This window comes from Pelobates fuscus, chromosome 1 (assembly GCF_036172605.1).
Source record: "Pelobates fuscus isolate aPelFus1 chromosome 1, aPelFus1.pri, whole genome shotgun sequence".
NCBI classification, from domain to species: domain Eukaryota; kingdom Metazoa; phylum Chordata; class Amphibia; order Anura; family Pelobatidae; genus Pelobates; species Pelobates fuscus.
Window position 1 is genome coordinate 142,857,212 of NC_086317.1, and position 144,179 is coordinate 143,001,390.

A 144,179-nucleotide genomic window follows, 5' to 3' on the forward strand; every position below is an offset into this window, starting at 1 on the left:
GGTCAGGCGGTATTTCAAAACAGTTAGTCTTTATGGGTTTCCTGCCTTCTATGCACAGAGAAGAAGGAAACAATAAAATACATTGCCAACCTCCAAATCAGGGGTGTTAATAGGAGTTGATACCGGAGAAACTGACGGAAGCCAAGCACAGAGAGATGGACACAGGTTTCTTCAGGAAGGAAGAGATTCTTTATTGGATCACCGATCGGGACTCAGAGGGACTAGCGTCACCAAAATACCACAAGTTCTGAGCCCCGGACAATAGTGCAGGCTCCTTATATAGGCATATAACTCCTCCCATATTAAGCTCCACCCGCACATTCTCTTAACCAATTAACACAAATAAGAATTAACTTCCTGTTTGACCGCATGGCTTGTCCAGCACAATGGAGGAGGGGAATACTATATCCTGTATTCTTGCACATGCTCCGTACACTACTGATCGTATCTTGCCTCGTGCAACCAACTGATCGATACGTCAGCATATGCACGTACACATGCCACGTGGTAATCTCGGCCTACTAAATTTATTTTGACCGAGATTCCACCACATTCCCCCCTTTGATGCCTCTTGATATTTTACAATTACTTGAGGCATCACATAACCTTAGTTTTGCTTACACCGCAAGTTACCTTGAACCAGACCAGACTTATCTTATGATGTGAATCTTTTAACACTCATCTTCCTGCATTGGTTCTCCTTGATCTAGAGCCTTATACTTATATATCGCCATTATCTGTGCAGCAGCCTTCCTCTCTGCTATACTTCCTATCAGGCTTTGCACAGACCTAACTACTAAGGGTATAAGACACGGCAGGACTAGACACAACATTAAAATCAGTAGGACTCCACCTACCACTGCCTTAAGCCCTCCAAACCACTCATACCAGCTACCAAACCAACTACTTGGATTGTACCCTTTCCATACCTGAGTAGGCACATGCGCTAGTTTAACCATATGGCTAGTAAGCTCAGCTATTGCTTGCCCTTCGTCATCTATTTGAAGACAGCAATTGCTTAGGTTAAACTTCCCACATACACCTCCCTCTACTGCCAAAAGGTAATCCAAGGCTAATCTATTCTGGTATACTGCTGTCCTCATCCTGGTATTATGTTTCACTAGGAGATTGAGCGCTTGTGATGTTTCATTAGTAATAATCTCAACCACCGCCTGTAATCTTATAATGCGGTTGAGCATATAAATAGGGGTTCTATAACCAAAGGTACCATCTTCTGCCCACGTGGCTGGCCCATAATAATCTATGATACGCTGGGGAGGCCATTCATTATCTTCCCAGGTGCCTATCTCTAAGGGTCCCCTTTTCTTCCTATGATTCACATCATACACTTTAACACCTAAAGTCTCACCTGTTTCAATCGGTAACAAGAAGAAGGATGGTTTGAGCATACCCAACACACATGCCCCTTCCCAGTCCTGTGGCAACTCCGAATAGGCTTTCTTACCACAGATCCAGTACAAATTTGCTGGGGCTCTCCAGGTAGATGTGATGGATAAATCAAACCACACATCCTTTAAACTGGCATATCTAGCAAACGGGTTAGATGGTTCTGAGACATTTGAAGCCGACCACCAAGTTGTATTTTTAGTATCATCATCATAAGCTTTTTGCCCTAGACAAGTTAATTCTCCTACAGAAGTATTATACATTATTCCTTTCCTTGCTATGCAAACATAACCTATGATGGAGGTCTTTAATCTCCACTCAGATTTACCTCTAACACTCAAATGATAATCGGCTTGTGTAGATATTAGTTGGTCAACTGCCTCAGAACCGGACATTACCTCCTTTGCTTCCCAAGGCCATTGGTCTCCCATGTTAGTACCTCCACACACATAGCAGTTGGTAACATTAAGACTACCGGCAATACTTTCAGCTAGGTCAATGAACAGGTTTTTAGCGTTATGGGGGATCTTATTATCTATACTCATCTCTTCATAAAAGAAATGGTATACTTGATGAGTCTGGGAGGATACCGTATCAGTCTCTATTCCTATAAACAATAATGTCCCAGGATCTAAACCCGTCCCGTATATCTGAAACCCAAATAAATTTCCATACTTATCTAGGAACTTGTCGGGGTTATTAATAAGTATATGGACTGGGTTGCATTCCATAGACTTACAATAAGGGCTAGTCGGCAACTTAGTCACTATCATGTCTTTATCTACTGTCTGTCCCCAAGTCGCCCACCCCACACAAGACCAATATGGGCAAAAGTTATAGTCTTTATTTGGGCATCTAGGACTTACATATTTATTTTTACTACTGGGACAAATATATTTATCATTAGACCCATACGTCCTCTCCCATCTAAGATCCCCACATACATTCCACGGTTTTCTACCACTTGATATCGCCTTACATGCATCAAATAGCAGAACACCCGAAGAATATACGGATTCTAACACCGTCTTATTAATTAGGGTCCCCTGAGGATCTCCATTCCTGAGAGTCAACCAAATTGTACGAGGTTGATACTCTGGACTGAAGCACTTAGGTTCTCCTACTCCTAAATGGCACACACTATAGTCTATATTTAGGTATCTACATCTCGATACCTCTCCTTTACATTCGTATTGTGAATGCCAAATTAGGGTTTGGTAAATATGGTTACCTGTTCTCGTAGTCTTAATGCATACCTCACAGCTAGGAGTGTCGGTACCTCTACCTTCCTGAATATAAAAACACATGTAAATAAACACAATCAAAAGCACATCTTTCGCCGTCATCCTCAGTCTTCGTCCGTGCGATGGAACCTCAGCTTCCAGGATGTGAGGGCTGCAGGGAATGGAGTTCTGCTCGTCTTCACAGGTGTCCCTTCGAGACTTTCCTGGCTTATACACTATGTGTTGGTAAGCGGACAGGCTTTATTATGGCCTTCTCACTCACACCTGTAACAATAAAATTTGTAATCCACAATAATTCCTCGTTACTCCGACTGAGTAGTGCGTTTCAACCGGATCTTGCAGGGATTCTCTGGATCTGCTGTAACTTGCCAAGAATCGACTGCTGCTGGTTTAACCCTGGAGTGATGTATCCACGGAGTTACTTCGGCTACTTTTATCGCTGTAGGGGTAGACAAAAGAACAACATAAGGACCTCTCCACTTGGGCCCTAACGGTACATTATTCCACTCTTTAATCCACACTTGATCTCCTGGATGATAACTATGAACAGGGGGATAAATATTCACAGGTAATCTATCTTGTACCCATTTCTGTACCTCCTCCATAGTCTTACCCAACTCTACAACCTGCTGCCGGGTAATTCCTTCTCCCAACTGACTCAAATCCCCCCTTAAGTTACCAAGTACGGGAGGTGGTCGCCCATACATAATTTCAAAAGGAGAGAGGCCCATCCTTCTGGTAGGGGTACTGCGGATTCGCAATAGAGCTATGGGTAAGAGAACGTTCCACTTAAGTTGGGTTTCCTGACACATTTTAGCCAACTGGTTCTTAATAGTTCTATTCATTCTCTCTACCTTACCAGAACTCTGGGGTCTATATGCAGTATGAAGCCTCCACTTTATACCAAGCATATGAGTCAGTTGTTGTAGGCACTGGTGAACAAAAGCTGGACCATTGTCCGATCCTATAGAACAGGGTAGTCCATATCGGGGTATTATTTCTCGTAGCAGGAATCTTACAACTTCTCCTGCTTTCTCTGTACGAGTAGGACATGCTTCTACCCAGCCTGAATAGGTGCACACAATTACCAACAGGTAACGATGTCCACCCGATTTAGGCATCACTGTAAAGTCTATTTGTAGATCGGACATGGGGAGTCCCCCCATAAACTGGACTCCTGGTGGCTTTACTGGTCCTTGTCTTGCATTATTCTTAGCACACGTTACACATCTGCGTACAATGGCCTGAGTCAAGTTGGACAATCTTGGTATGTAGAAATGTTTCCTGAGAGATTCTTCAGTACTGTCTCTCCCAGAATGTGTCCCGTTGTGATAATTTTGGACAATTTCTACCGCTAGTGATGCTGGTATGACTATTCTTCCATCTTCTAGCTGATACCACTTGTTCTCCAAATACTTTCCCGGTTCAGTCTTTAACCACTCCTCTTCTTGAGCTGTATAAACTGGAGTCCATTGGGACAGTGGAGTTGGTATAAGAGCAGCTATATGCCCCACATACTCCTGTCTTCCTGATTCAGCAGCACGCTTAGCTGCACTATCTGCCATCCGATTTCCCTTGGTTACATCACCATCTCCTCTCAGATGCGCTCGACAATGAATAATACCGACTTCTTTCGGCTCCCACACTGCTTCCAATAGTTGTAGGATTTCAGCTGCATACTTGATTTCTTTGCCTTCTGAATTCAGTAGTCCTCTTTCTTTATACAAAGCTCCGTGGGCATGAGTGGTTAAGAACGCATACTTAGAGTCCGTATAGATATTCACTCTTAAACCTTCAGCCAATTGTAACGCTCGTGTTAGTGCTATTAATTCTGCCTTTTGTGCTGATGTTCCTTTCGCCAGTGGCCGAGCTTCTATCACCTTGTCTATTGTTGTTACTGCATATCCTGCATAGCGGATCCCTTCTTTCACATAACTACTGCCGTCGGTATAATATTGAACATCGGGGTTCTGGATGGGAAAATCACGAAGATCTGGTCTACTTGAAAATACTTCATCCATTACTTCCAAACAATCATGTTGACTTTCAGTAGGTTGCGGCAAAAGGGTAGCTGGATTTAAGGTGTTTACAGTCTCTAAATGCACTCTTGGGTTTTCACACAACATTGCTTGATACTTGGTCATACGGCTGTTACTAAACCAATGATTTCCTTTGTAATCCAACAACGTCTGTACTGCATGTGGGACTCGTACATAAAGTTCTTGACCCAGAGTGAGTTTATCGGCTTCAGCTACTAGCAGGGCGGCTGCAGCTACGGCTCTTAGACAAGGTGGAAGTCCGCTGGCCACTGCATCCAGTTGCTTAGACATGTAGGCAACAGGTCTTTGCCATGATCCCAAGTACTGTGTCAATACTCCCACAGCCATTCTTCTTTGCTCGTGTACATATAAGTAGAATGGTCGTGTGTGATCAGGTAGACCTAATGCTGGGGCACTCATCAAAGCCTTCTTCACATCTTCAAATGCCGTTTGCTGTTCTTGGGTCCATAAGAAGGGGTCGTGCTCTGTACCTTTGATGGCTGCGTACAGAGGTTTTGCCAGTATCGCATAGCTGGGAATCCATATCCTACAGAAGCCTGCTGCCCCCAAGAATTCTCGCACTTGTCTTCTATTCTTGGGTATTGGTATTTGGCAGACAGCTTCTTTTCTCTCTGGCCCCATAATCCTTTGACCTTCAGAGATATGGAATCCCAGATACTTGACAGTTGGCAAACACAACTGAGCCTTCTTCCTGGACACCTTGTATCCTGCCTTCCAGAGAATATGTAGTAGATCGTGCGTTGCTTGCTGACATTTTTCTTTTGTAACTGCTGCTATCAACAAGTCATCTACATATTGTAACAATACACATTCTCCTGGGATAGACTCGAAATCCAGTAGATCTTGACTTAGAGCTGAACCAAATAGGGTAGGTGAATTTTTAAACCCTTGGGGCAGTCTTGTCCAAGTCATTTGGCGTTTTGAGCCCGTTACAGCGTTCTCCCATTGGAAAGCGAAAATACATTGACTTTCTGCGGCAATTCGGAGGCAAAAGAAGGCATCTTTGAGATCTAAGACTGTGAAGTAAGTAGCCCCGCCCGGAATTAAAGCAAGCAGGTTATATGGATTGGGTACAACTGGATGTATACTAACAACCGCATCATTGACTGCTCTCAAGTCCTGCACAGGTCGATACTCATCTGTACCGGGCTTTTGAACAGGCAGCAATGGGGTGTTCCAGGGGGAAGTACAGAATTTTAGGATACCATACCGTATGAACTTATCCAGATAGGATTGGATGTTCTTCTTAGCCTTCTGTGGGATGTGGTATTGTCTTAGGCTCACTGGATAAACCCCAAGTTTCAGTTCAATTTTTATAGGTGGAATATTGCGGGCCAGTCCTGGTGGGTTGTTCTCTGCCCAAACTCCTGGTATGTTAAACAATGTCTCATCACTCCTAGGGTTTTGGCTAGTCAACACTGTATAAAGTCGCCACTCTTCTTCCTTTGGTACGGATAAAGTCATAATACCTGAAGGTCCATTAAACTTTAAGGATGTTGTTCCATTTGGTAGGAACGTAATCTGCGCTTGTAATTTTGATAGCATATCACGTCCCAGCAATTGGACTGGACATTCAGGCATATAAAGGAATTGGTGTTTTACTACGTGGCCTCCCAATGTACAGAGTCGACTTTTAAGAACCGGTTTTTCAGCACTTCTTCCAGTTGCTCCTATCACAGTAATAGTCCTTCCAGATGGAGGAGCAACTAGATTAGTCACCACTGAATGTTCAGCACCAGTGTCGATCATGAACGCACTCCTTTTTCCCCCTATTGATACATCGACCATAGGCTCCGCTCGACCAAGGGGGATGGAGCCCGGTCGGTATCAATAGTCCTCCATGACCGTGTCAGCCAATCCTACAAAGTCCCTACCTTCTCTATCGCGGGACCTTTGCGCTGCTGGAATATACCTGTCTTCCCTAACACTTCCTCTGTTCCCATTACTCCCTCTATAACCATTACTCCCTCCGGGGCCTCCTCTACCTCTCGCTCTGCCTCTAAAGTTTCCGTAGCCTGCCCTGGGTAGGTCTCTCTCGTACTGCTCTCTTTGCGGACATTCGTTCCTCCAATGCCCTTCTTCCTTGCAATACGCGCACTGATTCCTACTCAAAGGCTCCCTACTCCATCTACTATCGCCTCTATCTGGGCCCCGTTTATCTACGCCTGCGATCGCTACCGCTAGCATATCAGCCTTTTTACGCATCTTGCGCTCTTCCTCTTTCTTACTTTCTGTATCCCTGTTCATATAGACCTTATTTGCTACCTCCATTAGTTGGGTGATGGACATACCTGCAAACCCTTCTAACTTTTGTAGCTTGCGCTTAATATCTCCGTATGCTTGGCTGACAAAGGCGGAGTTAACCATTCGGGAATTGTCTGCGTCTTCCGGATTAAAGGGGGTATACAAGCGGTATGCCTCCAATAATCGGTCATAAAAGACACTGGGCGCTTCATCGCTTTTCTGGATCACCTCAACTGTCTTCGACATGTTAATGGCTTTCTTTCCTCCTGCTTTCATGCCAGCAATTATAGCGTCTCTATAGGCTCTGAGTTGAACCATATCAGCACCATTTACGTTCCAATCGGGATCAGTGTTGGGATAATGTGTTGCGGCCCATGCTGCTGGATTAGCTTGGTTCAAAACACGGGCTCTATCCTCTAGTGCTTTTATGGCTGCTTGATTTATTCTTGTCCTTTCCTCATTGTTAAATAAAGTCATTAGTAACTGCTGGCAATCAGCCCATGTCGGATTATGCGTCTGTACTATTGAGGTGAACAGATCAGTCATAGCTTGTGGTTTCTCAGTATACGAGGAATTATGGGTCTTCCAGTTTAAAAGATCGGTTGTGGTAAATGGGACATATACGAAGACTGGGTCAGCGTGTGCCATTTGACCTGCGGCATCGATATAAGCTGACCCGGGATTCAGACGAAGAGGCATCTGATAGTGCTTTAATTGTTGGGCACCAGTCAACTGTCGGGTTTGGATGGGGCTACGTAGAGAGGCGTCAGTCATGGGTTCCGGTCGGGGAGAGATAGGGTATGGGGATGTGGGAGGTTGGTTTTGGGAAAAGGTCGTAAATAAAACACTTCGAGCCGAGCTAGATGAAGCTTGACCGGAAGTCTGAAGTGGCGCCAAATCAGGATATTCGTTTCTAATGGGGGTGGGTTCTGGTTCCGGAAGGGGAGATTTAGTACGAGGGGGGGTGGATCCTGTACTGGAGGAGGAAGCGGAAGTGGATGGGGGTAATGAGGGGAGGGCTGCAGGACTTCCTGCGTTTGCGTCACTTCCTCTTAACGGAAAGTAAGGGGGCGGCAAAGGGATCTCGGACTCAGGGGGCGTGTCCAAAATGGGCCTAACACCAGTCCTAGTGGACGAACAAGTCCTAGCTACCATGAGGCGACACTGCTCCTCGTGGCATGTCTGGAGCCATTTTGGCGAGTCATTTACGGCCTGTCTCCAACAGTCAATATAAGGAAACTGGCCGTAAAGTTCAGGCCTACCTGATACAGCCACGTGTAAGCGCCGTACCAGAGTTAGATCCAAACTGCCACGTGGCGGCCATGCCGCAACCAAAGTAGGCCACTCCCTAGTGCACAAAGTAACTAAACGCACAGGAGACATCTTAACCCCAAAATCACAAGTTTTGAATCCCTTTTTAAAATTCTTCACCATACAACCTAAGGGATCCGGAATCGTTGACTGCGACGCACCCATACTTAACAATGGAACGTCGTCGACAACGAATACTATACACGCGTACTATTCAACAGTCACACCCGTTTCCTCTGGCAACAGCACCGCGTGGTACGGTTACCAAGTGAAACGTACACAATAACAATAAACACTCAGGGAATTCCCGTACACACACAGCTGTTACACCAGTCACTATATAATCAATATTATGCCCTTTGGCGTAACTATACAGTCACCCACGCTATAATTCTCTATATACGAATTACCCGTCTATAACACACCCCAGTAACATCGTCTTTTACAAATAGCGGTTACAGTACGGTTAGCATAGGTCAAAGCACAAGTTAAGGTCACAATACAATTATTAGTGGTTATGGTGTTAAACATGCAATGGACAACAATGATTAGTACTTATATACAGTGTCAGTAAATATACAGGGTTATGGTACCGTGCACTATAATACAGCAACACACTATTAACACTCTCGCTAGACGGCTGAGCTCGCGCTATCTAACAAGATATACACTTTACTAAAACAATCGTTAACACATTTACAATTCCCAACTAAACTATTGGCCAGTACCTTGAATGGACTACCTAAAACTATATACACCCGTTTTGGTTAGCCACACTGCCCAATCACCACATATATAGCGAGCTAGAGAACCGAATTTACACAGGCGCCTCTTAGTCGCACTATCAAAAGTCTAGTGGGTTCCAAATTTACACGCCTTCCCACTTAGCCCAGATAGGATGAGAACTAGCGAACCGAATTTACACAGGCGCCGCTTAGTCTCCCGGTCCCTCCGACCTAGCAAACGTAATATACACCCTAGAACGCTAGTCTAGACAAGACACCGGTGTCCGGCTAGGGCTATTTACACCAGGACCCCGCCTGACTAACCAAATCAAACGGTCTGACTAAAGAGCGTTCGATCGAGCGGTGCGCCTTCGCTCCTTCCCTCCGACAGAGGGGGCAGATACACAGATTCAAAACCCCTTTGGGCCTACCGCACAATCGGTATACCCCTAGTGGGTCCTGCCGTCTAAAACAGCAGTTGTCTTACCTCCTCGTTCCTGAACCTGAGTTCACACTCATCGACGGGGACACCCCAGCACTTCTCACGTAGAGGCCGATGATCTCCTGGACAACAGACCAGTGGCGCCGAGACGAAGGGAGGTCCACGCAGAAGTTCAGGGGTGCAGCCGTAGAGAACGTGGGCAAAGATAGACCGTCTCACGCCTCTGCCTCTCAGCTACCGTTGAACGATGAGCTTCCCGGCCAATGCACCAAATGATACCGGAGAAACTGACGGAAGCCAAGCACAGAGAGATGGACACAGGTTTCTTCAGGAAGGAAGAGATTCTTTATTGGATCACCGATCGGGACTCAGAGGGACTAGCGTCACCAAAATACCACAAGTTCTGAGCCCCGGACAATAGTGCAGGCTCCTTATATAGGCATATAACTCCTCCCATATTAAGCTCCACCCGCACATTCTCTTAACCAATCAACACAAATAAGAATTAACTTCCTGTTTGACCGCATGGCTTGTCCAGCACAATGGAGGAGGGGAATACTATATCCTGTATTCTTGCACATGCTCCGTACACTACTGATCGTATCTTGCCTCGTGCAACCAACTGATCGATACGTCAGCATATGCACGTACACATGCCACGTGGTAATCTCGGCCTACTAAATTTATTTTGACCGAGATTCCACCACAGAGTCACAGGGGGTCCTGGTGTAAGAATCAAAGAAGAGTTCCCCTTACTGTGGTGGAATCTCAGTAAAAATAAATTTACTAGGACAAGATTGCCACGTGGTATGTGCACTTGCATATGTTGATGTACCAGTTAAGTCAGTTACATGTAGCTAAGATACAATCAGTAGTGTAAGGAGCATAAGTAGGAATACAGGATATACGAGTATTTCCCCTCCTCCATTGTGCTGGGCAAGCCATGTGGTCAAACAGGATTTTAGTCTCTATTCGGTTGATTAGATAAGAGTATGTGTAGGTTGAACTGATTATGGGAGGAGCTACATGCCTATATAAGGGACCTACACTGTATGATCAGGACTCAGACTTTGCTGTTTTTTGGTGACATTAGTCCCTCTGAGTCCCGATCGGTGAACCGAATAAAGAATCTCTTCCTTCCTGAAGAAACCTGTGTCCATCTCTCTGTGCTTGGCTTCCGTCAGTTTCTCCGGTATCATTACCTCCCTCCTTTCTAACCCTATGCAACAGTGGACCCGCCCCAGGTGCCACCAGGTAGGAGGGTGCCACGACCCTGGTCTGAGGGCTGGAGGGGGGATGTGTGAGCTGTGCCCCATTGTAGTTGGAGTGCCGGGAGGCCGGCACAGCTCACACACGCAGAGACCAACTGAACTGGCCGCACGGAGGAATGTGGGGGCAGAGCTACTAAAATTTGGGGGTGAGGAAAAACATCAGATGGGGCGGGGCTTATCACTGCCCTTACCAGCTGCTGTTACTGCTGCACATTGAGGTGAACCAAGAAGGAATCCCTGCTTCTCCAACTAACAGGCTCCAGGAAGCACTTTAGTGAATCCACTCCTCCTCCAGCTCCTATCTGTAAGTAAGAGAGAGAGAGAGAGAGAGAGTGTGTGTGTGTGTACCTGTATGCCTGTAACTGTGTGTGTGTGTGTGTGTGTGTGTGTACCTGTATGCCTGTAACTGTGTGTGTGTAACTGTCTGCCTGTAACTCTGTGTGTGTGTGTGTGTGTGTGTGTAACTGTGCACTTAAAAGTGGATTAATCGGGGGGCGGAGCCTGTCAACCAACCTGACCGGACGCCATTTGCTTCAGCTCCTGGATGGCCGACTAGAATCCAGCTAATATCACCCCACACAGGGACCATCGGCGCAAACAAACTAGTTACCCGGCATCACGACGACGGGGCGAACGGATTAATGCCGTTTTTTTAAGCCGCCAAGCAAACCCGGCAACGGCGCAAGTCCGCGGCCTACTGCACCACACCAGCCCTCAACCTCAAGGCGCTTTTCGGCGGACCGCGAGACTACCTAGCATACTCCCCGCCGGACACACCAACCATGGGCCGCCGCACTCCTACGACTACCGCAGGCGACAGCACCCAAGGTAGGGACATTGGGGAAATGCTGCTGAGACCAGCACATATCGCACTAACACAAGCGGACCACCCGCCAAAAATGGCCCCTGTCCCAGAAATAGAGGGAAGAACGACCCCAGACACTCAGCAACTCCAGATGGGGCTTTTGAATCCCCAGTCCTCGCCAGAGGACTCAGCTCCCACCACTAAAGGGGATCTAAAAAAGCTCCTGGCAGACATACAGAAGCTACTGGCTGCTGACATGGCCCTGATCAAAAAAGACATGCAAACAGTCACAGACCGAGTCACAACTGCTAAAACAGACATAGCAGGAGTGCACAACAATATAACCACCATGAAAGACTCACTCCAACAACTGCAACAGGAACAACAAGTATTAGCAGCCCAAATAATGTCCCTCGAAGATAGACAAAGACGGACACACATAAAAATCTGCGGCCTACCCAACACCATCACCACTGAAGAACTACCGCACTACACGAGACGCCTCCTGGCAACGATCCTGTCACACTCAATAGCAAAAAAAATCACTCTGGATGGCATATATCGTGTCACAAGCTCTGTCCGCATCACACACGATACCCCCAGAGACGTCATCTTACGCTGTGTCACCATACATGACAAAATTCAAACAATGACTGCCCTGAAGGGCAAAACGCCACTAGAATTCGAGAACGCAAAACTTCTATTTTTTCAAGACCTCACCAGAGCCACACTGCTCAGACACAAAACCTTTGGCGCTGTGACGACCACTCTACGTAAAGCAAACGAACCTTACAGATGGGGCAACACTGGCTCTCTACTCGTCCATCAGGAGGGGACCACTCACAACCTCACCCCCCCGATGGGAGCTCTGGCCTTCCTAACTGCACTGGGACTCCAACCGGGGCCACACTGCACTACAGAAGACAACTGCAATGCAACCTGGGACCAATCTGCTAGCACCTCCACCGGACCAGTGATGAAGAACCTGCTACCCCCAAATACCTAAACCAAGACGGGAACTGAGATAATCGTACCTAGGTTCAGCCCCATGGCTACCTAGACACCATACCCGAACTGTCCATAAGGACTTTTATTCCGACCAACGAAGAGTCCACAGATTCATATTCTGTTACAAAATGTTCTTTTCCCCTTTGTCTCCCCCCCCCCTCTTATCTACTTATTTTATTCTGTTTCTACACACATGACATGCACCCCCCTTCCCCCCTGCCGAGCAAACAACTAGCCGCAAACCACCAGGCTTTCCAGAGACGAATGGCGTCTGTAATACCCCCCCCCCCCACCACACCCTAGGCCAGGGGTAAACTTGGGCATGTCAGACCACCAACAAAACACCACACAAACCACTACTCGCACAAACTTGTCTCTTGCACTGCACATAATGCCCACAAGGCGTATACACCCTGGCACCACTACCACACAACAACCAACCTGATAATACGCACGAACAAGCTCCAATGCAGCACTGCATCCTCCTGAACCTACAGGAGCACACCTTTAACCTTTAGCTTGTAGTATCCCAGGAGCGCAACAAGCACTAACACAAAACTTGCCAACATGCTATGAGCCCTGGGCATGTCACCTAACCTGACCCCCCCCCCCAAAAAAAATGTACCCGCCAAACACATTTCTAAGCACACCCTGTTAATCACCTCCAATGATGTTAGAACATATGTTTCGAGTTACATGCTTGACAGTTGAAAGTGTGAAATTACGCTGAAATGTCAGATGTCATCTTTTTGTACCACCGAGTACGGAAAAATAAAGAATTAAAAAAAAAAAGTGGATTAATCACACATATTGTATATATGTGAATAGAGTGTGTTTACATGAAATATTGCACTCTATGTTATTTCACGGTATATTTGCACTGAATGCTGCTAAATTATTTTGCACTTTAAATTTTAGCGCACCTATTTTCTATAACTGTGTGTAACTATGTGTGTGGGACTGTCTGCCTGTAAATGTGTGATGTTGCCTGTTACTGTGTTTGGACTGTCTGTGTAACTGCCTGTAACTGTGTGTGTGTGTGTGTGTGTGTGTGTGTGTGCCGGTCTGCTTGTAACTGTGTGTTTCTGTGTGTGACTGTCTGCCTGTAACTGTGTATTTATGTGTGTGTGTGTGTGTGTGTGTAACTGTGTGTGTGACTGTGTGTACCTGTCTGCCTGTGACTGTGTGTGACTGTCTGCCTGTGACTGTGTAATGCTGCCTGTAACTGTGTGTGTGACTGTCTGCTTGTGACTGTGTGTGTGTCGGTATATGTGACTGTCTGCCTGTAACTGTGTGCATGACTGCCTGTAACTGGCTGTGTGTGTGTGTGTAACTGTCTGCCTATAATTGTGTGTGACTGTCTGCCTATAACTGTGTGTGACTGTGTGTGGGACTGTCTGCCTGTGACTGTGTGATGTTGCCTGTAACCGTGTGTGTGACTGTCTGCCTGTGACTGTCTGCGTGTGACTGTCTGCCTGTGACTGTGTGATGCTGCCTGTAACTTTGTGTGTGTGACTGTAACTATGTGTGTGACTGTCTGCCTGTGACCGTGTATGTGTGACTGTATATGTGACTGTCTGCCTGTAACTGTGTGCGTAACTGTCTGGCTACGACTGTGTGTGATTGCTTGTAACTGACTGTGTATGTGTGTAACTTAGGCATGTGCATGGGAAAAATTTTCATTTCGGTTCGGCATTCCGAAATTCGGGACTTCGGCACTTCGACAACTTCGGTACTTTGACACTTCGGAAATTCGATAATTTCGGAACTTCGGCTACTTCGGGACTTCGGAATGTCTCTTGCAGCTGCTTGGTAGATAACTCCCTAATTCCCACGGTATTAGGGAGTTATCTAACAAAAGGCTGAAAGACCTAAATTGGTCTTTCAGCCAAATTTACTATTACTAAGTAAAAATTACTTAGTGTTAGTAAATTGTGCCCCTACTCGCTATACTGCGAGTAGGGACATGTTTATTAAGCAGTGAGCAGCCAATAGGTGCTGACTGTTACAATTTTTAAAAAAAAAAAATGGGTTCCCCCTGCCGAGCCCCCACCCGCGATGCGCGAGTGGGCGCTTTTAAACTAAAGGGGGGGCTTTTGGCTATTGGCTAAAATCTTCTTTTTTCAGCCCCAAAAAAGGGCAAATAAAAAACCATAATAACCGACGCACTTAAAAAAATAAATTGAAAAAAAACGAGCGCAAAAAAAATAATCCTTCTTCACCTGGCAAGGGCTCCGCGCAGACTGAGCTCTGCAGGCCGGGGGAAGTCTTATAAAGCCGTGCCCGCTCTGCAATTAGGCTCAGAGCACTCTGATTGGTGGGTTCAAGCCCTCCAATCAGAGTGCTCTGACAGGTAAATGAAGAGACTGACAGGTAAGTCTCTACATTTACCTGTCACAGCACTCTGATTGGTTGGTTTGAAATCCACCAATCAGAGTGCTCTGTGTCATTTTACACAGCATGGGAAAGTTCTTTGGAATTTTCCCACGCTGTGTAATTTGACTCATAACTCTCTGATTGGTTACTTAATCCTTCCCTCGCCCTGCAGAGCTCAGTCTGCTCGGAGCCCTCACGTGGTGAAGATGGATTTTTTTTTTTACATTTTTTTTTTTTTTTTAAATTGCGTCGGTTATTATGGCTTTTTATTTGTCCTTTTTTGGGGCTGAAAAAAGAAGATTTTAGAAGAAAGAAAACATCATATGGTAAGTTTTATTTTTATTTTTTTCAGGTACTTAGTTAAATGGTCCCCCCTCATTATTTTTAGGTTGAGGGAGGTAGGTAGGGGTTAATGTTTTGGGGGAGGGGGGTGACTAGGTGTTTGGGGACCCCTAGTCACCCAGGGGAGGGGGGGTTATTTTTTTTATTTAAGGCCCCCACCCACCACTCAGGGGCGGGGGTTAGGGGGGAGGACATTATGTCCCCCCCCTAATTAGTATTTAGGCCCCCTACCCACCGCTCAGAGGTGGGGGCCAGGGTGGAGGACATTAGGTCCCCCCCATTACTTTACGTTAGGGCCCCCACCCACCGTTCAGGGGTGGGGGTTGGGGGAGGGCAATAGGTCCCCCCTTCAGGCTAGGAGGGCGAGGGGGGGACGTTTTTGGTTTTTTTTTTGGTTTTTTATTTTTTACAGTGAGCAGCCACTTAGTATTAGTAAATTAGTAAATTTGGCTGAAAGACCACGGTATTAGGGAGCTATCTACTTTTTCATTCCTGTCATTACACTGACTGGCCAAGTAACTTACATTTTATATGAATGTATGTTACTTGATTGTTGTAAGTGTTGCATACTTTTTTTGTATACTTTTTATTTAAAATTGTATACAGTGTAACATTCTTCTGCTTCCATTGGGTAAGTATATTAGTACTTAGGCAATACTGTGCTTCGGATCTTCGGCACTTCGGAATTTCGACACTTCGGAAATTCAGTAATATCGGCACTTCGGAAATTCGGCACTTCGGAAATTCGCCACTTCGGCTATTCGGACATTCGGAAGTACCCGAATGTCCGAACTGACCGAAATTCGGCCAAATTCATATTCGGCCCGAAACGAATTGCACATGTCTACTGTCTCTCTGCCTGTAACTGTGTGTATGACTGCTTGTGACTGTATGTGTGACGGTGTGCATGTGACTGTATGTTTGTAACGGTGTGTGAATGTCTGCCTGTAACTGTGTGTGAGGAGGTGCAGGGATTTTGTATTGCGACAGGCGTCTTGTATAAGGGGGGCTTTGCAGGAGGTTTGTGGAAGGGGAGTGCAGGGGTTTATAGAAGGGGCAGTGCAGGGGTTTTGTAGGAGTTTGTGCAGTGCAGGGGCAGTGCAGGGGTTTGTGGAAGGGGGCTGACAGGGGTTTTACAATGTTTACAAATTTGTGCAATACATTTAAAAAATAAATAAAAAAGAACACATTTTAAAAATTTTGCAGGAGGGGCGGGGGTGCGAAACACAGGATCCGCCCCGGGTGCCACATGCTCTAGGTACGCCCCTGCTAAGCAATACCCCTGAGTGGGATTTTGTAGGGGTTGGTTGAGTGTGATTCTGAGTGGAAATGAGTGGGATATGTATTGTGGAGTTGGCAGAGTTTGATTGTGTTCATGCATCTGGCTGGCTAAGGGTGATTATTTATGGGGTTTAGCTGCGTGTGATTGTGGTGGAAATCTGCCCTGCTTAGGATCATTTCCCTAAACAATTCCCTGTGCTGATGCTAACATGCGTCTAACATGTGTACTGGCGTCAGTGCATCCCATACTCCTCCCCAGTAAGCCCCTGCTGGAGGAGTAACACAGTGACAGGGAGCAAATTACCTTGTGTCACTAATTCTAAGGCATTAGACCCTGTGTGCCACTGAAGCACATGCCTAATGTTGAGGATTTCATTTACAGGTGACATGGTAGAGCATTCAATTAAAATCTGTGCATTTGTTAGCATTTCTCCTAGCACAATGTATTGCTGGAATTTAATGCTCTTTTTTTAACTTTTTTCCCCCATATGCTTTTTTTTTTTTTTTTTAAATTCTTTATTTTTGTAGTGCACGAAAATAAGACAGGTAAGCTTGAGGTGCCCCAAAAGCAATCCTCAGGGATTTCCCACGCTTAACATGCGGGGTATACGATTAACTGGCACAATTTTTTTTGTTTTATCAGGCTAAATTAATGTAACGTTAAAGCAACAGTCGAAATGTAAATATATTATACAAACAGGCTTGGTTCATGTGTGAATTATGTGAAAATCAACATAGATAGTACAGGTAGTGTAATACAACGCTAGCTAGTTAGCTAGTACATATGTATCTGTGGAAGTTAGACAGTTCGCTTATATGTTATAACCTGCTAGGGTAGCGTCGCTTATAATTATATTAGTTGCGCTTACGTTCCCCCATATGCTTTTTAAATATTTTTTTCTATAATTTTATTAATATTAGACTTTTTAATGAATTTAATGAATCTAATATGAAAAACTACAAGCCAGTAAAATAAATAACCACACTGTTACTGAAAGTAACACACCAAAATTGGACAGAAAATAACATTAAAAAACCCAATATAAATAAAAATCTGTTAAATCTGTTTATTATGTAGGACTGAGGAATAATATATTGTTGATAGTAATGTAATATCAATATACATTCTTCATTCAGTTCTATATAACAGAATCAGATTCAACAGATTTTTAAAAAATGTTATCTTATATTATCTTATCTTATATTAAAATGTCATATTAATAACAACTCATGTACGTTGATCAATGTTTATGGACCGAATGAGAATCAACTGTTATTTATGAATACTGTCTTTGCATTGTCTCAAATGTACAAGTTCGGGGAGGTGATTATTGGAGGTGACACAAATTTCCTACTTAATAGCACCTTAGACTACTCTACATCTAACCCATTACGATCGCGAACATTACACAAAATTAAACGCACCTCTTTACACATACGACAAACCCTAATGGCACACAACTTTGTGGACCCCTGGCGACCCCCAACAGAACAGGATTTCATGCACCACTCTACAGCACACAACAGCTACTCGCGAATTGATTGGTTCCTTATACACTTGGCATCTCTACCCAAAATAGCTAAAACTACTATTGGCATACTTTCCTAGTCAGACCATGCCCCCACTACCTTATCACTTCATAAATAGTTCTCCAATAAGGGCAGAGGCTCATGGAGACTCAATGAACACCTACTAACAAACCTTTGGACAATAGGTTTTCCCGCCCCATATTGGTATTTAAGGCCCCCACCCGCCGCTCAGGGGTAGGGGCCGGGGGGGAGGACAATAAGTCCCCCCCCCATATTGGTATTTAGGGCCCCCACCCGCCGCTCAGGGGTGGGGGCCAGAGGGGAGGACAATAGGTCCCTGTGCAGCTGTAACTGTGGACACTTATCACATCTATTTTATGCTTAAGCGCTTTTACACTTTTTCTAGTTTTATCTCCGGAAATATCTCTGGAGATGCAGTGTTTCAAAACCTAAGTCACATACCTCCTCTATTGGAGGGCCCAGCCACCGGACATTCTAGTCTTTCTGGGCATTTTATTCTACTACTAAAATATTGTAATGTAAGACCAGTGCAGCAGATATTCCAGCTGAGATGTTCCTCTTTGCATCAATTCAGGTGTAGATAGTTATGGGAAGTTATTTATATGCACTTATGTACTTTGATCCTAATGTGAGAAGTGAAACTAAAGAACATTATTATACTGAAAGATAAATGAAACCTAATGTTTCACACTGCTGTCTTATGTTTACAAACAAATTCATCTTTCTGCTGTAACTAGTCCAATGGAATCTATACTTAAGGTGGTAATGTTGCTGATAAGAGATCCTCATGTAAGCTTCTTGTTTTGTTTTAATGCAGATCTGACAAATTCATTTTAAAGAGACACTCTAAGTATCCAAACCACTTACTCCTAATGAAGTGGTTTTGGTGGATATACAGGGAGTGCAGAATTATTAGGCAAATTAGTATTTTGACCACATCATCCTCTTTATGCATGTTGTCTTACTCCAAGCTGTATAGGCTTGAAAGCCTACTACCAATTAAGCATATTAGGTGATGTGCATCTCTGTAATGAGAAGGGGTGTGGTCTAATGACATCAACACCCTATATCAGGTGTGCATAATTATTAGGCAACTTCCTTTCCTTTGGCAAAATGGGTCAAAAGAAGGACTTGACAGGCTCAGAAAAGTCAAAAATAGTGAGATATCTTGCAGAGGGATGCAGCACTCTTAAAATTGCAAAGCTTCTGAAGCGTGATCATCGAACAATCAAGCATTTCATTCAAAATAGTCAACAGGGTCGCAAGAAGCGTGTGGAAAAACCAAGGCGCAAAATAACTGGCCATGAACTGAGAAAAGTCAAGCGTGCAGCTGCCAAGATGCCACTAGCCACCAGTTTGGCCATATTTCAGAGCTGCAACATCACTGGAGTGCCCAAAGGCACAAGGTGTGCAATACTCAGAGACATGGCCAAGGTAAGAAAGGCTAAAAGACGACCACCACTGAACAAGACACACAAGCTGAAACGTCAAGACTGGGCCAAGAAATATCTCAAGACTGATTTTTCTAAGGTTTTATGGACTGATGAAATGAGAGTGAGTCTTGATGGGCCAGATGGATGGGCCCGTGGCTGGATTGGTAAAGGGCAGAGAGCTCCAGTCCGACTCAGACGCCAGCAAGGTGGAGGTGGAGTACTGGTTTGGGCTGGTATCATCAAAGATGAGCTTGTGGGGCCTTTTCGGGTTGAGGATGGAGTCAAGCTCAACTCCCAGTCCTACTGCCAGTTTCTGAAAGACACCTTCTTCAAGCAGTGGTACAGGAAGAAGTCTGCATCCTTCAAGAAAAACATGATTTTCATGCAGGACAATGCTCCATCACACGCGTCCAAGTACTCCACAGCGTGGCTGGCAAGAAAGGGTATAAAAGAAGAAAATCTAATGACATGGCCTCCTTGTTCACCTGATCTGAACCCCATTGAGAACCTGTGGTCCATCATCAAATGTGAGATTTACAAGGAGGGAAAACAGTACACCTCTCTGAACAGTGTCTGGGAGGCTGTGGTTGCTGCTGCACGCAATGTTGATGGTGAACAGATCAAAACACTGACAGAATCCATGGATGGCAGGCTTTTGAGTGTCCTTGCAAAGAAAGGTGGCTATATTGGTCACTGATTTGTTTTTGTTTTGTTTTTGAATGTCAGAAATGTATATTTGTGAATGTTGAGATGTTATATTGGTTTCACTGGTAAAAATAAATAATTGAAATGGGTAAATATTTGTTTTTTGTTAAGTTGCCTAATAATTATGCACAGTAATAGTCATCTGCACACACAGATATCCCCCTAAAATAGCTAAAACTAAAAACAAACTAAAAACTACTTCCAAAAATATTCAGCTTTGATATTAATGAGTTTTTTGGGTTCATTGAGAACATGGTTGTTGTTCAATAATAAAATTAATCCTCAAAAATACAACTTGCCTAATAATTCTGCACTCCCTGTATATATAAAATACTGACAGTAAGTAGGAGTGCAAGACTATTATCTTTTCACCCAGTGCTTGTTAGCACTATCTTGTATACAGCCGAAGGAAGGGGTATCAGCACTTCAGGATTTTCCAAAGTTTCTCTTATTGAAAGTGTGTCTACATAGGTCATGCGACATCTGTGGCATTGTTCTGTGTGATAAAACTGCACATTTTAGAGTGGCCTTTTATTTTGGCCAGCCTAAGACACACCTGTGCAACAATCATGCTGTCTAGTCATCATCTTCATATGCCATACCTGTGAGGTGGATGGACTATCTCTACAAAGGAGAAGTTCTCACTAACATAGATTTAGACAAATTTGGGAACAATATTTGAGAGAAATAGGCCTTTTGTGGACATAGAAAAAGTCTTAGATCTTTGAGTTCAGCTCATGACAAATGAGGTCAAATACAAAAGTGTTCAGTTTATAATTTTGTTCATTGTATATATATATATATATATATAGTTAATACATTGCTAAACACAAATACACACACCAGTCAAGCCATAAGACTTGCTTTTCCCATAGAAATCTCACTTTAACAGTGCTCTCGATACTGCAAGGGATTCTGGGTAGGCGTATGCAAATTGGCCTCATAATTCCACTTTATAAATGGATTTTTGGGATTATGTGTCTGCTGGATACAACAACTTTGAAACACGACTCAGGAAGAGGAGCAAAGCCAGTGAACAACGCAAAAATGTGTTTCTTTCTTTGTTGAGCTCATTTGCATTTGTGTTTAGCAATGTATTAACTATCCACTTACTTCAGGTGGAAGGGGTTTTCATCCACACTTTTTTCCCCACCACAACTCTGTTAGTATGTATATATACACACACAAAAGAATATCAGGATAGCACTCACAGGACTTTAAACATAAAATGTAGCTTTTATTACCTTTCTTTTAAAATAATATCAACGTTTCAGCTTGATCCCCTCAAGCTTTCATCATTTGTCCTGATGAAAACTCGAGAGGATCAAGCTGAAAAGTTGATATTATTTTAAAAGAAAGGTAATACAAGCTAAATGTTATGTTTAAAGTCCCGTGAGTGCTTTCCTGATATATTCTTTTGTATTTTGGCTGGACAAGCACTGGGCAGGAAAGTAGTTTTGGTGGAGTGCAAGATTTTTCGTTTTTGAGATATATATATATATATATAAAACACAAAACCAAAAGTAATCTTGCACTCCTCCTATGTAAATGTTATGTGCCCGGTGCTTGTCAGCCAAAAAATAGAAAGTATATCCAAGATAGCACTCCAAGGGCTTGTATAAAAATTAACTTTTATAACCTTATACTAAAAACAGCGAAAATCAACGTTTCAGCTTGATCCCCTCAAGCTTTCGTCAGGATACCTGACGTATCCTGACGAAAGCTTGAGGGGATCAAGCTGAAACGTTGATTTTCGCTGTTTTTAGTATAAGGTAATAAAAGTTAATTTTTATACAAGCGCTTGGAGTGCTATCTTGGATATACTTTCTACTTTATATATATATATATATATACACACACACAACAATATTGCCACCACCATTAAACAGTGCAATTTATTATATAAAGTGCAAATGAAAAAGGTACATATAATATAATATTAACCAGTATTATATAATTTACCACTTATAAAGAGTTGTGCTACATGTTGTACTAAAGTATGTATGTATATATATATATATTTGTGGTCAGGGAAATATGCAGAGTAAGTGTTAACCATAATATATACTAAATTTGGTTGTGGTGTGCCGAAACCGATGTTCAGGCAGGCCTGTAAATAAAGAGGGCCCACCAAGGTAGAATTGTGAATATGGGGAGTGGTGGGTGGGGTGACCAATCGACGTTGGCCCGGTATAGAGGTAAGGCTAGGTTTATATATGCCGGATCATCCTCTCCCACAACTCCAGGCTCCACCTTCCCATTTGTGGTCAGGGAAATAGGCTGAGTAAGCGTTGACCATAACATATACTAAATTCGGTTGTGGTGTGCCGAAACCGATGTTCGGGCAGGCCTGTAAATAAAGAGGGCAAAAAGGTGTAGGCAAAGCAACTTTAATACGTATTAAATTGTTTAATAAGACCCGTGCAGATATCTGGCTTCATATTATTTGGTTAAGTCTTTGAATGCTTGTCTGAGTTATTTTTCCAGTTGGGGTATATACCGGTTGTATGCTGAAGGCTACCCTCATCCTAGTCTTAATGATGTGTGCTGGAATATTTTAACTAGACGCGGCTGTTGCTGCGCCTATGCAGAATGAATGACCGATGAAAGCTGATGGGTCGCACCCTATTTTTGTAAAGAGAGTTGGTATGTAGACCGTGAATTTGGATATTGTTAGAGGGTTACCGTGTTGGCTTAATAGGGCGGCCCTGTTTGATTTGTTTTGGATTGCCGAAGTGTCAGGACATAGTGGTCCCCTATTTTGTTTAGGTCAGCCATTTTTAGCATTTTGTTGGTATTATTTGTCTTTTCTACAGTGAATTTGTTTGGTTGTAAGAAACCATAGAAGACCAGATAAGTAGCGATTTTTAAGGTGTTGTTTGTCTTGACTTCGAATGGTAATGTATCCAATGTCTCAGATAATGCTCGGAATTTGTTAGCGTCTATGGGTTGTCGTTTTGCAGGTTTTTGCAAGTCTAATCGTAGGATACTTTTTAGGATGTGTTTTATGGGGTTTGAAGACATGAACGTACTGTGACTAGGGTATGTATTTATCACATGTTATTGTATACCTGTAAGGTATAGTTTTATCGTATTGTGCGCTAGTTTTAGGTGTAAGTGGCAAAAATAACGCCACCATGGTATCTAATGACAGCGGGTTTGTGATCTTGTATTCTGTATAACTGCGTAACCTGAGTGGGCTGCTGCATCTGTCCATATTACTGGGGAAGTCACTGTAAAAGGTGGTATTTTCCAGTGAGTCAAAAATTTACTCCACATTGCCAAATCTGCCCTGTCTTGTCCGTCAAGTGTGACTATGCTTTGGTCGCTTGGTAGTTATGAATGGATATGAATGCGCATCCTTGTGGGATTATTCTCATGGCAAAGTTCAGAGAACCTAGGAGGGATTGTAGGTCTTTCCGAGTCGTGTTACCTCTGCTGAGAAACAACTCTACCTCTGTCCTAATTCTCTGAACTTTGTCTGTGGGTAGACTTGCCTGCATGGCGAATGAGTATAGGCATATGCCGAGAAATAACAGTCTAGTGATGGGGCATACCGTTTTGTCCGTGGCCACCGGTACTCCTAATGTAGAGAAGAGTGCTACTATTTTTATTTTGCTTAAGGGTGTAGATTCAGGGTTTTCTATGGTTAGGAAGTTGTCTAGGTAGTGAATTACGACTGGACAGCCACTTACGTTCAATAACAGCCAGCAAAGTGTTTCTGTGAATAAGTCGAATAACTTAGGGCTACTCTTTGCCCCGAAAGTTAGTCGATTGGCAAAATAGTATAGGCCTTTCCATTTTATTCCATGCAGATGCCACAGTGACAGGTGTATTGGGAGTAGTTTGAAGGCATTGGATATGTCGGTTTTCCCCAACCAAGCTGCCTCTCGCGCCTCCAATATTGCCTGTATGGCATTGTCTACTGTGGCATACTGCAGGGAAAATTTCTCTGAAGGTATAAGTGAGTTTGGAATGGCCAGATCATGAAGGCTTTCCCAACTTCTGTGCTTAGGAGTGAGTCTACTGTTGTAGGGTCTATTGTTGCTGACTGTGCCTATCGGTAGTGCAATTAACCCTGTGTGGAACCCTTCCGTGAAAACTGTGATTAGGAACTGAACAAGATCTTGTGATGGGTGAGCGTTGAGGTAGAAAGTCAGTGTGTCGACCTGTACCTCTGTTTGTCATTTTTTGGGAAAGAGACGGTTAGGGCACATAGTCATGGGCTCTAATACCGATGAAGCAGACATGCAACAACCTGCAGAAGCTGCAACCCCCTGCGTTGAAGTTGTTGCATATCGGTCTCCCTAATTAGTCTTTAAATCCTCTTTGCTCAAACGTTCTTGTGCTAGGGATGGTGTAGCTAGTGGTGGGTAAACTTGTTTTGTCAGAGCACAAATTGGTAGTGTGAGAGTTGGAAGAGCAAGTAGCGCAAGCTGGTGGCACCCGCCCAGCGAAGTGGCGACAGAACAATTCAGTATCCATGTGGCTCCAGTCTATCCTGATATTGAATTGTGCAAATGTTGCTGCTACCTTTGCTGAAAATTACTTGTGATAATTGTAAAATGTGGCGCCACTGTACTTGTTCCCCAGGTCCACCAATTTGTGCATGTGCAGATCTAGTTCTTCTCTGCACTGAGGGAAATTAAAGCAAATGACGTCTCTGTATAATCTGAATGCTATCACAAAGTCTGGTATGGACAGTTTTTTGTTTAGTCTTGTGTCTTTGGCTTTGAGCACCACTGATAGGTCACCGTAATTGTAGGTCTTGTTTTCGACTATGTCTTGGGATGCTATCAGTAGAGACATTAGGTTTACATCCTTCCCCTCCAGAATGTCCTTCTTGATGTTGGGAGGGACCACGAGTGCGGGTGTGATGATATGTGTAGCTGACCCGTGTGTGGTTGGTGTGGTGGTGACATTACCCTGTGTGACAGTTTGTTCGGTGATTAGTGTGGGTAAGAGATCTGCGGGGGTTACAGTAGCTGGTGTTGCTGATTCCAACTTCTCCATTCTTTGATTTAAATTGTTTATGGACGCCAAAATAGACAACATTGTGGCCTGTATCCCAGTTAAGGTGTCGTTTATGTTGGCTTGCGTGCTGGTCCCTGGTTGTGGTTATTTGTATTGGCCATCATGAGTCTATCTAATTCCGCCTTCCTTGTGGTGGCTGGGTATGGAATGCCTCTTCGCCTTAACTCTGAGGCGATCTTAGGGATGGTCCATGACCTCATGGAACAGGGACTTGACGTGTCTTGGTTTTCGCCTATAGTTGGGGCTGGTGTGGGTGGTCTAGTTGGAGTACTGGGTAGTGAGAAGATCTCTTCTTGGTCTGACAGGTGAGACATACTATAATGACATTGAAATTACACTTGTGATTATACTGTTGTTGGTAGATTACGTTTAACTGGCTTCTGTTTTAATGCCGGGTGGCAAAGAACTTATCTATGCTTGGGATTGTGAGGCCCTGCGAATGCCAAGTGGCTGGTAGAGGCGCTGTCTATAATTTGGCTCTGTGCTATGCCATGAAACAATGGCGGGGTGTAGGCCTCTGGAAAGTTTAAGAAGACTGCTGGAAGGGAAAGTGACGCCCTAGCTACTCCACTTAGTAGAGTGTTGCGAGACTCTAACTATGATTTGGGCAGATGGGCGAAAATACCTCCATATGAGGATGGGTGTTGGTCTTGCGGTGTTTTTAAATAATTCTGGCACCCTAACTGCCAGTTAACCGTGCATAGACAGAAGTTATGAAAGGAAATAACACAATTTTGTTAACGTACTGTGTATACTGAAAATAGCATCAAAAATGACTGATAAGCAACAGAGTATAGCTCAGAAATCTGAAAGGACATGAAGTGACATATGCAAACGTACACGGGTATACATGAAAAATTCGGGCTGACCCGTGTGACCCGAGAAACATGTATACTAACTTGAAGCAACAGGATTATACATCAAATAAACATATCATGTTACAGACATCGCTTCTAGTTTCAGTTTCCCTGTTAATCTATTGAACATGATACTTATATAGTGAAAAAGGTTAGTTTTTGTTGTAGTTAGCAATTTTAATGGTATATTCAAACTGATCCATATAAAATTGATTACATGAGACATAATGTGTATATATATATTACACAATAATGCAGCTAATTTAATACCATTTAGAACTGTCATTCTGTAGTGATATGTTGGTACTACCATGTAGTTTATGCTGTCCACCGTAGGGGGTAGTGTTGACGTGTGTTACTTGTCTGGAGCTTCGTAAGCCTGTTCAAGCTGAACGAAATATACTTTGTGCAGGAGAGATTATTCATATGGTTTCCTACTGTATGAATGCCTGTGCGACTGTTGGAATTACCAGTTCGTATGAGTGGGTACGTGCATAGGTGGTTAGTGTAAATTTGTATGAAGTGCTTTTGTATTAATTTCTCCGCGTTCGTCCGTGTGCGGCAAAGTGTCCCAGGAGCTTAGCGGAGTTTGTGTGCGACCATGCCCGAGCGGTTGAAAACTGGCGACGGGGTATTGTGGAACGAGGTCCCGCTGGATGCCTTGAAAGTATCCTGGCTGTAACAGGGCCTGGAAACCATGAGGGAGACTCTCCTGGCGAAACCCGGAACCGGAAGTGACCAATCAACGTCGGCCCGTTATAGAGGTATGGTTAGGTTTATATAGGCCGGATCATCCCCTCCAACAACTCCAGGCTCCGCCTTCCAATATATATATATATATATATATATATATATATAAACATATATGTGGCCTATTGGGACCATATCTGAGGGTGACTTATATGTGAATATTCTACCTAACATGTGTTATGTGTTTCATGAATTTATCACATCCAGGAATAGTTATATATAAATATATGAATAGGGCATACATATAACTATCTATGGCTTATTTGTGTGTGTATATATATATATATATATATATATGAATATATAAATATTATATAAGTATTACTTTATTTAATATTGATTCAAAAGTGTAAAAGATCAGATACCTCCAACTAAGGGATTTTGCCCTGACCCCGGAGGTAAAAACGGCCGCATTGACCCCGCTCACGTTCTTTGAACGGATGTGCGTGAAAGAACAATTCCCGAAAGGTCTGATTACTAATTTATACGCACATCTAAGCACGACCACGACTGAGTGGGGGGATTTGACCTACACGGCCCACTGGGAGGCAGACTTGAATGAGGAGCTAGAAGGGGTCGAGTGGCAGGAGATTTGGGAGGCCGCGGCGGCCTCGTCAATGTGTGTCTCCCTGCAGGAACAGGCTTACAAGACCATGTTTAGATGGTATACCACTCCGGTAAAGCTTTACAGGATGCATAGGGCGCCCAATGATCTGTGTTGGAGAGGTTGTGGCCAAAAGGGGACTTATCTTCACATGTGGTGGGATTGCCCTGAGATACGGAAGTATTGGAAATTGATTGCAGACCTGCTACGGGATATTTTTGATAGAGAAGTCCGCCTAGACCCCTGGGTCTTCCTCCTGGCCAGGTCCATGGATGATTGGACCAGGAATGAACAGAAACTGGTACTTAAGGTGAACTTAGCTGCTCGGAGGGCTTTGGCACAGGTCTGGCTGCAAAGGGGGATCCCCTCGCGAGACCTGGTTATTCAAAAGATTAGAGATAATTACCTAATGGACAAGCTGACAGCGCAGGTCAGGGGTACATTGTCTAGATTTGAAAAGGTCTGGGGCCCGTGGATAGAGAGTGGAGTCGGCGAATAGGTGATGGGGTGGGGGGAGGTCTCTCCCCCGGCCCCCTGCGTCTCTTGCCGGCCGTCATCCCCTGGCCTTGTTTCATCCACCCGGCGCTCCTTCGTAGGGACGAATGTTGCTAATTGCTCGAGTTCCATTGTGGGCCTGGGCCGCGTGACTCTGTTGGGGTCGTGGCGATTGGTTCCCTGGTCTACCCCTTCCTGACCCCCTCCTTTCCCCCTCTTATACCTTCCTCCTACCCCTATCTCCTTTATCTTTCCTTCTTGGAAGTTTATGTGCTTCCACTTTTCTATAAGTCACCTTCTTCTCGGTCCTGACCGATAATAGTGCTCCTTTATCGCCAAGTAGGTGAGCTCAGGTGAGCAGGTGTGGAGTCTTAGGCGGTACTGGCGTAATGCTGGCAGATACGTGCTGACGACTCTGGGGAAGTTTTAGGCTCCCTCAAACATTCTGATCCCACCTGTACTTTATATGGGTAAATACATATGAGCATGGTGTGAGAGGATACGGAACTTGATAGCTGGTCGGATCACGATAATTTTCATCTTTTATATTATCTCTCTTATAAAAAACCCTGGCGGGGCACTTTCAGAACTTGGGATATGACAGTCTGCACACGATTTACGCATGCACTCGGAGAATACCTTATTACACTGTTTGTTTTTCTCACTTGTGCAATATCGGATGTATGCTATATTACCTTGTGTCTTACTGTATTGTGTTGTTTGTATCATTATTGGTGCTCTGCCTGGATATAAATAAAGAATTTAAAAAAAAAAAAAAGTGTAAAAGAACAGTTTGGCCACTGTAACAGCTTAATTGAAATGATATTGGTCTGGTGCCTTATCTGTTGAAGGAGGCTTGCACATTGCCACACTAAAAAAACATACCTCCACATTCACACACACTGCCATACTACTAATTTCACACACAATGAAACTGTACGCAAATACATCCTCACATTCACACATTGTGACACTACATGAGTACACCCTCGCACACTGCAATGCTACACAAATACATGTCCACATTCACCTACACTGCCACACTTTACAAACACACCCTATATTCACATATGCTACTGTGCTACACAATTACATATTCATATTCACACTTGCTGTAATGCTGCAAACGGTATAGAGCAGTGGTGGCTGGCCCATACGACTAATGATAAGTATATTGGAAAAAAAACATGCTTTCTCTGTCATGATTACTTCTACAGTTCTACAGTCTACACTCAGTCTTCTCCCCTTGGTCAGACTCTAGACAGAGCTAGGAGCCGGGCATACATAGTTGGTGTGTTTGGATTGGCTAGTTATCTGAGATGGGCAGGTTGATAGATATAGGGAAGCCATCTTAAAATGTTTCCTTTCTAATGTTTTCTCACAGACCTTGTTGTTGTCCCTCCCACCCTCCCTGATTTTGTGCTAGGTTTGGAGTTATCCTCTGTCTCGTCACAGCGGTGGAGGGCTGGATAGGAAAAATGGGGGGGTGGAATGGGTTGTTATTAGGGATTTAATTAATTATGTGTTTTAAAAGTTGGTATGTGGTTTAAAAGTTGGTGTGATAGGTTTCAAGCTGGCGTGTGGCTCACAATCTGGGGGTATAGTGGTATCTCGGTATACCCCTACATTGGCTCATTCGGGCAAGTTGTTTGCACCTTATTATGTTTCATGGTGTTATTTATGCTGTTCTATTGTTATGGTGTTATGTTGTTAATGTTGGGGTCATTGTAATGTTGTGGGGGGTTAGTTATATTCTGTGTCAATGGGTTTGTTTGGCAATGGCTTTTCGTATTAAAACTGGTATTATATTACAGTTGCAAGAAAAAGTACGTGAACCCTTTGGAATGATATGGATTTCTGCACAAATTGGTCATAAAATGTGATCTGATCATCATCTAAGTCACAACAATAGACAATCACAGTCTGCTTAAACTAATAACACACAAAGAATGAAATATAGCCATGTTTTTATTGAACACACCATGTAAACATTCACAGTGCAGGTGGAAAAAGTATGTGAACCCTTGGATTTAATAACTGGTTGAACCTCCTTTGGCAGCAATAACTTCAACCAAACGTTTCCTGTAGTTACAGATCAGACGTGCACAACGGTCAGGAGTAATTCTTGACCATTTCTCTTTACAGAACTGTTTCAGTTCAGCAATATTCTTGGGATGTCTGGTGTGAATCGCTTTCTTGAGGTCATGCCACAGCATCTCAACCGGGTTGAGGTCAGGACTCTGACTGGGCCACTTCAGAAGGCATATTTTCTTCTGTTTAAGCCATTCTGTTGTTGATTTACTTCTATGCTTTAGGTCATTGTCCTGTTGCAACACCCATCTTCTGTTGAGCTTCAGCTGGTAGACAGATGGCCTTAAGTTCTCCTGCAAAATGTCTTGATAAACTTGGGAATTCATTTTTCCTTCCATGATAGCAATCCGTCCAGGCCCTGACGCAGCAAAGCAGCCCCAAACCATGATGCCCCCACCACCATACTTCACAGTTGGGACAGCAGTGGCTTCCTCTGTGGTATCCTCCCATGAAATCCATTCTTGTTTAGTGTTTTACGTATTGTAGATTCGCTAACAGGGATGTTAGCATTTGCCAGTAACTTTTGTAAGTCTTTAGCTGACACTCTAGGATTCTTCTTCACCTCATTGAGCAGTCTGCGCTGTGCTCTTTCAGTCATCTTTTACAGGACGGCCACTCCTAGGGCGAGTAGCAGCAGTGCTGAACTTTCTCCATTTATAGACAATTTGTCTTACCGTGGACTGATGAACAGCAAGGCTTTTGGAGATACTTTTATAACCCTTTCCAGCTTTATGCAAGTCAACAATTCTTAATCGTAGGTCTTCGGAGAGCTCTTATGTGCGAGGCATCATTCACATCAGGCAATGCTTCTTGTGACAAGCAAACCCAGAACTGGTGTGTGTTTTTTTTTTATAGGGCAGGGCAGGGCAGCTGTAACCAACACTTCCAATCTCATCTCATTGATTGGACTCCAGTTGGCTGACATCTCACTCCAATTAGCTCTTGGAGATGTCATTAGTCTAGGGGTTCACATACTTTTTCCACCTGCACTGTGAATGTTTACATGGTTTGTTCAATAAAAACATGGCAACATTTCATTCTTTGTGTGTTATTAGTTTAAGCAGACTGTGATTGTCTATTGTTGTGATTAAGATGATGATCAGATCACATTTTATGACCAACTTGTGCAGAAATCCATATCATTCCTGTCAGGGACCAGGAACCAGACAGAGACAGAAGTAGATGCAAACACACCTTTATTAATAAATAACAAATAATAAACAAAAGCAAAGTCCAGGAATCAAGCAGGGGTCAGTCACCAGAGCGGGTAGTCAGACAAGCCAGGATCAGGAGCACGGAGAGCAGCGGAGTCAGGAACAAGGCCGGAGTCAGGAACCAGGATCAAACAGGAAACACAGGAACAAGGAGACTTCTGGGAAACAGGAAACCACGCAAGGGCAAGGAGGTTCTGGGCTTAGCTGCTTAAATAGGCAGAACTGATTAGCAGCAGGGTTGATTACTACTCACAGGTGAGTAACCGTGGCAACAAGCAGAAGGAGCTGATAGTAATTGCAACAAACTCAATCACTGAAACAGAAAGGTTTGCTGTTTAAAACAGCAAAGAAACCCTGACAGTACCTCCCCCTCAACGATTCCCCCCATCTCTGTTGGTGGGTCCGGGCTTCATGGGGAAGCGGGCGTGATAGGAACGAAGGAGGGATGGTGCATGGACATCAGAGGCTGGAACCCAGGAGCGTTCCTCTGGACCGTATCCTTTCCAGTGCACCAAGTATTGGATCTGTCCTCTGAAGACCCGTGAGTCAATGATGCTGCGTATTTCATATTCCTCATGATTGTCAATCAGAACAGGACGTGGACGTGGCACTGAGTTGGTGTAGCGATTACAAACCAACGGTTTCAAGAGGGAAACATGGAAAACATTTGAGATGCGCATGTTAGCAGGAAGGTGAAGTGCGTAAGCTACAGGGTTAACCCTTCGAAGTATACGAAATGGCCCAACGTATCGGGGTGCCAGTTTTTGTGAGGGAACACGGCGGCGTAGGTTGCGGGAAGACAGCCAGACCCTCTCTCCGACCTGATAGGTAGGTGCAGGAAGGCGTCTGCGGTCGGCCTGGAGTTTGTAGTTCTGCATTGCGCGTTGCAAAGAACTCTGAACCTGCACCCAAGTGGAACGGAGTTCCCTGAGATGTCCCTCCAATGCCGGTATCTCCTGTGGCAAGAACGTATCAGGCAACATGGACGGTTGAAACCCATAGTTTGCCAGGAACGGGGATAGCCGGGAGGAGGCATTAATCGCACTATTGTGGGCAAACTCCGCCCAGGGTAGCAGATCAGACCAGTTGTTCTGGTGGTCAGAAATGTAGCAACGCAGAAACTGTTCCAGTGTTTGGTTAGCTCGTTCCGCTGCACCATTGGATTGCGGGTGGTAGGCCGAGGAGAAGGAAAGCTGAATTCCCATTTGCGTACAAAAAGCTCTCCAAAATCTGGACACGAACTGGCTACCCCTATCTGAGACTATCACTTTGGGTAACCCATGCAAACGAAAGATCTCCCGACCAAAAATTGTTGCAAGTTCCTGGGAAGTTGGTAGTTTTTTCAAGGGAATGCAATGCGACATCTTCGAGAATCGGTCAACAACCATGAGAACGACTGTATTGCCACGAGAGACCGGAAGATCTACGATAAAATCCATGGACAAGTGGGTCCAGGGTCGTTCACCATTAGGTATGGTTTGCAGGAGACCCACTGGAGGGCGTCGTGGGGTTTTGTTTTGAGCGCACACAGGACAGGCAGCTACAAAAGCGGTGACATCCGAACGGAGACTAGGCCACCAAAATTGCCGGGATACGGACCAGATTAACTGGTTTTTACCTGGATGTCCAGCTGCTTTGGAGTCGTGGTATGTACTCAATAGTTTCGTACGGAGGTTAATAGGTACAAAACAACGGCCATTAGGTTTCTCTGGAGGAGCATTACTTTGTGCAGCCAGAATCTCCTCGCCTAGGGGTGAGGTGAGGTTAGTACGGATGGTTGCCAGTATATGGTCCGGAGGAATCACAGGAGTAGGGGTTATCTCCTCTCTAGATGGAGGGGAGAACTGTCGAGACAAGGCATCAGCCTGGATGTTTTTTGTACCGGGCAAGTAAGAAACCACATAATTGAATCTTGATAGGAAGAGAGCCCATCTAGCTTGCCGGGGGGAAAGTCGCTTAGCTTCAGAAAGATATGTTAGATTCTTGTGGTCTGTGAGTATGAGGATTGGCACTGAAGTACCCTCAAGAAGGTGCCTCCATTCTTTGAGAGCTAAAATTATGGCTAGAAGTTCTCTATCACCAATCTGGTAGTTGCATTCCGCCGGGTTCAATTTCCTCGAGAAATACCCGCACGGATGCCTGGAACTCTCTGGGTTAGGACGTTGAGACAGGAGGGCGCCCACTCCTGTCTCAGACGCATCGACCTCAAGAATGAATGGTAAGGCAGGGTTAGGGTGTGCCAGTATAGGGGCAGCAGCAAAGGCGACTTTGAGAGACTCAAAGGCAGTAATGGCTTCTTGTGACCAATGCTGTGGATCAGCATCTCTCCTGGTCATGTCCGTGAGAGGTTTAACCAAGGAAGAAAAGTTGCATATGAACTTCCGATAATAATTGGCGAAGCCCAGAAACCGTTGTATAGAGCGAAGACCCGTAGGTCGAGGCCATTTAAGTACAGCCGAAAGTTTCTCCGGATCCATAGAGAATCCAGTATCTGAGATAACATATCCTAAGAATGTAACCTGTTTGCAGTGAAACTCACATTTCTCCAATTTGCAGAACAGACTATTTTCTCTAAGTCTCTGTAGAACACGAGAAACGTCTGCGTGATGGTTCTCGAGAGATGTGGAATGGATCAGAATATCATCAAGATAAACCACCACACATTGCTGCAGCATATCTCGCAGGACGTCATTTATAAATTCTTGGAAAACCGCCGGAGCATTGCAAAGACCAAAGGGCATTACTAGGTATTCGTAATGGCCGCTCCTGGTGTTAAATGCGGTTTTCCATTCGTGGTCCTCTTTTATCCGGACGAGATTATATGCCCCTCTCAGATCAAGTTTGGTGAAGACCGTTGCTCCCTTGAGGCGGTCAAATAATTCCGTGATTAATGGAATGGGGTAGGCATTCTTAATAGTAATGCGATTGAGACCCCTATAGTCGATACAGGGTCTCAACTCGCCATCTTTTTTCTTTACAAAGAAAAAGCCGGCCCCGGCAGGAGAAGATGACTTCCGAATAAAACCCTTAGACAGTGCATCGGTAACATACTCCTCCATGGCTCGATTTTCTGCTACAGACAGTGGGTAAATCCGGCCCCGGGGAGGATTGGTACCCGGTTGGAGTTCGATACCACAGTCATACGGACGGTGTGGTGGCAGAACGCTGGCTTGACCCTTGTCAAATATATCTTGGAATTCTTGGTACTCCGCGGGTAAGGAAGAGGCAGAACATGCGCCCAAAACTTTGACCGGTTTCTGGAGACAGGACAATGTGCATTGCTGGGACCATGATAATATCTCAGCTTTGCGCCAATCAATTGTGGGGTTATGCTTCTGTAACCAAGGGTATCCCAAAACAACCTGGTAATATGGAGAGGAAATGACCTGGAATTGGGTCGTCTCATGATGTAGAGCCCCTACAGCCAGAGATATGGGCACGGTTTCTTGGGTCACGTGGGTTGGCTGTATTGGTCTGCCATCGATGGCTTCGAAGGCTAGTGGGGAGTTGCGAGACTGTAAGGGTATAGAGTGCTTTGCTGCAAATGCACAATCTATAAACAAGCCTGCGGCCCCAGAATCAAGTAACGCCCGGGTTTCAATGGATGAATCAGACCAGGAGAGGATAACAGGCACCAAGGGTTTGTGCACACATATCTCTGGGTCTGCAGAAAGACCACCCAAGATCTGCCCCTGACAGTATCTTGGGTACGGACCCTTTGCCAGACGGATCGGGCAAAACTTTAACACGTGACCGTGGTGTCCGCAGTATAGGCACAGGCCCTCCCTCCTCCTAAAGGCTCTCTCCTCGGCCGAGAGGCGTGAGAAGCCTAACCGCCTTGGCTCCATACAGACAGAGGACTCAGGACCAGGAGGCAAGGGAGGTGAGGGAGGTTCGGGTGGGCAAGAAAAGCTCGGTGTCAAATTTACAAGAGGCCTCCGCAGGCGCTCCTTGGATGAGGATCTCTCTCGGAGTCTGATGTCAATGAGGGTGACAAATGATATCAGTTCCTCGAGATCTTTAGGTAATTCTCTGGCTGCAATCTCATTTTTAAACACATCGGAGAGACCTTGTGCAAAGGCAGCCACAAGAGTCTCGTTGTTCCAGCCACCCTCTGCTGCCATGGTACGGAATTCACTGGCATACTCAACAATAGTTTTTGTGCCCTGAGAATTAGACATGAGTAGTTCGGCAGTAGGGGTGGAGCGAGCTGGAATATCAAAAACCCTATTGAAGGATGCAACAAATTCAGGGTAATTGTAAATAATAGGCTTCTCCGCCTCCCAGAGAGGTTTTGCCCAAGCTAGGGCCTTTTCAGACAGCAAAGAAATCATGAAGTGAACTTTGTCACTGTCTGTAGGAAATGCCTGGGGCAGGGTTTCAAGGTATCCTTTAACCTGATTTATAAATTCTCTGCACTGTGCTGGGTCGCCCCCAAAATGCTGAGGGAGCGGGACAGACCCAGTCATTTCTCTAGCCGCTACAGGTTTGGAGGTTACAACTGGTGCTAGAACAGGAAGTGAGGCAGAGGCGGCCGCAATCGCAGGCTGGCCGGGTACTGGATCCAGATGGGCATACTGGTCCAAATGGTGGTTCTGCTGGTCCCACTGGGTAAGCAGGTTAGGTATAGGTGTCTTGCCTGTACCATCTGTATTCATGGCCCTTGCGTAATGTCAGGGACCAGGAACCAGACAGAGACAGAAGTAGATGCAAACACACCTTTATTAATAAATAACAAATAATAAACAAAAGCAAAGTCCAGGAATCAAGCAGGGGTCAGTCACCAGAGCGGGTAGTCAGACAAGCCAGGATCAGGAGCACAGAGAGCAGCGGAGTCAGGAACAAGGCCGGAGTCAGGAACCAGGATCAAACAGGAAACACAGGAACAAGGAGACTTCTGGGAAACAGGAAACCACGCAAGGGCAAGGAGGTTCTGGGCTTAGCTGCTTAAATAGGCAGAACTGATTAGCAGCAGGGTTGATTACTACTCACAGGTGAGTAACCGTGGCAACAAGCAGAAGCAGCTCATAGTAATTGCAGCTGCAAACTCAATCACTGAAACAGAAAGGTTTGCTGTTTAAAACAGCAAAGAAACCCTGACAATTCCAAAGGGTTCACATACTTTTTCTTGCAACTGTATGCCATTTTTAAAGAAAACACAAAACACACGGTATGTACGCCAGTGATTCACAGCGAAGATACACACAGAATCATACATTCACTTTACATGCACATACAGTCAAATACATGGTACATCTACACCAGCATATATATCGGTCTGCAGGGTGCCCAGATACTAATTTTGCCCGAGGACCAGGATACTGTCAATTCATCACTGTCCTAAAGTGTATAACTTTGCTTTTAGCTATATTAAATTTCATCAGCCATCTGAGTGCCCAGTTCCCCAATCGAGCTAAATCCCTCTGCAGCGAAGTAATAGACGGCTCACATTGTATTACTTCACAGTTTTGTGTCATTTGCAAAAATTGATAAATGACTGCTGCTGATAGGGTCGCATAGCACACCATGGCATTTTAGCCTTCCCTCCCACATGCCTCCCTCTATACCCATGCTGCAGATGTCGCTAGGGCCCTTTTGGCAACCCAGGCAGTCTCCCTGTAGCCAATCACATCAATCTGCAGAACATGATTTGTAACATTGGCTAAAGCATGTCTCTGCTCCTCTTTTCTCCTCATTTTGATCTGGGACAAGAGACAATATTGTGTCAAAGGTTTTAAAAGTGATGTTTTTGTTGTTTTTTTTAGCCTTTTCAGTGCTGATCACAGCATTAACCATGAGATCAGCCTGATTATAGTGACTAGTACCTTGATACCTTGATTATGGTTAAAAACAAACAAACAAAAACATACATATTCTTACTGTAAATTTCTTCTTTTTCCCTTTGGATTAGAGGCAGTGCACTATAAAAGGGATATTCTCTAATCTGGTGGAAAAGGCAGACAGGCTCTAAAAAAAAAAAAAAAAAACCGTTAGATCCTGCCCAACCACCTCCCTTTGATATAAATCACTGTGACCCCCCCCCCCCCCCCCCCCAAAAATACAAAAGCCAGAAAGTTGCAAAAATATATTTTTTAAATGGGGGGGGGGGGGGGGAGAGAGATATGTGCCTCCTAAGTAAAAATAAATTTACAGTAAGAAAACTTATGCTTTTTCCATCAGTTTAGAAGCAGTGCTCTACAACAGGGATAAACAAAAGACATGTGCAATTTTGGCTGAAACGTTGATTTTTATTTTGAGCTAATAAAAGCTAAGTTTTATTCATTCGACTTGGAAGTCCCTGGAGTGCTATCTTGTACTTTTGGCTGTGTATATATATATATATATATATATATATATATAAACACACACATACATACAGGTGATACTCGAAAAATTATAATTTCGTGCAAAAGTTCATTTATTTCAGTAATGCATGTAAAAGGGGAAACTAATATATGAGATAGACACATTATGTGCAAAGCAAGATAGTTCAAGCCGTGATTTGTCACAAGTGCGATGATTATGGCTTACAGCTCATGAAAACCCCAAACCCACAATCTCAGTAAATTAGAATATTACATGCAATCAATAAAACAAGGAGTGTACACAGAACAATATTGGACCTCTGAAAAGTATAAGCATGCATATGGACTCAGTACTTTGTTTGGGCCCCTTTTGCAGCAATTTCTGCCTCAATGCGGCTTGGCATGGAAGCTATCAGACTGTGGCACTGCTGAGGTGTTATGGAAGACCAGGATGCTTGAATAGTGGCCTTCAGCTCTTCTGCATTGTTCAGTCTCATGTCTCATCTTTCTCTTGGCAATGCCCCATAGATTCTCTATGGTGTTCAGGTTAGGCGAGTTTGCTGGCCAATCAAGCACAGTAATCCCACGGTCATTGAACCAGGCTTTGGTGCTTTTCGCAGTGTGGGCAGGAGCCCAGTCCTGCTGGAAAATGAAGTCAGCATCCCCATAAAGCTCGTCTGCGGAAGGAAGCATGAAGTTCTCAGAAATCTCCTGGTAGACGGCTGCGTTGACCCTGGACATAATGAAGCACAGTGGACCAACACCAGCAGATAACATGGCTCCCCAAATCAACACAGACTGTGGAAACTTCACACTGGACTTCAAGCATCTTGCAGTGTGTGCCTCACCATTCTTCCTCCAGACTCTGGGTCTTTGGTTTCCAAATGAGATGCAAAAGTTGCTCTCATCAGAAAAAGAGGACTTTGGACCACTGAGCAACAGACCAGGTCTGTTTTTCTTTAGCCCAGGTAAGACGCTTCTGACATTGTTTGTTGTTCAGGAGCGGCTTGACAAGAGGAATACGACATCTGAAGCCCATGTCCAAGATCCGTCTGTGTGTGGTAGCTCTTGATGCACTTACTCCAGTCTCAGTCCACTCCTTGTGAAAGTCCCCAACACTTTTGAATGACCTTTTCCTGACAATCCTCTCCAGGCTGCGGCCATCCCTGCTGTTTGTGCACCTTTTTCTTCCACACTTTTCCCTTCCACATAACTTTCTATTAATGTGCTTTGATACAGCCCTTTGGGAACATCCAACTTCCTTGGGTTTACTTCTTTTGCAAATGGTATGCCATCATGGGGGTAATTATCATTCCTTGGCTACCATACGCTCTCAAAGGCAACATAACGAACCTGGCAATTTTCAATGTAAAAATATTTGACCCTGTAACTTTCAAAAACGCAATAAAACCTGTACATTGGGGGTACTGTTATACTCAGGAGAATTTGCTGAACACAAATATTAGTGTTTCAAAACAGTAAAACGTATCACAACAATTATATCATCAGTGAAAGTGCCGTTTGTGTGTGAAAACTGCAAAAAAAAAAAAAGTCACTTTCACTGACAATATCATCGCTGTGACGTTTTACTGTTTTGAATCACTATTTGTGTTTAGCGAAGTCTCCCGTGTAAAACACTACCCCCCCATGTACAGGTTTTAGGGTGTCATAGAACGTTACAGGGTTAAATGCAGTGCTAGCAAATTAAATTTTCTGGACTTTCGGCCTGTATTGTTAAGCAGGTCCCTCAGATTGCAATCAATAAAATTACTTAATTATGTAAAAATATTACATAAATACGCACGTGGAATGTAAATATATATGCATAGTTATATATTTGAAATCTACATGTATATTTATGAAATTATTTACGTAATTTTGTATATGGATATATTTCGTATTATTTTGATTTATTTATACATAGATGTATATATAATGTCATTCTAAGTGTATTTTGATATATCAATATCAAAATACAGTTAGAATAACATTTCATATAGATATAATTAGAATATATTTTATGTTTCATCTTTCTTTAATTTACTTATTTGTATTGTATAATATATACTATATATATATATGCACACGTGTAGTTTAATAAGTATTTTTATATTAATATATGTATTTATTAATTTAAAAATACACTTAGCATGACATTATATATATGATATATATAAACATAGATATATATATATATATATATATATATACACACACACACACACACAATATAATAATATTTTTATTAACATTTTATATTTCTTTATTTTACACATTGAGAGTGGCTGTCAGCACAGGCACCCCCCCTGCAGGCAGACACTTGGACACCTATTGTGACCGGTCTGTTGAGCGATCACGTGGCCGCAGGGTCCTAATTTGCCACGTGGAGACTGCCTGGGCTGTCAGTCAGTCTCCCCACTCGGGGAGCAACGCCGATCGCCGCTGGGGGAACAACAGTAAGTACCGGTCCTCAAGGGGATTTTTCCGATGACTGTCCTGAACCGTCAGCGGTCGGGAAGTGGTTAAAGGGAAACGTTTGCTTAACCCCTTATTAGCTTGACTCAGAAATTGGAGCTTACCTTAAGCTCCATCCTTTTGTCACAAATGTCACACACAGGAAATAGAAATAATACAATGCATTCCCTACTTTGTTTTTTCAAAAAATTGTATTTAGTATTTTATGCATATATAGCAAAGGGGTGAACATGTTCGTGAAATGAGAAGGAAAAATTGCATTAAATCAATGGTGGTCCTGAAAGCAGCTGTTCGCTAGGGCCCTTAGAGGGTCGCTGTTGTACCAAGGGACAGTGCATCTTGATCCAGTTCTCTGAAAGATTGTCTTGTGTTTTAAAAAGAAATAGATCAGAAATTCAGGAAATAAGAACATATTCTGGAAGTGGAAACAATAGGAGAAAGGCAAGATTGATGTGACGGACACTTTAAATTAGTCTGTGAATACAAACAAGCAGATCCAAATGTTACCCTTTTTGTAATCTGTCCTGGTGATGTTCATCCACGACCACATGAAATAATTTAACTGTTGAAAATCCTACTTGATGTTAGTATAAAATGTCTTCATATTTTTATGTAATTTGAATAAACCATAAAATAAATAAAAATGTGTGGAAAAAGTACACACTTTTTTTAATGAAAATAAAATTACTTAAAACAGTGTATTTCCCCTTTGGAGCAAATCTTTATTTAGGGTTTATACGTTTTTTTTATTCCAATGTTCATATAATTGTGGTACAAAGGCAATGTGCCACATCCTTTAAAGCGCTATACAATGAAGACATTTGCATTTTTCATATTGGTTTCCAAGCTTTTCTCTCTGTAGCCTTCACACTAGTTTGAGCACAAGAAAAGAAAGATAATGAAATGATTCTTAAGAACAATGATGCCCGTTACAAAAAAAATATTAATATCTTACAATATGGAAACAAGATTTTACTTTACATTTGACAAAATGCAGGCTGCTTTTTCCATGTGAAAGTGACTCATCTGATTGCAACTGAACCATATACCAAAAAAAATAATTGCTTTTTTGTGTGGGAAATTAACCCATTAAACTTTAGGTGCGTAGGAATGCTGACATTTGTATATGATGTTATAGCTATCATGATAAGCACAATAAACACCACTTTCAAACTACTTACAGAAACCAATTCTCTTACAACTCCATGTAGATTCCTTTAATAGTTTATCACGAGTGGGGTTAACTTTTTAAATGTCGCTTGAGCATGCATTTTCTACAAATCAGTCTCAAACAAAGACAAAAATAAGGAAAAATAAGTCCTGTACGTGAAAAATGTTAACAGATGGTCATGAGAGCAACAACCCCACCAAATATATGTATATTTACTTTAATTCAGCCCTCGAGCTCATTTGGACATACACAGAGTACCCAACATGGTAGCACATGAATTGTAGATTTAGTAACTCACAGACATTTAAAATGCTGTGCAATTTACTACTTTATTTTCTTTGCCACCAAGTTCTTTTTGGACCACAACTTTCGCATGCAACTTAAATATTTTGCATACCGTAACCATGTGTAAAACTCGAGCAAGTAAAAGAGGAGGTGACTGGTTGGAGGGGTAGATGTTGATGCTATTCAATGATATAAAAAGCAGAACAAAGACTTGATCACAGATGGCTTTCTACAACCTGATGGATGAGACAAATGGCAAAGAAATAGTAAAAATACTCGGTACAGTAAGAATTGAATGAGGATACCCCAGACATCAATGGTAACATTTAAAGAGAAAGTATGGTGGGACATACTAGTTCCTTCAAAACAGCTGCTTGTAACAAGAGGATGAAAGATTGCCCAAAGCTGGTAAGTTTTCTAACTGCGAGAATTGACTTTCCCCTGCTTTATTTGTACATACTGAAACAAACAACTGCAGTGATAACATTTACAAGTTCCGCGAAGGTGAATATAAAAACAAAACCGTTTCACTGCATTGCTTGTTGGTTAGAAAATACAATAACTTTGTAGGCCCTAGCAAAATATCACATTTTATAAATCCCTATTTTTATGTTTCCTTTGAAACCCATTTGTGCTGGAGAAGGTCAACAAAAAAAATTGCTGCTGGCTACTCTGGCACGGAAGGGGTTACACAGCATAGGTGTAGGATCAGACAGTTCCAACTTTGCTTTGCACACTAAACATTGCTTAAGCTCTATAAACATTCTCAAGCATTCTGCATCTCTTTGCCAATCTTGTAACTGAGAATTTTGTTCCAGTCAATCTTGGTGCGAGTTACTGGCAGCTGCCGGCGTAAGGCTTTGAACGTGGTGTCTGACATAGTCTGATAGTTTTCACTTATGGCAGTCTGCAGGAAAAGAGAAGATATGGTCAAGCTACACAGCAGACATGATAGATAGAGATATAGATATATTTTAGTGATTGAGGCATGTAATGTAAATGTAATGTTAACTCGTAGGCCTGACACACCAAAAAAGAGTGTCCCTTTTATTACTGGTGAAAAAGTAGAGTGGAGATATACGAATGGACTTAGAAGCACTGTTTGACAATGCTATAGCCCCTCAGAGGTTTATGATGACCGATTTGAGAAGCACTGCTTTAAGGCGCACTCATTATTAAGGGATCTCCAAGTTTTCAGAATACAGTAATCTATACACACAATTAGAGCGTGAAATGACTGGAACTTGTAATTCAACATCTAGAAAATATGTGCATGGTTCAAAATCAAGCTAAGATTTATAGGAATGTAGAAATGGGGTGGTGGTGAAAGCTGTGCATGAATAATTTTAATCTCTCAATGGCAAAAATTGTAAATGGCGAGGAAAAAAAAGTGAATCATACCTGGTATTCATTTTCTGCCTGCTCTATGATTCTTACAAATTCCTTGGCAGTTTGGGCTTCACCCTAAAAAGTAAAGAAAATAAATAAATCTAAAGGATAGCAGCTATCATAATGTCAGCAGACCTGTTGGGCTGCATTATTAATGTATGTTGGAATTTCAGTGTCAGTGAAGGATATCTTAGACAAAGTGTCAAACTCATTTCCAATGGAATGCAAGGGTGTGTTTGACGCAAGGTTAATATTGAATGCATTGCAGTTTTGGTGTTTCAATGCAGGGGTGTGTTTGCATGAATTGTTGTTTAAAATCTGGGATGTATGCACTGACACACAGATATGCCAAACACATATGCGCACACATGCAGGTACATACATAAAACAGGTACATACAAACTGGGGCGCACACACACATAATCACCATAGTTTTAAGCTTCCCTATCCACTCCTGTGCGCATGCTCCTACCTCCCCACACGGCTCTCTGCAAGATGGGAGGAAGATACCAGGAGGAAACCAACGCTATGACAGGGGCCTGGTTCGATGCACTATTAAAAGGCAACCAGATCCCTGATGTAAGAGCTCTCCCAAGTCCCACAATGATCTGATGGGCTCCCACCACCCATAACAAATTGCATACATGCGCATAATTGCTAATATACACACAGTGTTACACATACACACATTCAAATTATATGGTTGGCTGCTCCCGACAGCCTTTCATAGAGCTAAATACAGGGGATTGTAAGGGAGCAGATGTGAGTCTCTGCTCTCATGTTCTCACTGAGTCTCCAGATTGCATAGCCAGGCTTTACACTGCCCCTAGACACAGCAGCCCATTACCACCCTGCAGGTCCCGGGTGCTGGCTGATGGTGCTCCAGGTTTCCATTGCTTCCTACTCTATTGGTCCCCTGTGCTGCTGTCTGGGATCCAGCCCAGCTCAGAGGCTGATTGGGGAAAAAGCTCACAAGCTATTACTGCAGGACTATCTGGAGGCTCTGTAGGCCGTATGTTTGACAGCCACGTTTGAGGCAATTTATCAGTCACATATTATTATTGTTATAATACTTTAGACAAATATTTACACCATAATATAAAAAAAAAACAAGAAAAAAAAAAAAAACACATTAGCACACCAACACAACCAAAATCTCAAAAGAACCATTGCAGAGTAATCTTTTTCCCACCCCACATCGTACCAATCAATTATAAAATATATTCAAATATAAATAATGAAGAAAAATGGTTACTTGGGTTAAGCTGATTCTTAGATCTCATGCAGTGATTTGGTCATGGTACCTGATGTCTGTATATGCAGTGTTTCACTATGAAAAATGTGTTTAACCTAGGCATTATTCCACCTCCAGCAACATCATTGGGGTGTCATCAGTCTTGTATTAGAGTTCCGGGCTTGCTGATGCCAATTCTGAATGGTCAGCTGATTCTCTCAGCCAATGAATGGCAACAGTTGCGGCTTACAGTTTCAGCAGCTTTGCAAAAATCGAAAGTGTTTAATGTACTAAAACTAAACATAGGTCTACTCTGCCTAATACCAAGAGGCTGGAATCCGCGTAGGCATTTCAGTTATGCTTTCAAAAAACGTTTTGAACAGAATTTTAAATCAATCTATTTAATTAAAGAATATGTATGTAAATATTAAAGTGGCACCGTCCCCCCATTTAACTTAAATTCCAATTCAAACACGGTCAAACAATGTTCTAAGACAAATAACTAAGTATTTCTCCTCCGCTTGGGAAACTTAATAAAAAGGTGGAGTCAAGCCCACAACCTTCACCAGACAGATGAGAGGAAAATTATCTTTCTATGGAGGATCCCACGATCTCGCTGGATCCTCCATAGATCTCAGTGTACCTTGGGCAGCAAGAGTACAGTGCGGATATTGGCTCATGTCAGCTGAAAGATCATGGCGGTAGCTGCGAGGTACAGGTTCATGTAAGTATAACTCACTTTGCCATTTAGTCGTGAGCCACAGAACCCCCAGGGGCGATGTTACCATCTGTGGTCTTTGCAAATTATGCAAAGAGACGCTCTAAATCATGGGTCGTCAACCTGGTCCCTACCGCCCACTAGTGGGCGTTTTAGGATTCCAGGTGGACGGGTGCGAGCCGGCGGTACCCCTGCGACTGGGTACCGCCGTGACCATTTGCGGCCCCGGCCCGCGCGGCAAACCGCCGGGGCCGCATATGGAGGGGTCCATCGGGTGGCCCATGCTGTCAGGGCCACCCGATGGATGTCGATTGTGAGGGGGCCCGGTCAGCGCTGGGCGCTTTAACAGCGCAACCGGGCCCCCTGTGATGACATCACAGAGCTGGGAGGAAGTGACTGCACGTCACTCCTCCCAGCTAACACTGAGAGCCGCGCGGGAGGAAGACCAGGGAGTCAGAGTGGGAACTCTGACTCCCATCCACCTGAGCCACCACTGGACCCCAGGGAAAGTCACCCTCCTGCACCTAAAAGGAAGGAAACAGGAGGGTGACTTAAACATTTTGTGTGTGTGTGTTTGTATGTATGTCTTATGTGTGTGTCTTGTGTGTGTGTCTATGTATGTCTTATGTGTGTGTCTATGTATGTCTTATGTGTGTGTCTGTATGTGTGTCTTGTGTGTGTGTGTCTGTATGTGTGTCTTGTGTGTATGTGTCTGTATGTGTGTCTTGTGTGTATGTGTCTGTATGTGTGTCTTGTGTGTATGTGTCTGTATGTGTTGTGTGTGTGTGCGCCTGTATGTGTCTTGTGTATGTGTCTTGTGTCTGTATGTGTCTTTGTATGTATGTATTGTATGTGTCGTGTGTATGTATGTGTCGTGTGTATGTATGTGTCGTGTGTATGTATGTGTCTGTATGTATGTGTCTGTATGTATGTGTCGTGTGTATGTATGTGTCGTGTGTATGTATGTGTCGTGTGTATGTATGTGTCGTGTGTATGTATGTGTCGTGTGTATGTATGTGTCGTGTGTATGTATGTGTCGTGTGTATGTATGTGTCGTGTGTATGTATGTGTCGTGTGTATGTATGTGTCGTGTGTATGTATGTGTCGTGTGTATGTATGTGGTGTCTGTATGTATGTGTCTGTATGTATGTGTCTGTATGTATGTGTCTGTATGTATGTGTCTGTGTGTATGTGTCGTGTGTATGTGTCGTGTGTATGTGTCGTGTGTATGTATGTGTCTGTATGTATGTATCGTGTGTATGTATGTGTCTGTATGTATGTGTCGTGTGTATGTATGTGTCTGTATGTGTATCTTGTGTGTGTGTGTGTGTGTATGTATGTGTGTCTGTATGTCTGTATGTGTGTCTTGTGTGTGTGTATGTATGTGTGTGTCTGTATATGTATGTATGTATGTATGTGTGTCTTGTGTGTGTGTGTGTGTATGTGTGTCGTGTGTTTGTCTGTATGTTATAGTGGACTATAGTAAGTGGGAAACCTAGCTCAGCCTTCCTACTGGGCATTGCTACAAGGAAGGTTAAAAAAGGGAAAAAAAGGTGGGAAGGGGAATTGAGGAGGGAGAGGAGATGAGCTGACGCACAAATGAGAAATCATATTATGCGCAAACAGAGAAGTCGTCTGAATATCACCGAAAGAGACCTTCGTTTGTTCCTTACGAAAATCGAACCAGATATCAAATATTTAGTCTCGCAGCATCAACCTCAAGGATCTCATTAATCACTAGTAAAGGTAATTTCAATTTACTTTATTGTTTTCTCATTAAACTTTATAAAGTTAAACACCTTATAAACCTGCATTAAGTAGAAATAAAAAGATAAATGTACGTACATTTTTTTTTTTTTAAAACACCCTCCTTTCTAAAAAAATATTCTGCATTTGCGCGAAAACTGGTGGGCGGTAAGGACATTTTTTTCAACCAAAAAGATGCATTAGTGGGCGGTAGGTAGAAAAAGGTTGACTACCACTGCTCTAAATAAACAACCAGCAACATATTTTTTTTATTTTATTTTTTACTTGCCTCAAAATCTGACTGTGAGGTACATTTCAGTTCATAAGACTGCCATCTACTGATCACAATAAAGAATTACAGGACTCATATAGGCAAATACTCAACGTTGAATCAAATGTAAAAATCTGAGTCAACCTGTGAAAGCAAAGTTCATTGGATCACTTACGAAATGTGTGTTTAGTTTAGGAACAATGCCCCAAACATGTCTCCTGCTCTTCTGTTTATAAATACAGCTATATTCTGTGTGTTTTTTCAAGTTTAGTGCACCTACCTTTTTTCAATTTCCCTAAAATACTCAAACACATATATTCAATACTGTATTTATCTGTACAGTGTCTCAAATCCTTCAGTTTGAGGATATAAGGACTATTGTAAGAATTTTTTTAATTTTAAATAATTGTAAACGGTTTAGAAATGTAGTATATGACGATGTTACAGGTGTGATGCTGATGTGGGATTATTTAAAAAACCTTATTGTATTTGTATTCAATTATTGCACTAACTCCATTTTAACTTTATACTGTGACAATCCTCCATTTTGTCCCCCTAACCTGACTTCTTCAATCCTCCATTTTGTCCTCATAACCTAACTTGTTCATTTTAAAATCACCTTACATGACAGAATTTCCCAGCACATCTAATACAATAGAACAAAGACTGTATTTTCTATAAAGATATGATTAACACAGGAATTGCTGACTTTTCCTTAGATTTGCAACAAAGTATAATTTGAAGGCCATGCGAACACAGTAGTAATGAAATGTTCTATTCATAAGAGACCTTGCACCTGGCCACGAGGCCTGAGATCACCGACCGTGTAAAATGACGCTCAAGACCCCTTGTCCCCCACCCGTGTCCAGAACAATCCCACCTCTTGGTGGGTGGACACGGGATTAACCACTTAGTCTTTTGAGCCAATTAATAATATTGATAGGTGGACACTAATCCCGACACTTGACAATTAATCCAATCAATGATGTTTATTTACTGATATTCTAATAAGCAATGATGACGTAAAATGTCTCTTAAAAGGACCTGCGTGTCCGCTTTTTAATCACTTGCCAATAAATTTTCTCGAAGTTATTTTAACCTGAACCTTGTGTGTCAGACTTAATTACTTCAGCGTATATACGCAATTTATTTTATTGATTTGGACAGGAACAGATAGACATTTAAACATTTTGGTTTACTGCAAAAAGTACCATAACAACTTGGCGCCCAACGTGGGGCATCGGGCTATGTCCGGCCGGTGAGCCGTCCTAAGGAAGACAAGGGTGGACGGAGGAATCCAGGGGGAAGGAAGGGAGATTGATCACCTCCAGATACACGGTAGAGACTTCTGCAGAGCCACCGGTACGTTCCGGCCCCTTTGATTGACCCGTCCACGTGTCTGTGACTGCTTCCCGGGAGGACATCAAAGACAGGTAATATCTTGCCCGGTGTCTCGTTACTCATTTGTTTACCTGCATTTTAGTCTATCTGTTGCCTGGGTGTGTTTGAATTGTGTTTGAATTGTTTGCCTGTTTCCCCATTTTGAGATAAAGGGGGGGTGGACCTGCAGGGGATTTGCCTGGGGTTCTGTCTTGCTTGTTTTCCCCTTTTTGGGATAAAGGGGGGTGGACCTGAGGGGATTTGCCTGGGTCTTCTGTTTTGTCTGTTTATCTGTTTGTATTTTACCTCTTTTTGGGATAAAGGGGGGTGGACCTGAGGGGATTTGCCTGGGTCTTCTGTTTTGTCTGTTTATCTGTTTGTATTTTACCTCTTTTGGGATAAAGGGGGGTGGACCTGAGGGGATTTGCCTGGGTCTTCTGTTGCCTGTTTTACCCCTTTTAGGAACCACGGTGCTGTGGTTGTAGGGAAAAAGGGGGGTTGACCTGTGGATGTGTTCCTGGGGGTCATCTTTTCCTGTTTAACTCTTTTAGGAGCCTCGTGGCTGGGGCTGTAGGGAAAAAGAGGTGTGTTGGATCTGTGGAGATTGTGTAGACTCATAGTTTCCTGGGGATCCTTCTTGTGTCACTTTGATAGCCTTGCTAGCTTCTCTGTGCACGTTACTCTGCTTGCAGAGTGGTGGTACCCTCCAGCTTTGAGCGCTGAGCTGGAGCTATTCCAATTTTTATTTTGTGGTGTGTGAATTCGGGCAGGCATTGCTGTCTTCATCACCACGGAGTAGTGGGACTTATAAAGTGGGTTTTTATAGGGGCACTACAAGGGTGAGGGTAGCGCAGACACCATTAGTGGGCTGCTGTGACGAGGGAGGCATATGGATTTCGGACCGGTGTTAGCTGTTATCCTTGGCCGTTGGTAGTAAGATACTACGGGATTGAGGGAGGTGACTTTGGAGTAAGCACACGAGTAAAGGAAAGGAATTACTGTTGATTTTATTTGAACTGTGATGCATGCACTGTATTTCAACTGTATTGTTGTCTTGGTTGTTTAATGAGGAGTCTCATGTACTCCTGTGTCTGTCTCTAAGGATTTTTCCTTGCCTTTCATCTTTTCTACACTTTCTATATTATTATACTATCCACTCCCATTCCTCTTAAAAGAGAAGTGATTGGTCACACACTTCTCACCTCGCTCCAATCCGTGTCTACCACCCCGGGTAGGCGGATTCAGTGACTAGTCTACGTTTTGGGAAGACGCACCTGAGAAAGTCCCACGATTCTCGGGTGGCAGTCGAGCATTGTAGACGTTCTTGTTCAAATTTCCCTCTCTCTCTCTATATCTAGGACGCTGGTATAGGGGTAAAGGGACTATGGGACAGGATTTAGATAAGCCCAGCAAGGGCTGGTTAGCATGTGATTTGGTAGAGAACAGAGAGGGTGAAGAGATGGTTAAAGGTGTTGAAAAGATTGCAAAAGTATGTAAAATTGCTGTACCGACATGTGGGAGATTGCAACCAGAAAGTTGGCGCAAGTTACTAGCAGAAATGAAAGGCAAGCTTACAGATAATGGTTTATTAAAGACTGCTGAAGCATGGTACAGAGTAGCGAAGGCTATTCAGTTAGAAGGTTGGGTTGAGGAAGAAGTAAATCACAAAGGTGTAAAATTGTTTGTGTATCATAAAAATTGTGTTGCTGGGGTTTACCCTCAGCCAGCGCCCCAAAATGGCGCCCAGGGGATGTCCGTCCCCAAGGTTCAGTCAGCCATAGGTGATAGCCAGCTGACTATGTTCCCCACTCCCGATCCTCCCGAATCCCATCCCATCACCTCCCCTGTCTGCCCGGTCCTGAATTCTGATGGATCTTTCTTTACCCCTTCCCTTTCTCTAACGGTCCCATCATCCTCAGCCATCCCCACGCTTCCTTCCATGCCTAATCCTAACATCTCATCTGCCGCCTCCTCCCTGCAATCCCTCTCTATGGTTAATCCCCTTCCATCAGCACCCGTCCAGCTAACTACCCCTCCCTCCCATGCTACGACTCCTCTTTCTGCATCCATCCCTACTAATCCTGTCCTGTCTCCTCCGATAACCAGCTCCGCCCCAGTCCAATATCCTACCTCCTTAACCGTACCTGCCCACCCTACTCTTTTGCCCTCCCCTGCCTGGCCCTACCCCTTCCCATATCCCATGGCCCTGCCCTACCCCGGTTACCCTCCCTTTCCCCAAGCCACTCCCCAGGTTCCGGTCATGCCCAGTCCGGCCCAATCTACCCCGGAAGTGCCCATATCAAATATGGCCGCCGCTCCTTCCCTTAATCCTGAAGCAACTCCTTTCCCCGCCTCCAATATGGCGGCTCCCAGTTCAGCCCTGATGCCAGTAATTCCCGGCGACTACCTGTCCCCAGGTTACGACTCGCTAGCCACCCCTGCATCTGGGGCTCATTCCCAGCCACCGACCCTTTCACCTCACGCGGGACCTGCACCGCGTAGAAGAGTCAATATCATAGAATTCGATGATGACGAGATGGACAGGGTGTCCCATGTCTCATCGGAACTTGCTGCGGGAGCCCCATCTCATCGTTCTATCGATGATCCCTTCGGCCACAAGGGTCGGGGAGAACAGGCCCCTCCTAAATATGTAGCTTTTAACCCCACTCAAGCTAGTGCTCTGATGAAATCACTCCCGGACCCAGAAAAGCAGCCCATGCCCTTCTACCGAGGGATAGTTCAAATTCAAAAGACTTATTCAGCCGCATGGCGTGATCTATTGAGCATTTGTGCTATTAAAGCAGGGGATGCATATTGGCCAAGTATGGCCCGACACCTCAGTACAGATCAGCTCAACAGTGATGTTGATTACCCCTCTGGAGTAACTTTTTGCACCCAATTAAAAGAATGGGCTAAGGACAAACTTGCAGATCAGGCTGCTGGCCTTACTGATGTTATTCAAGATAAAGGAGAATCAGTGGAAAGGTTTCATGCAAGACTGTATCAAATGTTTACAGATTTGGGGTTTGATCTTACTGACAAAATTCATTCACAAATGCTGTCAGGTGCGTTTGTCCAAGGTGTTAAGGACTCTATACGCAAGGGAATCATTGCTGCACGCCCTGAATATAAGGTTGTTCCCCTGGATACCCTACTTTTAGTTGCTAGGGGCTTAGAATCTGCCCAGACCCCCAGAAGGCCAAGCTCTGCCCCTCTTATGGTATCACGCAGTACCCCTGTCCCCAGGGGCACCAGACCAGAGGATGGTTTCTGCTTTAATTGTAAAGCCAAGGGACATTTTAAAAGTGACTGTCCAGAACCCAAGAGAGAGCCAAGAAAGCCATCCAGGCCTGCCCCGGCCCCTAAGGCCGAAAAAGAGGTTCCGATAATTGAGGAACCCGATGATTAGGAAATTGGCAAGCCTGTGTCTGTAACCCCTGTAATGGCAGTGTCTACAGGGGATAAAGGGGGGCCACTTGCCACAGTGACTTTGCCCATTGAAGGCCACCCTACCACCTTTCTAGTTGACACAGGTGCAGCCCGTAGTGTTCTCCGTGAACAAGACCTGCCAGATCCATCCTTTCTGTCAAATATTGATGTCTCTTGTGTCGGAGTGGATGGCCAGCCAAGACATAGCCCTTTAACAACTCCACTCCGAGTTGGCTCCAGCCTGCTAGCTCGCTTTGTGGTATCCTCCACATGCCCAATTAACCTGTTAGGTGCTGATGTTCTCTCACGCCTGCAAGCATCCATTACCTTCACCCCGGATGGGCAGGTAGAAATGTCCACACCTCTATCTGAATCAGACACCTCAGCCTTGTGCTCCTTGCCTCTAATGCTGCATTTAGAAAAGCCCCGTGAGAAAGCAGCAGAATTAAGGTCCAATTTCCCAGAGGCATTAAAAACACAGGTGCCCGCCAAGTTATGGTCCTCAGGCCCAGAGGACATAGGTCACCTAAATGTTCCCCCTGTGGTGGTAAAGCTTATTCCAGGGGCTAAATTACCAAGAAAACCACAATATCCATTAAAACCAGCACAGGCTGCTGCCATTTCTACCCACATCAAGGCACTCTTGGAGAAGGGTGCCCTAGTGAAATGCAAATCTGAATGCAACACCCCATTATTCCCTGTGAAAAAGAAAACTCCAAAAGGTGAGCCAGAGAAGTACAGGATGGTTCAGGATCTCCGTGCTGTTAATGAAGCTACCGTCCTGGACACCCCTCTTGTACCAAATCCCCATACTCTGCTCTCTGGAGTCCCACCATCTGCAAAATTTTTCACAGTCATTGACCTAGCAAATGCCTTTTTCAGTGTTCCACTGGACCCATCCTGCCAATACCTGTTTGCTTTCACCCATGAGATGCAACAGTATACCTGGACTGTCATGCCCCAAGGGGCACAAAATTCACCAAGTCAATTTGCAAAGGCCATGGCCACCATCCTTGACCCATGGCAAGCCGAGCACCCAGAAGTTGTTCTGCTTCAGTATGTGGATGATTTGCTGCTCTGTGGAGATGATATACCCACTACTGAAAAGTGCTCAATTAGCCTGCTTTGTTATTTGGCAGAACAAGGATGCAAAGCTTCACTCATCAAGCTACAGTTCTGCCAACCCTCAGTAATTTTCCTTGGACATTGCCTATCTCAAGGTACCAGACATCTTACCCGGGACCGGGTAAGAGCCGTACTGGATATTCCAACTCCAAGAACTTCAAAATCTCTCCATGCCTTCCTAGGCCTCATTTCCTACTGCAGAGCATGGATCCCAGAAGCCTCCCTGCTCATGCAACCCCTCTATGACGCACTTAAGTCTGACCCTTTCTGTTTAACTAATGAAGCTCTGGACAATTTCAATGCTCTCAAGCGTGCCATTGCTTCTGCTCCTGCCTTGGGCCTACCTGATTACTCCAAACCTTTCAAATTATTTGTCTCTGAAAGACAAGGCCACGCAACAGGAGTTCTCACCCAAACTAATGACTTAAGAGGCCGCCAGAGGCCTATTGGATATTTCTCATGTCAACTGGACATTGTGGCCAGAGGGACTCCTTCCTGTCTCAGGGCTGTTTTTGCTGCAAGAGAGCTCATAGAAAGAACCTCAGACCTGGTCCTTGGCCACCCCCTGGTTGTTTTGGCCCCTCATGACATTTCTGCCATCATCAACCAAGTCCAGCTCAAGCACGTGTCTCCAGCCAGACACCTACGCCTCCAGTGCCATCTTCTTCTACCTGACAACATTTCCATCCAAAGATGTCAAGTTCTTAACCCATCCACTCTTCTTCCACTCCCTGAGGGGGGTATCTATTATGGATTTATCACAGATGAAACCTACATTTACCTGCTTTGTGGATGTATCAAGAAAGTCATGCATCCACATTTGACATTTTATGAAGGTGAAAAGCCTCTCTGTGAAGGCCCAGATCACGCCTTCTGTACCATGTGGTACAAACCAGACATTACTCCCGAGCCTTGCTATGAAGATGAGCTCTACCATTGGACTGATGTTAAGCTCACTGCTCAAGATTTCTATTGTGACTCTGAAGGCAATAGCATGGTCTTGGTCCAACTACCTCAACAACTTAACTACCTCTACCGCCATTGGGATACTGCTATCCCACATATTCCTGTTACCAAATTGAAGACAAAGTCATGGAATGATCTTGGGCCCATGGCAAAGTTATGGGCCACCATGGATGAAGAACAGCTACAGGAAAATGGTATTGTCAAATACCCAACAACTGACCTTCTGGAAGCATGGCCACGCCACTTCCTAGAAAAAGAATTTCAAGATCTGGTCATAGTGAATGATTATGACCCCGAAACACCTCATGACTGTTTTGAACAGATGAAAATGGAGACAGTGCACCTACCAACCGTGCACGAGAATCCATTACCAGATCCGGATTTTACCCTGTTTGTGGACGGTTCAAGATATGCTGATTAAGAAGGAAGATACCATACAGGATATGCCGTAACCACAACAGATGAAGTTATCAAATCATCATCCTTACCACCAGCAATGTCTGCGCAAGAAGCTGAATTACAGGCTCTGACTTCAGCATGCAAAATTTCCGAAGGAAAACGTGCCAATATCTACACAGATTCAAGATATGCTCTAGGCGTGGCACATGACTTCGGCCTAATCTGGAAGACAAGAGGATTTCTTACCACCGCCGGTACGCCAGTCAAGCATAGTACTGCAATCAAGGAGCTAATGGATGCCCTCCTACTCCCTAAAGAAGTGGCCGTCTTGAAGGTAAAGGCCCATGGGAAGTTGGATACAGATGAAGCAATGGGCAACCATTTGGCTGATCAGGCTGCTAAGCTAGCAGCCAGGGATTTGCAGGAAGTGGATGAAGACGTGTCCGGACAAGAAGAAGAAGAAGAAGTCCCTATTTTTGCTCTGCAAACTCTTCCTACTGATTTGCGAATTTTGCGAGAACAGCAAGCTGCAGTCACTCCTGAAGAAATCCAGAAATGGAAAAAGAAAGGAGCTGTCCAAAAGGACGGAGTATATTACAACAACTTCAAATTCTGTCTCCCCAAAAATTTATATCCAGCAGTTGTCCAATGGGCACATGGGCCTGCGCACCTGTCAAAGGAATTGATGGCCGCCCTCATACAGAAGTATTATGAAGCACCCGGAATCACAACATTGATCAGCAGCTTCTGTAAGGCCTGTGTCATTTGTGCAAAATGCAATCCAGGAAGACCAATCAAGGTGCCTGCAAAACACCTGGCAAAGCCCATGTACCCCTTCCAGCGAATTCAAATTGACCACATCCAGATGCCCAAGAGTGGGCCCCATGAATATGCACTAGTCATAGTGGACATGTTCTCAGGATGGCCAGAGGCCTACCCAGTGGCCAATATCACTGCGAAAACAACCGCAAGACGCCTACTTACAGAGATAGTATGTAGGTTCGGACTCCCAGAAGTCATTGAAAGTGATCAAGGCCCAGCCTTTACAGCAACAGTGACTAAAGAAATTTGGACTGCTCTAGGGGTGACCTTAGCCTTCCACACCCCTTACCACCCACAAAGTAGTGGTAAAGTAGAGCGCATGAATGGCACTCTAAAGGCCAGAATGTTAAAAATGTCACAAGAAACAAAGATGCCCTGGCCAGAAAGCCTGTCAATAGCTTTATTTAGTGTTAGGCACACACCTAGAGGGAAGCATTCACTGTCCCCATATGAGATTCTATTTGGGACAGCACCCAGACTTGGTTGTTATTATCCGCAGCAGTTACAGCTCCAATCAGATGTTTTAGTAGATTATGTAACTGAACTTGCAAGTGCCTTAAACAAAATACATGCCCAAGTTTTCTCTTCAATTCCAGATCCCGAATTGGATACAGGTGCCCATAACCTGCTCCCCGGAGATTGGGTTCTGGTCAAGAAGTTTGTGCGGAAAAATACCCTGGAACCAAGATTTGACGGTCCATTCCAAGTTCTCCTGATTACCGCAACTTCCGTCAAACTGGCCGGTAGGCCAAATTGGATCCACGCTTCCCACTGCAAGAAATCTCCTGCCCCAGAGGAAGCAGATACCGCACAAGCATGTACCTCTGGCACATCTTCTCCTTAATCAGCCTCATAAAGGCCCAACAAGTAGCCATCACCAAAGATATTAGTGGGTATACCTTCTGGTACAATTCATCATGCACCCATGTGGCTACTTACACCTTTGACTATTGTGATATTGTAGAATGCCCGTTCCCCACATCACAAATCCAGAGTATTTACAGAGATATCCCTCATTCAAAAGATCCATATGTTTGTGTAGTTGACAAGCAATGGGGGCACAATTGTAATCATTGGGGGGCGGCGGGATGGAATGCCGGGCCTGCCTGGGGTTACAAGCCAAAAAGTGCCTTATCTAAAGTAGATGATCAAGGTAGATCCCTTCTCCAGAGAATGACTTTGAGAAAGCCTGGGGGGGGTACACCAATGAAATTAATCCTTAACATTGAGCATCCAAGCCCAACGGATGCAGACCAGTATGTGATGGGAATGTATTGGAAAAAGGGTTCCTACCGTAAATTAGGGCATTTCTTCTTAAAAGATATGTGCAACTCTTCTGAGTGGCAAGGGGCCACCCATATGGTCCCTAACCCATTAAAACCTCACATCCAGACCTTTCAAGACATGATGGCCATTGCTAACCCCACCTTTGAAGATACCATGGCCGCTGAAACAGGTTTTAATGATGTAAATTTATGGTTAGAATGGATGAAATATAATGCTAATAAGCATAATAAGACTGCATGCTATGTGTGTGGTGGTGCCCGGCCTCACCTGGGTACTGTACCTCTAATCCTGCCAGTAGATATAGAGGAATGTGTTTTAAGCCTTTTTGCCTATCACTATGATTTTAACAGGTCCATATGTATTGCATGGACAAAGGAGTATCCTCTCCTAACCAAGGATGTCAAACCCCCAGATGGTATTACCGTGTATAAAGGTAATTACACTTGTTATGCTAATTATGATGGAATTGGTAAATTCTTGGGTAACTTCTCTAAGGGGTATTGTGCTACCTACAGGAGTGTCTCTATGAACTTGTTGCAGTTTCACACCAAGTCATTAGGGGATATCTACTGGTTGTGTGGGGATTTACAGCTAAGATCCAGAATGGACAAGGAATGGTGGGGGGAGTGTACTTTGGCTAAAGCTATTATGCCTATACATATCATCTCTGACACACACCTCGTCACCCATGAGTCCAGGCACACTAAGGTTAAGCGTGACGCCCCAGTAAAAGGAAGTTTTGATCCTCATGTTTATATTGATGCCATTGGGGTGCCTAGGGGGGTGCCCAATGAATTTAAAGCGAGAGATGAAGTTGCTGCAGGATTTGAATCACTTTTTGCCATAGTTACCACAAACAAGAATTTAAATTGGATAAACTACATTTATTATAATCAACAGCGTTTTGTTAATTATACCAGAGACGCCCTCCAGGGATTGGCCGAACAATTGCAGGCCACATCCCAAATGGCTTTCCAGAATAGAATGGCCCTAGATATGATCTTAGCCGAAAAAGGAGGGGTTTGTAAAATTTTGCCCGACACCTTGACATGTTGTACCTATATCCCAGAAAACACAGGCCCTAATGGTAAAGTTACATTAGCCATAGAGAAATTAAATGACCTGTCTATAGAGTTGAAAAGGAATTCTGGGATACAAGATCCCTGGGAAAGATGGTTTGGTTGGATGACAGGATGGCAAAAGGCTTTAATGCATATTGGTATGGCTATACTAATTTTTCTTTTTCTCTTTGCTCTTCTCTTTTGTTGTATCCTCCCATGTCTGAGAAAATCCCTCCTGAAGACTGTTGACCAAGCGGCACCCACTTTCACCCATCTCGAAGTTGATGACCAAGAGCTCCAAGACATCAACTCACCCTGTCTGCCGCTGCAAACAATCCCTTTTGTTGATAAAGTGCAGGAATTCTAGGAAGGGACTAACTTAGGGACAGCATCTGTCAGTGAATGGTAAAGACCCCGTGTTGGAGAAGTGGTGGGTTAGCTGCCATGGGATACCCATGGGTGTGAAGTGTTCGAGAGCCATACTGACGGATGAGTTAGCCTATCAGGGTCAGAACTAGGGACAGCCTTGCACTTTGCATTAACACCTAGCTAGCGGCCACAGGGTTTCTGTGCCTTTGGGTTAACACGTCTTCCTGGTACTAACTTAATAAAGTTTTTTATCTCTTAGAATCTAACATTTCATAGGGGGGACTGATGTGGGATTATTTAAAAAACCTTATTGTATTTGTATTCAATTATTGCACTAACTCCATTTTAACTTTATACTGTGACAATCCTCCATTTTGTCCCCCTAACCTGACTTCTTCAATCCTCCATTTTGTCCTCATAACCTAACTTGTTCATTTTAAAATCACCTTACATGACAGAATTTCCCAGCACATCTAATACAATAGAACAAAGACTGTATTTTCTATAAAGATATGATTAACACAGGAATTGCTGACTTTTCCTTAGATTTGCAACAAAGTATAATTTGAAGGCCATGCGAACACAGTAGTAATGAAATGTTCTATTCATAAGAGACCTTGCACCTGGCCACGAGGCCTGAGATCACCGACCGTGTAAAATGACGCTCAAGACCCCTTGTCCCCCACCCGTGTCCAGAACAATCCCACCTCTTGGTGGGTGGACACGGGATTAACCACTTAGTCTTTTGAGCCAATTAATAATATTGATAGGTGGACACTAATCCCGACACTTGACAATTAATCCAATCAATGATGTTTATTTACTGATATTCTAATAAGCAATGATGACGTAAAATGTCTCTTAAAAGGACCTGCGTGTCCGCTTTTTAATCACTTGCCAATAAATTTTCTCGAAGTTATTTTAACCTGAACCTTGTGTGTCAGACTTAATTACTTCAGCGTATATACGCAATTTATTTTATTGATTTGGACAGGAACAGATAGACATTTAAACATTTTGGTTTACTGCAAAAAGTACCATAACAATGCCAAAGTATGACTTATGGGCTCTAAACTGCTGGTTGAAAGAACATTTGGTGGCAGATTATGAACACTCAAATGATTCAACAGGTGAAATCAAAAAGCACCAGTGATAAATAAGCATTTTATACAGGGTCTCTCTGTACTGGATATAAGACTTGCAAAAAGAGATAGTGGTACCAGTAGTAGCTAGTTTAATATCTACATAGGTATTGAACAGCAAACGTATATTACCAGTAGGGGATTAAGTGTGCCAGAAATACTCACAGCAATTGTTATGGATTCCTGCACATCTTTGTGGCTGACAAGTTGAACATTGCCATCTTCATAGTAATGAACCTGCAGTAAAGAACAAAAATACATTACAGATCATCATGTTTACTTTAACATACACATTTCAAATATGTTTAACCCCTTAAGGACATATGACATGTGTGACATGTCATGATTCCCTTTTATTCCAGAAGTTTGGTCCTTAAGGGGTTAGGTTGGGTACTCTTATGCCAAAATATATATCATTCTAGAGCATAAAAAAGACCTTCAGAAAGTTTTTTGTTTTGGGAAAGGGGACAGGGGTGTCAGGAGTAGGTTTTTAAATATGCATTTAATCAATGATTAAAAACACAATGATATCAAAATGTAGTGAAACAAACCAATAATCAAACACGTCTTTCCTTTTACAGAAATTCCAGAACATTATGTGATTTGTAGATATGCTGCTTATAAATTACCCCACATCTTTAGACTCTGATTATTATATATATTTTTTTAACCATCTTTATTTTGTGTAGTTTGTTTTCTTCCCATTTTCTAACGTTTTCAGTGTTTTAGTACATACGCCTACGACCATGGCACATGGACATAAGAGTTCTTTATAACAGTCAAACAACTTGTACATACATCACTGACAATCGTAAGTTTGCATTCAATTCTTGGAAGGTGACAAGCCTAGAATTAGTGCATATATTGTTTAATTGATTGCTTTAGTGTTCATAAGCATGTCTTAACTAGCTATCATGCTATGTTATTGGTTGTGAAACCTTGTCTTCTCAGCACAGGGCTGTGATACAGAGATACATAGCTGTGGCAATGTTGGGTAATGATGTGGTTATCAGTAGGGGGAAAGTCCGTCTTTGTCTAGGGAGCAGGAAAAGGCCAAGAGCTGTTGATTCAGTTGATTACATATGCAAGGTAATACAGGAGGGCAGGGTGGGGGAGGCGAGGACAACGAGAAGAAGAGATGAGGGGGAAGAAAAAAAAAATGTAATAAATGAGTAAAAGGTGGGGTGTGAGAAATATTAGGAGCCTGGGTCACCACTGGCCGTGTACATCAGCCACAGGGTCCAAGTCCGGGTACACTTTTGGGCTGTATCCGCGATTTTAGGAGGCTTTTTGGTGGCAAGTGTTGGTCTCGTTAAAGTCGTCGCTTTCCTATCACTTTGCAAGGGTATCTTGTGGGGGTAGACCGGGATAACCCCCACCGGTCCAGAGGGGGGAAACAGGGGTTCAATTCTTGAAGCTTGGTCGGTCGTGGCGTTAGGAGAGTTTCCCCCTCCCCTCTTTAGGTATAACCGTTACTACGGCCCAAAGCGTGTCATCCAGGAACTGTTGTCCGGTTTAGACTCCTCAGAAGGTGTGGTAATAAGGCGTCTCGGAAGGCACGTGTGTAGTTGACCAGGAGCCCAGTTGGTCCCGGAACCCTGTTGGCTTTGGATAGTTTGAGGACTGTGGCCAGCTCTTCAGGGGTCAAGGGCTGCTCTAGGTCTTTGGCCATCTCTGGGGTGAGCCTACGTGCAACATGCAGGGAGAGGAAGTTGGTGATCTTTTGCCGACGCTGTGTCTGTGTAATATGCCCGAAATGCCTGCAGGATTGCGACTAGAATCTAGTTTCTTTCTGGCGGGGGAAGCCTACCGCATTTGTTAGAGAATTCGAAGAAGTTATCTATTGGACTTTCGGATCATGTGGAGAAGTTTCTGGGATAGTAAGTCCGAGTTGTCTACGGGTGTACGTCAGCTTTAGGTAGTCTTCTTTTGTCAGATCTAGTTTGTGCCTAGTCTCCAAGTCCACTATTCGTTGGGTCAGCTCAGTCACTTGTCTAGCATTCTCTTTTTTAAGTTGAGTACAGACCATGATATAATGTCCTTAGATTACGCATTTGTGTGCTTCCCAAATTATGAGCGGGGACATATCAGGGGAGGCGTTGGTTGCAAAGTATTGGGTAAGTACCTGTGTGGTGAGCGCAGCGCTTTTTATGTCAGTCAGCACATTCTCGTTTAGTCTTAATGGGAGTTCCTTCGCTTTAAATGGGGGCGTTTTAAGTTGTATGGAGACTGGGGCATGGTCTGTGTAACAATGGGTCCCAATGTCAGCGGAGATTAGTACAGGGAGGAAGTCTTGTGCAACAAATCTAAAGTCGATTCGGCTGTATTGGTTATGTGCCGCAGAAAAGAATGAGTAATCCCTGGTGTCAGGGTGCGCCACCCTCCAGCAATCCACCAAATCTAATCTACTCAATTTGGCTTGGCGTATGCAGTGTGAGGGGATCGCGCTAGTTCCCCTAGAGGAGTCCATGCGCGGGTCAAGAGGCAGGTTTAAGTCACCCACCAGCACCAGTAGGCCCTCCCTGAATCCCTTAAAGAGGGACAGAGTCCATGCAAGGAAGAGGTGTTGATCCCGAGTGGGGCAGTATATGTTGGCATGGGTGTAGAGGCGGTCCGCTATGGTTCCCTTGACAAAAAGGTGATCTACCTGCGTAGCTGTGCATTGGAATGGTACTGTCTGCAACAAAAAAGAATGGCTACACCGGGACACTTGGTGTCCTGGTGATTTGCAAAAAAGCTCAGTGGGAAACGCCCATCCTTTAAGTGTGTCTCTTGCAAGAATCCACCGATGCTTTATGTGACCACATCGTCTGCATAAATTGTTTACGTTTTTCTTTTTTTTTTAAATTCTTTATTTTTGGTATGCAGGGATGTACAACAGTGCCTGTGTAGCCACAACAGCTTTGTCAGGCTCAAGTTACATAAACATATGGTAGCAGTATTGTGGCACAATAAGTATGCATGCATTTTTTAGTAAAACAGGTTAAACAATAATGATATACTAAGTCGTGGTAAAGTAAACAGCACGTTTGAGTTTTTAGGTATATCAAGTTAAGTACATGTTAATAAACTCTATAACTGAGCTATACATGCTATTTGGATAAGTATGATACAGTTTTTAAGTTTCAGGCTTATTTGACAGTGTCAGGTGCAGATTTCTCCACACGGCTTAATAGTGACCACCAGGGGGGTACATGTTCTTAGATAATAGAACAAAATGGCACGCAATTAGACAGCACATTTTGATTATTATGTCATGCTTCATTATCATGCTATACATGAAAAGTGTATTAATGCAAGAACTACGTTGCTAGACAGTAGATTTCAGACTGATCCATTAGAAGTTTTGCTTATGAACTTTGAGCTGAAACGAAATGGTTCACATCTGACTGTGGTTTTTCAAAAAATAAATCATAAAGCAACTATCACCATTGTGAGGTAGTATAAGCATGTGGGTGAAATATGCAAACTATAGCATAAAACTGCTTTGTCCTTTAAATGAAATTATAGCAATAGTAACACAAAAGAAAAACACATTTATGTGAGAAACATTAAGGGTGGTCGACAGATATACTTGTGCTGGTGTCCGTTTGGGGTCGGCAGTTAGGCAGGGTCAGGGTCTCAACCAATGCCTCTGGTAGGCCACCCCGAGCAGTCCTTTTCTAATCCAGCTTTAAGGCTTACATGATGGGAGGGATCTCCGTGAGCTCCATATCCCTCCATCGCTCTCCCTCTCCAACCCAGGTCGGTGTTTCGTGCAGCATGAAGGCTGGTACCTGGTGGTGTCAGGGAGCTCTGTTTGGTGTTGTAGCCTGGGCTATACGTCTCCCTGTGGGGCTGTTGGATTCCTCTTTTGAAAGGGGGTCTCTGCGGGGGAGCTCTGTGAGCCGATTTACCCACTGGAGTCGACCTGTGTTGCAGCCTCTGTATTGGGCGTTTATGGAGTGAAGTCTTGCCTGCTCTCTGCCTGTGTGGGCTAGGTACCTGTGGCTGGGGTGTTTGGCGGTTGCTAATGCTGGATGGAGCCCTGCGCACCTCCACATTGTTACGCTTCTGTTTCCCAGAGTGTGGGCTGTGGGTTTGTGCTTGAATCTTTGCATGAGGGGGGCCTCGATGTAGTGGAGCTCTGTCTAGGGGTAGCTCCATAGGTGCGGGCGTCTCATGTGGCTTTCGCCGATCCTCCCAGCCTCTCCAATACTGCTGGCACATTTTGTCGAAGTTTAGCTTGAAGCTTGCCGCCCAGTTGCTGTGGTGCAGGTTAGATTGTGCAGGTTTGTCGGCGGCCATTTTAGGGAAGGCCACATGTGTGGCTTTTCCCCTGCTGTCGTCTGATTGCTTTGCCGAGGTGATTAGTCGTCTGGTGGAGGCCGGGATAACCCCCACCGGCCCAGAGGGGGGGAGTACGGAGCGAGGACTGCCCGCTGGGCTGAGTGTCCAGGTCGCCCCCGACGTAGAGACCGGCCGCATCTCCCGCCGGGTCGGCACCAGACCGCAAAAAGGTGGATGTCGCAGCTGTTCTCTTGCACGGGTGGAGGGGATGTAACCCTCCCCGAGGTTGTTCCCGCAGTGCAGGTTGAGGTTATTCATGTTTGTTTAGCGAGGTTTTGGGGTGTTTTACCCCCTTTGGAAGTCTTTTTTCATAGATTTAGGCAGGAGCCCACTCTGCCTGCGACCGTCCAGGATGGCGTCCAAGCCCCGCCCCCCATTGTTTACGTTTTTCAAAGATGTTGAGGCCCCTGGTATTGTTGGTCCAGAACCTTAGTGGCGCCGGTTGGAAGCCTGTTGTCATGGTAATGGTTAATCGAGGGTCGTGCAAGCGGGAAAAGAAAGAGAGAAATAAGGGGGGAGGGGGGTAGGAGAGAAATTACACAAAGGTGGAAGTAAAGGAGGGTAAGGGGGTGAGGAGGGTCTGTCCGGGAGGGTTGGGGGTCCAATCAGTGAAATGTAGGTCAGGCAACGGTGACCCTAGATCGGTTACATAAGTCCGGCCCACCTGGGATCTGCTGCTCCTGCCGGGTCCGATCAAATGTACAGATTGGGTCTGTTGCGCGTAGGTGTTAACCTGGTGAGTTTAAGGGTGTGTCGGGGTTGGGAAGGCTACCGCTCTTTCCCAGCCCAAAGCATATATGTCGTTACTCCATAACCACATATACTCCATAACCATTACAAACCTTACATTGTGAACATCGTAACATCATATCATTATATAAGACAAATTTGACTTATGCAAACAACCTTGAAACTTGACCCTATGTCCCGGGGGGGCAAGTAAAGCAGCGGTGCTTGTGTGCGACCCCTGGACTTCACCGCACATGCAGGAGCCTGTATCCAAGTACGCACCAGTCTAGGAAGTGTGTGGCGATCGTGTGAAAAGCGTCAGTCCTGCGCCAGAGAGTCAGTCTCCTTGCACGTCCTACCTCTCTGTCCAGTGTAGAGTCCGGCCAGCGGTTGGCGAGTTCATAGTTTAGCTTGTTGCCCCGTTCAGTCCCGGGACAGTCCCTGACTCAGCCCCTCAATCTCTGGCTCATTGCGGCAGGAGGCACAGGGAATCCAACACCACCCCCTGTGGACTGTACCCGGCACCCAGTGCCATCTTCGTTAAGCAGGTATCCTGGGGGGCCCAATACCCAAATGCCCCCTCCCAAGCCAAATACCTCATCTCAGGGGGCGCCTCAGCATTGTCTTCCCTCTCAGTGCCATCCGATGGGGACAGGAAACCCAGGGGAGGGCTAGCTGCGTACCATGGGGACAACAGGGCCAAGAGAGTACATATGTGGTAATCCATATCTTTTGGGTGGCCGGAGTGCTCTATATGAGCCCTTTCAATCTGATATTCATCAGGGGCTTCCTCATCCAGGATCTGTGTACATAGCTGGGTCAGGGTGTCAACTATATCCTCTCCTCTTTCAAGTAGGCCTCTGATGCGGATATTATTACGTCTGCCGCGATTGTTAAGGTCCTCCACCTGTCTCCGTAGCTCCAGGAGTACCGAACCCTGCCTGGAGGTTGCAGTGTCAGCTGCCTGAGAGTGCTGATTGGCCTGCTGCCTATCGGCTTTGAGTTCCGTGACCCTTTGCTCGAGGGCAGTCTCTGCGCACCTCCTGTACTTCCTCCTTGATGACTGAGCACCCTGGTTAACATGTTAGCCGAGATCATGGCCAGCTCGGTGGATATCTGGGTGAGACACTCCCCGCGCATGGACCTGGGTAGGGAGTCTGCAGTGTTCTCTGTGCCGGGAGAGGTCGGCGCCATCTTGTTGGCTGGGCGTGTGTGTCTGAGGTAGCCAGGAAATCGCCCATGGATCCGCAGCTCGCCTCGGTGAGCAGGAGCTCGAGGGTCCAGGGGTTGCCAAACGTCCAGATTTCCCCATTTTAGCAAGTAGGAGAGTTTATTATAAGGGGCTATGTGGGCTGGGATCGCGGATCCTAGGTAGTTTGCGTTCTACTCCATTAACTGGTTAGCCACGCCCAATGATCACTCTAAATGTAAAACCTTAGTTGGACTTTTTTTTTTTTTTACTGCAAACATAAATTGCACCCTACTTTCAACAGTACTATAATTCTGACAAAATGTAAACTATAAGATACATTTTAAACTTGCAAAAGAGCTTTTTGGTTTCCTTTTACAGGTCTACTCATTAATGAATATAACTATAGTTAAAAACACATTTAAACCAACACTCAATATAGGACGACCCATTTTCAATGCATTATGTAATTACAAAACAGTTACATATCAGTTTGTCTATTTTGCTTCAAATCTCTTCTCCAGAGACTAAATGTAAAGTTATTCTCCGCTAATCCTGACACTCCATGTGTTCTCCATAAGAGAGCTGAGCATTTGCCATAAACAAACAAAAAAAAATCGAAATTAATGAAAGCCGGAGAATTTCCCGAGCACAAAGCATGGCTGGATACCAGGCCCGGACTGGCCATCGGGCACACCGGGCAAATGCCCGGTGGGCCGCGATGGCCGTGGGGCCGAGGCCGGCAGGGGAAGGTCCCAGGACTTCCCCTGCCGGTCTATGCAGGGCCGGCACTATCCGAGCGCCGGCCCCGCTGTATTCCATGGAGGGCCGGTGGGGAGATCAAAGATCTCCCTCACCGGCCCACTTGAATAGATATGCGGCCGCCGGCGGGGAGAGAGGGAGGGAGCAAGCCCTCCCGGAGAGAGGACCCGGCGGAGCTCTAACTTGCAGCTCCGCCGGGTTCCTCTCGCGAGATCCGGAGCGTTGCCATGGCAACGACCGGATCTCGCGAGAGTGAGCTCTAGCCCGCAGGCTAGAGTTCACTCACCACGAGGACCACCAGGGAACACTGTAATTCTGCCTCCCAGCCCCAGGTACCAGTCTCCCCCTCCCAGGCTAAAGGTAAGAAGGGAGGGGGGGACATCATGCCTACGTTATATTATTTGTTTACCCCCCCCACCCCCTACACACAAAATCCATTCTAACATTTATACAGCACTCATACACCCATCACACTCAGCACTCACACACCCATCACACTCAGCACTCTCACACACCCATCACACCCATCACACTCAGCACTCTCACACCCATCACACTCACACTCAGCACTCTCACACCCATCACACTCACACCCATCACACCCATCACACTCACACCCATCACTCACAGCACTCTCACACCCATCACACTCAGCACTCTCACACCCATCACACTCAGCACTCTCACACCCATCACACTCAGCACTCTCACACCCATCACACTCAGCACTCTCACACCCATCACACTCACACCCATCACACTCACACCCATCACCCACAGCACTCTCACCCACAGCACTCTCACCCACAGCACTCTCACCCACAGCACTCTCACCCACAGCACTCTCACCCACAGCACTCTCACCCACAGCACTCTCACCCACAGCACTCTCACCCACAGCACTCTCACCCACAGCACTCTCACCCACAGCACTCTCACCCACAGCACTCTCACCCCCATCACACACAGCACTCTCACACCCATCACACACAGCACTCTCACACCCATCACACACAGCACTCACACCCATCACACTCAGCACTCTCACACACAGCATTCTCACACACACACACAGCACTCTCACACACAGCACTCTCTAACCCATCACACACAGCACTCTCTAACCCATCACACACAGCACTCTCTAACCCATCACACACAGGACTCTCTAACCCATCACACACAGGACTCTCTAACCCATCACACACAGCATTCTCACACACATCACTCTCACACACATCACTCTCTAACCCATCACACACAGCACTCTCACACACAGCACTCTCACACACAGCACTCTCACACACAGCACTCTCACACACACACAGCACTCACACACATCGTACACAGTACTCTTACACACATCACACTCAGCACTCACACACAGCACATTCAGCACTCACACACAGCACATTCAGCACTCACACACAGCACATTCACACTCAGCACTCACACCCATCATACACAGCACCATCACACACAGCACTCTCACACACATTACAAACAGCACTCTCACACACCACATTCTCACACACACCACACACAGCATTCTCACACACACCACACACAGCACTTTCACACACATCACACACCGCACCCTCACATACTGCACCCTCACACACAGCATCCATCACGCACACATACTGCACCCCTCACATACACACAGAACCCCCCCAACACACTGCACCACACACATACACAATAGTTCCAAACACACATATATATATATACACACACACAGCACCCCTCACACACATACTGCACCCCTAAACACATTACATTCCAGACACACACTAGATCCCTTACCCAACTCTGGATCATCTACACACATATACACACTAGATCCCTATATACACTCTGAATCCGTTATAAACACACACTCACTAGATCTCTTACACATTTTGGGTCCTTCAAACACACACTAGACTCCTATACACATACACACACACACACACACACACACACACACTACACTCTTAACATACACACTCGATTCCTTGTAAGCAAACACATACTACACCCCTAAACACACACTTTCTACAAACACTACATCACCTATACACACACTCTATAGCCTGTTTGCACACATGCTACATCCCCTTTACATACATTCTCTACAGCCCCTAGCCACATATGCATCACATTACACCACAGACACAACATGTCTAAAACTAACCTTATTACACAATACCACACCACAATCAGCTCACTCTACACACACGCAATACCACAAGCAGACTCCAAACACATGCACAATACTTTTTGTCTCCTGGTATCCAGTTATAGAGACACGAGAGACAAGTTGCAGGGAAACACAGTGCAAGCATGTTATTAAATTTGCTTGCACTGTGCAGAACAAATAGGTTTTTTTTTTCTCATGCTAGAGCTCTTCAGCAGAGCTCTGCGCATGGTCTGCCCTGGAAGAGCATTGAACCAACATGCTCACTTTGAGAGGGGGCGTGCTTGTCATTAGTGATGACAAAACACACCTCCTCTGACCCGCCCCCTTCTGGGATAAAAAAATGCCCGGGCCGAATTTTTCTCCCAGTCCGGCCCTGCTGGATACTGACCCACTTCAGACACATATCGAGAATGTAACACTGACTTGCCCCAGAATAGAGAACCACGGAAGGAAGCTACAAAAACAACTACCTGAGTATCTCAGGAGCACCACCATTATTGCAATACTGGAATATTGTACATAGAGACTTACTCCAGTGGTTAGATACACCCTGTTTTCAGTTGTTTTCCCTATAATTTTCCCCATTTTTTTTATTCGTTATTACAAGTAACTCAGTATCCTATACCACATCATTTCATTTTTGTATTTTTTTTTTTTTTGAAGAATTTACATTTTGTTACATTTACATAAACATTATATGTGCATTTAACACAGAATTTCAAGAGGAGATATTTTTAGCTTTTTTAGTATTAAAGGAGCACTATTGGGTCATGAACACAAACGTATTCCTGACCCTAGTGTTAAAAACCCCATCTAGCCTTACTACACCCCTCTTGCCTCCCTAAATACAGTAAGATCTACACTTGTATTCAAGTCTGCAGCTCCTGGCTTTGCTTTTGTTTGCCTGTTAACTGCCTCTGTCTGCTGACATCATTAGGAGTGGTGGTCTGAGCCAATCACAATGCTTCTTCATAGGACTGTCTGAGACTGTCAAGGAGGCAGATCAGTGCAAAACCAGCACAAGTCAAACACAGCCCTGGCCAAACAGCATCTCATCATAGACATGAATCTATGAGGAAAGTTCAGTGTCTGCATGCAGAGAGTGGATACACTGAAAATGCCACTTACTCTGCAGTACTGCCCCAGGAAGCACCTCTAGCAGCCATCTGAGAAATGGCCAGTGGAGTTATCACTAGACTAATGTAAACACTGTCTTTTCTCTGAAAATACAATGTTTACAACAAAGAGCATGAAGGAGTGATTCTACCAACCAGAACAAATGCAATAAGCTGTAGTTGGTCTGGTGACTATAGTGTCCCTTTAAATATTTTGGGCAAAGTTTTCCCTTTTCCCCAGACTCTTTATCATAAGCAAATGGTGTGGTATTCATGAGACAATCAGTCTTCCTTTGTGTGGTGTACTAATTGTATGTATGTGAATATTTTTAGGTTTATATTTGTTTACACTTAAAAAAAAAAAATGTCAACACTTTTTTTGTACCTGACGGGTGCAAAATATTTCAAATATATGTATGTACTCTTATTATTACAATGTAGGACCTATTTTTGTTTGTTTGTAAAAGTGGAGTCCTTTTTTTTGCTATACTAAAAAAAATAAACATACAAATTATCTATATTAAAGAAAGAGTGCAGAATTTTTTTTTTGGTATATATTTTTTGAGGTATTCCTGGAGTGTGTGAACCAATACCAGCACCTTAGTAAATAGAGTGCCATTACCGTATATATTTTTTTTTGCATTTATCATAAACCCTGTCTAGAACGAAAATACACCACCTCGTGTCAATCAGACCAACATACAATGTGTGCTGCATACGGAACAGTTAATCTGCAAAACAAAGTCTAATACATCTTAGTCACCCTGTGGAACAAAACAAATCTTTCCATTTCCTATATCTGATGATGCAAGACTAAAATCTACCTCTACACCAGTACTCTACTTTCTGTTTCACATCACCCAACCGCTGAAATCCAACAAAATGCAGATTCTTGATAGAGAATAAAATGTTGATAATTGAAAGAAAACAAGTCAATACTTTGTTTTGTTTAGAAAAGTTTTGTATTTCAGGAGAGTACCCAAAATGATCCATATGCAAGGTGAAACAAGTAGACATTTCAAACAGACTTCTTTTTGTTTCAATTTTTTTTTTACCTGAATCTTAAGCACTCCTACCAACTGGGCAGAGGATTGTGAAACCGTGAACTTCCATTCAGACCTCCAACGTCCATTCCTAGACAGAAAGTTTAAACAATTACATTCTTTTTGTTATTAATGCATATGTGAAAGGAAGTAACACCACTAAACTACTACTAATACGAAAAAGTTATTTTCTATGATGATTCAGTGATAACTATGTAGAAAATAGATATTGGTAACATAAGAACAAACTCACCATGGAATCTGTTCTTGCCCAGCTTACAGGGACATTATAGTCACCAGAACAACTACATAATAATGTAGTGGTTATGGTGTCTATATCCTATCCCTGCAGGCATTTTTATTTAAACACAGTGAAAGAGCAGTGTTTGCATTTCTGCCTAGTAACACTTCCAGTGGCAGTCACTCAGATGGCCACTAGAGATGCTTCATGGGTCAGTGCTGACTCTGCATGGAGATGCTGAACATTCCCAATAGAGATGCAACGAGTCCATGCTTTCTATAGGAAAGCACTGGAATGGCTGAGCTCGTCAATTCCGATGTCAGCAAAGGAGGCAGGCGAGGGCGGGGCCACCACATCCACGCAGCAGTGGAATAAAGGCAAGATTTAACTCTTTGAAGAGAACATGGGTTTCATTGAATTCTTTATTTTCATAGTGCAAGGAAATGCCACAACATCAATGACAAGGGTATTGCAAACTCAGAAACATATACAGTGTCACAGCATAAAAGGAAGTTGCAAATTTTTGTATTTTTAGGAAACAGGCCGAGACACAAAGAGGATAACAAGATGAGCACTAGCCCTGCAGGTAGATTCTAGCCTGTGTTGTGTACTGGCTCCATTTGTATTTTAAAGCAGGTATGCGATGCTATAACAAGCTAAGTAGCATAGACAGGAATAATCATATTCAACAAAAATTGTACCACAGTACACACTGCAAGAACATAAAATAAGAATGGTAAAATAACCTGATGTCTCGATTTAAACAGGGGGCTAAAAAGCTCATATAGAGTAAATACAACAGTAAATGGTCAACGCTAAAAGGCGTTCAGTTGTAGCTGATAGTATTAAATTAAATACCACTGGAAATCAAGGTCCAAAAAAATAAAAAGAATATATCACTTTGACCATAGCAGATAGTTAAAAAAATAAAATAAATATATTTGCTTTGTGTTGGTTATCAACAGAAGTTGAGCAGCTAGGAATCTCCAAACACCACTTGCCGGCCACAGTGTGGAGACAGTCTCTTTGCCAAGCACAATATCTCCTCTGTTCCCTTTAGATGTTTGGAAGGATAGCAAAATTGCCAAGCAGGTAGTTAGGACACAGTCCACTGCAATGCTGCCCCACAGCACCCCAAGCTCAGGCCTTATCAGGGCCTGTCTCCCTGTGTCCAAGGTTCTTTGTGCACCGAGTAGCACGATCATGGGCCCCCAGGATCTTCGGTACACAGATGGCTCTTTGGGTAGATGGACGGTGGGTCGGATAACTTTCCGAGTGGGCCCTCAGCCCAGAAGTGCATGCGTCAGCGGATCAGCAGCGGCTTTGGCAATTCGTGGCTTGTTTTCAATTCGTAGCCCAAACGCCTGGCAGATTTTATCAAAGTTGGCTTCAAAGCGAGCTCTCCACATCTGGACCTCCCAACAACTAGACCTCCCTGACAGCAGAGTCTCCACATCTGGACCTCCCTCCGTGACTGGTGAGATACTGCATACTGCAGCGGCCATTTTAGATGTGCCACGCAGCTCACCAGAGCAGGAGGAGTAGAGTCGAGTAGCTTTCCCAGTGGGGACCGGGAGGGGGCAGAGGAAACAAAGGCTTCTAGGTTGGCAGCCCGTTAGGGCTCAGTGTCCAGCAGGTAGAAATGTAATAAAATGATGCAGCTCGAACCTGCAAGGTTTAGTCTGCTGTGGTGAGTATCAGACAGTGAAATTAGGCTTAGTCCGTCAGGGTTTACAGCAGAATAAGCCATTAATTAGCACTATCTTGCAGGAGCAGCTAAAAAAACACTGCCATCTTGGGTGAAGAATACACATTTGTATTAATGATCCTATAGTGTTTCTTTAAGACACAAGACCTTCATTCTAGATTGTATTTCCTGCTAGTCCAGCTCAGTGGGCACTCCAGAATGAACTTTTCACATAAAGGCCCTATCAATATCACAAAACCGAGCAACATCTAAGATGAAAAAAATCTTAGCTTAACCTTTAAGGTTTACCGTATATACTCGAGTATAAGCCGACCCGAATATAAGCCGAGGCCCCTAATTTTACCCCAAAAAACTGGGAAAACTTATTGACTCGAGTATAAGACTATGGTGGGAAATGCAGCAGCTACTAGTAAATTTCTAAATAAAATTAGATCCTTAAAAAATTATATTAATTGAATATTTATTTACAGTGTGTGTATATAATGAATGCAGTGTGTGTATGAGAATGCAGTGTGTGTATGAGAATGCAGTGTGTGTGTGTGTATGAGAATGCAGTGTGTGTGTGTATGAGAATGCAGTGTGTGTGTATGAGTGCAGTGTGTGTATGAGTGCAGTGTGTGTATGAGTGCAGTGTGTGTATGAGTGCAGTGTGTGTATGAGTGCAGTGTGTGTATGAGTGCAGTGTGTGTATGAATGCAGTGTGTGTATGAATGCAGTGTGTGTATGAATGCAGTGTGTGTATATGAATGCAGTGTGTGTATGAGAATGCTGTGTGTATGAGTGCAGTGTGTGTGTATGAGTTCAGTGTGTGTGTATGAATGCTGTGTGTATGAGTGCAGTGTGTGTGTGTATGAATGCAGTGTGTGTGTGTATGAATGCAGTGTGTGTGTGTATGAGTGCAGTGTGTGTGTGTATGAGTGCAGTGTGTGTGTGTGTGTGTGTGTGTATGAGTGCAGTGTGTGTGTGTGTATGAGTGCAGTGTGTGTGTGTATGAGTGCAGTGTGTGTGTGTATGAGTGCAGTGTGTGTGTGTATGAGTGCAGTGTATGAATGCAGTGTGTGTGTGTATGAGTGCAGTGTGTGTGTGTATGAGTGCAGTGTGTGTGTGTATGAGTGCAGTGTGTGTGTGTATGAGTGCAGTGTGTGTGTGTATGAGTGCAGTGTGTGTGTGTATGAGTGCAGTGTGTGTGTGTATGAGTGCAGTGTGTGTGTGTATGAGTGCAGTGTGTGTGTGTATGAGTGCAGTGTGTGTGTGTATGAGTGCAGTGTGTGTGTGTATGAGTGCAGTGTGTGTGTGTGTGTGTGCGAGAATGCAGTGTGTGTGCATGAATGCAGTGTGTGTGCATGAATGCAGTGTGTGCATGAATGCAGTGTGTGTGCATGAATGCAGTGTGTGTGCATGAATGCAGTGTGTGTGCATGAATGCAGTGTGTGTGCATGAATGCAGTGTGTGTGCATGAATGCAGTGTGTGTGCATGAATGCAGTGTGTGTGCATGAATGCAGTGTGTGTGCATGAATGCAGTGTGTGTGCATGAATGCAGTGTGTGTGCATGAATGCAGTGTGTGTGCATGAATGCAGTGTGTGTGCATGAATGCAGTGTGTGTGCATGAGTGCAGTGTGTGTGCGCATGAATGCAGTGTGTGTGCATGAATGCAGTGTGTGTGTGCATGAGTGCAGTGTGTGTGCATGAATGCTGCGTGTGTGTATGAATGCTGCGTGTGTGTATGAATGCTGCGTGTGTGTATGAATGCAGTGTGTGTGCATGAATGCAGTGTGTGTGCATGAATGCAGTGTGTGTGTGTGTATGAGTGCAGTGTGTGTGTGTGTATGAGTGCAGTGTGTGATGCAGAGCCTTGGTGGGGGGTGGGCATTTTTATTTTTTAATTATTATTTTAATATTTTTTTGTTTCATTACATTTTTTTATTATTATTATTTTTTTATTTTATTATTATTATTTATTTAATTATTATTTTTCTTTTATTATTTTTTATATTTTTTATTATTATTAATATATATATGCATTTTTTCGTCCCCCCTCCCTGCTTGCTAGCTGGCCAGGGAGGGGGGCTCTCCTTCCCTGGTGGTCCAGTGGATGGGCACTGTGTAGGAGGGGGCTGTGGGGGCTGCAGAGAGATGTTACTTACCTTTCCTGCAGCTCCTGTCAGCTCTCTCCTCCTCCACGCCGTCCGTTCAGCACCTCGGTCAGCTCCCAGTGTAAATCTCGCGAGAGCCGCGGCTCTCGCGAGACTTACACTGGGAGCTGCACAGACCGCGCGGAGGAGGAGAGAGCTGACAGGAGCTGCAGGAAAGGTAAGTAACATCTCTCTGCAGCCCCCACAGCCCCTGTCTGTATTATGGCAATGCAAATTGCCATAATACAGACAATTGACTCGAGTATAAGCCGAGTTGGGGTTTTTCAGCACAAAAAATGTGCTGAAAAACTCGGCTTATACTCGAGTATATACGGTATATATTCTCAAGGGTTTAATTAAAATAATGTTGCCTAGCAAGACACATTTATTTGTAAAAAGTGTCCAAATGAAACCTAGTCCCTGCCTTTAAAAACTAACCATGATCTATACATACCAAAAGTTCTTGGGTTGAAATTGGTGGCTTTCAATGCATGCTATTACGGTCTGCTGTCCATCTATTGTCTTTCCGTAGACCTAGAAGAGGATCAACATTATTTAGATGCTGACAGTATACTACATTAAAAAAAGCCTATATGAGGACACCTTATTTTGAAGCTCTAGAAAGATCCTCTCATAGCAATACTAAAATAAATGCGTTATTACAGTAATTATTGTATAGCTCCAACAATAATGAGAAATCATTTAGAGTTGTATCTAAATAAGATGAACTGGGCAACAAGACATTCAGTGTCCAACAGTAATCCAAAACAAAGAAATTAAAATACTTACAGTACAAACGCCGTTTGGATAATGATCTTTCACATAGGCCCTCAATGCTGTGTCGCAGGCATCTCTCCAGGTCTTTATGCTTGCATCACCATCATCAGGGTGAGGGTCACTTGCTTCTTTTCTTAAGTGATCAAACTTAAATGAAATCCTATTTCTGGGGTCCAGGAACCTTCCGTTTCCAATGTCTCCATGCTCTGTGATTAGGATCTATCAAAAAATTAGAATTCCTATTTATACACAAACAATTTTGTTTTTATTTCACAGAAATATATTTCTATATTGCCATTACAACCTGCTCTTACAGATCCTTCACTAATGTGACATGCAAACTTAATTTAACGATCAGCAGGGGCTGTAGAGCCAGACTGCATGCATGGTGTCTTCTGAGGACCAAATTGTGATGAAGCCATAATTTGCACTGGTACCAAAGGGGTTAAAACGCTATCATCATATAACTTCACATCTGAAGATTCATTCAGACCAGACGTGCTTTGTAACCAATCCTGCACACAAAGCAATCTAGGCAGGGTGTAAAATCACAGAATCAATGAGCAGAATCTTACATCACATAATTGCAGAGATCAGCATCTTGTACAGCAAATCACCAAGAACATGAAACAAGCTAGAGCTTCCTGAAATGGTCTGAACTTCATGTGTTCTGCTTGAAAAATATAGTTTGACATTAAAAGTATAGTCACTTTCAGGGATATTTACAAGGCAACACAAAGGTGACATTAATGCTCAGTATGCATTGACTCAGAGGGTAAGCAGAGGTGAGTTACACCTGGCTAAAACCCTGCTTCATAGATTGTACAGTCTGAGGATGGCACTAACATTTTACAAACCATACTTCTTTTTTATCAAATATTCCTGTCTGAATATGCCTTTCATTGTGTACATAATGATAATTATGCTGAAAGCAAGCTTTACTTCTAATAGCTCAATTTGACGGACACTGCCACACTAGCCAAGTTATACTCAGCCAGGGCGAAAGCAGCTTCAAATAAAAAGGCATATATTGTGAAAAATGGCCAGATTTTAAAATCGAGTCATAAACAATAACCACTACAGTAAAGCTGACGCAAAGATGGTATTTTGAGAGTCTCATACTCTCAATACATTGCTTGTCATCAAATGGAAGTGTGCCTAAACATAGCCGTCTCAGGACAATAAACCCAGATCCTACCAGCACAGGTGCTTAAGGGAAAATATAATTATAGACGGCACACTAATTAGAAGTAAACCAACAGAGCGTAAAGAAATCAGCTAGTGAAAGCCCTCCCGTTACTTAGCAATAAAAATTATCATATGTCTGCAACGGAGAAAGTTAGAAGGATAGGATAGCAGCTGCTATTGGGCTCCAACAAATTTCTTGGCACCAGTGTACATTCTATTGCTACACTATATCACACCTTTTAATAGGATGTAGGGGTATACCACGAGAACAGTATTGAGAGAGATAAGAGCAGCTAATAGGGTAGCAACAATGAAGCTTACTGGTTCATCATATCCATCGATCTTTGCAGGAGTGAACTGGTCCATGTTGTACTGGGCAAACGCACTGTATGGAAACAAATAATGAAAAGGTTGAGTCAATTTCAAACGACAATTTGCTCACTGCAAATAATAAAGTTCACACTTTTTACATGTGTGTAAATATAGGGCCTGAAAAGGAAAATGGAAACTCAATCTCAATTTTCATTTACTGGTCTTTTGGAGGAAATATATTCTACAAGGCTCATGTCAAAAGAAGCAAAAATGAAGTTGCTGAAAATATTCTAAAGCAATCAAAGATGGGTGGCGAGTTATTTATTTTTACAACGATGCAAAAAAATTGCTGAGAAATAATTTCTATAAATTAGGAAAAAAAATTTTTTTTTTATTATTATTATTATTAAAGCTTACACGGTATAAACATCCAACAGCGGAGGATCCCGAAATGCGCATATAATTATTGCAAATCATCAAGATTAAATATGACGAAAGCAAGATTTTGCATACAATTTTCATTACAAACTTCTTAAATGCTTTTATGGGCAGAATTGTTTTAACAAAAACATGGAGGCCTTGGAGAAAAAAACCCACTGTTGCTTCATTCTGTTAGGGCACTATTAAAGCACTGTAGTGCTAGAAAACATACCATTAACACAGGGATTGCAAATTTGCAAATCTAGGAGCCTGCAAAAAAAGTTAGGAGCCAGATTTTTCAACATCACAAATACAATTCTTAAAGGGACACTATAGTCACCAGAACCATTACAGCCTAATGTAGTTGTTCTGAAATTTATATACTGTCCCTGCATGCTTTTCAATGTTAGCACTGACTTTTCAGACTAGAGGCAGGGTTTACATTGCTGTCTGGTAACTCCTCTAGTGATAGTCACTCAGACGGCCTCTAGAAGTGCTTCCTGCACAGTGTGCAGCACCTACGTTAATGCTTCCAATAGCATGCATTGATTCAATGCATCTCTATGAGGAAAAGTTGATTACACAGCATGTGAAGCATTGGATTGGCTGTGATCGTCAAGATTGATGATCTCAGCCATGGAGGTGGGGCCAGCCGCGGCGTCACCAGCATGGCGTGGGAAAAGGGGGAGTAAAAACCCTTCTACCTGTGATTGGAGGCGGCAACATACACGCTGATAGACAGACACACACATACATCCTTACTTTTTTATTTTAAATCCACCCAACCTCCCTACCTTTGGGAGAACTGAGTGGGATCAGCTTTCCCTGGGGTCCAGTGGGGCTGCTGTCATCTCACTGCTCTGCTCCCTAGAGCGCTGTTTAGTGAGGCGGGGTCAGAATGACATCATATTCAGACTCCCAGCATCACTGGAAGGCACGCAAGGGAGCCGAGCAGGGAGATGACCGCTCCCTCTCTGCCGCCCCGCTCATTCAAGGTGTGCCAGCCCTCGCTAAGCTGGAGCACTATCTGCTTCACTATTAGTGCTGTAGGTTAGGGTTTAGAAAAAAAAAGTCAGCTTCTAAACTCTTGTAAAACTTGAAAAAACCCAATGATGTTTTGGCACCCTTAATGCTGGCTAAGGCTCATGATAGTTGTGCTCATTTAGAGCGCTTCCTTGCACAGTGGCCGGCCTCCTTCATACAGCTGATCGTCCACCTGCCTGCCCGCCTCAGCCCTGCGTGAGCAGACTGCCCACCAACAATCTCAGGCAGCCGGTCACCTCAGGAGCTTAACAGGCACACAAATCGCCTGGAATTTGTCAACCCTGCATTAACATGTGCATGGCAGATAAGGGTCAGTGACCCAACAGTTTTTACAGGGACAGAAACCATATATTATGTGTATCACTAACACTAGAGTAACAGTTTGTGACTGCAACTCATCCTTGGACTTAATTACTCTCTGGTTAATCCTTGGACTTAATTACTCTCAATTAATTCTTGGTTCCTACATATATATTAGTTAATGTGTAGGAACCAAGAATTCATTGACCAGAGATATATTTTTTTTTTGTTTTTTTTGTTTTTAACTGGCATGTAAGCACATTCAGTTCTTGTCACATAATAAATAAAACAAGAAGGGCTAGAGTGGACATTGAGGCATTGTCAGGCTACCAGCAGATGCATTTGGCTATCTGAGAGGAGTGAAAGGTTTGTGTACACAGCTTTTTCAAGTGGTAGTGGATGTCTGTTTGAGAAACATGGCACCATTTGGGCTCCCACCAAGTGATACACAGCATCACATCTGGTCCTTCCCTACTACAATGTGAACAGCTTTGGAGTTCAGAGTGATAAACTAAGCTCCATGTGGACCATAATAGGAGAGAGACACACACCCACACACACGTTTATGCAAAGCTGTTACGCAAATACTAAAGTTATACAACACAAAACAAAACACTTACCACAAATGGTTTTGTTAGTGTGTAACTTTTAGGGTTACCAAAAAGGATAAAGCTTAAAATGTTGTGTCCATAAACCAATAATTCAATACATGCTATATATACACACCGTAAATTGTTCATGCATTAATTCATTTCACTCTGCAAAACACTTCACTGGTTCATAACTATAAATATTTAAACCTCTTAATCTTTATTATGGAGGCAGGCTTAAAAGCCATGCGAAATGGAACAAACCTCAGACTCTTCTGTACCTCGCTATTTAACAGCAATCTAAACCAGTTGACACAACCCTGCTTATATATTTTGCCTTGGGAATGCCCTAGTGTACACACACCTTTTAAAACAGACAACAGATCGGGTGCCATTGAAAAAAAAATGTGTGATTCTCCCAGGCCAGTAAAGGTTATCCTGGCCTTGACAACCTGCTCATATATGTGTAAATTCACTATACAACATGTCCTACAACCCTGTGATGGCTCTAGTATAACCACTGATCTCTGTAGTAACTCTGAACAAATTATTTATCAGTTACCTTTAGACTGTCTTTCACAAACCTAATACTGTAACAAGCCATCATCGCTTTCAGCCACAGACACAAAAGCACAGGACCACAGATGGTTATATGACAAGCACCCAAACATCAGTGACGCATCAATTATAATTTACAAGACAACCACTGCCACTACATAAAAAACCCTAACTGCATATTACACTCAAGAGGGTAGCCTAACACTATCAAGCGGGCAGTTTATGCATATGGCACCTCAAACTTACATTGTGCTCATTCATTTCTCTAAGTTCAATCTCGGCTACTATAACCTGCCCAGTTTGTTACCTTTCAACGCCCACTAGATAACATTCTACCGGTGAACAATACAAAGATTCCCTTATGTTTTTATAAAACTCAGGACACTACCCTACCTATTTATCTGTCTTGTAAACTACAGAAAAAGTGACATATTTATGCTTATCTACTGAAACATCATTACTTGGCTTCCACTTCTAGCTATCACAGTATTGACTAAAAATATAAAATTGTGCATGCGTTAAGGTTCACCCCATTGTTCTAAATGTTACACATTTGCTTGAGGATTGCCGTTGGGGCACCTCACGCTTGTATGTTATTCTTGATCTGCACTGCAAAAATAAAGAATTTAAAAAAAACAAAAAAAAACCTAACTATATTGAGAAAAATGTTTGGAACAACCAGATGTTCTTTTACAAAGTGTTTCCTGCCTTTGGCAGATGTGTTATCTTGGACTGGTTTACATATAATGAAAGAATACAGACTGCTCTAAATAAAGATGCTAATGCACTTTTGTTCATGTACCACATTGACCAGGCTCAGTGTGAAGACAGCCCATTAGATATTTACTGTGGACTTTTAGGTTATGAAAGATTGGGAACTGGCTGATGGAGGGCTATCTAACCTTGATAATGCACATATTTACTTACAATTTAGCACATTTGCTTTCTTTATCCTAAGGTATTTTTTAAGGCACTTTGTGTCTCACCAGTCTCATTTCCTTTTTACTAGGGATGTGCATGGGGAAAATTTTCGGTTAGGTTCGGCATTCTGAAATTCGGGAATTCGGAACTTCAGCAACTTTGGGACTTCTCTTGCAGTAGCTTAGTAAATAACTCACTAATTCCCACGGTATTAGGGAGTTATCTACCAAAAGGCTTAAAGACCTAAATTGGTCTTTCAGCTACATTTACTAATACTAAGTAAAAATTACTTAGCATTAGTAAATTTTGCCCATACTCGCTATACCGCGAGTAGGGGCATGTCTAATAAACAGTGACTCATAACTCTGATTGGTTACTTTCAATCCACCAGTGTTGTTATGAGTCAAATTACACACCGTGGGAAAATTCCAAAGAACTTTCCCACGCTGTGTAAAATGACACAGAACACTCTAATTGGCTAGATTTCAAGCTAACCAGAGTGCTGTGACAGGTAAATGTAGAGACTTACCTGTCAGTCTCTTCATTTACCTGTCAGAGCACTCTGATTGGATGGCTTAAACCAAGCAGAGTGCTGAGCCTAATTGCACTTTATAAGCCTTCCCCCGCCCTGCATAGCTCAGCCTGGGTTTTTTACGGCTCTCACCCACCATTATTTTTTTAGGGCTCTCACCCACCGCTCAGGGGTGGGGGCCGGGCGGGAGGACAATAGGTCCTCCACACCCCTTTTTGGTATTAAGGGCCCCCATCCACCGTTCAGGGCTAGGTCCCCCACACCCCATTCTAATAATTTTTTTTGTTTTTTTTACAGTGAGCAGCCACAGGCTGCTCACTGTTTAATAGACATGCCCCTGCTCGCGGTATAGCGAGTAGGGGCATAATTTACTAATACTAAGTAATTTTTACTTAGTATTAGTAAGTTTGGCTGAAAGACCAATTTCGGTCTTTCAGCCTTTTAGTAGATAGCACCCTAATACCGTGGGAATTAGGGAGTTATCTACTTATTCATTCTGTCATTCCATTGACTGGCTAAGTATCTTACATTTTATATGAATGTATGTTACTTGATTGTTGTAAGTGTTGCAAATGCTTACAGCTGAATCTTGGCTATGTTTGTATACTTTTTATTTAAACTTGTATACAGTGTAACATTCCTCATTCTTCCACAGGGTATATTAGTACTTGGGCAATACTGTGCTTTGGAACTTCGACAATTCAGCTATTTGGACATTCGGATGTATCCGATTGTCCGAATTGCCATTCGGAACTAAACGAATTGTACATGTCTACTTTTTACACATTCTAGTCCTGATAACTGGGCTTACAACATACTTTTTTGATAATTTTATGTGCTATACCCTTTACTTAATGTAGCCAGTACTCGAGTTCTAGAGATGGCAGGAATCAAAATAACAGAGCAAGGCAGTAAAATAGTACAAAAACAGTATAAAGAGACTTACTGTGCTGCACCCTCTCTGAGCAGATTGTCATTGTTGAGTAGTAGTCGGACATCTGCAATATAAAATACAAAATACAGCGCGATTAGATGCAGTGCATTCATCAGACACATTTATTGGTAGTAATAAAGAATAATAATATTACAAATAAATTATGTTCTGAAGACATTTGAATTGATCAACTCAACCTTATCAATGCAATATTTTGCACCAATGTAAAAAATTCAAGTGAGAGATGCTCAAATACAGATTTATTTTTGCAGAAGAAATGTCCTATTCAGTTAGTTCCTCGTCTTACTAGGAACCTTAACACAGAGAGAAATGCTTGTTCAAATCTACACAATATGAGAGCAATCAAAAGAAAGGCAGCAGGAATGGCACCATTAAAGGACCACTCTAGCCACCCAGACCACTTCAGCTTAATGAAGTGGTCTGGGTGCCAGGTCCAGCTAGGGTTAACCCATTTTCAGTTTCAGAGAAACTGCTATGTTTATAAATGGGTTAATCCAGCCCTCAAAGCCTCTAGTCGCTGTCTCATTGACAGCCGCTAGAGGCGCTTGCGTGATTCTCACTGTGAAAACCACAGTGAGAGCACGCAAGCGTCCATAGGAAAGCATTGATAATGCTTTCCTATAAGACCGGCTGAATGCGCGCACAGCTCTTGCCACGCGTGCGCATTCAGCCGAATGGGAGGAGAGGAGGAGGATCGGAGGAGAATAGCTCCGCCCGCCCGGCGCTGGAGAAAGGTAAGTTTTATCCCTTTTCCTCTCCCCAGAGCCCGGCGGGAGGGGGTCCCTGAGGGTGGGGGCACCCGCAGGGCACTATAGTGCCAGGAAAACGAGTATGTTTTCCTGGCACTATAGTGGTCCTTTAAACCTTAAATTGTTTAATTTTAAATGTAAATAAATTAATGTATACAAGACTATCAAGGTCTTGAATAAGAAGCTATTAAAAGCACGCTAAAGGATTGGGAGGGACGCCATAACAAATAAAAAGAAGAAACGTTTAAAGGGACACTAAGCACCAAATACAACTTTTAGCTTCATTTACAGCCATTTAGGATCTAAATCTCTTTGTTTAACCCCTTAAGGACCAAACTTCTGGAATAAAATGGAATCATGACGTGTCACACACGTCATGTGTCCTTAAGGGGTTAAAGGACCACTTTAGCTTAATGAAGTGGTCAGAATGCCAGGCCCCTCTAGTTTTAACCCTGCAGCTGAAAATAGTTTCAGAGAAACTGCTATGTTTACACGGAGGGTTAACCCAGCCTCTAGTGGCTGTCTCCCTGACAGCCACTAGAGGCCGCTTCCCGAGATTCTCACTGTGAAAATCACAGTGAGAAGACGCTGGACGTCCATAGGAAAGCATTGAGTAATGCTTTCCTATGGGCGGTTTGAATGCACGCGCGGCTCTTGCCGTGAATGCGCATTCGGCGCTGACGGCGGCAGGAGGAGGAGAGGTCACCAGCGCCAAGAAAGATAAGTGGCTGAAGGGGTTTTAAACCCTTTCAGCTCGGAGGGAGGGCAGGACCTAATAACCCTATAGTGCCAGGAAAACAAGTTTGTTTTCCTGGCACTATAGTGGTCCTTTAAGCAGCGCTAGCCACATCTCGTTTTTTTGAGACTCACATAGCCTCAATACATGCAAGTTTATATTTTTAGCTTTCCTTATTGCACAGTGTGCTTAAAGAAACGCTGTAAGCACTATAACAATTTTATCTTATTGATTTAATTATAGCGCTCCGAGTCCTCTGGCACTGTCCGACCATTCAGTGTTAAAATATATTCGAGCAGATTAACAATAAATAAAGTTAACTAGGCATCCACAGCCATAACCCACTAGAGATATAGCCAAGGCTGCTATTACACTCTTTATTCTAGACATACCAATTCATTCCAGGAATTGGCGCTATAGTAAGCAGAAAGTAGTCAGCTCACACTCTCACTCAATCATAGGTGCCCATTTCTGCACATTCTAATACTTTATTATTAGCCCACGCTGCATAGAGAGTATGGACTGCCATGGACTCTTGTTTAGCATTAAAACCTTAAAAAATGTTTAATGCTGAATGAAGTACAGTGCCAGGGAGCTTGGATGTGATGAAGCAATTACAGAGTCCGTTGTTTATAGTGCCTATGGTGTCACTTTAAGCAGATACATTTCTTGCTACCATGCAGAGAGTTAAACCATTTAACCCCTTAAGGACCAAACTTCTGGAATAAAAGGGAATCATGAAATGTCACGCATGTCATGTGTCCTTAAGGGGTTAATGGGACACTCCAGGCACCCAGACCACTTCTGCCCATTGGAGTGGTCTGGGTGCCAACTCCCACTACCCTTAACCCTGCAGCTGTAAATATTGCAGTTTTCATAAACTGCAATAGTTACATTGCATGGTTAACTCCTCCTCTAGTGGCTACTAGACAGTCACTAGAGGGCACTTGCTAGTTTCTAGCAAAGGTTTTCTGTGCTAGAGCGTCGCTGGACGCCCTCACTCTGTGTGAGGACCTCCAGCGTCGCTCAATTCCCCATAGGAAAGCATTGAAAGCATTTTCAATGCTTTCCTATGAAGAGGTCTAATTGCATGCGCATTATGTCTCCCCCGCCGGATGGGGAGGAGCGTGGGCGGACCCGAAACCACCGCCGAGGGACATCGGCGGGGGTCTCAGGTAAGTCACTGAAGGGGTTTTCACCCCTTCAGCAACATGGGGTGGGTGGTGGGAGGGAGAGGGGACCTGCAGTGCCAGGAAAACTGTTTGTTTTCCTGGCACTGGAGTGTCCCTTTAATAGAGTTTAATATAAGCATGTACAGAGTATTGTGTGCAGAATAAAATGTGATGGGCTAGTTACTGGGGCAATTATTGCAGGTCATACAATGAAATGACTGTCTAATTAAATAATATGATAAAATATAATATAATATAATACCAAATAAATATTTGTAACTTTTTCTGTTAAACCAACCAGAAGTTAGAGAGCATTCATTAAATATCAGCTAAGCAAACTGTGAGAAAATTGAATATAGCTGCTAAGCCAATTCCCACATTTGATTTGCATCACTTACCGTTAAAAACTTCATTGAATTCTCCTGGGGGTGCATGGGTGATGAACTTTGCAGCAATGCGCACCTGCAGAAAAACAAAATAAGACGTCTATTAGAGTTCATTTTTTTAGGTTTACCAACAGTTATTTGTGGTGGTATGTCAAACTTGCCAAAAAACAGCCACATTGGGAATGTAGGAAAGATATTTTTTCTCCTAACTTTACTATACTATACTAGTCTTTATTTTTCACTTTCACATTTCAGCTCATCAGACTAAAGCTTTAAATAAATTTCCTTGGGTGTTTTCATGAAGACAATGAATGAAAACAGAATAATCAGTCGACAATGAACTTTAACCCCTTAAGGACACTTCCCTTTTATTCCAGAAGTTTGGTCCTTAAGGGGTTAAGCAAACACAAATAACGCTTTACGCATGGCCATTAATATACATTGAGAACACATTTCTAGAGCAGGTAAAAAACCAAACTAATGCAACTGGATAACAGAGTGAGTAAATAAACTACCACCCAAAGGTTCTGGAGCAAAAACTAAACATGATCTTCTAATTAGTGCTCTGCAGTCGAGTCGTCGAGATAAACAAAAGGTTGTGGTCACTGATTTGGTCTGGCTGCAGTATCTTTGCACACTTAGTCCAGGCAACTAAAACATTGTAGTTTTAGAGAAACTGCAAAGTTTACATTGCAGCATTAAGACTGCCTCTATAGCCACTAGCGCTGTGACCAGAATTTTACTGGACTTAATGTCGCCTAACTGACGCAGGCCAACCTCATGCTGTGAATAATGTGATTAAGGCCTCTATCGGAACTTTGTATTTTATAAAATATTTGCCATGAAAAAGTGCAGACACAGTTTAATTAACTTGGATTAGTGCACATATTGCAAATTGCTAATGTATTTTATTAAACAACATCCAATTTAAACTGAAAAACACAAAAACAAAATAATCAGAAAAATATAACCAGATTGTATGATGCTCTATGGATATGCCAATACTGACAATATCTTTACATGTACTTTCCCAAAATGCTAGCACATAGGGAACACAAAGTCCATGTACATGGTCTGTGTCTTAAGACCAAATATTATGAAGAAAAAGAATATATAGTCTCCATTCTGCATGCTGGAACAGAGCGTTTATTAGAAAATATTAGCCTAGAGTGCCTCTCTTTAAGGGTTTGAAGACTGACATAAATGTCAGTTAAAACATGCCAGGTGTTTTCAGCCTACAGGTCTCTAAGTATTACAAATCCTCCTAGGATGCGGATCCCCATCCCTACAAAAACTATTACCCTGCAGAGGTAATCATAGTTGCAGGCATATCACAGCATGTTGGCCAGTGGAAAAAAAAAAAGTGAAATGTGAATGGCAAATTGTTATTTTGCATGCAACACAAGAATCCCATTAACACTACGCGCACTCCAATATTTAACGGACACTGTAGGCACCCAGACCACCTTAGCCCATTGATGTGGTTTGGGTGCCAGGTCCAATCACCCTTAACCCTGCAACTGTAATTATCGCAGTTTTTATAAACTACAATAATTACCTGCTAGGGTTAAGTCCTCCTCTAGTGGCTGTTTACCAGGTACAGGTAAGTGACTGAATGGGTTTTAACCCCTTCAACGACATCGGATGGGGGATGGGAGGGGGACACTGCAGGATTCTACAGTGCCAGAAACAGGTTTGTTTTCCTGGCACGAGAGAATCCCTTTGAGTATAACAAGTATTTTTAGAAAGTCTAACACTTAAATGCCCTGCTGGGACTGTCACTTGTGGTCAGCCTCTCCATATCACGAATCTGGCATCCGCTATAGGACCTATACTCCTTCGTAACATTGTCTCTGCAGAATAGGTACACTTCACCAGTTAAAGCATTATGGAGTCAGCTCATTAAAATGAAGCACATAAACCGACATCACAAGAAAGACAGTCTCATACAATGTAACAAGTAGTAGCCTATTTTAATCATTTATCATCTCAGAAGGGGAAGATTTCAGAATTAACATCATAAGTTCATAGGTAGGAAAGAAATTAAACAATTCATACGGGGGGGGGGGGGGGGATGAATGTCTGTCTTACAACAATTCTTATTTTCTTCCAGTGAGATCTTATAATCCCTGGTACACATGGCTGCCTGTGGGGGGAGGAGGGGTTGCTTATTAATGTTTCAGTGGGTCATTTCATTGAGTGAAAGGACACCAGAATCATCAATGTCTCCCATTCACTTGCATAGGTGTTTCGATTTTTTTCAAGTGGATAAAAGCATGCACTAGTACTAGTGACATTTCATTGGATGCAAAAAGAAAAAAAAAGAAGAAAAAAAAAGAAAACACGCTGGGTGCAGTTCTATGAAAAGCTCACTAGTGTGTGTTACTTGACAGGTGAGATTGTTCAGACTGTTTGGATAAAAGGTGTACAATTGTTGGTTCAACCACATTACAATGGCAAATAATTTGCTGGCGTTTTAAAAATAAATACTATGAAAAAACTAATTTTAAAAAAAATATAGAAAGCAAAATAATATATTTAAAAAAAAATAAAGACATGGCACTCTTTAACCCCTTAAGGACACATGAAATGTGTGACATGTCATGATTTCCTTTTATTCCAGAAGTTTGGTCCTTAAGGGGTTAAGAGCCATTTTTGTGTGTGCATGTAATATGTATAATACACAACACACACTATTTCAATGCCATTAATGATGCAAGAGCCACGACAAAGTAGCCCGATTTGTGTTCTGGTTTCTACCACATGACATTTTCTGTAATGCTTATACAGATCGTTTGCATTCTCAATGTTCTCAGTTTTCTTTTCACCACTTAATCCTTTTGTATCTCCTTGCACAAAACCACTCAACTCATCTAAGTTGCAAAAGAAAAGCGTTACACTTCACTCGCTCATCGTGGATTGAATAGTGTTAACTTTCACTGTAAGCTTGTATGTGATTACAGAGTCACATCTGCATTCATACCAGATTTAACTTACATTCAAGGTAACTTAAGTAGCTGTCCATGTAACATTCCCTCCTGCCCTAGATGGACCCAAACCACAGCCCATGCTTTTCTTAGCACTACAGTATATGCCAGCGTAAGCATGCTGCACCTTAACAGTGTCACTCTATCAGTGGGGGGTTCAGAAAAAACACATGGGAGAGAGAGCAATGGAGCCTGGGTAATGCACAGCATGGCTCCAGATGACATCTTGTAAAACATTCCGCCTACAGGAGAACATTGCTAACCCTTTCAACTCTTTTTTTTTTTTTAAACCACCAAAACAACCAATTAAAGTGAGGTGAATTAATTAAAATAGCACTGTCACTAATTCAACTATCATAGCTGAATAGGTGCTTCTCTTGGCTCTAGGTTAGGGTACATGCCAAGGCTTGTCATATGACTGCATTCCCGCTGTCAGAACTACAATTCATGTGATGCTTTGTTAGCTTACACCTGGCACAGCATCAAGAAAGTTGTAGTTCTGTCAATAGTTGAGGGTATACCTGTTGGTCATTATTGATTGCCAAATATATTCTGCAAAGATAAGGAGAAAGTCAGTGATGCCTTTTGGGACCAGGTGATCATGGCATGGTTCCCTCACTTTTTTCAAAATTGGATATAATTTCATATGATATTATTATTATTACTGGTATTTTATATAGCACCAGCATATTCTGTAGCGCTTTACAATATTATAAAAGGGAGAGATTCAACAATAAATGAGACAATTATAAAAACTTACAGGAACAATAGGTTGAAGAGGGCCCTGCTCAAACGAGCTTACAGTCTATAGGAGGTGGGGTGTAAAAGCCAACAGGAGAGGAGGTAGCAATCAAACAAGGTGGAGCGAAGCAGAGCTGGAGGAGAGAATAGAGTGTTCCCCTTTAGGAGAGAGCAAGGGACAGGTATGTGAGGTAGAGGTTACCCTGGGAGGCCATAAGCTTTCCTAAAGAGATGGGTTTTGAGGCACTTTTTTAATGATTGAAGACTAGGGGAGAGCTTGATGGTCGTATACAGGTATTCCAAAGGAAAGGAGCCACCCGCGAGAAGTCCTGCAAGCATAAACTGGCTGTATGGGCACAGCGGAGAGACAGAGAAGGCGCATACCTGCGATCAGTGAAGAAATATAGGAGTGGCGAGTATTGGTCAGTGCTTTATAGGTGTGGATAGGTACCTTGAATTGACTCCTATAGGATACAGGAAGCCAATGTAAGGACTGACAGAGGGGAGAGGTATGAGAGGAGCGACAGGAGAGGAAAAATCAGTCTGGAGGCCGCATTCATTACAGACTGTAGCGGGGCAATACGACTTGAGGGAAGACCTATTAGAACAGAGTTACATCCAATCAGAGATGGAAGAAAGGCAAGCAGTGATACGTTGCAGGACGGCAGGGGAGAGGTCCGGGGAGGAGAGGTATATCTCAGTGTCATCAGCGTACAGGTGTATTGGAATCCAAATGAGGTAATAAGTTTGCCAAGAGGGGCAGTATAAAGAGAAAATAGAAGGGGACCAAGTACAGAGCCTTGGGGGACTCCAACAGAGACAGGACGAAGGGAGGAAGTATAATTAGAAAAGGAGACACTGAATGAGCGTTGGGAGAGATAGGAGGAAAACCAAAAGAGGACAGTGTCACAGAGAACGAGTGATTGAAGAGTTTGGAGAAGGAGAACATGGTCAACAGTGTCAAAGGCAGCAGAGAGGCCAAGAAGAATTAGCATAGAGTAGTGCCCTTTAGATTTAGCTGCGATTAGGTCGTTAGTGACTTTAATAAGAGCAGTCTCAGTAGAGTAGAGGGGGCGGAAGCCAGACTGAAGAGGGTCAATGAGAGATTTGGAATTAAGGAAGCAATTCAGACGGGTAACGACAAGACTTTCCAGAAGCTTTGAGGAGAAAGGGAGCAGGGATATGGGACGATAGTTAGAAAGGGAGGATGGGTCAAGAGATGTTTTGTGATATGATATGACACTTTTCATTGAGGACGCCTTTAACATGAGTGCAAGAAGTGTTTTGCTGTACGTATCGATAACAGAAAAGTTAAGTATTTGATCATGCTCTTGGGCATTTGTTAGGAAAACAAAAAAAACGTGGCAAATTACAGACAACCTCAGTGTTACAAAACTTTACAGACATTCTAGGTCTGGGTGGCTGTGCAGCAGATGTGTTTAGAGGAGGCATAGACAGCTACAAAGCTGACTTCTCGAATTATAGGAACTTCCGGCTTTATGTCTCTTCTTTTACCATTTCAGGCAATATTGATGATCTATGTCAGGGGTAGGCAACCTTCGGCTCTACAGATGTTTTGGACTACATCTCCCATAATGCTTTTACAGCCATATTGCTGGCAAAGCATCAAGGGAGATGTAGTCCACAACATCTGTAGAGCCGAAGGTTGCCTACCCCTGATCTATGTGATTCAACTTCCTTTAGCTACCCTGCTGTGACAATGTTAACTCTCATTTCCTCAACATACACAGATAGAGATATTCTGCACATTGAGCTTCACAGCTGTAATGTAATGATCTTTAAAAATGAATCTATTTCCTTGAGCATTTGCCAGCAATGTACCGGTTATATCTACACAGCTCAAAATTGAATGTTGTATACACTAGCAAGGAACACTTTACTTGCAACTGATAACATCAGCAATTGCAAAACAATGCCACAAAGGCTAATGAAATCAGTATAATAAAAAGGGATATTTCTTCATAGTTTATGGCAATATATTTGAAAGGAATTTTGCTAGAATATTGTACAGATAAAGCTAATCTTACAGTGCATGTTTTTAAAGTTTATATCAGTGAAAGTAAGGGACCAAAGCATTAACCTAATTTAAAGAAAAACAAGTTACCTGCGCTCTCTCCTTAATCCCTATGTATTTTAAAAACAAATGGAGGTTTTTTTAGTTACCTCTAATGGCCATGAGAGGATAAGCCCACATGCCAACGTCAAGGCAGACCCCCCCTAGGTGGGTCCTAACTCTAACCATTCACCTTGCTTCCTTGAGCCGCTGGCAAAAATATCTCTAATGAGACAGAAAGGGGTATTTTTTATATACACCCCTATATATTTAGTACCCCTTAATAGGGAACACATGGGATGGGCGGCAGCATTGTAACAAAGCTGTGTGATACAAAAAGTGGATACAAATGCAGAAAGGTCCTGCGTAGTGATGTCCCGAACGGTTCGCAGGCGAATAGTTCCTGGCGAACATAGCTTGTTCGCGTTCGCCACGGATGGCGAACATATGCGATGTTCGGTCCGCCCCCTATTCGTCATCGAGTAAACTTTGACCCTGTACCTCACAGTCAGCAGACACATTCCAGCTAATCAGCAGCAGACCCTCCCTCCCACCTCCTAGACAGCATACAATTTAGATTAATTCTGAAGCTGCTCTCTTTTTTTTTTGTGTTTATGTTTATTATACATTATCCCCCCATAGCAAGTAACCTGTGTTTATTATACATTATCCCCCCACAACCAGTAACCTGTGTTTATTATACATTATCCCCCCATAGCCAGTAACCTGTGTTTATTATACATTATCCCCCCCATAGCCAGTAACCTGTGTTTATTATACATTATCCCCCCATAGCAAGTAACCTGTGTTTATTATACATTATCCCCCCACAACCAGTAACCTGTGTTTATTATACATTATCCCCCCACAACCAGTAACCTGTGTTTATTATACATTATCCCCCCATAGCCAGTAACCTGTGTTTATTACACTATCCTCCCAATAGCCAGTAACCTGTGTTTATTACACTATCCTCCCAATAGCCAGTAACCTGTGTTTATTATACATTATCCCCCATAGCCAGTAACGTGTGTTTATTATACATTATCCCCCCCATAGCCAGTAACCTGTGTTTATTATACATTATCCCCCCATAGCCAGTAACCTGTGTTTATTACACTATCCTCCCAATAGCCAGTAACCTGTGTTTATTACACTATCCTCCCAATAGCCAGTAACCTGTGTTTATTATACATTATCCCCCCCATAGCCAGTAACCTGTGTTTATTATACATTATCCCCCATAGTCATTTATCGTTGGACCTAGGCAGCATGATGTCTTAGGCCGGCCCAGAGAGTGAGTGAATAATATAATATATATGTTCAGAAACATTAGTAATATATGTAAATCGGGTTCATGCAAAGAGGGTGAAACGGTTTTAAAGAAAAACACACTTATTGCATCAAATTTACAAAGCCAAACTTTTAAATGCTTTCCTCATTTCTTTCTCAGGATGAGGAATATATCGGTTGTAGACTGAGGATTTCCATCTGCCCAATCTTTTAATAATCAGTGTTGAAGGAGACCGAAGCTGCATCTATTCTAAATGAAAGACCCGAGACATGGATACAACCCAATCTTAGGAGTAGTGTTCTGATGTAAAAGATGAATTTAGCCATAGTCAGAGGGATTCAGTGAGAGTAGTGGTGAAATGTGTGTGGCATGACTGAGTGTGGGTAAGTAAGAGTCAAGTATTTTAACTGGGCACTAGTTCTAGGTGGGATAAAGTGGTATAGCGGATGGATGAGTAGTTTGTTTTGTTTTAGAGGTTTGTAGAGAAAGTATATAGTGATCATGATTTTTAGCGATATCCAATATTTTTAAGGTGGTCTCAAACAAACATAAAATGCTATATAAAATTTGTGGGAATATCGAATAGTCGTGTACAGTAAATCAGAGAGGGCTCAGAATATCGAACCATCGATCGGTAACCTGGATGAAGTAGGGGGTCTGTTTTATTAAATACGTGGTAATATGCTTTTAATGGGATAGGACGTTAGGAAAGGTGTGTGATTGGGATAAGTGGTTGTGGCTGTATTTATCTTATCCTGGGACCGACCTGGCTCACTCCTGCCTCCACACGAGCCGCATGCGGCTTGAGCTCCTCTTCTGACTTAACCGCGTGCACTGACCGCAGTGATCGGTCACGTGGCCTGCTTGGCACTAGGAGCACGGCTTGAGACACGAGTTTGCTCTTAAAGGGGCAGTGGGAGCCAAAAGTTGATTCAGGCTCCCATTGGCCCACGTCATTCCAGCACCCCCACACACGAACGTTTTGCAAATGGGGAGTTTGCGGTTGTGCAAATGGACTATTTGCGGTGCGTTAAACGGGGAGTTTGGTCTGTCACTGTGAAGCGGGCGTAACCCTTACACTACCTGATCGATACATCATCATACCTGATGTTTTAAAGCACGTTATTCCAAACAATTTAGGAATGTTAGGTGATTTATGCCCTCTATGGATTAAAACCAGACTCTGCATCAGCTATGTAATTTTCCATGGGAGTTTTGCCATGGATCCCCCTCCGGCATGCCACAGTCCAGGTGTTAGTCCCCTTGAAAAAACGTTTCCATCACTATTGTGGCCAGAAAGAGTCCCTGTGGGTTTTAAAATTCGCCTGCCTATTGAAGTCTATGGCGGTTCGTCCGTTCGCGAACATTTGCGGAAGTTCGTGTTCGCGAAATTTTATGTTCGCAACATCACTAGTCCTGCGCTCACTACTGGGCCGCAGCAAAGATTACAGTAAACATCAGCCCCAATATATAGTAAAAGTGATGGGAGAGAGCACAGGACCTATCTTTCTGCATTTGTATCCACTTTTTGTATCACACAGCTTTGTTACAATGCTGCTGCCCATCCCATGTGTTCCCTATTAAGGGTTAATATATAAGGGTTAATATATAGGGGTGTATATAAAAAAAATACCAAGGATCGACCGATTATCCGTTTTACCGATATTATCGGCAGATATTCTGTATTTTCGGCAATTTCGGTATCGGACAATATAGATACCGATAATACCTCCTAGGACCGCCGGGGTCATTACAAGGCTGGCGGTCCTGGGGGGCCAGCAGCAAGTGGTTACTTACCTTCCCAGAAGCTCCCTTCATCTCCCATGTCAAATCTCGCGAGTCCCGCGGCCACAGAGCGGTGCCACAGGTTACCATGGCAACGCTCAGTGCAGCACTAATGGCCCTGAGATTTACTCAGGGAGCTGAAGGGAGCTGCTGGCCCCCCACAGTACTTGACAAGCCACCGGACCACCAGGGAATACTATACACTACATACACTGCATTCACTATACCCACACTACACACACACACACACACACACACTGCATTCACTATACCCACACACACTGCATTCACTATACCCACACTACACACACACACACTGCATTCACTGTGTTTGTGTAGTGTGGGTATAGTGAATGCAGTGTGTGTGTGTGTGTGTGTGTGTGTGTGTGTGTGTGTGTGTGTAGTGTGGGTATAGTGAATGCAGTGTGTGTGTGGTGTGGGTATAGTGAATGCAGTGTGTGTTTGTGTGGTGTGGGTATAGTGAATGCAGTGTGTGTTTGTGTGGTGTGGGTATAGTGAATGCAGTGTGTGTTTGTGTGGTGTGGGTATAGTGAATGCAGTGTGTGTTTGTGTGGTGTGGGTATAGTGAATGCAGTGTGTGTTTGTGTGGTGTGGGTATAGTGAATGCAGCGTGTGTTTGTGTGGTGTGGGTATAGTGAATGCAGTGTGTGTTTGTGTGGTGTGGGTATAGTGAATGCAGTGTGTTTTTGTGTGGTGTGGGTATAGTGAATGCAGCGTGTGTTTGTGTGGTGTGGGTATAGTGAATGCAGCGTGTGTTTGTGTGGTGTGGGTATAGTGAATGCAGCGTGTGTTTGTGTGGTGTGGGTATAGTGAATGCACACAGTAATTCACCTCTTTCATATTAAGTGCACCCACACTTATTATATATAATTTTATTCAGGGGAAACAGGGCTTTCATTTAACATCAAATATTTACATATGAAACAATTTAATATGAGTAAAACAAAAAAAATGGGAGAAAATAAGAAATTGTTATTTTTTAGTTCTACATGACATTTTAACTGTGAATGTCATAATACTGTTTGCTTTTACTGCAATAAAATACACATTTGTATTCAGCAATGTCTCACATTGTACAGGTTTTATGGTGTTTTGGGAAGTTACAGGGTCAAATCTAGCATTTTACATTTTCAGTTTTTTCACATTGAAATTCGCCAGATTGGTTAAGTTGCCTTTAAGACCATATGGTAGCCCAGGAATGAGAATTACCCCCATGATGGCATACCATTGGCAATAGTAGACAACCCAAGGTATTGCAAATTAGTTATTTCCAGTCTTTTTTAGTAGCCACGTGGTCACAAACACTGGCCAAAATTAGTGTTAATATTTGTTTGTGTGTGAAAAATGCAAAAAACTAATTTGACTGCCAATTTTGGCCAGTGTGTGTGACTAAGTGGCTACTAAAAAAGACTGGACATACCCCATTTGCAATACCTTGGATTGTCTACTATTGCAAATGGTATGCCATCATGGGGGTAATTTTCATTCCTGGGCTACCATACGGTCTCAAAGGCAACGTAACCAATCTGGCAAATTTCAATGTGAAAAAAACTGAAACGCAAGCATTATATTTTACTCTAACTTTTAAAAACACCATAAACCTGTACATGAGGGGTACTGTTATACTCGGGAGACTTCGCTGAACACAAATATTAGTGTTTCAAAACAGTAAACTGTATCACAACAATTATATTGTCAGTGTAAGTGCCATGTGTGTGTGAAAAATTCAAAAAATGTAACTTTCACTGACGATATCATCGTAATACATTTTACTGTTTTGAATCACTAATATTTGTGTTCAGCAAAGTCTTCAGAGTATATATATACACACACACACCATACATATATTAATATTAAAATACACTTAGTATATATATATATATGTATGTGTATATATATATATATATATATATATATATATATATATATATATATATATATATATATATATATATATATATATAAACTCTAAGTATATATTTTTATTTTAAACTGCGTTTTAACTTTTTTTTTACTTTTTAAAGGCAGCAGGGGGACAACCTGTCATTCCAGGGACTCTCTCTGCTGGCACTGCTATGGACAGCTATTCCGTCCATGTGATTGTGAGGTCCTCACGATTGCATGGCCAAGGAGGGCCAGAACGACATCAGGGGGACTCCCTGGCATGGCAGGCAAATTGCCCAACCGTGATTGCCGGCGTGGGATTGCTGGGACATGCTATGCCGCCCGCCGGCATTTAGAGCCGGGTCCCCAAGGATGGCATAGCATGCCCGCCGTCCTTAAGGGGTTAAAGGTACAGTAACATAATGAATGCAAGCATGTATTCCTAATGCTATAGTGTTCAAATACTGTGAGTGTCTGAAAGATGAGGTTTACTTGCCTTTCTGCCCTCTCCGCACAGGTCTTAGTGCTGCTTATCTGCCTCCATATACCTTGATGATCTCAGCCAATCCAATGTTTCCTCATAGAGAAACATTTGTAAGCTAGTGTGTATAGACAGACAAAGCGCCTCGCTACATCAAGTAAAGGGACACTGTAGGCACCCAGACCACTTCAGCTCACTGAATTAATCTGGGTGCCATTTCCCATGCCCCTTAACCCTGCAGTGGTAATTATTGCAGTTTCTCAGAAACTGCAATAACCTCTCAGGGTTAACTCTACCAGACTTACTGGTTAGAAACAGACCTTTGGTCCAGTAGCGGACGCTGGACATCCTCACACTCTGCATGAGGACCTCCAGCGTCAGATTTTCCCCCAGAGGAAAACATTGATTAATGCTTTCCTATTGGGTAATCCTAAAACAAGTGAGTTTTAAACATTTTTTTAATGCACTTCCATAAATGTTTAATGATCAACTTATAATAAAAGGTCTGTGGGAATTTCTACCCATTAGGAAAGTTGCTATTTATATTTTTATACCATTCTTAGCGCTGCATAAAAATATATTTTTAGTATTAGCCTTGAATATAACGTTTTGGCTGTCTGACACAATGAGAAGTTGTTATGGTGCCAAGAGAGATCTTTTAATAATCTCTCCCTACCACAGATGCTTAAACAATAGATTTTGTCATTACAATCCCTGTTTTGGAAACCCATTTTTCGTTTGCCGTCTCTACAAACAACTGCAGAGAAAAAAAAAGCACTTGTAGAATGTGAACAGCAACTGGTATAAAAAGGTATGACAAACCACATAATTTTAACACTGCAAAACATATACTAACACGCCTGTGAAAGAGACAAGCATGAATGTAGATCTACTCTTTATATATTTGAACTCTAGTGAGAAACATGACAGACCACACCTAGGGAGAAACATAAAGGCCTGCTTACCAAATAACAAAAGACTGACATGTGCCCTAGATTCAAGTATATACTTAAACAAAATGTGCATTAAATGTCAGGTGCTGACATGAGAAAACACTATATTGTGAAAAACAAGCCAGCATTTGAAAAACCAAAGCATAATTCATTATTTCTTATGAAATATCCTATAATTAATCAACTTTCTATAATTCAGAAAAAGCATCATATCACAATTCCATCAGTACTAGCTTTTAACGCTAAAGTTCTACTGCAGAATATGAACCACTGAAAAATCAGGCAGAATATGCATCAATAAAGAATTCGATACACATCACAGCTTGAGTTTTATTGAAAAAGTCCAGTAGCTAATATCTGTCTATTTGCCATTGTTTGAATAACAGGTCCAAAACCATGCCCATATTCCTAAAAATAAGTATAGCAGTAAAGTGAAACTGACTCCTAATTGTCAGATCAATAGGTTAAAACTTTTGATGCATTTCGGCAAAGGCATTATAGAACTTACTCATAGATAAAACTAAACTCTACAATCTAGTAAGGTGAACATCCTTTTGGGTTATGTTAGAATTTGGTAATCACACAGTAACTCGTGTAGGTGTGATATATAGGCCGCAGGACAAATAGAATAGTTAGATCATCTACTAATTGAGGAAATAGCTAAAATGACAACGAAGGGGGAAGTTATAATCATGGGTGACTTTAATCTTCCTGATGTGAACTGGAAAACCAAAATAGCTGCGTGTGCCAGGAGCACACATATTCTAAACTCCCTACTGGGATTGTCTCTAAAACAAGTCGTCGATGAGCCAACTCGTAAAGAGGCAATACTAAATTTAGTGTTAACAAAATGAGATTTGGTATCAGATATTACTGTAGGTGAAAGTTTAGGATCCAGTGATCATCAGTCAGTATGGTTTAATATAAGAACAGTGACTGAGTCACACCACACAAAAACAAAAAAGTTTTAGACTTTAGAAAACAGACTTTTCTAAAATTAGAATATGTGTAAAGGAGTCATTATCAGACTAGATCAGTCAAATGGAGTCCAAGAGAAATGGGATTATTTAAAAGTTGCACTGCTGAAGGCAACAGAAAATTGCATTAGGCTTGTCAGTAAAAGCAAAAAAATGAAGAAACCACTGTGTGGTACTCCACAGATGTGACCAAAATAGTAAAAAACAAAAAGTTAGCATTTAATAATTATTAAAAACAAAAAACAATAAAAACAAAAACAGAGTGAGGAAGACAGAATGATCTTTAAGATTAGTCAGAAAGAAGCTAAGCAAGTAATAAGAGCTTCCAAATCACACACACAAGAGAAAATAGTCAAAAAAAAAAGGGGGGAAGGGGAACGACAAAACAATTTTTAGATACATAAATGAGAAAAGGAAAGTAAAACAAGGATTAGTTACCGTATATACTCGACAACTCGACAACCGTATATACTCGACAAGTATAAGTCGACAACCCTAATTTTACCCCAAAAAACTGGGAAAACTTATTGACTCGAGTATAAGCCTAGGGTGGGAAATGCAGCAGCTACTGGTAAATTTCTAAATAAAATTAGATCCTAAAAAATTTATATTAATTGAATATTTATTTACAGTGTGTGTATATAATGAATGCAGTGTGTGTGTGTGTGTGTGTGTGTGTGTGTGTGTGTGCGTGTGTGTGTGCGTGCGTGTGTGTATGTGATGCAGAGCCTTGGGGGGTGGGCATTTTTATTATTATTTTTTAATTATTATTTTAATATTAATTTTTAGTTATATTAGTAATATTTTTTTAATTATTATTTTTATATATTATTTTGTTTTTATTGTAATATTTATTTTATTATTTAATTTTATTTTCGTCCCCCCTCCCTGCTTGTAAGCTGGCCAGGGAGGGGAGCTCTCATTCCCTGGTGGTCCAGTGGTGTGCACTGTGTAGGAGGGGGGCTGGCAGAGAGCTGTAACTTACCTTTCCTGCAGCTCCTGTCAGCTCCCTTCTCCTCCGCGCCGGTCCGGTCAGCTCCCCTGTCAGCTCCCAGAGTAAGTCTTGCGGCCGCGTGGAGCGTTGCCATGGGCTCTGACCCCGCGGCTCTCGCGAGACTTAAAGTGGGAGCTGACAGGGGAGGTAACCAGACCGGCGCGGAGAAGAAGGGAGCTGACAGGAGCTGCAGGAAAGGTAAGTAAATGCTCTCTGCAGCCCCCAACAGCCCCTTGTCTGTATTATGGCAATGTAAGTTGCCATAATACAGACATTGACTCGAGTATAAGTCGAGTTGGGTTTTTTCAGCAAAAAAAATTGCTGAAAAACTCGACTTATACTCTAGTATATACGGTAGATTAAGAACAAAAGAAGGAAGGTATGTAGAAGAGGATAAAGGTCTTGCTGACTACCGCAATTAATATTTTTATCCGTATTTACAGATGAAAGTGAAGGAAGTGGACCTCAGTTAGGAAAAAGGACAAATGAGTAATTTTTGGCAGACGAAATGTTCGGGGCATCTCTAAAAGTATTTAGAAAATTGGGCAGACTAGATGGGCCGAATGGTTCTTATCTGCCGTCACATTCTATGTGTCACAAAATAGAACTCTATGTATCTCATGGTATTTAAAAAGCTTGCACACAATTATATGCAGTTTAAGCAGCATTAAAGGACCACTATAGGCACCCAGACCACTTCAGCTCAGAGAAACTGCTATGTTTACATTAGGGTTAATCCAGCCTCTAGTGGCTGTCTCATTGAGAGCAGCTAGAGGCGCTTCTCACCGATTTTCACAGTGAGAAGACGCTGCCGTGCAAAGGAAAGCATTGAGAAATGCTTTCCTATGGGTGGTTTGAATGCGTGCGCAGCTCTTAAGGCGCATGCGCATTCAGCGCCGACAGGAGGAGGAGTGTTCCCCGGCGCTGGAGAAAGGTAAGTGGCTGAAGAGATTTTAGATATATACACACACACACACACACACACATATTTATATTTAATTCTTTCATTCTTAATCCAGCAGTTGAAAATATCTGAAAAGATATATCCGAATAACATGATGATAGAGCAAAGAGATGGAATGCTGGCTTTTCTTACATTTAGAATCGGTACCAATACTGAGAGACTTACACTAAATGCCTCGGACTGTGAAGGGCCTTGATATAGCAGGCCCCACATAATCATAGTATGCTTTGTTTGTTTAGTATAGTAAATCAGCTTTGCTTAGGTTATGGTGAAAATGCAATTTTTGCACTTGAAGTAAATGCGTGTCAATAAGACACTGCATTTTACAAATATGTTGCAAAAAATAAATAAATCACAGCTTAATGAAGTGGTCTGAGTGCCAGGTCCCCCAGGTTTTAACACTTTAAGATGTAAACATAGCAGTTTCAGAGAAACTGCTATGTTTACATTGCAGGGTTAATCCAACCTCTAGTGGCTATCTTCCTGACAGCCGCAAGAGGCGCATCTGCGACGCTGGATGCGAAATTCACATCCAGCGTGCAGAACGTCCATAGGAAAGCATTGAGAAATGCTTTCCTATGGACTGTTTGAATGCGCGCGCGGCTCTTGCCGCGCATGCGCATTCCGCTCCACTCGGGAGTTGACGTCACCAGCGCTGGATAAAGGTAAGTAGCTTAAGGGGTTTTAACCCCTTCAGCGCCATGGGAGGGGGGATCCTAAGGATGCTATATAGTGTCAGGAAAACAAGTTTGTTTTCCTGACACTATAGTGATCCTTTAAGTATACATATTTAGTCAAGCACGTTTTTTTTGTTTTTTGTTTTTTTTTAAGAGCAAAAGTGCCCACCACGTATTCAAGGAAACACCAATGTATGGACCAATCAGATAAAAAAAATCAGGCATATTATACCACCAATTACCAGCTAATTTCTAATCTTAAATCCTGCAACATCTGGCTACCATTTCAGACAGCATTAGCATGCAACTAATTTTCGCCAGACCTTAAAGCGGATCAGCAAGACTGATTAAGGATATATTCTACGTCGGCAAACAGCTGATGATCTACCATACCTTCATGGGAACTACTTTTGATCTATACATTGTGCTAGCAGTATTTTGTTTTAATCTTTTTGAAGAAGTGTGAGCATATGTAACAGACCAGTGAGTTGGTTGAAGCAAAATACATATTTTCCCTTTGTACAAAACTGCTAAATCCGCTGGTGCACTGCGTAAAGTCACTTTTTTTAATTGAATGCTTTAAGTTTAAAAGCATTGCCCAGAGTACTGAACAGTAATGAGCTGAGCACATCAAAGTTATAACTTTGAACAATCTTTCACAAAAAGAAGAGCGTTCCAGTTAGTGCCTTTTAATTTAGTTAAATCCATTCAAACTGCTCCAAAATAAATAAATCCCACCCCTTCCTAGGTTCCAAATCCCATTGATTGATGGGATTTGGAACAGTGGCCCAAATGCACAAAACCGCGCTCTCGGGCTGGGGGCCTTGAGGAGACTTAACACAGCACCGCACTCACACAAGAGCGGCTAGCCGACACAGCACATGGCATTCCACGTCAGCGTCCATCCCAGAAGGAAAAAGGACTTGACCCTCAATAAAGCCGCAACCTACAGAACGGTGGCGCATACCCACGCAGAAACCAAGGGCTGGAGCAGAGCACAGATCTGGCGCGACGCCATAGTCACATTTTTGCCCATGTACCACTTATGCCATTTACAGGGCAGGGAGAACTCATGCATCACCGGGTCGCTGACCCTCCACTCAGGGGCATCAGCTGAAAGAGCCTAAGACACCACATGAGCCTTCCCCCAGCCATGCCAATTTCTTTGCACTGCCTAATTTATGGTTTTATTTGATTTGCTTTCCCCTATGTTTTGCATACAGTTCGACCAGTGATCAGCTATGTCCATATAGGCCTGTACCTAGACACAAACCATAGCTAGCTACACTCACCGTTTCTGCTGTAGCACCACATCAGTACCTATATTGATTCACCGCATCCACTCAGTGGTTCTTGCATCCCATGTACCATATGCAGTTTTATCACATAGCATTATACCTCTTCCACCTACATCTGCTGATAAAATTTGGAAGCGTTAGTTAAGCATTATACACTTTCAATAGCACAGTCAGTTGATAAGCCATGCTAGCACGCGCACTGACTCAACATACTACTGTTTATCGTCTTTTATTACAAAAATGTGCATTCTATTCATACCATGCAAATTTAATTCTTTGTCTCCCAAAACTCTGGCAACAGCTGTTGTGGCATTGCTAGCCTAAATGTTATATGTATCATATATGCACGAAAAAAAAGGGGCACAAGTTAAATCAGCTAAGTCACCAAAGAAACAATCTAATCGTTTTTTACATAGCTCCCTTCTTGTTTATTTCCTATTTTCATTAAATACATAAAGAATAGTAGGGACCACTTTCCCTTCTGTATAGCAGTCGGAACGTAAAGTAAGGTTTTGTTTCCGCTGCCAATTAAGATTATCCACAATACTTCAGCACAATCAAATTGTTTATCCACAATACTTCAGTAAAACTGCAGATATCATGGACAGAGAATAATAAAATGGCTGCTCCTTGATATTGAGATCCAGCACAAGGAAGAAAAAAAAAATATATATATATATAAACAAAGACAAGTGGTAAGGAGGGGACAATAGTCATTAAGATACAGGGGGCAAAAAGAAAATAAAAAACAAGAGAGAAAAAAAAAAAAGGTCCGCTTTAAAATAGGCATAACACAACTTGTAGGTGATTTTTCAATGTTGTATTACATAGTGTAGTTCCCAGTTCATAGGCCTCTTTAGTTGTTACTCCTTGACGTGTCACTGTATTCAGCATACACACCACTATCTAGGAAGTAAGTGAATTTCATCACAATGTGGCTTTCTTCAAATGGAACGGGCACTTCTCACTATTGAGCGATTACTAGGGTAATGAATCCACAAAATTTAACTCTGTACTTCCCTTGGTTGATATTGCCCGATGGTGTTCCTGGAGAACTAGAGCATTTGCCATTAAGTGCAATTCAAGAAAAACAGGTACTTGCTTATGTGTGGCACCTTGTTGGTAAAAGCAATTATTTTGTCTTTTGGATGCGTCGGGACATTCAGTAATAAAATGTAAATCATGAGAAATAGCGATAGTTAGCACTATTAGTTAGCCATCACATTTTGAAAAGAGGGGAGCAACAATAACATACGTTAGTAGTTATGTGGATAAAGAGACAACTCAAGCCAGCCTTCCAAATCTCCATAACCAAAAAGCATCCAACAAATGAAGATAAAACTTTGACTTTTGTAGTTTTCCTATGCTTGACAAAAATGCAGAGCTACTGCTGTCAAGCTGGGCTGACGGAAAAAAAGGCTGTCTACAGTGGACCCTTTGGTCTCACAGGATTCTCCATAGATATCAGTTTTGTACTCTACTGCGTGAAAATACAGCTAGATGTTAGCAGATTATTAATATTTATAAAGCACCAAATTGCACAGCGCTGTGAACAATGGCAGATAAAGAGGACCTCACGGAAGAAGATGGTGGCAGCCATACAGGTTCATGTAAGTAAAAACTACCTTTCCTGACCAGAGCAGTCACCTACCTGGGTGACTGCTCTGCAAGCAAATACCCCAGAAATTTACAGAGCCGTTTAAAAGGAACACTTCAAGCACCATAACTACCGCAGCATATAATCTCACTGCGAATGCAAGTAATAAGCTGCTCACCACTTGTCAGAGAGCCAGAAGCTTCCCAGTGGTGCATGGCTTAGCTCACAGACTATGACAGATCAGCTGATGCACTCAGCCAATGAGCTGGCAGAGCTTAGTTAAAGGGATACTATAGTGCCAGGAATGCAAAGCTGTATTCCTGGCACTATCGCTCCACCTGCCTCCCTTGTGCACCTTTTTCCCGGTGAATAAAGTGTTTTTTTTTTTAAAAACCCTTTATTTACTTGCCTTATGCCAGCGCCGATTTCCCTCGGCGCTGGGTCGAAGTCCGCCCCCTCCTCAAACATCCCACGACAAGCGGGCTCTAATGCGCACCTCCCCATAGGAAAGAATTGAATCAATTGTTTCTCATGGGGGAAAATCTGACGCTGGATGTCCTCATGCAGAGCGTGAGGATGTCCAGCGTCAGATACCAGACTAAAGGTCCAATTCAATCCAGAAAACCCTCTAGTGACTGTCTGGGAGACAACCACTGGAGGCAGAGTGCAAAAGGGACAGTGCACCCACACAACATCAATAAGCTAAAGTGTTCGTGTCCCTTTAAAAAGAGCTAATGGAAGATCCTAGCAAGAGCCTTTGGCTCTCTAGAGCAGAGAAGGCAGGGAGCAGTGCCCAGCTGACCCCAAGCAAGTAGTCAAGCGCTGTAGCGTTTATGGTGCTTGGAGTGTTCCTTTAAGCTGTAACTGTCTGTAAAATACCTCAGATATTCTACCCTTCTATATCATTTGTAGTAAATTAGACATAATTTACATCATCACATTTAGCAATGCTTTTTTTGCAAGCAAACCTCATTGTTTATGTAAAGCGCTACGGAATTTGTTGGCGCTATATAAATAATAAAATAATAATAATAATAATAATAAATGTACCCTAGAAATATAAAGTACACTGGAAAAGCATTTGGACAGTGGCAGCTGTGTCCCTTAGCACATCAGTTGTTAATTGAATCAATAACTAAATGGATAAATAAATTAGGGTATTTGCACTGTCAGGCTGTGACCTTGCAGGAATTGCAGCTTTTTTTTATATATAGCCCTCGATTGTAGAACAAAATACAAAAAACAGTATCTTAGCAAGGTGATACCGTCTGAGTGACGGTGACTAGGAAAAAATGTAAACACTGCATTCTCTCTGAAATGGCAGTGTTTACATTGAAAAGTCTGCAGGGACAAGCTATAGACACCAAAATCACAACATTAAGCTGTAGTGGTCCTGGTGACTATAGTGTCTCTAAGAATTTTATTTTTGTAGTTGAATATAAAGCTTTGTAAGTTTAAAAAAAAAAAAAACTGGCTCTTAACTTTTTTAGCTGGCTTCTAGATTCAAAGTACATTTGTCAAGCCCTGATATAAGGTAGATAGGAGTGTCAATGACAGTTTATCAGGCCACCGTTAGGCTGGTAATACATAACGGACTTAGCGAAAACATGAATAGGTTTGTCGAGAGACATGTGACATAAGCATGCTCTAGCTTTCAATTCATTCCTAGAGAAAATAATTTAGGCAAGAATAGTAGTGTTTTTAGCATTTTTTGGTTTTCTTTTGCATGTATATGTCAAGAGATTTGCAACTGCGGTCAAAAGTGTGTTTCCTCCTAAAAATTTAAGCTAGAGCTACATTCTGCAGAAATGTACTTTGAACAGACTGGTTATTTTACAGGATGCATAATATGGAGTCTTTGGTAGGAAGGTACAAATTTAGGCTCACATAGGTAGAATACACACACACACACTACAACGCAATGGAGCAGACATGGAGAAACTGAGTGGGATTTCACTTTTTCACACTAAACTATCAGAGATGAAGACACGGCACTGCTAATAATTAGCAAGCATTGTTTGTGAACTAAGTTGCGGATGACGTGCTTCCTGAAATAGCATGCATTATTTTGCAAGTAAGTGAAGAGAAGATGCACATGTTCAGCAATTTTCCTCACATCAAAACTAGGGGTGGACTGATTATCTGTTCTGCCTACTATTAGAGCCGACGCTCTATATATTTTCGATAATTGTTATTGGTTTTGTAATTTACTGATTTCTTACTCATCTCTACCCGTCATTGCACCCGAAAACACCAGCAATGATGCACCACTTCCCAACCTTCAGTCACCCCACCCAGCGAGTCCCTGCATGAGGAGCACAGCTGAAGGCAGGGAGGTGGTACAGTTAATTACCTACAGGAGTTTACTAGGCTGGCTGCCTGACAGTAATAGTGGTGTGATTGCTCTCAGCAATCACTATTATCAGTAATAAAACTGGTACATGCTGGGATCTCTGTAATCCCAACTAACTGGCTGCCTGAGAGGAGTGTGCTTGCTGGCAGCATGTTCAATTTATGTCAGATTTGTAAAGAAATTGTGTTGTCCTCCTGTCTGCTTGAACCAGTGTGGTTATTTTACGCTTTCCTTGCTCATTAATAAAGCGTCTAATACCAGAGCTGCACATTTCTCTGTAAACTAGAGGAGTTCGGCAGTTTGAGATACTGAAACCAACAATCATTCCACAGTCAAAGACACGTTTGCATTTTAGAGAATGAGTAAATAAAGTAGACACAGATTGGATTTTTTTCCCCAGGTAGAATTAATATGCATATACACACGTTCAGAGTTAAATGGGCACTTTAGACTAAAGAAACTAAGCTTGCTAAAGTGCTGTTATTTCTTGTTGCTCAGCTCAGTGGAGCTAAACTCAAGAGGCAGCAAATGCCCAGAGCACTTGTCTTGCAAGGACAGCTCATTAAACTGCATTGGGAAATTTGTGATTGTACAAGTTGCAGACAAGAGATCAGTAGCTTTTGTAAGCAGTTTTTAGATACAACCCAATTGGAACAAATGCATAATCATATGCATGCACATTTGTATTGGGAGTATATATACTAAACCTTTTTTGGGGGTCAGTGGAGTGTCCAATTAACAGTAAAAATAACAGCAGTAGGCACTTCTGAGAGGCTAACAAATGTCTTACATCAAAACTAAAAATGCTATTGTAAAATAAACATGTAGACCAAGCATGTCAAACTCAAAGGCTATCACGGGCCAAATAAACAAGGTTTAAGTGTATAGAGGCCGCCAAAAAAAACAACAACTCAGTTTTCATTGAAACGTACGTTTATTTAGAAAAGTATAGTATAAAAAAGTTTGCTTAACGGACACTGGACGTCCTCACGCTTGTAGGGCTTCAATGTAAACAAAAGAGCAAATTATAAGGAGACCTGCATTTGCATATAACCCATGTTTCAGTTTAACTACCTTGACATATTAAGAAAAGTTTGGTAATGGGACTGAAATGGTGAATGTATGCTGTTGCACAGCTGTACAAAAAACAAATGACGTTATCTTGTTGATTTTGAAGTCCTATGAGTGTGTTCTTCACTTTGGCTGAGATCAAACTTGATGATCTCAGCCAACCCAATGCTTTCCCATAGGAAAGCATTAGGAAGCTATTGTGCATGTGTGGCAAAAAGCTGTGCAGCCAGTCAGCATCTCAATGGGGAGCGTTCAGCACCTCCATGCAATCTAATGCACAGCCCCTTCCCCCCATTCTAATATGCTGCCCACAAATCCTATACATTGCCCCAAAATTAATACACTGCCTCCCCTTCCCAATTAAATGCACTGCCCCCCTCCCGAATTTAATACACTACACAAGAAAATCTCTCAACTCCCTCTTCTACCACCTTAAGATGAGCCGCCCTCCAGTTCCCCGAACGTAGATTAGAGGGATTCCCTGCTCTGTTGCGTTCATCTATGTACAGAGACATTTCCCCGAACATAGAAGAACGCAACAGAGCGGGTAATTCCTTAACTCTCAATTTGTTCTACGACCAGGTCGTAGGAACGGAACCTGGTTGGTAAGTGAGGAGTGTCGAACATATAATTTAACCTTTCTTCAATGACACTCACATTGAAGATTATTATTATAATTGGCATTTATATAGCGCCAACAGATTCCGTAGCGGTTTACAATTTTAAAAGAAGGGGGGATTTCACTATAGATAGGACAATTACAAAATAAAAATTAACAGGAACCATAGGTTGAATAGGACCCTACTCAAACTAGCTTACAGTCTATATATCTGTATAGGTATAAAGATGTATTTTTTTATAAAATACTCATGCTGACTGAATTGAATTTCATTGGACAAGTCTGAGGTTCACAACATTTGACAAAATACAGAGCTCCACCATCAACTTTTGTCCAATTACAACAGCCGTCAGGCATCGTCTCACTCATTGCAAGATGTGATCTATAGAGGCTCCAGCAGAATCTTCCATAGGCCTCAGTGCTGTTCTCTTGTTGGTGCACAAGAATGGAGCACAGACACAGCCCTTGGCAGATAAAGCATCAAAAAACGAAAGTTTGCCAGAAGAAGATAGCAGTGGCCACAAAGGACAGCATCAGGTAAGTCAACGTGCCTTTAACTGCATGCCATTGCCTCTAGACCCTAAACTGAGATGTTAACTTCAGGGGTCTTTGCAAAATATGCAAAGATCCCTGGAATTGCAGTAGATGTACTACTGTACAAACACTGACTATACTATACCTATGTGTATACAGAGAAGACAAAATAATTGCAATTCAATGTTTATTTCGCTGTTACCTAAACCTCAATATCTCACAAAAACATGCAATTAAAACATGCACAGACACAGAACCATATCTATTCGGTCCAAAACAGATATCGCACAGCTCACTTTAGATAGGAGTAAAGAGCACCATTTTAGTCTCAGCAGGGGTACTAAAAAACAAAAAGCCACCCAACCACAAATCTTCAAAAAGAAAAGTATATAATTTGGTATTCTGTACTTTAACCCCTTAAGGACCAAACTTCTAGAATAAACAGGAATCATGACATGTCAGACATGTCATGTGTCCTTAAGGGGTTAAATCACATTCCAAACACTAACAGAAATTGTATAGATTTTTGGCCTAAAACAGACATGTTTTCCATGTCCAATTTTGAATAATTTTTATAAAATTATAATAAAATGCATTTTGCAGGATTCAGCATCATCTGCATCCACTCTTCCATTCCAAAATACCTTCCTCGTTACTGTTCATACATAATTAACCCATTTGTCCCTCACGCCTAACATGCAATATCCTACTGTTTAGTCTGCATAGAACAAAATAAAAGGCTCCTTATTAGAGGTTAAGATCAACCTCCACGCACCCAATTAGCCAATCACTCAAAAACAATACACTCACATATTTTAAAGAGATTTAATGTTCCCTTCGCTGCTGTGCATCTCTGTCGAAGGTAAGGAGAGATCATAGGATCAAGCAATCTGCCCTGGTGTCCAGCTACATGCATGCTCTATACATTCTGTTACAGTATAGACAGCTTCTAGGATTCCCCTGTGCTTTCATGCCGCATCTTTACAGTTCCAGGAGAATGATATACCAAGACTTTTAACAGCCAATTGGAGCCTCATAATTTGGCTTACCCATATGTTGTGGACAAATAAAAAGGAAGTGGAACTTTTTTATGTTCACTTCCGAAGTATCGAGAAATCCACAGTTTTTTGACAAAATGTAGAGGGACTTGGTCCATAACCACCTCATACCACAAAAGTAGAAAATCAGTGGGGATTATGGTACATGCTTATAAAAAGCACCAAATCTTCTTTAGTAAGCTATGGCTACTAATTCTGCAAAATAGAACATCTGACTGTGTTTAGGCTGAATATTGACTCTTTATTATAGCTTGAAATTTTGAGAATTCAAGGAAAACGTCAGCTTTCAGACAAAAATACAAATTGCCAAATTGAAAACATAGGTGACTTACATACTTTTATGAACGGGGAGGTAATTACTGGGTTAAAGCGTCAGTTGACTGCTCTAGCCAAACAGCAAACCCCTGCCCAGCAACACTCCATGCACCCAATAAGTCAATAGAAGAACCTGAATGCACTGGGGAGAGGAAGATCAGGTACTGGATGCAACCTTTAAGGTTAAAGGACCACTATAGTGCCAGGAAAACATACTTGTTTTCCTGGCACTACAGCGCTACGGAATTTGTTGGCGCTATATAAATAATAATAATAATAATAATAGTGCCCTGAGGGTGACCCCACCCTCAGGGACCCCCTCCCGCCGGGCTCTGGGGGGAGGGAGGGGTTAAACTTACCTCTTTCTCCAGAGCTGGGCGGGGGACTCTCCTCAGCTGAATGCTTATGTGCGGCAGGAGCAGCGCGCGCATTCAACCAGTCCATAGGAAAGCATTCACAATGCTTTCCTTTGGACGCTGGCGCCTTCTCACTGTGAAAATCACAGTGAGAAGTGCGGAAGCGTGGAAGCCCACTAGCGGCTGTCAATGAGACAGCCACTAGAGGCTGGATTAACCCTGTTATAAACATAGCAGTTTCTCTGAAACTGCTATGTTTATAGAAAAAGGGGTAATCCTAGCAGGACCTGGCACCCAGACCACTTCATTAAGCTGAAGTGGTCTGGGTGCCTATAGTGGTCCTTTAAACCGTTCGAGAATGTTTTAACCCCTTCAGGTTAGAAAGTACCAAGGATCTCCTGGCACCATAACTACATTTCAATTAAGTTGTTATGGTGCCTGGAGTGTTCCTTTAAATTTCCTCTAATGAACCATCATTGTATTCCTCTGGGATAAGCGAAGCAGATCATGATTTGTCTCATGTTTCCTAAATTATACAAATATCTGCAGACAACAGACTGAGGAAATAAATAAAAAAATATCAAAGTAAAACACAAACCATGTAAGAAATGCAGCAGACAATGGACAAATGCATTTCTCAACAGGAACTCATTATACTGGTTGCAATTTCTCCTCTGAATGTAAAGAATTCCAGCAATATGTATGTTGAAACATGCACATTCTTGCTTTACTAACACAGGAAGTAAAGAATTACTGGCAAATTACCCTGCAGAGATTCAGGAATAGGCATCCAACTAGTTGAGCATCAAACATTTTTGCTTGTTATAAAAACAGAAGCTCTGGAAAGAACAGTGATTTCTTTACTGAATTTCTCACTAATTTATATTCTAAAAATATTCTATTTGCAATAGGCCATTAAATACAGGAAACGAAAAGTAAGAATGTTTCATATTAGTTTAGTCACTTAAACTGACAGAATCTCTAAAACCTTCTACAATTGTTGTAAAGTGAAATCTGTTCCATCAATGCTAATGAAATAGTAATTAGCATTCAATGATAAAAAAAAATATATCTTTTACGGAAAATACTAAAACTTATTCTTACAATTAAAGCAACTGAAGACATTAAGTGTTTGAGAGTACACAAATTGGACAGATGACTTTATAACTATAACAGAGATTATGGAAAACATTAAAATGCTGCTTAAAAGTTCTGCTTATGCTACTCGTCTGCATAAGAATTATTCCCGTATAGATATTTATTCAGGAAGCGGTATGCAGATGTAAGCTATATAGAGACCCCAGATTCCTTTTCTGACATTTGTTCTATAATTAGAAGAAACCTAAGAAGTGGACACACACAGAAATACTGTAGAGTCAGAGAACATGTACTACACAGTAGTACAGAGAACTATGATTTGGAAGTATATTTTGTGCAAGTGGCAAGCTACAACTTGCAGGGAAAACATCTATTAACACTACACCAAGTTCACATAGGTTAGGCTGAACCAAGAACCTTATTCTGCACAAGTGTAATCAGTCTGGAAAACGTCTGGTGGACAAGAATAAAAATAACCCTTATTATACAAATATAACAACAACAACAATAGCTATATGTAACTGCTACACTGATCAATTAGTGTGTTCTGATTTTTCACATCATTTATAAACCAATGCAACACAGCCTTCACATAATTTAAAATTATGTGACAGCAACTAGTAAAACAAATGTTCAAATAGATAAAGAGAGAGCAATTAAAGTAACAAAAACAAAGTAAAAAGTGACAACTTTTTATAACAATATATGGGTTGTGCATGGAGAAGTATTAAAGTTGTGTACGTATGTGTTCTATATTTATGCTAGCTTATTACCGTTGGTTGATTATTATAATTTTCTCTTTATTGTTTGTTTTTGATATTTGTGATTTTCAGCTTGGGTGTAGAGTGACTAATTGGGGCATCTAGCCATATTTTTATTGCAGTTGTAGTTGGCAGGTATAACTCATTTTGGAAGCTTAGACACTATATATATATATTTCAGGACAATTCAGATTTTTCCTCTGTCCTTATCTTTCGCTCTCTGTAACACCCATCTTTATTGCACTACATATTTGTATTAGGTTTGCTTTAATTCCATCAGTAGAAACCTTATGATTAATGTATATAACTGCACTGCCATTTGAATCTTCTAGCTATCCATATAGAACTTCAATACATTTTGCTTTTAAAATGTTACACATTTTTAAATAAATAAAAGTTACGTTTAAACGGTATAAACATTATTTCTAGTATGTATACAGGTGAATCAATTAAATTCATTACAACAGATTATATGGGAACACACAAACAACAAAGTGGCATTTAAATGTCAAGCATTTACACAGAGTGGTAATTGGAAAGACGAGTGGCGGGCAGATAAAATTATTATTGTGAATGATTGACACCGAACTTGAGTGGAGAACCTAGAAAGCAGATTCTAAAGCAGTACTGGAAGACTATAGTGTACGCCTACTTATGGACCATCCAGTATATAGCAATTAAACTATAACAAAACAAACATATGAAGAACGATAACTTTTCATAACAATACGTACGTTGTGCATAGAGATATAGTAAAGTTGTATAGGTGTGTATGTATGTAAATACACAAAAAATGAATACAGATTTATTGTAAGTACTGAACAAGTGGAAACGAGGAGCGTATAACTCTAGAATGCAGATTTTTTTTGGAGCAGGGCGCTCAACACCTGTGCGTCCAACCTGTCTTGTAGTCCACCTATAATACAGCGCTACAATAATAATTGAATGTACAATATAATCTTGGGACAGATACTTTGAAGAAGTACACACATTTGGCAGTCACCTGTTCAGGCTATATTTATAGGTAAACCCAGGAATGGCAGGTGGGAGCCTTGTCAGCCAGGTAAGTGCTGTCCCTTGTTATTGCCAGGCCTTGTTCTGCTCACTCAATGGATGGACAGTGACATTTTATGGACAGCAGCCCACATTGCTGAGGAGTGCTGGGAGTGGCAGTCCTCCAGCCCCTGGCAGGTCACTGGGTGCCATGCCTGCAGCTAGAGCTGTCACTGCTCGGGCAGTGTAAGGGTTAAACAGGGAGGAAGTGGAACTTATAAAAGCAGGAACTTGAATAGCCGTGTCCCAGCCTGCGCCGTGGCAGCAGACACGGAATATAATTACTGACAAACGTCTACAGCGTTTCGGGCGCGGTTGGTATTTACCTTCTCCTCATCAGACACCCGATCCTCGTAGTCAGCCATCTTGGCTCCAACTGGCCCAGCCTCGCTGCGAGCAGAGCGCAAAGCTCCACGGGAAGGGAGGGGGAACTTCCGTCAGCCAGCGACAGGAGAGGAGTGACAGCTCCCGCCGCCATATTGGTGGAGGCAGTGCTTGCCAGCATTAAAGGAGGGGGGAGATCTGCTGGCTAAACTGGGAATTGAATACAAAACGCTTTAGTAAAATAGTAAACGTTCGGCCAATACAGAAATACAAATATCTGAGTTGGAAAAATGTTGTGTCTTAGCTATGGTCACTGTTTGGCCATTTTAGCCTAAAATCTGCAATCGGATTTGCAGTTCACAGGGTTGGGGAAAGAGTTTTGTTTGTGCAAAAATAAAATAAAATCTGGCTACCTGTCTATCAAGGGAAGCCAACATTTTGGTAGCACCGTGGTGAAGTAAAAATTTAGAGTTCCTTAGGGTGCCAGCCCTAGTTTATTTTTATTTATTTTTAACCCCTTAAGGACTGAGCCAAATGTACGCGTTTTGATCAAAATAAAATGTTAACAAAAACTGGAATATAACTATATCTCTGTTCAATCGTAATTCACCTCTTTTTATATTAAGTGCACCCATTTATATAATTTTATTCAGGAGAAATAGGCATTCATTTAACATCAAATATTTAGCTAAGAAACATAATTTAATATGAATAAAATATTTTAAAATATTAGAAATTAAGAAAAAAAAAATGTTTTAGTTCTGCAAGACATTTCAACTGGGAATGTCATACTACTGTGGTGGAATCTCGGTAAAAATAAATTTAGTAGGCCGAGATTACCACGTGGCATGTGTACGTGCATATGCTGACGTATCGATCAGTTGGTTGCACGAGGCAAGATACGATCAGTAGTGTACGGAGCATGTGCAAGAATACAGGATATAGTATTCCCCCTCCTCCATTGTGCTGGACAAGCCATGCGGTCAAACAGGAAGTTAATTCTTATTTGTGTTGATTGGTCAAGGGAATGTGCGGGTGGAGCTTAATATGGGAGGAGTTATATGCCTATATAAGGAGCCTGCACTATTGTCCGGGGCTCAGAACTTGCTGTATTTTGGTGACGCTAGTCCCTCTGAGTCCCGATCGGTGATCCAATAAAGAATCTCTTCCTTCCTGAAGAAACCTGTGTCCATCTCTCTGTGCTTGGCTTCCGTCAGTTTCTCCGGTATCATTTGGTGCATTGGCCGGGAAGCTCATCGTTCAACGGTAGCTGAGAGGCAGAGGCGTGAGACGGTCTATCTTTGCCCACGTTCTCTACGGCTGCACCCCTGAACTTCTGCGTGGACCTCCCTTCGTCTCGGCGCCACTGGTCTGTTGTCCAGGAGATCATCGGCCTCTACGTGAGAAGTGCTGGGGTGTCCCCGTCGATGAGTGTGAACTCAGGTTCAGGAACGAGGAGGTAAGACAACTGCTGTTTTAGACGGCAGGACCCGCTAGGGGTATACCGATTGTGCGGTAGGCCCAAAGGGGTTTTTGAATCTGTATCTGCCCCCTCTGTCGGAGGGAAGGAGCGAAGGCGCACCGCTCGATCGAACGCTCTTTAGTCAGACCGTTTGATTTGGTTAGTCAGGCAGGGCGCTCTGGTGTAAAATAAGCCCTAGCCGGACACCGGTGTCTTGTCTAGACTAGCGTTCTAGGGTGTATATTTTGTTCGCTAGGTCGGAGGGACCGGGAGACTAAGCGGCGTCTGTGTAAATCCGGTTCGCTAGTTCTCATCCTATCTGGGCTAAGTGGGAAGGCGTGTAAATTTGGAACCCACTAGACTTTTGATAGTACGACTAAGAGGCGTCTGTGTAAATTCGGTCCTCTAGCTCGTTGTATAGTGCGACTAAGAGGCGTCTGTGTAAATTCGGTTCTCTAGCTCGCTATATATGTGGTGATTGGGCAGTGTGGCTAACCAAAACGGGTGTACATAGTTTTAGGTAGTCCATTCAAGGTACTGGCCAATAGTTTAGTTGGGAATTGTAAATGTGTTAACGATTGTTTTAGTAAAGTGTATATCTTGTTAGATAGCGCGAGCTCAGCCGTCTAGCGAGAGTGTTGATAGTGTGTTGCTGTATTATAGTGCACGGTACCATAACCCTGTATATTTACTGACACTGTATATAAGTACTAATCATTGTCGTCAATTGCATGTTTTAACACCATAACCACTAATAATTGTATTGTGACCTTAACTTGTGCTTTGACCTATGCTAACCGTACTGTAACCGCTATTTGTAAAAGACGATGTTACTGGGGTGTGTTATAGACGGGTAATTCGTATATAGAGAATTATAGCGTGGGTGACTGTATAGTTACGCCAAAGGGCATAATATTGATTATATAGTGACTGGTGTAACAGCTGTGTGTGTACGGGAATTCCCTGAGTGTTTATTGTTATTGTGTACGTTTCACTTGGTAACCGTACCACGTGGTGCTGTTGCCAGAGGAAACGGGTGTGACTGTTGAATAGTACGCGTGCATAGTATTCGTTGTCGACGACGTTCCATTGTTTAATATGGGTGCGTCGCAGTCAACGATTCCGGATCCCTTAGGATGTATGGTTAAGAATTTTAAAAAGGGATTCAAAGTTTGTGATTTTGGGGTAAAGATGTCTCCTGTACGTTTGGTCACTTTGTGTACTAGGGAGTGGCCTACTTTGGTTGCGGCATGGCCGCCACGTGGCAGTTTGGATCCAACTCTGGTACAGCGCTTACACGTGGCTGTATCAGGTAGGCCTGAACTTTACGGCCAGTTTCCTTATATTGACTGTTGGAGACAGGCCGTAAATGACTCGCCAAAATGGCTCCAGACATGCCACGAGGAGCAGTGTCGCCTCATGGTAGCTAGGACTTGTTCGTCCACTAGGACTGGTGTTAGGCCCATTTTGGACACGCCCCCTGAGTCCGAGATCCCTTTGCCGCCCCCTTACTTTCCGTTAAGAAGAAGTGACGCAAACGCAGGAAGTCCTGCACCCCTCCCCTCATTACCCTCATCCACTTCCGCTTCCTCCTCCAGTACAGGATCCACCCCCCCTCGTACTAAATCTCCCCTTCCGGAACCAGAACCCACCCCCATTAAAAACGAATATCCTGATTTGGCGCCACTTCAGACTTCCGGTCAAGCTTCATCTAGCTCGGCTCGAAGTGTTCTATTTACCACCTTTTCCCAAAACCAACCTCCCACATCCCCATACCCTATCTCTCCCCGACCGGAACCCATGACTGACGCCTCTCTACGTAGCCCCATCCAAACCCGACAGTTGACTGGTGCCCAACAATTAAAGCACTATCAGATGCCTCTTCGCCTAAATCCCGGGTCAGCCTATATCGATGCCGCAGGTCAAATGGCACACGCTGACCCAGTCTTCGTATATGTCCCATTTACCACTACCGACCTTTTAAACTGGAAGACCCACAATTCCTCGTATACTGAGAAACCACAAGCCATGACTGATCTGTTCACCTCAATAGTACAGACGCATAATCCGACATGGGCTGATTGCCAGCAGTTACTAATGACTTTATTTAACAATGAGGAAAGGACAAGAATAAATCAAGCAGCCATTAAAGCATTAGAAGATAGAGCCCGTGCTTTGAACCAAGCTAATCCAGCAGCATGGGCCGCAACACATTATCCCAACACTGATCCCGATTGGAACGTAAATGGTGCTGATATGGTTCAACTCAGAGCCTATAGAGACGCTATAATTGCTGGCATGAAAGCCGGAGGAAAGAAAGCCATTAACATGTCGAAGACAGTTGAGGTGATTCAGAAAAGCGATGAAGCGCCCAGTGTCTTTTATGACCGATTATTGGAGGCGTACCGCTTGTACACCCCCTTTAATCCGGAAGACGCAGACAATTCCCGAATGGTTAACTCCGCCTTTGTCAGCCAAGCATACGGAGATATTAAGCGCAAGCTACAAAAGTTAGAAGGGTTTGCAGGTATGTCAATCTCCCAACTAATGGAGGTAGCAAATAAGGTCTATATGAATAGGGAAACAGAAAGCAAGAAAGAGGAGGAGCGCAAGATGCGTAAAAAGGCTGACATGCTAGCGGTAGCGATCGCAGGCGTAGATAGACGGGGCCCAGATAGAGGCGATAGTAGATGGAATGAGGAACCTCTAAGTAAAAATCAGTGCGCTTACTGTAGGGAAGAAGGGCATTGGAGAAATGAGTGCCCGCGAAGGGAACAGTCTGAGAGAGACAAACCTAGGACAGGTTACGGAAACTTTAGAGGCAGAGCGAGAGGTAGAGGAGGCCCCGGAGGGAGTAATGGTTATAGAGGGAGTAATGGGAACAGAGGAAGTGTTAGGGAAGACAGGTATATTCCAGCAGCGCAAAGGTCCCGCGATAGAGAAGGTAGGGACTTCGTAGGATTGGCTGACACGGTCATGGAGGACTATTGATACCGACCGGGCTCCATCCCCCTTGGTCGAGCGGAGCCTATGGTCGATGTATCAATAGGGGGAAAAAGGAGTGCGTTCATGATCGACACTGGTGCTGAACATTCAGTGGTGACTAATCTGGTTGCTCCTCCATCTGGAAGGACTATTACTGTGATAGGAGCAACTGGAAGAAGTGCTGAAAGACCGGTTCTTAAAAGTCGACTCTGTACATTGGGAGGCCACGTAGTAAAACACCAATTCCTTTATATGCCTGAATGTCCAGTCCAATTGCTGGGACGTGATATGCTATCAAAATTACAAGCGCAGATTACGTTCCTACCAAATGGAACAACATCCTTAAAGTTTAATGGACCTTCAGGTATTATGACTTTATCCGTACCAAAGGAAGAAGAGTGGCGACTTTATACAGTGTTGACTAGCCAAAACCCTAGGAGTGATGAGACATTGTTTAACATACCAGGAGTTTGGGCAGAGAACAACCCACCAGGACTGGCCCGCAATATTCCACCTATAAAAATTGAACTGAAACTTGGGGTTTATCCAGTAAGCCTAAGACAATACCACATCCCGCAGAAGGCTAAGAAGAACATCCAATCCTATCTGGATAAGTTCATACGGTATGGTATCCTAAAATTCTGTACTTCCCCCTGGAACACCCCATTGCTGCCTGTTCAAAAGCCCGGTACAGATGAGTATCGACCTGTGCAGGACTTAAGAGCAGTCAATGATGCGGTTGTTAGTATACATCCAGTTGTACCCAATCCATATAACCTGCTTGCTTTAATTCCGGGCGGGGCTACTTACTTCACAGTCTTAGATCTCAAAGATGCCTTCTTTTGCCTCCGAATTGCCGCAGAAAGTCAATGTATTTTCGCTTTCCAATGGGAGAACGCTGTAACGGGCTCAAAACGCCAAATGACTTGGACAAGACTGCCCCAAGGGTTTAAAAATTCACCTACCCTATTTGGTTCAGCCCTAAGTCAAGATCTACTGGATTTCGAGTCTATCCCAGGAGAGTGTGTATTGTTACAATATGTAGATGACTTGTTGATAGCAGCAGTTACAAAAGAAATCTGTCAGCAAGCAACGCACGATCTACTACACATTCTCTGGAAGGCAGGATACAAGGTGTCTAGAAAGAAGGCTCAGTTGTGTTTGCCAACTGTCAAGTATCTGGGATTCCATATCTCTGAAGGTCAAAGGATTATGGGGCCAGAGAGAAAAGAAGCTGTCTGCCAAATACCAATACCCAAGAATAGAAGACAAGTGCGAGAATTCTTGGGGGCAGCAGGCTTCTGTAGGATATGGATTCCCAGCTATGCGATACTGGCAAAACCTCTGTACGCAGCCATCAAAGGTACAGAGCACGACCCCTTCTTATGGACCCAAGAACAGCAAACGGCATTTGAAGATGTGAAGAAGGCTTTGATGAGTGCCCCAGCATTAGGTCTACCTGATCACACACGACCATTCTACTTATATGTACACGAGCAAAGAAGAATGGCTGTGGGAGTATTGACACAGTACTTGGGATCATGGCAAAGACCTGTTGCCTACATGTCTAAGCAACTGGATGCAGTGGCCAGCGGACTTCCACCTTGTCTAAGAGCCGTAGCTGCAGCCGCCCTGCTAGTAGCTGAAGCCGATAAACTCACTCTGGGTCAAGAACTTTATGTACGAGTCCCACATGCAGTACAGACGTTGTTGGACTACAAAGGAAATCATTGGTTTAGTAATAGCCGTATGACCAAGTATCAAGCAATGTTGTGTGAAAACCCAAGAGTGCATTTAGAGACTGTAAACACCTTAAATCCAGCTACCCTTTTGCCACAACCTACTGAAAGTCAACATGATTGTTTGGAAGTAATGGATGAAGTATTTTCAAGTAGACCAGATCTTCGTGATTTTCCCATCCAGAACCCCGATGTTCAATATTATACCGACGGCAGTAGTTATGTAAAAGAAGGGATCCGCTATGCAGGATATGCAGTAACAACAATAGACAAGGTGATAGAAGCTCGGCCACTGGCGAAAGGAACATCAGCACAAAAGGCAGAATTAATAGCACTAACACGAGCGTTACAATTGGCTGAAGGTTTAAGAGTAAATATCTATACGGACTCTAAGTATGCGTTTTTAACCACTCATGCCCACGGAGCTTTGTATAAAGAAAGAGGACTACTGAATTCAGAAGGCAAAGAAATCAAATACGCAGCCGAAATCCTACAACTATTGGAAGCAGTGTGGGAGCCGAAAGAAGTCGGTATCATACATTGTCGAGCGCATCTGAGAGGAGATGGTGATGTAACCAAGGGAAATCGGATGGCAGATAGTGCAGCTAAGCGTGCTGCTGAATCAGGAAGACAGGAGTATGTGGGGCATATAGCTGCTCTAATACCAACCCCACTGTCTCAATGGACTCCAGTTTATACAGCTCAAGAAGAGGAGTGGTTAAAGACTGAACCGGGAAAGTATCTGGAGAATAAGTGGTATCAGCTAGAAGATGGAAGAATAGTTATACCAGCATCGCTAGCGGTAGAAATTGTCCAAAATTATCACAACGGGACACATTCTGGGAGAGACAGTACTGAAGAATCTCTTAGAAAACATTTCTACATACCAAGATTGTCCAACTTGACTCAGGCCATTGTACGTAGATGTGTAACGTGTGCTAAGAATAATGCAAGACAAGGACCAGTAAAGCCACCAGGAGTCCAGTTTATGGGGGGACTCCCCATGTCCGATCTACAAATAGACTTTACAGTGATGCCTAAATCGGGTGGACATCGTTACCTGCTGGTAATTGTGTGCACCTATTCAGGCTGGGTAGAAGCATGTCCTACTCGTACAGAGAAAGCAGGAGAAGTTGTGAGATTCCTGCTACGAGAAATAATACCCCGATATGGACTACCCTGTTCTATAGGATCGGACAATGGTCCAGCTTTTGTTCACCAGTGCCTACAACAACTGACTCATATGCTTGGTATAAAGTGGAGGCTTCATACTGCATATAGACCCCAGAGTTCTGGTAAGGTAGAGAGAATGAATAGAACTATAAAGAACCAGTTGGCTAAAATGTGTCAGGAAACCCAACTTAAGTGGAACGTTCTCTTACCTATAGCTCTATTGCGAATCCGCAGTACCCCTACCAGAAGGATGGGCCTCTCTCCTTTTGAAATTATGTATGGGCGACCACCTCCCGTACTTGGTAACTTAAGGGGGGATTTGAGTCAGTTGGGAGAAGGAATTACCCGGCAGCAGGTTGTAGAGTTGGGTAAGACTATGGAGGAGGTACAGAAATGGGTACAAGATAGATTACCTGTGAATATTTATCCCCCTGTTCATAGTTATCATCCAGGAGACCAAGTGTGGATTAAAGAGTGGAATAATGTACCGTTAGGGCCCAAGTGGAGAGGTCCTTATGTTGTTCTTTTGTCTACCCCTACAGCAATAAAAGTAGCAGAAGTGACTCCGTGGATACATCACTCCAGGGTTAAACCAGCAGCAGTCGATTCTTGGCAAGTTACAGCAGATCCAGAGAATCCCTGCAAGATCCGGTTGAAACGCACTACTCAGTCGGAGTAACGAGGAATTATTGTGGATTACAAATTTTATTGTTACAGGTGTGAGTGAGAAGGCCATAATAAAGCCTGTCCGCTTACCATCACATAGTGTATAAGCCAGGAAAGTCTCGAAGGGACACCTGTGAAGACGAGCAGAACTCCATTCCCTGCAGCCCTCACATCCTGGAAGCTGAGGTTCCATCGCACGGACGAAGACTGAGGATGACGGCGAAAGATGTGCTTTTGATTGTGTTTATTTACATGTGTTTTTATATTCAGGAAGGTAGAGGTACCGACACTCCTAGCTGTGAGGTATGCATTAAGACTACGAGAACAGGTAACCATATTTCCCAAACCCTAATCTGGCATTCACAATACGAGTGTAAAGGAGATGTATCGAGATGTAGATACTTAAATATAGACTATAGTGTGTGCCATTTAGGAGTAGGAGAACCTAAGTGCTTCAGTCCGGAGTATCAACCTCGTACAATTTGGTTGACTCTCAGGAATGGAGATCCTCAGGGGACCCTAATTAATAAGACGGTGTTAGAATCCGTACATTCTTCGGGTGTCCTACTATTTGATGCGTGTAAAGCGATATCGAGTGGTAGAAAGCCGTGGAATGTATGTGGGGATCTTAGATGGGAGAGGACGTATGGGTCTAACGATAAATATATTTGTCCCAGTAGCAAAAATAAATATGTGAGTCCTAGATGCCCAAATAAAGACTATAACTTTTGTCCATATTGGTCTTGTGTGGGGTGGGCGACTTGGGGACAGACAGTAGACAAAGACATGATAGTGACTAAGTTGCCGACTAGCCCTTATTGTAAGTCTATGGAATGTAACCCAGTCCATATACTTATAAATAACCCCGACAAGTTCTTAGATAAGTATGGAAATTTATTTGGGTTTCAGATATACGGGACGGGTTTAGATCCTGGGACATTATTGTTTATAGGAATAGAGACTGATACGGTATCCTCCCAGACTCATCAAGTATACCATTCCTTTTACGAAGAGATGAGTATAGATAATAAGATCCCCCATAATGCTAAAAACCTGTTCATCGATTTAGCTGAAAGTATTGCCGGTAGTCTTAATGTTACCAACTGCTATGTGTGTGGAGGTACTAACATGGGAGACCAATGGCCTTGGGAAGCAAAGGAGGTAATGTCCGGTTCTGAGGCAGTTGACCAACTAATATCTACACAAGCCGATTATCATATGAGTGTTAGAGGTAAATCTGAGTGGAGATTAAAGACCTCCATCATAGGTTATGTTTGCATAGCAAGGAAAGGAATAATGTATAATACTTCTGTAGGAGAATTAACTTGTCTAGGGCAAAAAGCTTATGATGATGATACTAAAAATACAACTTGGTGGTCGGCTTCAAATGTCTCAGAACCATCTAACCCGTTTGCTAGATACGCCAATTTAAAGGACGTGTGGTTTGATCTATCCATCACATCTACCTGGAGAGCCCCAGCAAATTTGTACTGGATCTGTGGTAAGAAAGCCTATTCGGAGCTGCCACAGGACTGGGAAGGGGCATGTGTGTTGGGTATGCTCAAACCATCCTTCTTCTTGTTACCGATTGAAACAGGTGAGACTTTAGGTGTTAAAGTGTATGATGTGAATCATAGGAAGAAAAGGGGACCCATAGAGATAGGCACTTGGGAAGATAATGAATGGCCTCCCCAGCGTATCATAGATTATTATGGGCCAGCCACGTGGGCTGAGGATGGTACTTTTGGTTATAGAACCCCTATTTATATGCTCAACCGTATTATAAGATTACAGGCGGTGGTTGAGATTATCACTAATGAGACATCACAGGCGCTCAATCTTCTAGCGAAGCATAACACCAGGATGTCTACCAAAATAGATTAGCCTTGGATTACCTTTTGGCAGTAGAGGGAGGTGTATGTGGGAAGTTTAACCTAAGCAATTGCTGTCTTCAAATAGACGACGAAGGGCAAGCAATAGCTGAGCTTACTAGCCATATGGTTAAACTAGCGCATGTGCCTACTCAGGTATGGAAAGGGTACAATCCAAGTAGTTGGTTTGGTAGCTGGTATGAGTGGTTTGGAGGGCTTAAGGCAGTGGTAGGTGGAGTCCTACTGATTTTACTGTTGTGTCTACTCCTACCGTGTCTTATACCCTTAGTAGTTAGGTCTGTGCAAAGCCTGATAGGAAGTATAGCAGAGAGGAAGGCTGCTGCACAGATAATGGCGATTTATAAGTATAAGGCTTTAGATCAAGGAGAACCAATGCAGGAAGATGAGTGTTAAAAGATTCACATCATAAGATAAGTCTGGTCTGGTTCAAGGTAACTTGCGGTGTAAGCAAAACTACGGTTATGTGATGCCTCAAGTAATTGTAAAATATCAAGAGGCATCAAAGGGGGGAATGTGGTGGAATCTCGGTAAAAATAAATTTAGTAGGCCGAGATTACCACGTGGCATGTGTACGTGCATATGCTGACGTATCGATCAGTTGGTTGCACGAGGCAAGATACGATCAGTAGTGTACGGAGCATGTGCAAGAATACAGGATATAGTATTCCCCCTCCTCCATTGTGCTGGACAAGCCATGCGGTCAAACAGGAAGTTAATTCTTATTTGTGTTGATTGGTCAAGGGAATGTGCGGGTGGAGCTTAATATGGGAGGAGTTATATGCCTATATAAGGAGCCTGCACTATTGTCCGGGGCTCAGAACTTGCTGTATTTTGGTGACGCTAGTCCCTCTGAGTCCCGATCGGTGATCCAATAAAGAATCTCTTCCTTCCTGAAGAAACCTGTGTCCATCTCTCTGTGCTTGGCTTCCGTCAGTTTCTCCGGTATCACTACTGTTTGATTTTACTGCAATAAAATACACATATTTCTATTCAGCAATGTCTCACGTGTAAAACAGTACCCCCTATCTACAGGTTTTATGGTGTTTTGGGAAGTTACAGAGTCAAATATAGCATGTTACGTTTTGCCATTTTTTTTTCACATTGGAATTTGCCAGATTGGTTACATTGCCTTTGAGACTGTATGGTAGTCCAGGAATGAGAATTACTCCCATGATGGCATACCATTTGCAATAGTAGACAACCCAAGGTATTGCAAAACAGAAAATTAACACCATACTCGATATTTGCTTTTTGCAGAGATATATGCCATGGCAGCACTACGGATGGGTATAGCTCCTCCCCTTATCAATTGGACAGGAACCACCTCCTAATTAATTGATAAAAGAGACTTCCTCCCATGGGCGTAGGAACCCCAAAAAATCTGGGGGGGGATAGCATTTTTACTCGCCGGGTATATTCTTATTACGTAAATTAGGAGTTGTTTATCCCATTGTACAGCGCTACGGAATTTGCAGTCGCTATATAAATGATTAAATAATAACATTAAAGGGTCACTACAGGGAAGGGGTTTTACTTACCCGGATACAGCGCCGGGATCCTCCTGATTAGAACCACCCCTACCCTTCCCATGAATATTAGAACCACCCCTACCCCTTCCATGCACAAAAGAACCCCACCTACCCCTTCCACGCATATTAACCCCCTACCCCTTCCATGCATATTAGTACCCCCCTAACCCCTTCCATGCATATTAGAACCCACCCTACCCCTTCCATTCATATTAGTACCCCCCTAACCCCTTCCATGCATATTAGTACTCCCCTAACCCCTTCCAATAATTTTTCTACCTCCCCCCTCCTCCCATCCATATTAGTAGCCCCCCAAACCCATCCAATTATTTTTCTACCTACCCCTCTCCCCCTATCCTTATTAGTAGCCCCCCTAACCCTTTCCAATGATTTTTCTGCCATTTTAACTAACGCCAGTGCTGGAGTGCCGCCGTGTTTACATTAAAAGGCCTGCAGGGACAGGCTATAGACACCAGAACCACTACATTAAGCTGCAGTGGTTCTGGGGTTCTGGGGACTATAGTGTTTCTTTAATGTGAGGTAAATTAGAGATTAGTGCCACGAATAATATGCTAGATTGCCTACTTACAACCAGATGAGGATGATGATGGGCTCTAGCTGCAGTCTGGCTCCACTGGTCTGGTGTAGAACAGGCTCTCTGGAGGCTGTTTGTAACTTTGGTCACAAAAATCAATGTTGACATTGACATTTCTAGTGGCAGCAGGGATAGCTGAACGTTTTGATATAGGATTTGTGTAGGTGGGATTGAAAATGAGGGAGTGGTGGCAGATTAGAAATCATGTCCTGATTTTTCAGCTTTTGCCAGCTCACATTCTAGTTTTGAACATTTTGCCATTCATTCCTATGGGACCAATTTCGCCACAAGAATGACGATACTCTGTGAACCATTCGGCGAAACGTTCCACAAAGTAATAGCAATCCAATCGGGAACAATCCGCACATTTCAGTATATTTCGGTCTATGTAGTGTAAAAACTGTGGGAGGAGCTAGAGTGGTAAATTTGGCTATAATAAGAATAAGAATAATAAATAGAAAAGCTACAATTTCTGGGGAAATTGTGTGAAGTGTTCTTGCCTCCACCAGTGGTCTACAACTGGAGTGGGCAGAGTAACTGTTATTATTTATTTATATAGCACATTTAATTGCAACGTTGTTGCCCAAAGTGCTTCACAGTCAGTGGCGTACATACCGGGGTCGCAGGGGTCGCGGCTGCGACCGGGCCCGGCCCACCAGGGGGCCCGGCCGCCCTGCAACCCAGGTATGTATGTCACTGGGCCAGCCTCTTCTCCTGGGGGGCCCAGGAGCCGGCCACCTCAGGGCCCCCCGAGGCTGGCCCTGCTGTCACCCGGCTGGCTGGTCCTGCGGGCGCGCGAGGGAGCACTCTCCCCTGAGTGCTTCCTCTTCAGCTCCCTCGCGCACCGCACTGATACCGGAGCCGGAAGATGACGTCATCTTCCGGCTCCGGCATCAGTACGCGGCGCGCGAGGGAGCTGAAGAGGAAGCACTCAGGAGACAGTGCTCCCTCGCGCGCCCGCAGGACCGGCCAGCCGGGTGACAGCAGACCCAGCAACACCACTGGACCCCAGGGAATCCCCTCAGCTCTCCCACAGGTAAGGAGGCTGGGGGGATTAAAAAAAAAAATGTTAGTGTGTGTTTGTGAGTGTGAGTGTGTGTTAGAGGAGGCTGGGGGGATTAAAAAAAATGTTAGTGTGTGTGTTTGTGAGTGTGAGTGTGAGTGTGAGTGTGTGTTAGAGTGTGAGTGTATGTTAGTGGGTGTGAGTGTGTGTTAGTGTTAGAGTGTGTGTTAGTGTGAGTGTGTGTTAGAGTGTGAGTGTGTGTTAGTGTGTGTTAGTCTTAGAGTGTGTGTGAGTGTATGTTAATGTGTGTGTGAGTGTGTGTTAGTGAGTGTGTTAGTGTGTGTTTCTGTTACTGAGTATGTTTGTGTGCGTCTGTTAGTGAGTGTGTATGTATGTCTGTCACTGAGTGTGTGTCTGTCAGTAAATGTGTGCGTCTGTTCATGAGAGTGTGTGTGTGTCTTAAGCACTTACCTTTCTCCAGCGCTGGACTCCCTTGGCGCTGGGAATCTCTCCGCCCCGATCCGCCTCTCAGCTCCGAATGCGCATGCGTGGCAAGAGCCACGCGCGCATTCAAACCGCCCATAGGAAAGCAATACTCAATGCTTTCCTATGGACGGTCAGCATCTTCTCACTGTGATTTTCACAGTGAGAATCGCAGAAAATCCTCTAGCGGCTGTCAATGAGACAGCCACTAGAGGCTGGATTAACACTCAGTGAAACATAGCAGTTTCTCTGAAACTGCTATGTTTTCAGCTGCAGGGTTAAAGGGACACTCCAGGCACCCAGACCACTTCTGCTCATTGGAGTGGTCTGGGTGCCAACTCCCACTACCCTTAACCCTGCAAGTGTAATTATTGCAGTTTTTTTTTAAACTGCAATAATTACCTTGCAGGGTTAAGTCCTCCCCTAGTGGCTGTCTACTAGACAGCCACTAGAGGGAACTTCCTGGTCCCTAGCACAGATTATCTGTGCTAGAGCGTCGCTGGACATCCTCACGCTGTGTGAGGACCTCCAGCGTCGCTCTATTCCCCATAGGGAAGCATTGAAATTCATTTTCAATGCTTTCCTATGGGGTGCGCTAATGCGCATGCGCGGCATTACCGCGCATGCGCATTAGGTCTCCTCGGCCGGTGGGCGGGATCAGTCTCGCCCACCGGCCGACAGAGGAAGAAGGTGGAGCGACGGGGGAGGAGCGGGCAGCGACGTGGGATTTTCACCCCTTCAGCAACTGGGGATTGGGGGGTGGGAGGGAGAGGGACCCTCCAGTGCCAGGAAAACTGATCGTTTTCCTGGCACTGGAGTTTCCCTTTAAAACTAGAGACCTGGGGGGGCGCGGGGCCTGACTGCCATGGAGGGAAGACGTGCCTGACTAGAGCTCCCTGTGAAAATCGGAAAAATGGCTACAAAGGCACTCTTTAACTCACCACACGAGACCCCAAGCGACTTACCACCTCCAAGTTCCCACGGTGAACCGGTAAAGCGGCCCGTGAGAGGACGTTGGGCAGCAGAATATACACGCGAGGGTATGCGGCCTGGTATGTGCCGGGCGGGAGAGGCGGCCGACCTCCCAACCTGGAGCCATCCGGAGACTACAATCTACGAACGGGCACCCCGCAACCCCCCCCCCTTGGACCGGTGGGGGTGATCCCGGTCCACCCCAGGGGGTCCCCCCCGACACAGCGCTTATGCCGGTGAGAACGACCGGAGAGACGAAGGGCCCACCCACAATGGCGGAGAACACGAGTTCCCCAGGCAATCAGGGGACCAGGCCCGTCTCTGAGTCCAATCTGGACCGCATCTTCACGGACTTCTGGTTGAAACTCGAACAAGTACTGCAACTAAACGATACTCGTCCACCCAGCTCAAACCATCCACCTCGACAGTCACCCCCTGACCCTCCACGGCGGGGAGCTGAGCCAGCGAAACGCACAACAAAGAAAAAATGGCGCCGGAGAGGAAAGCGTGTACCTCACCCGTACAGAGCCATCCCACTGCAGAAATCAAGCAAGGGCCCGCTCCAGACACCCGCAGCCACAGGGACAACCCCACGAGGGCACCAAGGTACCAACCGCCCCCACCCACTCCCGATCACTCACCGCACCCAAGGGGAGGCCCCGAGTCCTACCGCATACAGCAGAGGGACCCACGGATGCAGCGTGATGGCTCTCGCCATAGCCCGAGCTCCACGAGCAGCAGAAGAAACTCGGCACCTACCCCCACACCGAGCTACCTGTCAGGAGTACCTGTGTCTCCGGTCGGGTCCCGAGGTGGAAGATTATGGCACCCTGTCTGCCTCAAGGAAGGACTATCCTTCAAAGCCGCCAGAACCGCTGCGAGGTGTAGGCTGAAGGACAACCTTGCTGCCTGGCATCACGGAGTTACGTTACCCCCTGCCTGCATCAATCACCCCGGCTTCGTTTTCAGTGGCACACATATCAGCTGACTGACAAGCCATATAGACATTCTTTCCTGTACTTCACATTATTTTTATTAGTTAATATTATTTAGCAATGTGTCACTTGTTATAATCTATCATGTTTCACTATCTTGTAATACACTTAACCACTTTTCAGTATGCCTATATCACACAGACGCACATTTAACGCTAACTAGGCTCCATCTTTCGCTAGAGGAGCTTTTCATTATTATAATGTCTGTATACTCAAAGCACATAGCGAAAGCACCTAATGCGCAAACCAGTGGACAGGTCCCCTAAAGGGACACCTCATCACTACATAGCCTAGCCATACACTCTGTCGAATTTCATCAGATGTATGCAACACGATAAGTCAGGGCAAGTTATACCCTCTTGTATTATATACGTTAAAAAAACAAAAAACTGTGCAGTATTCTCAAATGCCAACAACTGATTCCATATGTTTGTCGCTTGAATTCGCAACTGATCTAAATATGACGTGTATGCCCTCAGACGACGAAGCCATGCGAGACTTTGCGCCTCGAAGTTAGACACCGCAGCACATTTTAGACGTATCATACACGGCTAGCAAGCCCTCACAACATGAATCTCACTAGGGCGCATCAACTCTTTCATAGATTATAGTAACCTACCACACAGGCACTGAAAACGCTACCAAATAGTCACTTAGCCACACATACCATACATTATATACCACTTTGTTATAAGTATTGAATCTCACAGAAAAGAAACGTTACTTTCTTGTCTTGTTACCTTCATGTTTTAAAACTAAAATATTGTGCTGTTTAAACTGCCACATGTTGAAATGCTGACAAAACGCTAGCAGACACTGTCGTGGCGCTGCATGCTCTATTGTTGTTTCATGCACAAACAAAAATAAAGAATTAAAAAAAAAAAAAAAACTAGAGACCTGGCACCCAGACCACTTCATTGAGCTGATGTGATCTGGGTGTCTGTAGTGGACCTTTAAGTGTATGTGTTTATGCATGCACTGGCGTACACACCATGTGTTGCGGCCCCAGCCCGCGCAGAGTAAGTGCGCGCGCGGGGGGGCCCACGGATCAGTTTTCGCACCGGGGCCCCATGGGTTGTGTGTACGCCACTGTTCACAGTTACATTAAAACATACAGTTATAAAAACATTAGCAGGTGCAAAAGACCCTGTCTAGGACATCACTTGCTGCTGTCGCCTGGCACAGGTCAGAGTATTTTGGCGGTTGCCATCTTCAAATGGTCGTATTTTAAAAACTATACATCCTACAGCGAAGAGCTTTATATTGTGAGAATCACGAGACCCTATGATGCATAGTATGTCTCTAAAGTATTACAAATGAAGGCACAGTCGCAGTTTAGAAATTGCCCTTCAAGTTTGAGCTGGCTTGAGTGAAGTTTCAATGAATGTCAATGGAAGGCGTGAGTTGCAAACAAATGGTCATACTGTGAAAACTATCAGGACTATGGCTTAGCCGTGGACATTTCTAGGTGCAGCAGGGATAGCTGAACGTTTTGATATAAGATTTGTGTAGGTGGGCTTGAAAATGAGGGAGTGGTGGCAGTTTAGAAATCATGTCCCGATTTTTCAGCTTTTGCCAGCTCCCACTGTAGTTTTGAACATTTTGCCATTCATTCCTATGGGACCAATTTCGCCACAAGAACGACGATATTTCGAGAACCATGCGGCAAACGTTCCACAAAGTAATAGCAATCCAATCGGGAACAATCCGCACGTTTCAGTATATTACTGTCTATGTAGTGTAAAAACTGTGGGAGGAGTTAGGGTGGTAAATTTGGCTATAATAATAATAATAATATATATGTGAGATAACAGTAAGTGGTCTTGCTATGCCAGAACACTTATTAATAATAATAATAATAATATATATGTGAGATAACATTAAGTGGTCTTGCTATGTAAGAACACTTAATTACAGCTTAAAACTCAGTCACTGAAACAGAAAGGCTTGCTGTTTAAAACAGCAAAGAAACCCTGACAGAAACACAGCAGGACACCTATGGTGAAAGAACCTAAAGGGAGAAATAATCAAAGAAAAGCCCCCGGTCAGGCAGACATCTGTTTGGAACTGCCACTTACTTCAACAGGAGACAGGGCAGGATCCATCTAGCCCAAAATTTATGCAGCAGGTAGGTGTACCCTTTTTTGGGAATTATCACCACAATGGGTCTGGCACATCCAGCTGCTACCTATAAGGTCACTGCAGTATAGCTTTCCGGTCGCTGAGGGGAGAATCCTCCAGGGGGTCGCCCGTGTCCTGAGGCTTCCAAGGGGAGAGAGGCTGAACTCCTCATGGGCTAGGGGTACAATTAGACACGAGTAAGCCACAAAATAAAAAAGAGGAAGTGAAACATCCTATGTCCATGAGAAGTGGACAGGAAAAAACGACTGAAGGGATATGGGAGGAAGTCTCTTTTATTAATTTTATGGCAGGACTTTATGGAGGCTTCATATTTGCTTTACCTTCTTTACTGAAACCTCCAGCAGCAAAGAAACAGTTAATAGAACTTTTCAAAACAACCAATCAGAACAAAGCAACAGTAGTATAAAACCCCTAAGCAGGCTCTTCCACTTCCTCTTTCTTTGCTGCTGCCTCCAGGTGAGCACTCACCAACTCAGAGTTGTCTCTGCTCTGGGTTGTTTTTTTATCCTACATGCTGCTTGCTTATTTGAACAGTCTGTTTAATCAGTCTATTTAATAGGTTTGTGTAGGCAGCTTAATTGCTGGATTTATTTAGGCAGGTTCTTGCTGAATTTATTTTAACAGTTTGTCTGCTGTGTTTATCTAGGCAGTCTATTGCTGTGTTTATCTAGGCAGTCTATTGCTGTGTTTATCTAGGCAGTCTATTGCTGGGTTTATCTAGGCAGTCTATTGCTGGGTTTATCTAGGCAGTCTATTGCTGGGTTTATCTAGGCAGTCTATTGCTGGGTTTATCTAGGCAGTCTATTGCTGGGTTTATCTAGGCAGTCTATTGCTGGGTTTATCTAGGCAGTCTATTGCTGGGTTTATCTAGGCAGTCTATTGCTGTGTTTATCTAGGCAGTCTATTGCTGGGTTTAGCTAGGCAGTTTATTCTGTGTTATTTCCTATACCACTCCATGCTATGTAGCTGCTGTACCACTTGTTAACATATGTTGCTGTATCTAGGCTACTTATATGATAGTTTCTGGATACTGCTCATTGATTTATTGTTTTTCTGGGTTACTTTATGCAGTTTTTCTCACTCTGCTGCATGGGGACTGGATGTCCCTGCTTTGATGCTTTGACTCTGCCTGTACTGTTTCCCTGGGTCCCCCTGCTGGGCTCTGTAGCCCATACCCTTTCTCCCTTATTCCCCACCTGCTCCCCACGGCCCCTGGCCGCTTGCTGAGCAACTTTCTCAGCCGTGGCAGTGCCACGCGAGCACCACGCGGTAGGCCGCGCTAGTCATTTTGTGGCCGCGGCGGCCATTTTGTTGGAGCCGTGGCGGGCATTTTTTTCAGAGCCGCATGGGCTCCGTGCGTCGCAAACAGCCCGGTCTCACCCACCGAGCTGTCTGCTGGCCACGTGGCCAGCCTTCCCTCTCCCTATATAAGGGGAGATAGCCCAATATTTCAGCTATCCCCCTACTTACTGTGCCTGTCTCACATGCTGCATATGTAACAGATCCTGGATAGCAGGATCTGTCCCAGGCACTCTCACAGCTCACACTGCAGCTTACTATGATGTCTGATGCAATGTGACTATGTTCTCTATCCTAGCAGTAGACTTGCCACACTTTTTACTACTAAGGAGAATCTTAGATTTACAGGGGTATGTTACTGCTCAAATAAATATATTTGTTTAAAAATCATTGTTTAACAAGACTATGCCACTGTGATATATGCTAATCAAGCCTTTCTCTCAACAAAAATTATATGGTCTGTTTTCAGCACCTAGCTCCCCTGCCAAGGTTTTGCTGCCCTTCCTGCAAGGGGCTTAAATTTTTCCACTATACTTCAAAGTGTATCCTAATATTATACCTGAGTGGTCTGTAGATGTGAATCAGCTTCTAGCTGTATGGACCCGTCTACCCCTCAGGGAGGCTAACCGGCCCCACATACAGCCCTGTTATTACTAGGGGTGCCCCCCCCACCCCTGTCCATATTTCTGGGGGTCTACCCCCTCCTGCTTCCTACACTAATGCTCTGGCAATATCCTGTTATTATCATACCGATAGGGAACCCCTCCTACAGTCTGCACTGCTGGATCTGAAGCGTCCGGGTATACCCGTAAAAGAGGGTACCCCTCCCACTATTTGAGCTACCGTTCTTACGGTGCCCTGCTATACGCAGATACTGAGGGTGACCCCCTCCTGTGGACTATTCTGCTGGACCTACGGGGTCCTGTTATAACCATTATGAGAGTGACCCCCTCTCGCTGACTGCACTACTGGGTGTACAGACCTCTATGATACCACACTGAGGGTGACCCCCTCTTACCTACGGCTCTGCTGTACCTGCAATGCCCGGTTATGGTTATATGAGGGTGACCCCCTCCTGCCGTCTGCACTGCTGGACCGGCAATGTCTGGCTACTTTTATTATACGGCTAACCACTACGGCACTACTGTACCTACAGTGTCTGATTATGTTCAGACTGAGGGTGACCCCCTCCCCTGCAGGCCTATACTGCATAGTATGCTTGTGCTTTTTGGGTGACCCACTCTTGCACGCTGGGTGACCCCCAGCTGGCCGCACCAGGTATCACTCAGACAGTGTTACCTCTATGGCAGTTATGCAATTACGACTAAAGGACAAATCTCCCGTGCCCAGAAGGTCACTTGGCCTGTCCTCATGCCACCCCGCTGACCTCACTGCCAGAAACCATTGGTACCCTACAGGGGACACTCCACCGACCATCCAAGACGCTACACCAAGCACCCCTGGTACGCGTTGGCTAACGGATGGATTAATTTAGAGGATCAGTCTTCATGACGGAGTCCGGAAAGGACCCCGCAGACACCTGATACAGGGATTGCACTCTATCCGGGACTAACCACTGGATGTCGACGACACGCGGACACAGATGTTTCCTCGGGACATATGGCGCGTTACAGCTTGGAAAGCGAAAAATACTAAATTCCCTTTGGGAATGGACCTATATGACTTATAGGTATCGCCTAGTTGGTTTCTACCCCTGAGAACCGCAAAACGGCCCTTGTCCGAGCTGGACATCAAACTGACGGATTTGGCATCCAAGTGCTGAGTTCGCTCTCCGGAGTTGCCCTCACGTACAAATTGAGCTGACACGTCTCTATTCATAGGGTTCTCCTTAACTAACCCCAGAGGTCTCTCGGACCGTGCCCGGACTCAGGATCAAGTTTACGGAACCTTGGACCATTCCATGAGCAATACGCATGACCAAAAGAGGTGTCCATTCCGAAGTTGCCATGCTGGGCGAAGGGTGCGGCGGAGTGGACTCCCGCCCCATCCCCATGCTACATGCTCCCAATGCATATGTCGCCTGTGGACACTTTGAGACGGAGGGCACTCATCCCCTCAGAGAGCTGCTCGGCGTGGATGATTGGTTCTCTCCCTCAACTGGACATGAGAGAAACCCACATGGATTTTGCCATCAACATGGACATATTGAATCTGACTCACTCCCAGTAAACCCAGTTTCTGGTCTTTCAATGAATATTCGGTCCAGGCGGTGCTCCGCCTCCCGAGGACCAAGATGTCCGTCTTCAAGGAAAATGCCAGGCATATGCTCCGCAACCTGCGGGTCACACTTAGGGGCCCAACCCAGTCGATTGACCAGTTGTTATTCGCCATCGAGGCCATACCTCCAGGATCCGGTACTATCAGCCGCTCCAACATGACGCTTTCTCGGGTCTTCGGCCTGGTATGACCGAATCATGTGACCTTCGGACGAAGATCATCTAAAACTTAATTGATGACTCCGACATAGGAGGACCTGGCCTACCTAGGAGTTTCGGACCCCGACCAACTTCGGCCTGGACTCTGGAGTCCAAAGGAGGGACCTCTTCACGCCAACTGCATGGAACTACCTGCAGGTTTGTTCAACGTTTACAGCTTTCCCAGGGGAAGTGGTACTGCTTGCTACCTTCCGGACTGGGCTTATCACTGGTTGCCCACTTTGGACTGCAGTCGGATCTCACGTAGGATCGCTATCTATAGCGTCTGGACAAGTATTCGTCATTTGTGACAATGTCTGCGGGACGAGACACTCATGTGGCAGACGGCTTCACCCGACCATGGAGAGACCCCAATGATTGGTTGCCTCACCCTCCGGGGTCTCGAGTACTGGCATGATTAAATTCGGTGCGAACTGCCATATGGAGCGGTTCTCCAGCTGGCTGCCGGACCCTCGGCAATGCGAGGGATGCGTTTTCCAAGCTTGGTCTCCTTCAGGGCGTACGCATCCTGTTTACCTCCAGGATACTTTGGGCTTTGCTTCAGACCGAATTCCTGGGAGTGTCGTTTCGCCTGGCCACACCACTTCGGAGGAGTCCTCCGTGCTTTCCCCCTTTTGCTGGAGTTTGCCATGGGAAGGCAATCTACGACTCCCTGTCTCTTCATGTCCTGTGTGGGATCCACAGGGGTAGCCTGCCATTACTGGTGTCTGGAGAGATGTTTGGGTCCCTATGGCTGTCCCCATTGTCTGGCTGAGTAGCCCTCTCAGGGTAGGATCGTATGGGGCCATTCATGTCCTATGTCAGCTAGAGGACGACTCATGTGCGTTTTCTCAAGATTCTGGCATTGGTAAGGATCTCTTGGTCTGCAGTCTACCAAGAGGAGTATACCTTACGGGAGCCCTATCTCTCGCTATTCCTCAAGTTTAGTGGTATCGTGTGTTCTGCATTTCCTTGAGGAATGTCCTGATCACAAGGTCTTGCCTTGCGCCAGGTTTTCCGCTTACGGTTTTCCCCAGTACATCTTGTATTTCATGGCGTTCTGACGTCATGGTATCGACATAGTGTCTTCTTCCTTCTTGCCGTTCAGTACATCGGTTTCTGCTCCACACATTTCATTTCTATTCGTCCTCTGTGTTGTACCCCTATTCTCCGGATAGCCCACAGCTCTGTTGACAGGTTGTACACGACCATGTAGATCCAGGATCTGGGTCTTTCCTCCGTCTACTCATGGACAGCTGTTGATTTCTGCGTACGGCCGTTTTGAACTGTTTCCGTGAATTTTCTCTACACCGCTGCTTGGTTTAGGGAATGGGTTTTTCCATTCTCCTCTTATTTCAGTCCTCTGTCATATTGCTTCTGGTTCTACTATTTGGGCGTTATAATTGCAAATATGAAGCCTCCTGTCCTGCCATAAAATTAGGGATTATTCTAGCCTCGGTGAGGGAATAATCTAAATTTTATTAAAGACAGGAGGTGAATATTTCCCCCCCCTTTTCTTACGTTCCCTCCCTGGATTTGGGTCTTATAATTAATTGGGGATATTGCCATGGTACCTTATACTAATGCTTTCAAACATTGGGGAGTGCCAGATCGCAGGAGAGAGTTCCCTCTGGTTTCTGCACTCACAGGAATCAGACCACTGACTCCCTTGCACTGTGGACACGTGCCACTGGTTGAACATAGATATAGATGTGTATTTAAAAACCTAAATCACAACATAACATTAACCTTTTGAGATCTTTGGTCATTATCAGCATACATGTAGGCACCACAACCACTACAGTGGCACCTTCTGCCAGTAATCTGCCAAACCATTTCCCAACAGCTTGACACTTACCCCTCTGCAACATCTGTATGGCTATGGTGCTCAGAGTCTCTCCTTAATAGTTATGTCCCAAACAATTCGCTGGTGAATAGTTCCCGGCGTGTTCGCGTTCGCCACGGACGGCGAATATATGCGATGTTTGGTCCGCCCCCTATTTTTTTTTTTCTGGCCAAATTTACTAATACTAAGTAAAAATGACTTAGTATTAGTAAATTGTGCCCCTACTCGCAATACCGTGAGTAGGGGCATGTCTATTAAACAGTGGCTGCTCACTGTTAAAAAAAAAAGGGGTCCTGAGCGGGTGGGGGCCCTAAATACCAATAGGGGGGGGGGACCTATTGTCCTCCCTCCCCCGGCCCCCACCCCTGAGCGGTGGGTGGGGGCCCTAAAATTAACAATAAGGGGGCCCCCCCGGCCCCCACCCCATAGCGGTGGGTGGGGGCCCTAAAATGAACAATAGGGGGGGACCTACTGTCCCCCCTGGCCCCCACCCTTGAGCGGTGGGTGGGGGCCCTAAATACAAAGGGGGTGGATCCCTAGTCACCCCTCCCCCCAAAATTTTTTTTTATCTCCCTACCTACCCCCCTCACCCTAAAAATAATGAGGGGGGGGGGGGACCTTTAACTAAAAACCAGATTTTTTTTTTTTTTTATTTAAAAACAACTTACCATTCGATGTTTTCTTTCTTCTACAATCTTCTTTTTTCAGCCCCAAAAAAGGCCAAATAAAAAACCATAATAACCGACGCAATAAAAAAAAAAACGAGCGCACAAAAAAAAAATCCATGTTCACCCATGGAGGGCTCCGCGCAGACTGAGCTCTGCAGGGCGGGGGAAGGCTTATAAAGCCTTACCACGCCCTGCAATTAGGCTAAGAACACTCTGATTGGCTGGTTTAAATTCCAAAGAACTTTCCCACGCTGTGTAAAATGACACAGAGCACTGTGATTGGATGGATTTCAAGCCCACCAGAGTGCTCTTTGTCATTTTACACAGCGTCGGAAAGTTCTTTGGAATTTTCCCACGCTGTGTAAAATGACAAAGAGCACTCTGGTGGGCTTGAAATCCATCCAATCACAGTGCTCTGTCATTTTACACAGCGTCGGAAAGTTCTTTGGAATTTTCCCACGCTGTGTAAAATGACAAAGAGCACTCTGGTGGGCTTGAAATCCATCCAATCACAGTGCTCTGTGTCATTTTACACAGCGTCGGAAAGTTATTTGGAATTTAAACCAGCCAATCAGAGTGTTCTTAGCCTAATTGCAGGGCGTGGTAAGGCTTTATAAGCCTTCCCCCGCCCTGCAGAGCTCAGTCTGCGCGGAGCCCTCCATGGGTGAACATGGATTTTTTTTTTTTTTATTGCGTCGGTTCTTATGGCTTTTTATTTGGCCTTTTTTGGGGCTAAAAAAGAAGACTGTAGAAGAAAGAGAACATCGAATGGTAAGTTGTTTTTAAATCATTTTATTTTTTTTTTTTTTTTTTACAGGTTTTTAGTTAAAGGTCCCCCCCTCATTATTTTTAGGGTGAGGGGGGTAGGTAGGGAAATAAAAAAAAAATTGCGGGGGAGGGGTGACTAGGGTCCCCCCCCCTTTTTATTTAGGGCCCCCACCCACCGCTCAGGGGTGGGGGCGGGGTGGACAATAATGTCCCCCCCTTAATGTTCATTTTAGGGCCCCCACCCTTTCCCCATAGGAAAGCATTATTCAATGCATTTAGAAGTCTGTGATTAGACAGCAACAGAAAGTCTGGGCTGGGTTAGAAGGGACTTGCAAGGGCTGCAGACATGTAGCCCCATGTAGCCAAAGCGCAGCTAGGCGGAAAAGGGCCTTGACAGGAGTTAGGAGGCGGGCATAGGAGGAGGAAGGTGTTGCAGGGGGGCCCTTGGGCCAGGTTGGGGAGGGGGGTGGGTTGTCCTTGGGTGCGGGCAGGAGGTCTAGGTGCGCAGGGCGGTCAGGGCCGGTTAGGGATGATAGGGCAGCAGCGAGTCAGGGGCTGGTCTGGAGGTACTGAGGAGGGGGGGCTCTTCTAGCCGGGGGGACAGCCAGGGTGGGGGGTGGGGGGTGGGGGTGAGGGTCATCCCGCGCAGGTGAGCTGTTTGCTGGGCGCAGTCCTAGAGGGGGGTCAGGGTCGGGGTCTAGCGGTAGTAGCCCGTCACCTGTTAGGGCTGGGGGGTTAAGGGTAGGGCCCAGCGTACTAGGTCCACTTCTGGTAGCTATGGGGGGACAGGGTCATGACCCCCAGGCTTGGGCGACGGGGGCAGGCCTCTGGGAGGAGTCGTAGTCCCAGAGGCAGGCTGCTCGGCCCTTAGGTGGACGGAAGAGAAGGGCCACACAACGGGAGGCTTTGGTGTCCAGCGGGCGCTCCCAGGGTCAGGACAGGGGGTCAGCATGGGATCAGTATGCCCTGCCCAGGACTTCTTCTCCTCGTTACAGGTCTCGGAGCTGCTCCGCCTCTGCAGTGGCTAGGCACCGGGTTGGCTCCCCAGTTGGAGGGTCGTTGACGGATGTCACTCATCCTGGTCATGGGACAGTTCACAACGCAGCCCCGGGCGCTTCAGTTACAAGGGGCTTGGCCGATGAGTCCTGCGCTTCTCTGCAATCCAGTACGCTAGTTCACACACTTCAAGCGCTTCTCCACTCACTGGGAGGGGGGGGGGGTGACACAGGGGGCGGTGTGGGTCAGGTGTGAGCACAAGGGGCTGGGGTAGCGGGCCCTAGTGAGGTTTCTTCCGCGGGGCAGAGTTCGGGTGGGGACACTGCGATGACGGTTACCGGGGCGGACGCGACGAGTGAGCGGGCTGAGTTGGCTGGGGGGTGGTTCCTGATGCGGCCAGGCAACACGCATATGTGTCGTTTGCGGGTCCGCTGGGGATTCACCTCAAGCAGGAGGTGAAGGATAAGATCTGGAAAGGAGAATTCTGCGAGATCTTTTCTCTTCTCCCTTTGGAAGATTTTATCGACCTCAAGGAGGACGATAAAAAAGACGAGAAGGAGGAGAAAAGGTGGTATCATAAGATACCTAAGTCTTTCGGTAACTGGCTGAGGGCGTTTTGCGTGTTAGCCAGCGTTCTGGGCGAAAAACGCCGGGTTTGTGCTCCTCCCTGTTTTGTTATTTGGACGGAATTTGGGAGGCGTACCGCACCTATGGCGGACTGGCATGGTGGCGGTACGACGAGCAGTTCAGGCAGCATTTGGCGGCTAATCCGGGTATGAGGTGGGATCAAATGGACCTACCTCTCTTGATGAAGCTGATGATGGCGCAGAAGGCGCAGCCCTTTCAGCCCACGGCCGGCGCAAAGGGGCAGTCCACCTCGTTGGCCTTCTTGCAAAAGGGCTTATGCTGGCTCTTCAACGAGGGCCAGTGCAAATGGGGAAACGCCTGTCGCTTTAAGCACGAATGTTCGGGCTGCGGAGGCACCCATGGGCTCAGTCGGTGCTTCAAGAAGGGAAAGTCGGGACACGCCGGAGTCCCCACCGCGGTTGGGGGGGGGGAGGGGTTTCGCTTGCCCCGGGGCCTAACCCCGGTGAGGCTAGACGCGATGGAGCCGTGGCTAAGCCGCTACGGTAATAGGGCGGATGCCGCAGTGCTCCGGTCGGGGTTTGGGCAAGGGTTCTTTATCCCCTTCCGGGACAGGGGGGGATGGGGGTTCGCAACCTTAAATCAATGGCTGAGTTCCCAGGAGTGGTGCGGGAAAAACTGGCAAAGAAGTCATGTTGGGGAGGATGGCGGGACTGTTCCCGGCGCCTCCGTTGGAGGGCCTAAGGGTTTCCCCACTCGGGGTGGTTCCCAAGAAAGAACTGGGGAAGTTCAGGCTCATTCACCACCTCTCCTTCCCGAAGGGAGAGTTGGTGAATGATGACATTGACAGGGACCTGTGCTTAGTCTCCTATGCATCATTCGACAGGGCGGTCAAGCTGGTAAGGAGGGCATGGGGCACTGATGGCTAAGGTGGATATTGAGGCAGCATTTAGGCTGCTTCCAGTCCACCCAGCATGTCATCGCCTGCTGGGGTGTTTCTTCGAAGGGGTGTACTTTGTGGATTTATGCCTCCCAATGGGTTGTTCCATCTCATGCTCCTACTTTGAGAAATTTTGTACTTTTCTTGAATGGGTGGTTCGGGTTGAGGCGGGGAGTGGAGCAGTGGTGCACTATCTGGATGATTTTCTCTGCGTGGGGCCGGCGGACTCCCCCGCTTGCCTACACTTGCTGAGAATGGTCGAGTGGGTAGCTGGCCATTTCGGGGTCCCGCTGGCGGCGGACAAAACGGAAGGACCGGCTACGTGCCTTATTTTTCTAGGGCTGGAGATAGACTCTGTGCAAGGGGAGTGTCGGCTGCCATTAGCTAAGCTGCAGAGGCTAAAAGGGGAGGTGGCAGCAGTGGCACAGGCGCGCAAGGTTCCCCTGCGACAGCTGCAGTCGTTGATCGGGATGCTGAATTTTGCGTGCAGGGTGATCCCAATGGGTAGGGTATTCAGCCGTAGCTTATCGGCAGCGACACCGTGGGTACGATCCCCGCGCCATTTCATACGGGTATCGTCAGCCATGAGGGGCCGCAGGCTTCCTGACACTAGGCGCCCTGTATCGGTGCGAGTGTTGGGGGACCCTTGTCGGATTGTTGCCGGAGATTTGTTTCGACAGGTTCCAGGCGGCGTTTCTGTTGGCCTTTTTCTGAGCTTTTCGGTTGGGGGAGTTGGTGAGTGCCACGCGAGCAGCGGCCGGGTGCATACAGGTGTCGGGGGTCCGAGTGCTGGAAGGAAAATTGGTTGTACACCTGGCAAAATCCAAGACGGACGTAAAGGGCGTGGGCCGGGACGTGACGCTGCGGGCCCTGCCGGGCTCCGCTCTGTGCCCAGTGGCCGCTGTGACGGGGTACCTGGCACAGAGGCCGCGGGTTGGGGGATCACTACTGGTACACACGGACAGGTCTTCCCTCTCCCGGTTCCAATTCACCAAGGTTTTTCGGTCAGGCCTGGGGAAGCTGGGACTGCGGGCGGATATGTTTGGTACACACTCCTTTCGCATTGGGGCGGCCACGGAGGCAACACGGTTGGGTCTGGGGGATGACATAGTGAAGAGGATAGGGAGATGGGAGTCGGTACAGTTCCGTTGTTATGTGCGCCTGGATTTATTGGATTAGTAAGGTGGGGGGGGGCCTTCGGGGGATCCCGGAGGCTGCATACAAAAAGGGGTTTTTTACGATCTGTTTCTTCTCTTCCCCAGACCGTGTCGCATGGATTGTGGGCCATTCATTTGTCTTCTAGGCTGAAAGGAGGGCTGCAGCTCGAACTCAGGGCCACCAGCTGGGCTTTCCTAGGGACCAGTTGGCAGTGCAATGGTTTGGGTACAGGGGTTTTTGTTGGGGGGAGGTATGCGGGGTGGTGTTCCGGATGGTGGTAGGTGGGCAAAGGCCAGCCCTGTTGGTACTCCATGCGGGAGGCAACGACTTGGGCCTCACACCGTAGCGGCGGCTGGTGAAGTGGATGAAGCAGGACCTTAACACTCTAACATTCGGATGCGAGGTCGGAGTATGGGGGGCAATGACCCATGTTTATTTGTCAAATTATTATTATGGTTATTAAAACTGTAATTAATAAATTATTATTATTCAGGATTGTTTAAAGCTGTGGACAACATTTCCCATATACCTGCGTGTCAATGAGTTATTGGGTTAGGTATGTGGGAGGGTTGTCCTGGAGTCTGGCCCATATGGCGACTATACACCAGTCAAGAGATTTGCAGCATTAGCAAATTGGTTTTTTTTTATGCCCCTAATTAGATAAATGCATACTTCAAATGCATGCACGTTTTCATTGAGAAATTTACATTAATATGTGTTTGTGACTACATTATTGCATTATTACCTTGATTATTTTGGGGGAAAGCAAGGACAATAGCAGTGCAAGAAATAATGCTATTTTGGGCACATGTATATTTGGGCACATGTGCTAGCCTGTAATATAGAGGGATAAGGTAGCACCTCCCCCCCCCCTTCCCCCCTTAAACTCTTTTTCTTTTCTTTTTGCTGCTACCACAGTACTGTATAAAAACTATTTTAAAGTGCAAAGATAGGAAACTTTCCTGCCCTGCACTCAATCCTCCTTAATCTGCATCTGATTGTGGCTGCACACCTTGCCTCCACTAATGCACTGCTTACTGCCCAGAGCTGCAACTGCCAAAACTGTGTGACTGTGTTTATTTTGTCAATGACCATAGTCAATTCTGGTCGTTTTGTGGATTTCCACAGCCCAGCCAGCGAGGTTTTTGCCGCCAGTCTTATGTGTATAGCCAAAGCCGCAGCATGTTTGGGAAACGTGTTGGGTAACATGTGTAATAGGTAAGACTCTGGCGTGAGTGGTAGAAACCTGCCCATGCTGATCTAAACTAGATTTTGTATCTGTTGCCAGTAGTGGGTGAGAGCTGGACAGTGCCAGAAAATATGAGTCAGTGTACCCATATCCCGACAGCAGCGCCAACAGGTTGGCTGGGCGCCTGGATAAATGTGTGTGTGAGGCGTTGGGTGGTGAGGTACCACCGCATCCATAACTTGGAAGCTGCCTCTATATGGTCCAAACAGTGAGTGGCTCTCTTCACCATTGCGGTATGCCAACTGCTCAGCTTCATACTACAGTTAAGTTCCTTTTCCCATTGTTCGATATATCTTGGCTTAGATGGTCTGCCCGTTACCAATAGGCGTTTATAGCAAAGAAATAATGGCTTAGGGAGGCCCGGGATACCCAAACACAGTTTATCAAATGTACCCAGTTCCTGGGAGTCTAGTGAATTCAGCCTATACTTCTCTATAATATGTTTGATACATATATATGTGAAAAGTTCTCTGCTGGGCAGAGCATAGGTCTGTTGTAAACCAGGGAACTGCCGGATTCCTCCCTCTCCCAGTAAATGTGTCACTTTCAAGATACCCCGTTGCATCCAGTCGCTCAGTGGTAGGTCCTGCGTGCGGTATGTCAAACTACGAAGCGTAGCATATGCACTCTGTGTCTTGGTCACCATACCCGGGGCCCATCTGCACCACGTTAACAAGGATAATTTAGTTGTAGAAAGTAACCTTAACTGCCGTGGGTGCCTCTGTGTTGGGACCCATAATAGGTCCAATGTTGATTGGGGTGCGCTAATCGCTTGCTCTAAGGCATGCCAAAGAGAAGCCTGCTTTGTCATCAACAGCCTTGCAGTTTGTGCTAATATATGATTGAAATTTTGATAAAAGAGATTTGGGAATTTCGATTGGTAACGTTCAGAAAAGAAACAGTATTTGTGGTAAAACAATCATTTTTGTGGCATTTATGCGACCCAGCCATGTGGAATTCTTATCCCCCCTGCTCTCCAGCAGCCCTGACACACTCTTCCAATAGTTTACAGTGGTTGTGTCAGTATATCGTGTTTCGAGGTGGACAGTGTCCCAAGATGAGCTAAGGAGTCTCTCCTCCATTCAAAGGGATATGGTGCCTGCAATTCTGCCAATTGGGGTCGGGAGATATTGTTCGAGAGCATTGTTCTTATAATATGATGCCATATGCGCCTAAAAGGTTTTGTAAGGGTGGGAGGGACATCATCTGCAAAAAGAGCTAATTTTTTGGGTGCCTATTGGCGTGGGAACTCCCTTGATAGCCTGGTGTTGCTTGATCTTATGGATCAGGGGTTCTAGCACCAGTATGAATATGTGGCCATAACGGACAGCCCTGGCGAGTGCCATTAGTAAGTGCTATACGTCGGGATGAGAAACCCAAACTCATCACTTTAGCCGAGGGTGCAGAGAATAGGGAGAGAATGCCCTTCGAAAA

The 144,179-nt window shown here is 44.0% G+C and overlaps 1 protein-coding gene across 1 annotated transcript; it reads right to left on the bottom strand.

Moving 5' to 3' along the window:
• Positions 1 to 40,731: 40,731 nt before the first annotated feature.
• CAPZA1 (capping actin protein of muscle Z-line subunit alpha 1) lies at positions 40,732 to 113,274 on the bottom strand. The gene is made up of 10 exons (XM_063450771.1): positions 113,168 to 113,274; positions 84,909 to 84,972; positions 81,845 to 81,896; positions 76,543 to 76,606; positions 75,046 to 75,252; positions 74,711 to 74,790; positions 70,186 to 70,264; positions 58,990 to 59,061; positions 42,888 to 42,950; positions 40,732 to 42,393 (listed from the first exon to the last, which is right to left on the bottom strand). The coding sequence occupies exons 1-10, from the start codon at positions 113,204 to 113,206 to the stop codon at positions 42,253 to 42,255; spliced, it is 861 nt and encodes a 286-aa protein (XP_063306841.1). The 5' UTR covers positions 113,207 to 113,274; the 3' UTR covers positions 40,732 to 42,252.
• Between the last annotated feature and the right edge of the window lie 30,905 nt (positions 113,275 to 144,179).

What these genes read in the sequence shown, in the direction of transcription:
- CAPZA1 (XM_063450771.1), bottom strand. Translation starts at nt 113,206, where the DNA reads ATGGCTGACTACGAGGATCGGGTGTCTGATGAGGAGAAG. An exon ending in ATTCAATGAAGTTTTTAACG is followed by an intron (nt 81,897 to 84,908) that starts GTAAGTGATGCA and finishes TTTATATTGCAG; the next exon opens with ATGTCCGACTACTACTCAAC. An exon ending in CTCAGAGAGGGTGCAGCACA is followed by an intron (nt 76,607 to 81,844) that starts GTAAGTCTCTTT and finishes GTTTCCATACAG; the next exon opens with TGCGTTTGCCCAGTACAACA.